The sequence below is a fragment of the Podarcis tiliguerta genome (assembly GCF_965153285.1).
Source record: "Podarcis tiliguerta genome assembly, chromosome: 14".
In the NCBI taxonomy this organism is placed as follows: Eukaryota; Metazoa; Chordata; class Lepidosauria; order Squamata; family Lacertidae; genus Podarcis; species Podarcis tiliguerta.
Genome location: NC_139547.1, coordinates 31,545,126 through 31,689,304, shown reverse-complemented (window position 1 = coordinate 31,689,304; position 144,179 = coordinate 31,545,126). Strand labels below are relative to the sequence as shown.

Here is a 144,179-nt window from a genome sequence, read left to right as displayed (position 1 = left end):
CAATGCACAGCTGCGTTGGGGTCCAAGCATTCTTTCAAACCCTCCTTCTAACGCAAACTGAATCAAATTCCTTCCCTGTCCCTATTCTGGACTTCGTTGTGAAACCCTCTCCTGGAAGTCTGAGTGGCAGGGCCCAAGAAGCAGCCAAACCCTTGCAGCCTGCGACACCCGCCTTCTCCCTCTCCAGACCAGACATGAGCTTGTTAAGTTCTCACTCAAGTGTGTTTTGTGCATTATTCTAAGAGTCCGAGTGGATCTGGGAAATCTCTGCTTGAGCTGGAGAGAGACGGAGTGACACCGCAGCTCCGCACACGACCTGCGCTCCTTTGCACAGATACTTCACCTCATAAAACAGGAAGCTGCAGCTCTCCCACAGCCAGTGATTTATCTGGGAGGGAAAACCAGCCCTTGGATGAGCTGGCCGCACTTTATTAACCGCTGTGGACAATGTTCCCCCAGACATCTAATTGCTGAGGGATTAAAGTTTATTTGTCTAATGGAGAGGTTCACAAAGTGGGCAGTACTTCTCCCCCCCCCCACACTGCTAAGGGCAGTGTTTTGGGTTTTTTTCTTTTAAAATGTTTAGGCATACTCTCATCTTCCTACTCATATTGAAATAAGGTACCCCTGCCCGTACGGGCCAGTCTTGACAGGCTCTAGGGTTGTGCGCCCATCTCACTCAAGAGGCCGAGAGCCAGTGCTGTCCGCAGACACTTCCGGGTCACGTGGCCAGCGTGACATAGCTGCTCTGGCGAGCCAGAGCAGCACACGGAAACACCGTTTACCTTCCCGCTGGTAAGTGGTCCCTATTTATCTACTTGCACCCGGGAGTGCTTTCGAACTGCTAGGTTGGCAGACGCTGGGACCGAACAACGGGAGCGCACCCCGCCGCGGGGATTCGAACCGCCGACCTTTCGATCGGCAAGCCCTAGGTGCTGAGGCTTTAACCCACAGCGCCACCCGTGTCCCCCCATATTGAAATACTGCACCTCAATAAGGCCAAACTTAGATTCACAAAATGTTTAGGGGTATGCGTACCCCTGCATCTCCCCCCCCCAGAAAAAAGCACTGCCTAAGGGGTACTAAGAGGTAAGGGGGAAGGTGGCAGAAAATGACAACCAGACTTTGAAAGGCTGGCACCACTGGATCACATTCGTCAGTTTTGTTGAATGAATTAAACTTAATTGTTTTAAATGGATTATGAATAATTGTGCAATCAATTGTTCCTTGCTTTGAATTCTATTGCGTTATTATCTTCTGTGGGTTGTGCAAACCACTATTCTGAATCATGTTTCTTATACGGTAGGGAGCACTAGGGAAGAGTTTATGGGACCAAGAGGGTGGTGAGCTGATAAAGTTTGAGAACCACTGTTCTGTTTGTTGCTGCACAGATCCTATCGCGTTTCCAGAAAGGGAGGAGCACAGAGAGAAGAAATGCCATGGTGCACCTGAAGCAGCAAAACAGGATGCCTTCATCTATCCAACCTGCAACAAAACATGTCTCTCCCGTATCGGTCTCTACAGCCACAGCAGGTGCTGTAACTCTCCAACAGTTTGACTTTACCCCCAATGGCACACTCTTCCATTGTCTCCAGGGACAGATGGATGCCAACAAAGATACATGCGATGGCTACAAGGTGGAATGGAAAAGAATGCCTTCTTACATCTCTAGTCTTAGTCTTAAACTGCAAATAGGTTCTAATTGTGTACCTTAAAAAGTAGCACATGAATGAGAACAATAACATGTTTGAAGACATGGGACTCATAGCCAGGTTTGTCACTGGTGGCACGAAAGGATAGGTGGATCTGTCCATTTCAGTTCTCTGTTTCTCATTTTTCTGAACTAAAATTCAGTTCCCTGCATCCCTGCAGATAGTTGCATTTTTAAAAATAAAAAACCCTCATGAAAGTTCATCTGCATTTCAATGCAGATTTCTCCCAATAAACACATTCTTGTATGCAGGGCTTTTTTTTTTTTTTACGATTATACTTATTTTTTCAAGCAACGTAATATGTCCCCCCCTCACTTATATATTCATTTTCTCTTATGTATTCATTTTTACATGAATAAACACATGTTTGGTTGGAGAACTGCATTTCAAAACTCAGAAAAGTGTGAATTTCAGAGGATGGCTGTGTCTTTGTTCTCACCCTGTTTCATAAATAGGTTTGTTTTTGAATGTGAAATGAATCAAATTTCTCCTCCATCCCTAGTGATAAGCCTACATTTACTCCTGTGTAACACCTGGAATAGCAGTTTTATTGAATGCAAACAGCCTGCATTGACATTCATAAAGCAGGCTCTGCTAGACGGTTCAGTTTTCCCTCAAAAAAATGCCCCCAGATTCCCCTGTTGTGACTTGGTTGTCCACCTGCACAAGGTTCTGTTTCTCCTGGGTCTACCTCTCTCGTCGGCTATTCCTGAAACCGAAGATGCTGCCACTGATGCCCATGAAAGGTGGGCGATAAAAGGTCAAACTTGATGTTCCTGTGAGGTTCCCCTGCACTTCTGACACCAGTGTGACACCCACTCACATGCCTCCTCCCTATCTTTAAAGATTTACAAGGCCAGCAGTAAGCACTTTCCCAGTTCTTTATTAATAAGGCTGTAATAAAAAATGTGTCAGCATTCCTTCACTCAAGGCAAGCGACGTCTTTCCTAAGCCAAAGGGGGATTTAGTCCTCCCTGAGAGGTAGATTTTTATCGGTGGTCCTTTTATCGCTTTTCCTTTGTTACCCTGCCTCGAGGCTTCCTCCTTCAAAGTGTGAACTGAGGCACTCTGATGGGGCAAGCCCATAAATCTCTCTTTTCTAATCCTTTCTTTTCTCATATTTTCAAACCAAAGGAAGCAGAGAGACTCCAGCCATGGCCTGAATGGACCCCGTTTTCTGTGGCAGACTAGAGCACAGGCGTAATGGCTAATTCAGAAGTGGAGAGTCGAGGGCTTGTTTTCAGCCAGAACTCTCTGGAACTCAGTTCCGGCACCTCTCAAGTGGGCACCATTGCCATTGTAAGAGAACAAGGGAGGCATCTGTGGTGACTTCCAGCATGTCATGGTCTGGTTTAAGGGCGGTTGAAGTCCTGGCAGAGGACGTTGGGTCCGGGGGCAAGACAGTGTGGTGGGAGCAGGAATGGGAGTCCGGAAGCCAGGAGTCAGGGAGCCAAGAGTCCCGCGGACAAAGAGCTAGGAGTCAAGAAACCAAAGGTCCGAGGATCAAGAAGCAAGGAGTTACAAAGTCAAGGGTCTGAGGATCAAGGAGCAAGGGGTCAAGGAGCCAAACGCAGCAAGGCAAGAAATGTGTTGCTGTGGGAAAGAGCCGAAGGGAAATGCTGACCTTATATCCCTTCCTGGCTCTTGCCACCAGGTGCTGTGAGTTACCAAGCGGCCTCACCTGTGCGGCCGCACCTTGCCTCTTCAGAACAAACTTAGAAAGGCCCCAGTCCTGCAAAGTCCTACTGGTCACAGGGCCTGACTCCTGCACGCACTTCTGACACAGCACCTCTTTTTCTAGAAAAATAGCACTGGCACAGTCCCTTCATGATAGTCAAAGCCACACCCCTTTCTAAGATTGGAAAATCTTCCAAGATTATACAGCAGTTTTATAATTGCACAGTAAAAAGAATTATGGATGCATTGCCATGATCAGTTCAGACCTCCATGTGTTGCATTTCTGCTAGAGCGACTATTTTCTGAGGTTTGTCTCAGTTCGGGAGTAATAGAGGATCCATAGCAGAAGATATGGGGAAGGGGATTCCCTATCAGTTTAGTGGAGGGTGAGAGGAATTATGAGCTCAGAGACTTGGAGACAAAAGCTGGGTTTGTTATGTTGGGTCAACATGAAAAATTCAGTCATCACTCCACAGGCATATGAGAACAGAGCTGGCTCTTCCATTTGGCAATGGCCCCAGGTAGAGAGACTAGCAAATTTACATGCACCCATGCACACACCATTAGTGTAGTGACAAGTGCAGGGTTACTTCATGATAGTCACAGCCATGCCTCTCATAGCCAAACCCTGTCACAGCTGCAGCTGGTGCTTTAAATACTAGAACCTGCACACCATTCTCTCAAAACCTTTGTTGCCAGTGTTCCTAAACGCTTAGCTTTGGAGCATACAGAGCAACAACTTCTAGCTGTTCTTCCTGCACATCTTTTCCAGAGGGACCCCAGGAGCCAGTCCTCAGGGGCAGACTCACCTCCTTTCCTCCGATTGGCTCCAGCCAGCACAAAGCTTGAGACGTCTTCTCCTCTGGGGATAAAAAGCTCCCCTTCCATGCTGATTGGGCAGCTCTCGGATGCCAGAGACAGGGACCTTGCTGCAAAAATAGTACTGGGTCTTCAGTCCCCTGGGATCCCAGGACACAACACCTCTGGCTGAAAGTTCCCTAAGCTAAGTAGTGGTAGAAGGCAGGGCCGTCTTACCCATAGGCTCTAGGGGTGTGGGGCACCTGGGCGCTGGGCTCTCAGGGGCATCAGGCCGAGAGTCCGGGGCCCGAGAGTTGAGCCCGCCTATCGGTCGGAGCGCCACAGCAGGCTCTTCTGCTGTGCCACGAGTTTGGGGGCAACCGAGCCAGTGAGATGCTGAGGCGCCAGCAGGCTCCGCCCTCCTGTGCACCTGGGATTGGGCAACCGGGGGGGGGGGGGTGCCGGGCAGATTTTTGCACTCCGGTGCCGCATATGCTTAAGACAGCCCTGGTAGAAGGTACGTCAAAGTGGGCAATGATCTCTCGTCTTGGTGGATAGGAGTCTTGTGCTGCTGCTGCCCAGGACTGACCTGCTGGGAGCTGGAAGGGCGCTGCCCAGCCTCTCTCCACCTGGCTTGGGGCGGGGCCTGACTGACTCCATAAAGGACTGCTGCTGCTGCTGCTGCTGCTGCTCAACAGAGAAGGCTCCTTCTTTAAATTTCTTTTTTTATTTTTTTATCTATGTCATTTTAAATTATTATTGATATGAATGTATTTTTAGTTAGATTTCATGATTTATGTGGAAATTGTTTTCCATTTGGTTGTGTATCTCTTGATGTGTTTTATTTATTGTTTATGACTTTTGTTATGTTGGTAATTATGTAAATCTTGTCATGTTGTAAGCCGCCTTGAGCATTGTTTTAACTATGGAAAGGCGGCTCACAAATAAAATGATGATGATGATGACGACGACGACTATCCCAAAGCACTATCCCAGTGTAATCCTTAACCATGACTATTGAAATCAATGGGGCTTGCTCCCACGGAAGTGGGGTTAGGGTTGCAGCTGGGAATGGGGGACAAATCAGATTCAGTTACCATTTAAAGGTCAGCCTATTTAATTAGCACACAAGACTGAAAATGCTGCTGGGGATTGAATCTGGAAACTTTTGTTTTTAATCAAAGCATATACACTGGTACCTCGGGTTAAGTACTTAATTCGTTCCGAAGGTCCGTTCTTAACCTGAAACTGTTCTTAACCTGAAGCACCACTTTAGCTAATGGGGCCTCCTGCTGCTGCCGTGCCGCCGGAGCACGATTTCTGTTCTCATCCTGAAGCAAAGTTCTTAACCTGAGGTACTATTTCTGGGTTAGCAGAGTCTGTAACCTGAAGCATCTGTAACCTGAAGTGTATGTAACCTGAGGTACCACTATACTGAAATTTAATCAATAAAAAATTATGGCAAAAAGAGAACCTTTTGCATGCAAAGTAGATGATCTGCCACTGAGCCACAGACCTTTCCCTTAGAAACTTTGGTAATTGCCTTTTATTGAGTCATAAGAACCTAGAATCGCCCTGCAGGTGGATCAGGCTGAGGCCCATCTAGTCCAGCATCCTGTTCTCACAGGGGCCAACCAGATACCCCAAGGGGAAGCCCCAAACCAGGAGCTCAGCTCAAGAGCAACCTCTCCTCATGTGGTTTCCAGCAACTGGTATTCAGAAGCATTGCTGCCTCTAACTGTGGAGGCAGAGCATAGTCATCATTGCTGGTAGCCAATGAATTGGTCCAGCCCTCTTTAAAAGCCATCCAGGTTGGGAGCCATCTCTCTTTCCTGTGGGAGTGAGTTCCATAGTTTAACTATGTGCTGCATGAAGGACTTTATTCTTTCTGCTCTGAATATTTCAACATTCAGCTTTGTTGGGCATCCACAAGTGCTGAGAGAGGGAGGAAAATATTTCTTCTGTCCCACTTTCGCCATGCTGTGGAAAAATTTATAAACTTCCATCATGTCACCTCTTTCTTGCTTTGTCTCTAAACTAAAAAGTCCCGAATGTTGCAACTTTTCTTCCTAAGAGAAGATCACCCCCCCGATCGAGACAAATTCCACCTGTCAAAGTAAAGGAGTAAAAGAAAAGATCAGGTCAAGACCACTGAGAATTCCTAGAAGTGAACATGGCAGGAGGGTAGGAAAACAGAGACCCAGGAACACCAGTCTCACAACATCCCCATTCCTCATCTTTGCTCCAAACTTCTCCATCTCCAGAGCTCAGCCCAGTTTGAAAAACAGAGTTTTGCATCCATTTCATCATAAAGGATTGTGCGACCTTTTAAGGCCCGGATTTATAAACCGCGGTGAAAGGCCTCGTGACGGGCAAGGGTCTGCTTCTGAAATTGAACAAATTGTCGTTTTATGGCTCCTGCGTGCTGAGGGCGCCGTAAATCTTGCCGCATTTAAAGCATCTGCTCTTTCCCAGCCGCACTCCCGGCTCCTTGAGAAGGAGGAGGAGAAATGTCTGACATTTCCTGACGTTGGCTATAACGGGGGCCTCTGGGGAGCCCCTCGGAAAAGTTTTAAAAGCAGTATTTATGGATGATCACCATGAATCAGGGCCCTAAAAGGTAAGGCACAGCCTGTTCTTCATTAAAGGTTTGGAAATTCTGCACTGAGATTTTCCCTGCGGGAAGACAAAAGAAATTGAGTGAAAGAGAAATGACTTTAGAGTTAAGCCAGATCTAACCCCCTCCTCCATTCATTCTTTTTCTTTCAGCTTTTTTCCTTTCTCCTTTTCACCCCCCCCCCCATTATTATTTTTCTTTGTACTTGTTCATTGTCTATTTTTCTATTCCTTTTTCCCCCCTTCCCTGTTATTTGATCATTGAAGTATGCTGCACCTGACTGTGGAGGCTCCATTTCCCAATGGATTTATCTAGCCCCTGCCCCATTTTGAAATCTGAAAAGACACCCCTCAGCACACACAGAGGCATTCGCTGTGGCAATTCGAACTTCTATTATGGAGTCCGCTCCTGTCAGAGTCAGGCCAATCTAGCTGCGAGGCTCTCCTGAAAGCTGTGGCTGTTATGTACTGATGTTCTCACCCTGGGCCAACAGGGGGTTACTGTAGATAGTTTTCACTCAGGTCCACATCAGTTATTTTAGGCGGGAAACCCTGGGTTGTTGTTGCTACAATGTTGACAGCCGGCTCCTATAAAAGGAGGCCGGCTGAGCTGTTTGCTGTTCAGTCTGTCCAGCTTACAATAAAGAGCTGCTCTGGAGAAATCACTGTGTCGTCTGATATGTTCACCCACAACTTAACAGTGGCATATGAACTTTGTGTTTGGGTTGCCTTTCAGTGGCTGAGTCCTTTTTAATTACCTTTTTAATGTTTGAATCATTTGGGGGGATTGATGTTGTGCTGAAGCTTCCAGGGAACAACGAATCTCAGTTGAGAGTCTTCTGCTGGTTCAGTTATATGGGAATATTTTACATCCTAAAATAAGAGGCTGGATGTTGATCTTCAACTTTCAACAATGAGGAATTCCTCATTTCTAAGTTGGTTTTGATGAACTAAAGAAACAATATAATTTGGAGATTTTGTCACCAACATCTCTACTGTTCATTCATTCCAGATTCAGGTTCACCGGGGGGGGGGGGGGGATTGTATTTCGGTGTATCTGGTGTTTTTATCATCACCATCATTAATTAATTTATTAAATTTATATACTGCTCTTCATCAAAAGATCTCAGGGCAGTTCATAAGTTTTTTGGCTGCAAGATGTTTTATTTCATATGTGGCTTTTTATTGAAATTATGTGAGTCTTTCTCACGCACGCTTTAACCTTTTATTATTGTATTGCAGTGATGTATGGAAGCATCGTTTTCCCGTTCTGTCCTGTGTTTGTCACAAGCAGCCCTGCTTCTTTTGCTCCAAAGTTATATCTCCCACCCAAAAGGACTTTCCTCGTCTCACTGTCGCAAAATTGCATAGCTTATGCAATATGCAGACCATACTTTTCCATCTGTAAGACTATTTGGAGACTCAAATTTAAGAAATGGGGAGAGATGGCACAGAGTTGTTGAGTTTTTTTAGGGGGGATTGCCAGAAATCACTCATCTCCTGTCTGTCCCATTGCCGGCAGAAGCTGCCAATCGCCCCCCAAACTGCCAGAGCGTCAGCCAATCAACACCAAACCATTGATGCAGCAATCAATAATACACACAATACCTTATGCACTACCCATATATAAGACGACCCCCACTTTTTTGCATGATTTTTAAATTAAAAAAACATAGTCTTATACATGGGAATGTATGGTAATTAATTTCATAAGTTCCAATGCCATTATGTTATCCCACCTCATTCATTTCATTGCAAAGGGAAGGGGAAACGTCTTCAATTACTTGTCATTTTCAGAATGAAAGCAACAGCGACAGCAGCAATTTTTTAAATTTATATTTTATAGATTTTTTTCCGTGGACAAATAAAGTGAAAGAAATGGGTGGGGGGTGGACACACCCCAAAAGGTATTGAAACTTTAACAGAATGCAATACGTAGGTATATACCGTATTTTTCGCTCTATAAGATGCACCAGACCACAAGACGCACCTAGTTTTTGGAGGAGGAAAGCAAGAAAAAAAATATATTCTGAATCTCAGAAGCCAGAACAGCAAGAGGGATCATTGCGCAGTGAAAGCAGCAATCCCTCTTGCTGTTCTGGCTTCTGGGATAGCAGTGCAGCCTGCATTCGTTCCATAAGACGCACACACATTTCCCCTTACTTTTTAGGAGGGAAAAAGTGGGTCTTATAGAGCAAAAAATATGGTAAATAATTGTATACTCATTGGGCAGCAGTGAGTATCGATCATATTCACTGGATTTATTTCTGTTCCTGACATGGGATAAATAAGCAGAGATGGGCAATTTCTGCTCCTGTTCCTCTTTTCATCCGAATTCTCCGACAATTCTGTGATATTGTAACACCACAGATTTCTTTATATCGTTTTAAGGTCCCATTGGCTTTGCCTGGGGCTTGTTTGTTTGTTTGCTGTTGTCTTTAGAACTGCCTTTAGACATAGTAACCTCCTACCCAAAAGTGCTAGAATTAGCAGGTTGGCTGTCATAAGTTTTTGGACTGTGTTTCAGTTCCGGCAATGTTACACCCCCACTCCACCTCCCCGGCCTTTCCCCTTCTTTCCCTTTCAAAGTTTCCCTTGGAATGTGCAACGAAAGCGGCCTCAAAATAACACTGGGCTGCTGCCCAGCTGGGGGCGTTGTAACTTGGAGCAGAGCTCTCTGTGTGTGCTGCTTTAATTCATAGATAAGAGCAAGAGAAAGAACTCAGCTGGATCGAGGCAAAGGAGGCCATCTAGTCCAGCATCTTGTTCTCACAGTGGCCAAGGAGATGCCCCAAAGGGAAACCCAGAGAGCAAGAGCCCTCTCCCCTCCTGAGGTTTCCGATAACTGAGATTCAGAAGCTTCCTCCAGGCAGAATGTGACATAACCATCATGGCTAGTAGCCATTGAAAGCCTTAGCCTTTGTCCAACCATCTTTTAAAGCCATCCAAGCTTTGTGCATATTCCACCAGGAATAAATGAAACAAGAAGCCATTCTATTGTTATCCTCCATAAACTCCTGTTATAGGTGGTAGCCATCACTGGCAGGAAAGGCCACAGTTTAACTGTGTTAAAAAGGTTTCCTTTGGCCTCCTTCATTGGATGAGCCCAGGTTCTAGGGCTGCGTGGTTGCAGCCATTCATTTAAAGCTCAGGACCGCAATACAGTGGTACCTCAGGTTAATAACTTAATTAGTTCTGGAGGTCTGTTCTTAACCTGAAACTGTTCTTAACCTGAGGTACCACTTTAGCTAATGGGGCTTCCCACTGCCGCCATGCGATTTCTGTTTTCACCCTGAAGCAAAGTTCTTAACCCAAGGTACTATTTCTGGGATAGCGGAGTATGTAACCTGAAGCATCTGTAACCCGAGGTACCATTGTACCTCAAGGACCGCCTCTTCCCATATGAACCTACCTGGACCCTGAGATCATCTTCTGAGGGTGGCAACACGAGAACGGGGCCTTCTCGGTACTGGCTCCCCGTCTGTGGAATGCTCTCCCCAGGGAAGTTCACCTGGCACCTTCATTATACACCTTTAGGTGCCAGGCAAAAATGTTCCTTTTTAACCAGGCCTTTGGCTGACCTGATTGACAACCTATATCCTTTTAAAATGTGGCTCTTTGGGGGGGGTATTGTTTTTGTTTTTATTTTATACATTGTGATCTTTTCTGTGAACCTCCTTGAGACCTCTGGCTATAGAAACATGGCATGGAAGATCCACTGAAATGTGTAGGAATGTTGAGGGTGGCAGGAGAGGATATGTATTATTTATTAATATCCTTCCTAACTTGTGCTCGCAAGTTTCTTCACTTAGCAGAGTGCATTCCCCTTATTACGCAGCTGAAAGCTAGTTGCAAACTCGCGTGAGTTTCTTAAGGCAATAAGCAATTCAATCTGGCTTGTCCAGATTGAGATATGTTCTAATATTCCTGGTAAGACCCCTTTTGAATCCCTCCTAAAAGAATAAAGACACCACAGTCTTATTCATAAGTAACAAAAAGTAGTTTTACTCACGATCAAGCAGAGCACAGTGTGATCCCTGAAGGCAAAGTTACAAACATGTGCAAACAGGTTTACTCCATATGGGAGATAACCTGGGGAACTGCTGCGGCAGCCAGCAGTCCAGTCCAGGTGATGCAGGAAGCAGACAGGACGAACAGGAAGGTCGAAAAGAGAAGAGGAAGGTAGCAGCGTGACTTGGTCTTTTACCAGGTCTGGAAAGGTCATGCCCACCTAGTAGTCACATGCAAGGAAGGATGCTCCAGGAAGGCTACTCTAGGAAGTTCGACTGGCTGGACCAAACATTCCCTTGCATGTCCACTCTAGCAAAACAAGGAATGTTGTACTTGACTGCTCCCAGTGGTTTGGGCACCACTGTCCTAGTCCAACACTCTGTTACACCACACTGCCTCTCATAAATGTCTGCAATGCAAAATTTCATTCTCCTTAACCTTTCTTCTTCTTCTTGCACTGTGCCAATCTTCTGGGTAGCCTTGCCCCTCTGTCCTCCTAGGAAGCCACAGCATCCCACCTGTGGCCGAGCTGGAGCGATGGCCCCATCCCAGTCAGTCAGCAAACCACTTCTGATTGTTCTGTTTCGTATGGAGACATGAAGCAGACACAAAACTGGGGGTTGAGGTGGGGATTTAGCAGAGGAGTCTGTCTCAGTCTTTGGGCCAAATGCTGCCTTTCAGCACTATATGAATTTAAGAGACAGTGAGGGGAGACGGGCAGCACAGTCTGTAAGTTGTATCCCGCGCTATTGCTGGATAAAATCCCTTTGGAATTTAATTTAAAGGAGCTGACACCAGCACAAATCATGCCAGGGGGGGTCTACCAGGGCTGGGGCAGCCTAATTCTGCACTGGCGGCACCCGCCTCGCCTCCTTGAGTCACAGTGACACCCTAAAAGGCTCCTGATCAGCCTTTAAGCCCCCGTTCCGAGCCGACTGTAATCTTCCCCTCAGTTCCTTTCCTCGGCGTCGTAAGAAAGAACATCTGCTAGAAAAATCGACCAGCCCAAGAGCCGCAATGGTGGATAAGGACTTATCAAAAAACAAACAAATAAATAAAAAATGGCAATTTGAAACAGTGGCTCGTTCTGAAGAGAGGAGCCGCCTGGGTCACATGGCAATGAGAAATAGTACCCGAAGAAAGCATTGTCTCATCTGTCTACAATCTGGGGAGATTAAATATGTTCAAAGGAAACGTGCCAGTTATGGGGGAGGCAGACAAGGGAGAAGTCAATGGCAACTACGGAACGGGGTGATGAAACGTGAGAAAATTGTGTCTGTGTGGGGGTGGATGGCAGAGAGAAGGAGGGGCGAGGGGAGGAATGAAGACTGTGTAGAGGGAAAGGGAGAAGAACAAAGGAAAAGAGGAAGATGGGGAAGTAAAAGAGAGGAAGGAGAAACAGAACGCAAGAAGACCAGAGGAGATGGCCATGCAGTGCATGGTTAAACTATGGAACTCACTGCCACAGGAGGCACTGAGGGCCATTAACTTGAATGGCTTCAGAAGAGGATTAGACAAATTCAGGGAGGAGGAGGAGGCTACCAGTGGCTACTGCCCACACTGGCTATGCTTTGCTCCGTTCAACTCCTGGAGCCGTTCAAAAACCAAGGCGCAGCTTCCGATTGGCTGCAGGAGTGTCAAACTCAAAGTTGTTCTGTTTACACATTTTCAAATTCCATTCCATTTCTTGTTCTGCTTTCGACGTATATTCTGCCTGTAATAGCCTAATTTCTTTTTTAATTTTATCATTGTTTGGTTGTTTAATTAATTCCTTTTCTTTTTTCCTTATTTCTTCCAACAGTCCCGTTTTTTCCTTATCACTTTCTTTTCTTATTATCACATTTTGTTTTATAAAATATCCCCTTTCCACCAAACTGTACTGAAATTCATTATGTAATTACAGTGGTACCCCGCAAGACGAATGCCTTGAAAGATGGAAAACCCGCTAGACGAAAGGGTTTTCCGTTTTTCAATGCGCTTCGCAGGACGAATTTCCCTATGGGCTTGCTTCGCAAGACGAAAATGTCTTGCGAGTCTTGAGATTTTTTTCCACTCCCCACCCCCTTTTTCTAAGCTGCTAAACCGCTAATCCCTTAAGCCTTTAATAGCCGCTAAACCACTAATAGCGCTAATCCGCTAAGCCGCTAATAGGGTTGCTTCGCAAGACGAAAAAACCGCTAGACGAAGAGACTCGCGGAACGAATTAATTTCGTCTTGCGAGGCACCACTGTAATTACTTTTGTGTCAGCCATAGTGAAGAGCAAGAGAGATATCATAGGTTTTAGCAGAAGCAGAACAGTAGCTGATTGCTATGAATACAGGATGAGATGGAAATCACAGATTCTTTACATTCCTGCTGTATGAAACCCCCGGGAGTCACTGCCAGTCAGTGTAGACAGTATTGGGCTAGATGGACCAATGGCCTGACTTGGTGAAAGGCAGTTTCTGGGAAGGGCTGTGGCTCTGAGGCAGAGGATCTGCTTTGCATGCAAAGGGTCCCAGGTTCAATCCCTGATGGCACTTCCAGGTAGCGTGGAAAAGCCCCTATTCTGTAACCCTGCCAGTCAGTGTAGACAATACTGAGTTTGATGGAGCAATTGTCTTAATCGCGCTGGTACAGTGCACTGTCCTAAGTTTCCATCATGCCCTCTGTCAATGAATGCCATGAAGATAGTGCAATTTTAGATTTTCTTTCTCATGCACCCAAAATGTCTATTGCTAGCCCCATGTCAACTAAAACACTATCATTTTTACCCCCCCCCCTTTTTTTGGAAAAAAATATATGGGTGCAGTCAAGCTTTTCTGGAGTTTAACTGGCAAGAAAATGTTGCCTTGCTCTTTCATACTAATTTCTTTTCTGGAATCCAGTGTCTAGACCATGGCAGAAAAGATGACCAAGAACATGTGATGAGAACATTTAAGAAAACAAACATTATCGATACCTTGCATATAGGGCACCACAAGGGAAAAGGGAAACGATTCAAGTCCCCCCCCTTTTTTTGAAAAAATGGGGGGATGGGTGGGGAGAGAGAGAGAGAGAGTCGGTTTAATTTTATCTGGAGGTTTTCCAACAATAAAATCTAATCCATCATCCTCTCTGGGTGACTGGCCTTAATGAAAATTTAGAGGCTGCGACTGAAACTTAGAATTCAGCAGGGAGGCTATTAGGAAGCATGTCTAGCAGCTCTGAGCAAGAAGCTGGACCCATTGGCCCTGCCAGAAAGTGTGAGTGTGAAATGGACAGGTTTTAATTTGGCACCCAGAATCCACAGATCACGGGAATCAAGACTTCTAGAATGTAGCTGAAGATGTCTCTGCTTCACGACTGGTAAAAAGTCAGCATTGGTGGGACTGAAAATCAGCAACTGTTGCACCTTATCGGCTAACAACTGTATTTATCATGACATAAGTTTTCACAGTCAGAAGGGAAAACTCATTCGGCAGCTACACAAAGGTGTAGAGCTGGGAGCTGGGCCCAGGCTGCTGTGTGAAAGCTCACAAGGTTGCCATCTTGCCAAAGATAAGCCTGGAATATCAGTTGCTGGAAACCACAGAGCAGGAGAGTGTTCTTGCGCTTGAATCCTGCTTGCGGGTTTCCTACAGGCATGTGGTGGACCACTGTGAGAACAGGATGCTGGACTAGATGGACCACTGTTCTGATCCAGCTGGAGTTGCCAGAAGGAGGCACCCAAAACTCCATCCAACCACCTTAGAGACTGCACTCTGGATTTGTGTAGGGTTTGTTCCTTAGCCATTTCTTCTCCCAAAGATTTCCTGCAAGGTGGCAGGTACAGATTTTCCCTTAGAGTTTACTCCCAAAGCCTTTCTCATGAATGAGCATAGCTGCAAGACAGCAGAGGTTTAGGATCAGAGTTTTCCTTCTTCTAGATGGGCTTCATTTCCAGGTTGATGAGCCCCATCTGCCCCTCACTTCCCTCTACAGCATGTGCAGAAACCACCTTCTTGACTGTTGGACTCACTATTGGTCTCGTCTGCTCAATCCACCAGAGCCTCCCTTTGCTTTCAGGGGAAGTCCCTAACTCACTGAGGGTTAGAGACTTCCTCTTGTTGTTAGGGACCCATTTAGGGCTTTAAAGGTCAACACCAACACATTGGCTCCCAGCACGTTTCCGAGCACAATTCAAAGTGTTGGTGTTGACCTTTAAAGCCCTAAATGGCCTCGGCCCAGTATACCTGAAGGAGCATCTCCACCCCATCGTTCTGCCCTGATGCTGAGGTCCAGCGCCGAGGGCCTTCTGGCGGTTCCCTCACAGTGAGAAGCAAAGCTACAGGCAGAGGGCCTTCTCAGTAGTGGCGCCCGCCCTGAGGAACGCCCTCCCATCAGATGTCAAAGCGATAAACAACTACAGTGGTACTTCGGGTTAAGTACTTAATTTGTTCTGGAGGTCTGTTCTTAACCTGAAACTGTCCTTAACCTGAAGCACCACTGAAGCAGCCGGAGCACAATTTCTGTTCTCATCCTGAAGCAAAGTTCTTAACCTGAAGCACTATTTCTGGGTTAGCGGAGTCTGTCACCTGAAGCGTATGTAACCCGAGGTACCACTGTACCTGACATTTAGAAGATATCTGAAGTTGTTGTTCAGGGAAGTTTTTAATGTGTGACATTTTAATGTATTTTTCATCTTTGTTGGAAGCCACCCAGAGTGGCTGGGGAAACCCAGCCAGATGGGCGGGGTACACATAAATTATTATTATTATTATTATTATCATCATCATCATCATCATCATCATCATTATCATCATCATCATCATTATACTGTCCTATACCCGGAGGTCTCAGGGTGGTTCACATAAAAAGATCACAGTATATAAAATAAAAATAAAAGCAATAACCCTATAATACCCCCACCAAAAAAGAGCCACATTTTAAAAGCGTATGGGATGTTGATCAGGTCAACCAAAGGCCTGGTTAAAAAGGGACATTTTTGCCTGGCGCCTAAAGGTGTATAATGAAGATCCCAGGCGAACTTCCCTGGGGAGAGCATTCCAGACAGGGAGCCACTGCAGAGAAGGCCTGTTCTTGTGCTGCCACCCTCTGAACCTCTCAAGGAGGTGGCACATGAAGGAGGGCCTCAGAAGATGATCTCCATGTCCATGGTTCATATGGAAAGAGGTGGTCCTTGAGGTATTGCAGACCCATTAGCTAACCTCATCTTGTTTAGCCGGCCAATCAAAGCCGTTCCCAGGGTGTGGCTGCTGACAGCTTCTAGGAGCCACAGGTGGGAGCTGAGTGCAGGGTGGGGACCCCAGAAGGGGCAGAATGTGTCCCCCACAAGAGGTACTACCCCTCCCCTAACACCCCACACACCCCAGCTCTACAACTCTATGTTTGTATGACAAGCCTATTTAAGAATATATGTTGCATTCTGGATTTCGCAGAGACTTGCACTGCAATTCCATACACGTTGTGCATATTAAACCTTTAGTAAATTGCGCTTACAGTCCTATATACAGAAAATGCAAAGGGGAAAGACTTGCACCTCTTAGCATCGCAATAAAGAACAAAGGGCATAAATTAGTAAAAATAATAATTCTGCTACTCCATATGAGGCATATAAAGCTGTCAGCCTGAAATTTCTGCGAGACAATGAAGGAATAAGAAAACCCTGATCAGAAACCTCTAAAGCAAACTCTGTAGAAATGCTATATAAATTCAAGGAGACCCAGTTGCCCAGGTGTCAGAGAAGTGTCGGCCTCTGACTGAACCAAACACATTTTATTGCCCTCCACTGTTCTTTTAAGGTAGAGGAAATGTATTGGGCAAGGGGGGGCCAGGGAGCCTAAGATAGCAAGGAGTGTGTCAGAAAGCTCTGCTATTATTTCAGCTTCTTGATCGGTGCTTGCATATTAAAGGGGATTTATTGAGCTTTTGGTGGGGGAGGAGAGTGTTAGCAGATTTTTGACGGTGTTCCAACACGGCCAACATTCATCTGTTTCTCAAATCAGGAGCTCTTGGACGGCATCTTGCCGAAGTGGGGAAACATCTTCCTCCCTTGCCCTCTCCCACGCTGAACTCGTGATTTTGCTCAGCCAAATGTATGAACAGACGGAGCTGCTGTACAGCCTTCCACGGCCAGATGCCATCCAGATGGTGCTGGACTACAACTCCCATCATCCCTGATCACTGGCCAAGCTAGCTGGGGCTGATGGGAGTTGTAGTCCGAGACATCCAGAGGGTTGAGGAAGGCTGCACTCAGCTAGACTGTTGGTCTGTCTCAGGGCTGCAAAACCTGTGGTCCTTCAGATGTCGCTGGACTACAAATACCATCATCCACTGACTTGGTCCATGCTGGCTGGGGTTGGTGGGAGTTGGAGTCCAGCAATGTCTGGAGGGCCACAGGTTCACCACCCCTGGTCTATCTAGTAACTAGATAGACCAGAGGTTTGGCTTAGTATGTTGTTGTTGTTGTTTAGTCATTTAGTTGTGTCCGACTCTTTGTGACCCCCTGGACCAGAGCACGCCAGGCACTTCTGTCTTCCACTGCCTCCCGCAGTTTGGTCAAACTCGTGCTGGTAGCTTCGAGAACACTGTCCAACCATCTTATCCTCTGTTGTCCCCTTCTCCTTGTGCCCTCCATCTATCCCAACATCAGGGTCTTTTCCAGGGAGTCTTCTCTTCTCATGAGGTGGCCAAAGTATTGGAATCTCAGCTTCAGGATCTGTCCTTCCAGTGAGCACTCAGGGCTGATTTCCTTCAGAATGGATAGGTTTGATCTTCTTGCAGTCCATGGGACTCTCAAGAGTCTCCTCCAGCACCATAATTCAAAAGCATTGGCTTAGTATAGCCTTCCCTATCCTGGTTGCCCTCCAGATGTTCTGGACTATGGCTCCCATCAGATTCTAGTTCAATGCTGGTGGTAGCTTTCCAGGGTCCTGGTCAGAGAGAAATCTCCAGCTTGCTGTCTGAAAATCCTTAAACTGGATATGCTAGAATTGATTCTGGGGTCTTCTGCAAGCACAGAATGTGCATCTAAGGCAGGAATGGGAAACCTGTGACCACCCCCAACTGTTGCTGAACTCCATCTCCCATCAGCTCCAGCTAGCATGGTCAATGGCCAAGAATGATGGGATTTGGAGTCCAGCAACCATTGCAAGGAACATCCGAAGCTGCCTCATATTGAGTCTGACCACTTGACCACCTAGCTCCCTATTGTCTACACAGACTGGGTGTGACTCTCCTGGTTTTTGTGTAGGAAGTTCATGGAGCCCTGCCTGGAGATTCTGGACCTGGAAAGAAAGTGCTGGTCTGTAAAGAAGATTCAGCCACCACCTGAAAGCAAAGACCCTGCACCATTTCTTCTTGCCAGCCATCCAAAAATAAATTACGGACTTCTGCCTCTTCTTATGACATCCTTAGCAAAGGGGACCACAGTTCAGATCCTGTCATCTCCAGCCAGGGCTGTGAGAGACTCACTGCCAGAAACACTGGCAAGTCATGGCCAATCAGTGTAGACCATACAGAGCTAGAATGACCAATGGTCCAACTCAGTTCAAGGCAGCTGCCTATGTTCAATCAATTTGCCACTCTATTTTCTTCAGCTGTCACCCCAATATATTAGGTGTGTGCAGTAGCTTGTAGCAACCAGCCATCTCTGGCCATGGAAGAAGCATTTTGAACTAATAACTAGCCAAACAAAAGCCTTGGTGGAAGGTCTGTTTCTGCATGGCATGGTCATAACGATTTGTGGTTCTCTATACAAATGTCTCAGGGTAGATCAAGGAACAGACATTGCGTTATTGCTCAGTCCTTTTCTGCACTCTGCCAAACTCTTCCCTAGCATTAGTGACCCTTGCAGAAGTTGAGCTTCATCTGAGTCACTAGACAGCTCAAATCTAAGGTCTTACAAGTAGATCTTGGTACCGAGGTACCTGTTATTCCATGCACTTGGTATTATTGGCCTTAGGCTTGAGCAATGGCTGCTGTTTCCGCACAACCTGACCCCTTCTAGGAGCAGCAACAGTCAGTCTGGGGACAGTTTGATGCCTCATAGCATACTAAGGTAAAGGTAAAGGTACCCCTGCCCGTACGGGCCAGTTGTGTCCAACTCTAGGGTTGTGCGCCCATCTCACTCAAGAGGCCGAGGGCCAGCGCTGTCCGGAGACACTTCCGGGTCACGTGGCCAGCGTGATGAAGCTGCTCTGGCGAGCCAGCACCAGCGCAGCACATGGAAACGCCATTTACCTTCCCGCTATAAAGCGGTACCTATTTATCTACTTGCACTTAGGGGTGCTTTCGAACTGCTAGGTGGGCAGGAGCTGGGACCGAAGATGGGAGCTCACCCCGCCGCAGGGATTTGAACCGCCGACCATACGATCAGCAAGCCCTAGGCGCTGAGGTTTTACCCACAGTGCCACCCGCGTCCCCATAGCATACTAGGGAGCTGTTAAAGCTGTCTGAACTCCAGGGAATGAGGAGTTCTGGAAGTGCCACCGTTTTTACAGGCTTCTACTGTGACTGTTTTGCAGTTTGCTGAATCCTTAAAATTATGACGAGGTTGTGCTACCATCTAGTGCTTGTAGCAGAATAACAAGCCCTTTAAGAGCTCATGTTCTGTTCTGTGTTTGATCAGTCTCCTCTTCCTGCGAAGGATGATCATTTGTTCCAGCTGCTTACTTTATTTATTACTTTCAGAGGCTGATAATCCTTCCTGCAAATAGATCTTTATGACCACTGAGCAAGCTTCAATTGTCCATTCAATTGTCCTTGACCATACACAGATTTTGGCAGAGAGCAGAGGGGGGCAACCTCAAGCCCAGGGACCAAATGTGGCCCTCTAAGCCTTTTTATATGGCCTTCAGGGTGCTTCTATATCACACCCTCTTCCCCAGCTGCACCCTCTCTCCTTAGGCCATGCCCCTCACTGGCCCTACTTTCCTTGAGTGTTACTGCCTGGCTGGCATGTGTCCCGAAACGGCTTCTTCTTGCTTGGCAAGAGGATGTGGTGTGTGTGTGCAGAAACAGGCCTGTTGATACGAAGATAAGATTGACACTTGTTTGCTCTGCCCACATTTGTCTCCAATCCCACCCACTACTTTGCATGTGGCCTCTCAAAGGTTACCTGGAAGGGGAAGTGGCACTCAGGATGGAAATGGTTCTTCCTTCTAGCCACTCAAGAACAGAACAGGTTTTAAAGGGAGGAAGATTTCCCCTGCTGCATTCTGATGTGATTTTATTCACATCTCAGCTGCTGAATGGACAGTTCTTCAAAACGGAGCCTAACCAAAGCAAATGTCTGTATTTAATAAATATAAGGTTCATGGACTGCAAGAAGATCAAACCTATCAATTCTGAAGGAAATCAGCCCTGAGTGCCTACTGGAAGGACAGATCCTGAAGCTGAGGCTCCAATACTTTGGCCACCTCATGAGAAGAGAAGACTCCCTGGAAAAGACCCTGATGTTGGGAAAGATGGAGGGCACAAGGAGAAGGGGACGACAGAGGACGAGATGGTTGAACGGTGTTCTCGAAGCTACCAGCATGAGTTTGACTAAACTGCGGGAGGCAGTGGAAGACAGAAGTGCCTAGCGTGGTCTGGTCCATGGGGTCACGAAGAGTCGGACACGACTAAATGACTAAACAACACAACAACAACAAAAGGTTCATGCTTGCAAGTGCAACCCTGAAATCAGTGTGATTTTTGTTAAGTTCAAATGGTTCTTGGCTTTTCAGCCGTTGAACAGGAGATGGCACTGCAGGAAAACAGTTCATCATAGGACAGCCTTTCTCAACCTCAGGCCCCAGAAGTTGTTGGACTACAACTCCCATCGTTCCTAGCCAGCATGGCCAGTGGCGAGGGTCGTTGGACGTTGTAGTTCAAGAACATCTAGGGACCCAAGTTTGAGAAAAGCTAGTTTAGGAAGTTTGAGCACTGGAAGTCACTTCATGCAAAGTCAAAACACTGCTTCATCCAGTATTATCTACCTGCTTGCTTGTGGTTGCTCTCTGGGGGTTGTTACGGAAAAATCTAGGTGCGAGACTGCTCATTCAGCCAGCTCGTCGGGCAGAGCCCACGGGTCCCTGCAGAATAAAGGAAGGAGTCCAGCCACCAACCAGAGCAAATAGCTATAGACCAAAGTTTATTGCACAATAGGTTCAAAGAAGAAAGTTTGAACCCCGAGAACGGGGCGACAAGTACTTTTAAAACTTCCCACCACATCCCAGGATACAGTTCGCACAGCATCATTGATACATCATATTTACATCTTCTTCTTCTTCTTTGGCGATCACTCGTAGCCGAGTACAATTGTCTTCCATAAACATGGTTTTAACAATGAGTCCGTAAGTGACTGTGGAGGCCAATTCTGGATCCACATGTCCTTCCACAGTGGGGACATTGGTTTCCAGAAGGGAGTTGACCATGGTGTGGATTTACCAGGCCTGCCTTCCTCTTAGCACATTTCTCCCTTGCATCCTGAGTTCGAGTGTCTTTAAAGCCCATTACACCTTTGGTAAAGGCTTTTCTCCAACTGGAGCGCTCACAGGCCAGTGTTTCCCAGTTGTCAGTGTTTATGCTACATTTTTTTAGATTTGCCTTGAGACAGTCTTTAAACCTCTTTTGTTGACCACCAGCATTACGCTTTCCATTTTTAAGTTCGGAATAGAGTAGTTGCTTTGGAAGACGATCATCAGGCATCCGCGAAACATGACCAGTCATGTCACAAAAGGGGAGGGGTAGACAGGGATTACACTAGTTCAACCTTGGCAAACATGGAGTCCTTTTCTCAAGGGCAAAATAGCTTTGGAATGGAGTTCCAAACTGGCAAAGGAGTTGATTTTATATGATTTTTAAAGCTAGGTAACGTCCCTGAGCTGTCAAGGTGAAAGGATACATTCAGGCATAATATTTGTAACATTTAACAACTTTAAAGATGTGCCCACCCCGAAATTTACATAACAGGGTACAGACAGGAAACTTCCCCAGCTCTACCTGGAGATGCCGGCAACTGAACCTGGGGCCTTCTGCATGCAAAGCAGATGCTCAAAGTGAGCTGTGCCCCCACTTTCAAGAAAAAATAAATGGGAAGGAAATTAGGACGCTGCCTTATACAGGACAATCGTGACTTCAAGGAAGAATGGGAACTTTTTACAAATCACTTAAAAAGACAACAAAATAAACTGGACTCCTTGGCAGGTTTGGAATAAACATCCACAAATTTATTAGTTGAACACATGGTAGATAAGGCATGGATATGTACAATTTTATCACATGCAGAGAATAATATGTGCAAAGAAATCAGAGAAGGGAGCTGAGGGAAGTCCTTGTGGGGGGGGGAGAGGGAGGGATGGGGGGGAAAGGGGGAGAAATAATGTAATTGATCATTTGGACTGATAATTTGTTATGTTGAAATTGTTTGATAAAAATATTTTTTTTAAAAAAGGAAGCTGCCTTATACCAAAAGACATTGTTGTTGTACCTAGTTCTGTATTGCCAACACTGACTGGCAATGGCTCTCCAGGGTTTCAGACCACTGCTCTTTCCTGGAGATGCTGGAGCTTGAACTTGGGATCTTCTGCATGCAAAGCAGGTGATTAAAAGGCAGGAGAGCATTCTACATGTCTGGATAGGATTGGTGAGACAAAAATGTTTCAAGTGAGCACCAAAAGGCGTACAGTGGAGGATCCTGCCTGATTTCAATAGGCAGGGAGTTCCAAAGAACGAATGTTGCCATTCTTACAAATGTGGAAGGGGTCTTGTGTTCCACCTGTAACAGTGCCCGTTCCACGGATTTAAGTGTTATGTGGGTACATTTGGGGTAAGGCGGTCTCATAGATAAGCATCAGTCAGGAATCTCTTGGTTTACATGCATTATTAGAAAGCCGTATGAGAAATATTACTAAATAATCCCAGGGTAGTAGTAAGGAAAAATATTGTCAGCTGCTCAGATATTGGTAGCCAGTTGCTGGAAGGGTCAGCAGCCTCCTTCTCTGAGAGAATGGAAAACAGATATCTGGCATTGAACACAAACGCACAAGATATCATATTATAAGAAACTGAAATTGACTTTTTACAATGGCTTTTTACAATGTTGGCATGGATATATTCAGCACTGGAATCATCAAGTGAGGCAGAAAAATGTTGGGAAAGGAGTACTGGAAGTGATAGAGGAACTAAAGTTAAGTTCAAAACGGATGGCTGCAGTTTATGACAGTTTGCTGAAAGCAATTGCAAAATTACTCCTTTAAAAAAAGTCATTGGGGTTTTTTTGTTTTAAACACCTCTTTTAAGAAAAAAAAATCTCAAGGCATACAGTGAAAGTGCTGCATAAGAATACACAGCCAGCAGTCCAAAGTGCAGATGATTTAACCCAGAGTAACTGAAACAAGTCTGTGTGTCTGTGAAAATTCAGTATTGCTTCCCTTAATCAAGTAATCAACAAAACAGTTGCAAATGAGTCTTTGTGTCTCTTTCCTTTAGCCCAGTGGTGTCCAAACTTTTTTCAAAGAGGGCCAGATTTGATGAAGTGAAGATGCGTGAGGGCCGGCCAAAGTTTTTTTTATAGGATTGAAGTTGTTGGGCTTTTTTTAGGATTTTGCCCCAGAGTTGTTGAGCTTTAGAATTGCTCCCTACAGAAATTGTTAGGTTTAACTTACATTTACACTTAGGTGTTGAGGAAACAGAAGAGAACAGTGACTGCGGTCAAACTTCAAAGGAACAAGCTCTCCATTATTATTGGCATCTCTTTTCCTGGGCTGTTTCAACTCCCGAGACTCTACAGCAGCCTTTGTCAACCTGTTGCCCCAGATGATGGAGGCAGTTATAACAAATAAGAAAGTTTTGAGGATTTAAATTCTAGATTAAAATTGATTACTTAACTGAGAAGGGGATTGTAACAAAAACACGGGCCCAATCCTAGCACGGCACTGACTTTTCCCCCAAACAGAATTGTCATTACTGCTGCTGCTGCTGCTATTTCCCCTTGCCTGAAGCCCTGGAAAACAGCTTCCAGTCGATGGAGAAAATACTGAGCTAAAGGGACCAATGGCCTGATTTGTTATAAGGCAGCTTGCTATCTTCTTGTTGTTCCTAAATGTGTTATGAAGATAATTAGTATGGTGATTAAAAAGAAAGAGCTGATCAAAATTCCACTAGAGGGGGGTCTTGACCTGCCAAGCTTTCCATCTTCCATACATTGAGAGCAGACTGTGGGGAGGGGATTTCCTATGCTCTTGCTCCCCCCAGTGCAGACCATCCCTCCTTCCATGCTCTTTCTTTCTTTCTTTCTTTCTTTCTTTCTTTCTTTCTTTCTTTCTTTCTTTCTGCTGAGCTCAGCAGGAGACAGCTCCTTCCTTACTGCTACCAATTCAGGATCTTCTCGTCCCCTGAAAATCTTAAAAGTTAGCAGGACAGTTTCAGTGGCTGCCTGTTGGCCGCTGAGTCCAATTCAAGGAGGTAACCTTGACATATGAAGCCCTAAGCTCCCAGACAAAGCACCTCTTGGAACATATGAAGATACCTTGCACCAAGCCAGACCATTGGTATATCTTGCTCCATATTGTCTACACGGACAGGCAGCAGCTCTCCAGGGTTCCCACTAGGAGTTTCTACCTTACCTGGAGATGCTGGGAATTTGAACCTGGGACCTTCTACGTGCAAGGCAGATGCTCTACCACTGAGCTATAGCGCTTCCCCAATATTATCCTGCCCAAAGTTTGGCATTGGGCAGAGAGGTTGGTCACTTCATCATCAAGGGAAGTCTGACTAGCCATTTAGGAATGCCAGTGGTGGTATAGTGATTAGAGTGTCAGACTAGGACTTAGGAGACCAGGGTTCAGATCCCCCATGAAGCTCACTGGGTGACTTCAGGCCAGTCACTGCCTCTCAGCCTTCCTCACAGGGTTGTTGGGGGGATTAAATTAGGATGGGGAGAGCCATGTATGCTGCTACGAGCTGCTTGCAGGTGAGATATACAGTGGTACCTCTGGTTGCGAACGGGATCCATTCTGGAGACCTGTTCGCAACATGAAAAGCCCGCAACCTGATGCGCCATATCTGCGCAGGTGTGCGGTGCGATTTGGCGCTTATGCACATGCACGAAGAGCGATTTAGCACTTCTGCACATGTGCGAGCGGCAAAACCCGGAAGTAACCCTTTCCAGTACTTCTGGGTCACCGTGGGACGCAACCTGAAAAAACGTAACATGAAGCAAACATAACATGAGGTAAATGCAATAAGATGTAAAAATGCAATGATGTGCTTTTATTGTTTATATTTTATTTTTTCATTTCCCCTTTTAAATCAGCATGGAAATTGGATGGGATGGGCTTAGTCCTGTATCCATGTGGAAAGGGAATGCACTGGACTCCCCTAGGTTGTTCCATCGCTATTTGCCACATAAGCTGAGCCAGACAATCATGTCCATTTTATTATACCCAGCCTCACCTTACATGCATGCAAACATCCCTTCAGTCCATCACGAGAAACTAATCAGGAGGTCACATCGGGGCTACCGAGGGGAGGATATATGGATGATTCTTCAAATTGTTTGAGAAGTTTACTTTGGCCTTCAGGATAATTCAGTTCCTGCCTTGTATCTCCTTTAATTAACTGCGCTGACGCCAAATCTCTTTGACTCGGCTAAGCAAAAAATGTTCCTATTAAGTCAGAAGGATCATTACCGTAATAAGCAAATGAGGGTTTAATGGCAGGACACAGGGAGGCCGATTCCCAGACTCATCACGAGCGATAACAGGCTGTAATGATGCCTATGAAGGAGAACTGGAAGATGGGGGTGGGGTGGGGAATCTGGTCGAGTCTGGAAAGTACTTGCATTGACCCACACAAAGGAGTCAGGCAGGGTCCTAGGCTGACAGGGACTGTCCCGGTTTCCCCTGATGACGATAAATTGCTGACCCTGGCGACAATAAACCACCGGCCCTGTTTCACTGTGTTTATTCAAAATTTAGCTAGCTTAAAAGCCTAGGAGTTCCCATCAGTGATGTAATGCCTTGAGACATCTGATGTTGGATTAGATGAGCCCCCTCTTGTCTGATCCAGCGGGGTTCCTCTTCCGTTCTTAAGACTATGCAATAATATTTGGTCAATGCAGACATTATGACTTCTGTAGCAAGCCAGCTTTCATTTTCTCACTCCTTACTAAGTCCTTCCGTCCGGCATCAGAGATGGAATATCTCTGAAGGCTGGTTGCTAAGGATCACAAGAGGGGAAGGTGCTGTAGCATTTGCCCATCTAGTCCAGCATCCTGTTCTCACATCGGCCAACTAGATGCATGCGGGAAACCCACATGCAGGGACCTTGATCACAAGAGCACTCTCGCCTCCCCATGGCTTTCAGCAACTGGTCTTCAGAAGCATCACTGGCTCCAACTGTGGAGGCAGAACATAGCCACCACGTCTAGTAACCATGGATAGCCCTCTCCTCCATGAACCTGTCCAATCCTCTTTTAAAGCTACCCAAGTTGGTGGACGTCACTGCCTCCTGTGGAGGTGAGTTCCATAGTTTGACAGCATGCTGTGTGGAGATGTTCAGTAGGCAGGCTCTTTGGATGTTCTTATCTTGGATGGAAGAAGAAGAAGAAGAAGAAGAAGAAGAAGAAGAAGAAGAAGAAGAAGAAGAAGAAGAAGAAGAAGAAGAAGAAGAAGAAGAGTAGTAGTAGTAGTAGTAGTAGTAGTAGTAGTAGTAGTTTGGATTTGATATCCTGCTTTATCACTACCCTAAGGAGTCTCAAAGCGGCTAACATTCTCCTTTCCCTTCCTCCCCCACAAGAAACACTCTGTGAGGTGAGTGGGGCTGAGAGACTTCAAAGAAGTGTGACTGGCCCAAGGTCACCCAGCAGCTGCATGTGGAGGAGTGGGGATGCAAACCCGGTTCCCCAGATTACGAGGCTACTGCTCTTAACCACTACACCACACTGGAAGAGCAGAGAAGCATCCTCCCTGCTGAATGCCTGACTTGGGAGTGACCAGAAGTTCGGTACACAAAGCTCTGCAGGTGCTTTCCACCAGTCCCGACTCCCTTGTCCCCTGCTTTCTGTGCACCTGTGGAAGAGATCAAAGTGCCTCGCTTCACTCCTCACCTGCTTCCCCAGCCAAGTCCTGCTCCGTGTCTCCAGGTGCTCAGTGAAATCTCTTAAATAAGGGCTGTCACTCAACGGATGCACCTCGATCCAGGGATTGCCAAGACTTGTTCAGAGTTGAGCCTGGCACGGGGAAAGCTCGGGGATGTCACGAAGGAAGCAAATAATGATTTATTTCGAAGCAAATGCCCCAGCTGGTGATGGCAAGCAGGGCATTTGCCAGCTGTTACGGAAGGGAGAGACCCTGGCAGGGAGGCTGGGCTGGCACAGGCGTCACAGTGCCCAGGAGTTAACCGATCCAGAAAAATCTGACATTCTGCAGACAGGTAGCTCGAAGGGGAGCGACCATTTGCAAGCCAAAAAGATGCAGATTAAGCAAACCTGCACACGGCTGCGGCTGCTTAGTTCTGTGGAGCCCTGCAGCCTCCCATCTACACTACATGCAGGAGCCGACCGCCTCCCTGCAGTGATTTCTGGAACCAAACCAAAACTGTCCACAAGTTTTCAAGCTGAGCTTTCCAGTAATAAAGTCCAGAATTTTAGTCTTCTTTAAAAAAAAATTTTTTTAAAAAAAAATATGCTGAGCTAAAAGGGCTCCCCTCCAATTAGAGATGGACAAATATGACAATTTTGCTTTATCTCCATTTCTCATTGTTCTGATCTTTGGTTCAGTTTGTTTGTTTGTCTGTTATATTGACCTGTTGAGAGGGCTCTATGAATTGAAAACAGAGACGCTGTATATACTTTTGTTACCCAAGAAAAGCTTTTAAAAACAATTTTAAATGTATCATAAAAAATCAAAGCAGTTTACAGCAGTAAAACTATACAATAAATGCATAAAAAGTTAAAAACAAGCTAATTTTTTTAAAAACAACAACAAGAACAGACACCAGTAAACCATTGTGGAAGCGTCTCCTCTTAATTGCTTGCATGCTCCTGGTGGAATAGTAAGGTTTTCAGCAGGCATTAAAGCTGGCCCAGAAGGCAGCCACTGGATCGCTCTCAGTAGAGTATTTCAGAGGACTGGGCCAATGACACTAAAGGCTTGGCTTCTTGTTCTTGTCAAATGAGCCTCACTAGCTCAGGGAACAACCAGTGGCATCTCCTGCAGATGAGCTCAGCAATCAAGCTGGGATAAAAGGGTTCAGGCAATTCCTGAGGTGTAGTTTACACCACTTCTACATCAGTTTGCATTATTATTATTTTTAAGTCCTGACAAATTTTCAGCAGTCTTTTAATGTGCATTACCCCCTAATATACACCTTTTGTTTACAGCCATACTACCCTAATTGATACACAATTTTTAAATGCAATTATTTTCCTAATCAGAGGGAGTGGGTGGCGCTGTGGTCTAAACCACTGAGCCTCTTGGGCTTGTCGATTGGAAGGTCAGTGATTCAAATTTGTGCAATGGGGTGAGCTCCCGTTGCACTGTCCCAGCTTCTGCCAACCTAGCATTTTAAAGCATGCCAGTGCAAGTAGATAAATAGCTACTACTGTGGAGGGAAGGTTAATGGCATTTTCGTGTGCTCTGGCTTCTGTCACGGTGTCCTGTTGCACCAGGAGGGGTTTAGTCCTGCTGGTCACATGACCCGGAAAGCTGTCTGTGGACAAACGCTGGCTTCCTCGGCCTGAAAGCGAGATGAGCGCCATACCCCACAGTCGTCTTTGGCTGGATTTAACCATCCAGGGGTCCATTACCTTTTTACCTTTTATTTTCCTAATCTATTTGTAAGCAGTTTCCTCTAATATAATGTAAATGTTTGTACATTATTTTCAGCAATGTACACATTTTTATGCAAACTTTTCTCTAGTATATACATTTTGTACGCTTTAGTGAGGGGGGAACAATATCACAAAATTAAGAGAAGTGTGAATCTTGAAGCATCGCTGTGTCTTGGGCCACATTCAAACCACACAATTAAAGTGCTATGATTCCACTTTAAACATTCAATGGCTCGCCTCAATGAATTCTGGGAGCTGTAATTTGTTAAGGGTGCTGATAGTTGTTAGGAAGAAGAAGAAGAGTTAGGATTTGATATCCCGCCTTTCACTCCCCTTCAGGAGTCTCAAAGCGGCTAACATTCTCCTTTCCCTCCCCCCCCCCACAACAAACACTCTGTGAGGTGAGTGGGGCTGAGAGACTTCAAAGAAGTGTGACCGGCCCAAGGTCACCCAGCAGCTGCATGTGGAGGAGCGGAGATGCGAACCCGGTTCCCCAGATTACGAGACTACCGCTCTTAACCACTACACCACACTGGCTCTCACACAGGAGACTCCTATTCCTCGCCCAGAGCGACAATTCCCAAAGTTACTTAACACTCTGTCTCTTTTCACAAGGAACTCTGGGAATTGTCGCTCTGGGAGGGAACAGGGGTCTCTTAACAACTCTCAGCACCCATAAAAAACTACAACTGTAGCCTCAGGCCCTCAGGCGCTTTAGGAAGAATAAGGTAGGTTTGCATTAAAAAGTTAACCAATTTTCTCTCCCATTCTTATTTCCAAATTTACCATTTGCAGTCAACAGAATGGGAGTGAGGTCTGGATTTTGGGTGGGGGCAGGTGGTTTAGGAGTAGATGCCCTACAAACCATCTCTCAGTCTCGGTCAAGGGTGAGTCCAGCTTCATATTTTTATTTCCCCCTGTGTTGTCATGGACACATAGAACTCGCTTCTCCAGCCCCTGTTTAATCCCATGCTCTACTATGGAATCGTCCAGAGTTGCCGCATTACGTCGAGGAAACATTATAAAAGTCAGCCCAGACTCATCTCGTGATATTTCATCTTCCCACCAGCGGCCTGGACTGGAGACACTCCCCACCGGGCTCAGGAACCGCAAATGCTTTAAGAGCCCTGAGGACGTATCGAAAACATCTGGGCCCCATGAAACCTCCACTCGGAGGCTGACCTTCGAAAGGGGCACCAAAGCTACTTCGCATTCATCTTTACTGGCAGCATAAACGAGAGCCTCAAACCTGCGCAGATTCTTGTAGAGGCATTGCTTTTATTTGAGTGAGCAAGACTCCTGGAGTTGGCTGGACCACCGTGGAAGGAAACGTCACAAAGAATGCAAGCGGCTGCCGAACAATGGACAGAATGTTGGACTTGGAAGGAGGCTTTGGCTTAAACCACTACCCAGCCGTAGGGTGAGTGGCTGTTCTGCTTTTCAGAGGGAGGTCATAAGAAAATAAGAAGAGCCTGCTGGATCAGGCCAGTGGACCATCTAGACCTGCATTCTGTCCTCAGAGGCAGTGGTATAGTGTAGGTTGCTGGTGCCCGGGGCGGGGCAAGTGTTGCGCCCCCTGGTGGGCTGAGCAGCTGGCCACATTCCCTCATGGAGAACTTTGTGAGGGATGCATGGCAGTGGTGGGTGAGGCCAGAAGCAAAAATGGGCAGAGTAACAGATGCAACTCTTACCTCTGCGCAGGATGCCAAATTCCAGTCATGCCAGAACCCAGGATTGCTATATTGCCACACCCAAATGCATATCTCGCTCCACTCAGGCAAGCAAAAGGCATTGTCATAGCTCAGTGGCACATTCTAGTCAGGCAAAAACACCTAAGAAGCATTTGGAACATGGCGGGTGAGGGGGTGGGGCCTGGGAAGTGGGTGTGGCCTGGGGGGAGTCATGAGGGCCAAATAGAAAGGCATAGACGGCCACATTCATCCCCTGGCTCTGGGTTCCCCATTCAAATAAATAAATATTAACCAATTCACTCTTCAACCCTTGGCCTAAATGTGATGGGAATAATATTGTTCTTGTTGTTGTTTAGTCGTTTAGTTGTGTCCGACTCTTCGTGACCCCCTGGACCAGAGCACGCCAGGCACTCCTGTCTTCCACTGCCTCCCGCAGTTTGGTCAAACTCATGCTGGTAGCTTCGAGAACACTGTCCAACCATCTCGTCCTCTGTCGTCCCCTTCTCCTTGTGCCCTCCATCTTTCCCAACATCAGGGTCTTTTCCAGGGAGGGAATAATATACATGCAGCAGTTCTATGTATTTATTTATTATTGCATTTATACCCCCCTTTCCCTCCAAGGAACTCAAGGTGGCATACATGGTCCCCCCACTCCTCATTTAATCTCCACAACAGCCCTGTGAGGTAGGTTAGGCTGGGAGACAGTGATGGGCCCAAGGTCACCAGATGGGTTTCATGGGCAAGTGAGGATTTGAAACCTAGTCTCCCAGGTCCTAGCCCAACACCAAACAAAACTGCCCCCCTTTGAAAGTGCCGTGTAAATTCTGAATATTATTATATTCTCTCCCTGCCCCCCCCCCAAATCCTCATTGCATTGCCTAGAGGGTATATCATTTTTTTAATGCAACCCCCGCTATCACCACACATAACCCCACACCTTCAAACAACAAAAAAATACTCTCTTTTTAAAAAAAATATGAGCATAAAAGGAGGAATTAAATGAAAGCCATCTTCCCTTGCAAACTCGCGCTCGCTATCCTCCCGAGCTCACACCTGTCAAGGGAGGGGAAGCCTCCAAACATCTGGATGAAATTAAAGCCTCCGCTTGCCTCCGTCCTCTCCTAATAACTCCATCTATCTTGATTCTGAGCCCAAGAACACCCCAAAGGATCTGCATGCCGAGCAAGGGCGGCCCATTCCACAAAGTTTTGCTTAATCAGAGGGAAAAGAATCCACCTTGGTGCATCAGAGGAGGCGCTGAAATTTGTTTTCATCCCACTTGCATGTTAATTAGGGAGGTAACGACTTGCATTGTTTGCCACTAGTCTGAGCCTGTTGGGGGGGAAAAATGTTTTGCCTGAGGAAAACATTGGGCTTTTATTTATTTATTTCCAGGGGGTTGCTGAGGTCTGTCTTTTCCAAGCACTTAGTGAAAATGTGTTTGCTAATCAGTCATTCTTAATGACTTGAAATGAGCGCTGAGCTGATGATCCCGACTAACATCTCCTAATCCTAATGACACCCTTTGTGTTTGTGCGTACATCAGAAACAGGAACATGGAATTAGGAAGGACTTTCTGATGGCAAGAGCGTGTTGGAAGTGGAACGGACTCCCTCGCAAGGCGATGGACTCTCCTTCATTGAAGGTTCTCAAGCAGAGGTTGGGTGGCCATCTGCCAGGGGTGCTTTAGCAGTGATTCCTGCACTGCAGGGGACTGGACTCAATGACCCCTGGTGTCAGCCATCAGGGAGTCTGATCCTCCCCAACATGGGAGGCTGCCAGGGACAGATAGACACGAAAAGCTCTTACCAAGTCTTTTATTCAATATTTACAGAGAGAGGCTTAGAATTGCTGCTTCTAGGAGTAATGGCTTTGGTCCGAGTAAATTCCACCCCACTTCTCTTCTAAGTCGTCAACAGCACCACCACCCTTATGGTGGCTGTTGAAGGCCATTTGCCTCTTAGTTCTCTGCTCTCCTACTTCCATTGCTTGCCGGGTTCTGAGAGAAGGGGGGTCTGGAATGCTTTCCAGTGATAATGTATCAGCCAGCTGCTCCGGTACTGCTTCTCCCCCTTCCTCTTCTCCGATGATATCCCAGCTTTGTCCCTCTTCTATCTCTGAGCCTTGACCTCCTGCAAACCAGTCTTGTAAATCTATACTGTCTTCCTCTTCTCTGGAAGGTTCAGGAGGCACTGGCAGAGGAAAGGGTGTGCGGAGGGAGTGGACCGCCCCCGGCACCACTATACCAGTAGGGTGCCATTGCAGCACACCCCCGACATGCACTGTGCACCCCTCCTGCACGCCGGGCACCATGCCCCCACAGGTAGCACACCATGCCCCCCGAACATGCACCACGCCCCTGCGGGCAGTGTGCCATGCCGTTGTGGGTGGCATACCATGCCCCCAGGATGCACGCCATGCCCCATGGGCGGTGTGCCACGCCCCTGGGGTGTGCATCACGCCCCCTGGAGGGGGTGCCAGCCACGCCCCTGCCTTCTCTCTGCCCCCAGTAGCAGAGCATGCACCTTCGCCACTGTCAGGAGGAAGAGGGGAAGGCGGTCTCCACTATTCCTCCTCAGTCCAGTCTGTTCCAGCTCTATAATTCTACGATTCAATGAATGTATAATAATAATAATTTAATAATTTATTATTTATACCCTGGCCATCTGGATGAGTTTCCTCAGCCACTTTGGGCAGCTCCCAATCGAGTGTTAAAAAGTGCCTTAACCGGTCTGTCTAGCTTTACATGGTCTTACAGGGATCTATCCAGGGTTGGCCAGAAAGTTAGCACCACCATGCCAGTCTCCCAACAAAAGCATGGCTGCCACTTAACAGGGTGGCAAGGTCAGAGTGGGTGTGGGGTCACCAGGGGAAGCACCAGTTGGCCTTACTGGTGTCCATGTGCTGCCCTGACCATCTTTCTCATCCGCCCCCTGCCCTGCCCTGGTAAGCTACAGCAACACCACTGCACACAGACAATGGGGCAGCCAACCGAGCAGACGCACAAGTCTTCTGCTCACCATCTTGTTCCCTCTTATGGGGAGATGGATTGCATTTCTATGGGCATTTTCAGACATGGGGAATATTGTGCTAGTTTTCCTGATTATACGGTCAGTGCTTCTGTCCCGTTTCCTAATGTTCCTTCCACACTGCAGTGACTGCTGTGTTATGCAAAGGTGGCTTTTTGACCGAGATGACTGCATTTTGCGCCAAATTTCATTCACACCAGTTGTGGTGTGGCACAACAATAGCTGTCATTGACAAGATCGCTGCTTCCCCACACTTTCTGCACATGCCTGCTTATGTTTCCCCCTGATTCCCCCATGGACACAGCAGGAGACAACTGCATGCTGGTATATGGCCCCAAATTCCATCACTTCTACTAAGACAATTTTCCGGGTTAAAGGGGCTGCAAATGGATTTTTTCTGGAATAAAAAAAAAACCACAGAAATGAGCTCTAAGGTCGGCTAGATCTCCAGAGGTTGCTTTGACATCATGTGAAAGCTCAGCTATAACATGGAAATTAACAGTTAGGAAACCTTCAAGGAAACTGAATAAACTGTTGTGTAAATGCAGCATCCTAAAAAGCAGAGACATCACCTTGCCAACAAAGGTCCATATAGTTAAAGCTATGGTTTTCCCAGTAGTCATGTATGGAAATCAGAGCTGGGCCATAAAGAAGGCTGATCGCCGAAGAATTGATGCTTTTGAATTATGGTGCTGGAGGAGACCCTTGAGAGTCCCATGGATTGCAAGAAGACCAAACCTATCCATTCTTATGGAAATCAGTCCTGAGTGCTCACTGGAAGGACAGATCCTGAAGCTGAGGCTCCAATACTTTGGCCACCTCATGAGAAGAGAAGACTCCCTGGAAAAGACCCTGATATTGGGAAAGATTGAGGGCACAAAAAGAAGGGGACGACAGAGGACGAGATGGTTGGACAGTGTTCTCGAAGCTACCAACATGAGTTTGACCAAATTGCGGAAGGCAGTGGAAGACAGGAGTGCCTGGTGTGCTCTGGTCCATGGGGTGACGAAGAGTCGGACACGACTAAATGACTAAACAACAACAAATGCAGCCAATTTAGATAAGATATACATATAGCAATTTGCTATACATATGCATCAGCATATGCCAAGTTTATACAAGCCAGTGCCCTCCTTTGTACACTTGGGGGGCACTCCCTACTGCTCTGCCTCTTGATTGCCTCACTTCGCTCACTCTGCTCTTGAAATCAGTGTGATCTGAAATGTCAGAATGGGCTGAATTGTGCTCCATGTTTGTTTGTTTTACTTCTCTCTAAACAGAAGCTGAAAACTTAACCTGCAACATCCCCAAGAGGAATCAGCCTGGGATTTGACAGCCTCCTTTCCTTTGGGGTTTGCCCACACCTATTAACGGAACCTCCTTTCACAAGAGAAGAGCTGGTTTTGCCCAGGGCTTTCCCTGCACTTCTGCAAACAAGTTTGGGCACAAAAGGCTCCCCATCCTTTGGGATACTGTGGAGAAGAGAAGCAGCCACTCTCTCCCTCTCTCTCTCTCCCTCTATCAAAATTTTAAGTCATCCACTTCACCATTGAAATCCATGATTTGTTGCTTGTAAAACCGCAATGATTAACTGCGGTTCAGTCTCCCGGTTCCATGTCTTATCATGTTTCATCCTGCAACAAAGGAACATCCACCCTCTTATTTTTTTGGAGGAGGGGGGAAACTTCAAAGCCAACGTCTGTTGCATGAGCAGCACTAAAACAAGGCAAATATTTAATCAAGGCCTGCACGTCATTAAACTCTCCTGATGACCCTCACTGGGTGAGGATGAATAGTCCCGGCCAGAAAGATATATATATATTTGGCCCTTTTATTGCTTTATAGACCATTGATTAATCTTTTACTTTCCCCATGCTATCAATTTGACACTCAGTATTGGGGTTTCTTTTTCTGTGCTCTCATCATCCTTTAAAAAGCCTGGCTTTTATGCTGTTCAATATAGGAGGTGTGACTTCAGATCTTATTGAATAGGGATGCTTCACCTGCATTCCTTAGAGAACTGAGCTCATCTTGAAGGTCTTTGAATCTCTGGGCTGGATTACCCAGCAGGCTAAGCTATCTACAAAGGAGGAGGCTGGCCTGGTCTGTGCCACTTTCTCTGGAATCATTATCTAGAAAGGCACTTGGCAATAGTTGACGCTGGACAACTTCCAAGGCTGCAAACTGTTGCTGGGGTAGGGGAAGTAATTTAGTGGTGGAGCATCTCCTTTGCATCCAGGTCGCTGTGATAGGAATTTTGAGGTCTTAGATATATGGTAATGTTCATAACCGCACATACATAGATCAGCACAGGAAGACCGACCTGAAGCCATTTTGATTCCTAAACTGAGCAAATGTGTTCTCTGCAAGGTCAAAGTGGAAAAGCCTCCCCATTGTCTTTTCCTTCACAAATCCTGTCTTAAGGGTATGTCTGTGTTTGAATAGGGTGTAAACCTGTGACCTGGTCCAGGAACTAAGTATTTATCACTACAAAAGACTGGCCAGGCCCCCCAGGCAATCCAATCAAGTAACCTGCCAGACAGGAGATAAACAAGGACAGGAGAAGAACAACATTCAAATTTCTGTTTAGACCGCCTTTTCTGTGATGTAAGTATGATGTATCTTAGATTACACCCCTTCTGAGATGTATGTATGATGTTTCTGGGGGTGGTCTTCATCTACAGGGTGGCAATTTCAAAAGTCTTTATAAAGGCCTTGTGCGGCATTTTTCTGGGTTCCTCCTCCTCTCCTGCGGGTGAGGGGAGCACCCTGTTGCAACAGATCAATAAAGATCAAGCTTACTAGCTGCTTTGCTTCTCAATATTCTCTGGTTGGCCTCTGTTATTCTCTCCTACCAATAGGGAACCTATGTAAGGACTCTATATGGGCTCTTGGATACCCCATGAGGGGAAAAGGCCAATTTTTATTTACAACAGAGCCAAGGTCTCAGCTCAATCCCCAGCATCTCCCAGTATGACTGAAGACCTGTTACTATTTCCACCGCAGGGTCCCAGCAGGGACCCTGTCTCCAGTGTCCTAGAGCCTTCCAATAACAAAAAAGACGAGCTTTTTAGCCACTGGGAAGAAGTTGCTTTGGCCCTTTGTGTGGATTGGGGCCAATCAGAATGAAAGGAGGTGATGTGCTCCGAGGGTCACTCTGGAGAAGGCGCATGGGAAGAACACTGAGGAGGAGTTGTTGTGCATGCTCCAAACCTAAACATTTAAGAACACTCAAAACACAAAGAGCTTCAGTTTCAAGAGGATGGAGCACTAGTCATAGAATTTAACTTTGCAGAAGACACAACTTAAGTCACTCTGAAAGGCGATACTGGAGCCCTCCAAATCATTTCCCCATGTATGTGCACAGATCTGGCTGAAAGGCAACACATGGAGATCTGCATTGATTGTTGCAATGCATCCCTACTTATTACTGTTGTTTAATTATAAGATCATTGTACGTTCTTAGATAATTGCATCATCTTGGAAGGAATGTAGCTGTGGCTATGAGGGGCATGGCGGTCAATATTATGAAGGGACCCTGCACTTCTAAATTGGCCACTACATCACGGGTGTGTGCATGGGTGTGTTCAGATTTGGGAGTCTCTCCACCTGAGGCCATGGCCTCCATTTGCCAAATGGAAGAGCCAGTTCTATTCTCATATGTCTGTGGAACGATGGGTGAAGATGACTGAATTTTTCATGTTGACCCAAAATAACAAGCCCAGCTTTTTGTCTCCAAGTCTCTGAGCTCATAATTCCCCTCACCCACCGCTAAACTGATACTGAATCTCTCTCCCACCGCCCCACCACCGCCATCTTCTGCTGTGGACCATGCATTACTCCCACACTGAGAGATAGCTCTGCGGCATCAATGACTCTGAAATAATATTGTGGCCTCCACTCCATAGGTTAAACCAAGTGGAATGTTTTTGATCATCACTGATGACATGACTTCATGTTTTGGGATTGCACTTAATTAAAAAACATCCCTCTGTAACTGACAGCAATCAAAGTGGAATACAGGAGAACGCCCCCTCTTCCATCACCCCCCGCGCTCTGTGGAGCAGTGGTAATAAGTAACCCAAGGTGGATCTGTTCCTTGCACCAACTGGTACCAACCGGATGCTTTCTAGACTAGAGAATAGGGTGTGTGTGTTTTTCGCGTGTGTAGTGCTGTTATATAAAACCATTTAGCACTAAAATGTCTGGGAGTGACATAACATGTGGGTAGCAATAAAACAAGCTGATTAAAATGAAAATCCATCTTCTCGGGATCTAAATTGTTCTGGCTAATTGCATGCTCACATTTGTCTCAAACTTCTTCCCCGATGGTCTGTTTTTGTAACTTCTCTCCCCCTTTTCACCCCATGGCAAATATTCTAAGTAAAGAGCCTGGGATTTAATTGTGCCTTCTTGCAAAGGGTTTCCAACTGCCGACAAGCAAGATTTGCCCCGTCGGGTTTCGTGCTGAAAGCAGGAGCTGTTCTGCCAGGGGGATTTCCATTCCACCCAGGAGTAATTTCTCAGATGGCAAACTTTCCTCACCTTCTCAAATTAAGAATGAAAACTTAAAACCAGCGGGCTAGTTGCAGGAGGAGCACAGAACAAGATGGAAAGGGTTTGCTTGCGCATTCCTGCCCAAGCTACTTTGATGCTTAGACAGGGGTGAAACTAGGTTTTATTTCACCCAGGTCAAAGACCCAATTTGGCACCCCCCCACACACATTTGTGTACACACACACACACACACACACTGCCAGTCTCAATGGCACCTGTCTCAGGCTTCACCTGGGGCAAAACACCTTGGGCCCCCCTACCATAGCTCTGGCTCTGGCTTAGATCACCTATGTAAGGGGTAGCCAATCAGGTTCACTCCAGATGTTGGACTCTAACCAATATCGCCAATAATAGTACCTTGAGGACATCCAGACTATAACACCCAATAAAAGAAGTGTCCTCTCACACTTTCCAGAGCATTTCTCTGTCACTTTCCTTACTGCAAAAAGTCTAGATTTGTTGTACAAAGCCTCCCAATCAACTTGTATATTGTTACGCAACCTATTATGCAACCTGAACTTGCCGGTATGTGATGGAATCCCCCCCTCAACAGTGACAGCTTGGAAGCTCCCTGTAAACACATCAGTAATAAATGTTAAACTTCCCAAGACCCAATTTTACAAGTCATGTTAGAGCCGCCTTCCTTCCTTCCTTCCTTCCTTCCTTCCTTCTTTCCTTCCTTTCTTTCTTTTACACATTTTGAGTACTTAAAAAAATAGTAATGAAAGAACAATGGCACACTCATAAATGCTAGTAAATGTCAGGAATGAATTATCCTCTAATAGATGTAGTGACTCTACAGTACAGCAGTGTGCCCTCCCTCCCCAAAGTCTGGCACATAACGCAAGGAGAATATTGGGTAATATAACTCTCTGACATCCAATGGTGAAGATGCATTGCTAATGCTTTAATAAAGTAGAGGCTGGTGTCTATGTCGGTCCAAAGCTTTCTGAAGAGCCATAATTTCCAAACAAGATTTTGCAGGCAGGTTTGGTGATGGGACAGAAGTGTGAGGTGGGGCAGTGCAGGAGGGACAGCATGTCTCCTCCCCACATACGGGACCTTCTAGACCAGTGGGTGGGGTTTCGGGTGTCTTCTGCACTGGGTCATCAACTCAGTGTTCTCTGCACTGACTGGCAGCAGTGTTCCTGGGTTTCAGACAGAGGACATTCCCAGGCCTCCCGGCAGATGCCAGGAATTGAACTTAGAACCCTTTAAAGGCAAAGCTGGTGCATTGCTAGGGAACCACGGGCTTCCCCCAGTTCCAGAACCTGGAACTGCTATAGAAGGAAAGAATAGCAGACCTTTGCATTCTCTCTAGACCCTAGCACTAAACCTTCCCCTGGATTTCATTTCCACGACTGGAGATTAATTTTGTCGCTCCATTGAATGGCCAGGACAGGGCAGGTGGTGGAGAGGATATTGCAAACTAGCCTTTATACATCTAATAACAACAAAATCTTTTCTGTTTCCTCCCTTCTGCAGCATGAGATCAAAGCATTGCATGTCAAGCCACATGAAAGCCTTTGTGGTTCTGATTTTCTTAAAAGCTGGGCAAATTAGCAGCTGATTAACAGTGAACAGAGGCCGGCACATGTGGCGTCTCAGGATCACGCCAAGGATGGGAAAAGCACCTGCTTTTCACAGTAGGAAGCAAGAGCAAATGTTTCACTGTTATCATTGGCAGGATTCACTCTTGCTTTCTACTGTGAAAAGCAGGTGCAGGTTGGTCCACCAGGGCGAGTGAGGCATTGCAACCACCATTCACTGCCTGCCCTCAGCCAGCTGCCCCCCTCCTTACTTACAACCAGTCTAGAGGGTGGAAGTAGAGGTCAGCTTCCTCCTCCTCCATTTCAGTTGCCTTTGCAGCAGTTGGGTCTGGAGGAAGAGGATGGTGACAACACCAGATTGAGTTGGCTCCTCCTGCCATTGGCTCTGGCGCCACCTAGTGTTGGCCTCCCTGCCTTCCACCCCAGCAGTCCCACTGATAAAAGCTGCTTCACACACACACACACACACACGGGTACAAGGACTCAGTGGAATGTTATTGGGCGCTATATGATGATCTCCAGCTCAATGATGTCAACACATCCAGCAGGTTGCTGCAGATTGTGGGAGAGTGTTTCCTACAAGTTGCAAAGATCTCCGAAGCCCATTCCCCAGTAACTGTGCAGGGCTTCTAGTATGGCTGCTCCTGTTCTGTGGAATAGCATCCCTATCAAGATACAACAGGTACCCACTGTTTTGTTTTTTTAAAATGATGGTGCAAAAGTTTTGTTTGTTTTAAAGTACAGTTGCAACTTTTTTAAAATTTTGTTGTTTCATATTCTTGCATGCAAGTAGCATACAAATTTTATGAAATAAATAAAAGTGGGCCACCCTAATAATCAGACAGGCCAGGATGCATTCTTCTCAATGAACAACCTTAGCTGACGGTTTGCGTGCACTGCTAAGCTGAGCAATGACTGGAGCAGATGTAAATCTCCTGCTTTCAAATTCTCAAAAGTTGTCACTTGGCCAGGCAGGCCCCCGGTTGAATTGCAGGTCATAAATGGCCCAGCATACATGTTGCCCTTAATGCAAGACCTCAACATGTTTCTACTGCATAATGCCCTATTGTTTCCTGATTAAACACACTGTAAAAGGGCTTGTTGGGACTGCGAGAGTTTTCCGTTGCATATTCTCTGAAGGCCTTTGTTACCAGGAGGACTATCTCTGTGTGCATCAGAAAAAGTTATCTTTTGTTTGTAGCAGAGAGGGTGCTTCCTCTTCCCTTGGAGAGTGGGGGGATAAGTCCCCCACCCTCACACAGAGCAGGACTGTCTGTTAATGGAAGAAACACCAACATCCTTCCTTACAGCAGCCACAAGAGGAAATGAGCGTTAAGAATTCAATGGCCTTTTCTCACCCAACAGACAAGAGACAGCAGGAAGCTCAAAATGTCTGAGTCCTGTCCACAGGTCTGTGTGATGTTAAGGACTTCAATAAATGACAGTAACACTGAAATTAGTAGTTTGGTGTGTCTTTAGATGAATGGGCTAGGCTTGCAGGCTTCTGTATATAGAATCATAGAATTGTAGAGTTGGAAGGGACCCTGAGGATCATCTAGTCCAACCCCCCTGCAGTGCAGGAATATGCAGCTGTAAATCGAATCTGCAACCTTGGCGTTATCAGCACCAAGCTCTAACCAACTGAGCTATCCAAGCTGAGGGACATAGGTTAATCCTATGAATGCCTATGGAGGGCATGTGGATTCTAGTTTCTCATTTCTTCACTCTTATGTTCAATTCACCCCATAGCCACATGATTTTCCATTTTATTTATGCATTCATTCATGTTTTAGAAGGCCATGGAAAATTTTGTTCAGATTTCCATGCATTTTCTCCTAAGATATTCATCATTTGGCCAGTACACACATTTTTGAAAGCAATTTCCCCTAATTTACTGGATTAACACCCCCCCCCACTAACATATGCATATATGTAGAGCGGATGAGTGGGATGTGTGTCTGTGTGTGTGTTGTTGGTGTGTGTGCGCACGTATGTGTGCGTGTGTACGTGCATGTGAGAAAGTGCATATAGAGTGTGAGGTGGTCATGCCCACTTTTAGCCATACCTGCCACTGGCATGTGGTCCTTGGAAGACCACCCAAGGGTTGGATGTGGCCCTCGCATCAAGAAAGTTAGTCACTCCTAGGGATGGATGAATCTATCAACTTTCATTCTTCTCTGTTTCTCATTTTTTTTCAGACTTAAATTCAGTTCTCCACATTTCTGCAGCAATTTTCAGTTTTACTATTTCAAAAATCCTTGCGAAAATTTGTCAGCGTTATACCGCAAATTTCTCCTAATAGAAATATTTTTTGCATGCAGCTTTGAGTAACTACGATGTTTCTGCAAGCAAATTCCCTTTTTATAATGCATGGTTTTTGTAGCTTTTTTATGCGTGCATAGGCACAATTCACCCTAATATATGCATTTTTGAACACACTGTGTGGCTGGAGAATTGCAAAATTCAGAAAAGTGCGAATTTTGAAGAATGGCTATGTATGGTTTGTGTATTTTCTCCAAAAGTGCAGATTTCTTAAGTTTACCTTTAAACATGACCAGAACAGAATTTCTTGCCCATCCCCAGCTGCTCCCTTTGTAAGAGAACCAAGCACCCATGCCCTTGTTCTTGAAATGGGCTGCATCTGAAATGGGCCGCTACTGTCATTGTTTTGCTACGACGCAAACTCTCTTTTCCTTGTAGAAAATTGTAGGGTCTTGCCAGTTTTTTAGGAAGAAGAAGGAAAGTGTCCAGGGGGATATGAATTCTTCTCTGTCCTAAGACAGAGCTATCTTCTTGCCTGACTTGAAGGACCCAGAAAGGCCGTCCCTTCCTGCAAAGATCCTTGGAGGAATTTGATTTTCTACTTGTGTGATTAGATTCTGAGTTGTAAAGAAATGTCTGGTACTTCCCCATGTGCAAAAGAATGTCTTGAAGAGGGAGCCAGTTAAGAGCAAGAAAGAGGGTGGGTGGAGAAAGGGGGAATCTGGGTGGGGAGGGGGCAACAGAGAGCCTGCCAGCAGATGAAATCCATACAGCCAACAGTGCATCTTGATCCCATCTATCGAGGGTGCAGCTTGGAGTCTGCATGTGCATTAGTTTATCCCAGACTTCGTTCCGTGTCAGAAATTGTGGCATGAAATCGTATGGTGGCTGCCATGATGAATCGCACCCAGATGTTATCCCACGGGGTCCATGAGTGATTTCCCACACACACAAATGCAGGCATGCTCTCAAGAAACCTTAAGAGAGCAAAGGTTAAAAATGACCAGGGATGGGGGAGTTCAGATTAGCCTTTGGGTTGCAGCATATGCTTCCTGCCTTCCCTAGTTAAGGGGAGTGATTTCATTTGCTACACATAAATTTTTGCAAAATCTCAAGCCGGTAGCATTAGGTAAAGCAGGGGTGCCAAATGTGGCCCCCAAGCCTTTCTGCCTGGCCCTTGGGGGACTTTCCTCATCCCAATCCATCTAAGAATAGCATCTGAGAAGATCCAAAACAGGATTGTGTTGCAGAAAGCACATGTAACAGGAGCAGGCTAGAGGGAGGCTGCCAAGGAGGGCTGGTGGGTGGGGGAAATAATTCGTGGAGGGTGTGGGATAACAGCCCACATTTCCTCCTTGGAGGAAAAAGGTGGGATAGAAATGCAGTGAAATAAAATGAAAAATGAAAATGTTCAGACATAACAACACTTACGGTATAATAATACTACTGCTCCCAATTCCACTCTTTCACACTGTGTCTGTTTGCAATGCTAAACCATGGTTCAGTGCCATCTGCATGAGCAGGAATGAATCTGAGCAAAAGCTGCCCTCCGGCAGGATTGGAAAAAGGGCCTAGCTAGTGTCTACAGTCATACCTCATGTTACGTCTGCTTCATGTTACGTTCTTTCAGGTTATGTCCTGCGGCGACCCGGAAGTACTGGAAAGGGTTACTTCTGGGTTTCGCCACTCGCGCATGCGCAGAAGCGTGAAATGACATCACGTGCATACACAGAAGCAGCGAATCGCAGTGTGCAGACGCGCCGCTGCAGGTTGCGCTCTTTTCATGTTGCGAACTGGCCTCTGGAACAGATCCCATTTGCAACCAGAGGTACCACTTTGATTTTCACCGAATCCCTTTTCCTAGCCACACAGAGCTCATTGCCCACTGTATTTCATGGTGCCCTTCTCATTTTGAACACTAAATACAAAACATGCAGAAAACTGTGCTTAGCTTTAAGCTCTCAAGATCACACAACTTTGGATTGCCCCTCTAGGGTTAAAACTGAGTGCATTGTTTGATAAGCTCAAAACTGAGGGAATTGTTGGTTTAGAGCACGGTGCTCACAACTCCAAGGTTGCAGGTTCAATCCCTGTATGGGCCACCTGAATATTCCTGCATTCCAGGAGGCTGGACTAGATGATCCTCAGGATCCCTTCCATTTCTATGATTCTATGATTTAAAAGCAAGCCCCAAACCCACAATTCTAATGAAATTCTCAACTACCCTGAGAATAAGGAAGAAGAGTGGGAACTTCCTTTGCAGAGGAAGAAAACAATTGATGAAACCAGTTTTCATCATGGCGCTAGTTGAATTCTCTAGACTAATTTGAATCAGCCTGTCAGATCTAGGTCTGAAAGTCTGGAGTCTCCAGACACGGAGTCCTGCAAACCATCTCCATAATCTGATGCTCTTTTCTCCTGCCACTAAATATTTGAGCCCAGGTTGAGGGAGATAATGTACAAGGCAAGAGCCCCTATGAAGGATGGGGAGGCTGTCCGATGAGGAAGGGGAAAGGCGCTCACTGGCAGACTGAACTCTTAATGGCACCCAGCCAGTTAAAAAATCCCCCCTCCACCCAAAATGCCTCTTTAGCTTTGATCTCACTGCTTTGGAATGCTTCTCAATGGGCTGGAAAGTTTAAGAGTCAGATAATAACCCCTTAATGCCGTCTCCTCGACATATCCCCCAGTCACAGGCCGACTGATCAAAACCACACAACCCAGCTCCCGACTTAATCCATCCTTTCCACAGACAGAGATGGCTCGTCTTGAACTTGGAGGCAGAGGTGAGGCATCCCTGCGTAGCAGATGGCCGAGAGGGTTTTGAATTAGTGGTGAGGAAGGTCAAAGATGCACAGACCTCACAAGGGCTGAGAAATCAGGATCTTGCTGAATGCAAGCCGGCAAGGAAAACCTCTGGGTGCATTTGTCGTGTTCGGAGCGCTTTCTAAAAAGTCAGAGAGAACAGAAGTGTATAAAATTGTGCCAGGCATAGAGGAAGTGGATAGAGAAAAGTTTTTCTCCCTCTCTCATAACAGTAGAACTTGTGAACACGAAGCTGAATGTTGGAAGATTCAGGAGAGACAAAAGAAATGACTTATTCATGCAGCGCACAGTTAAATTATGGAGCTTGTTCCCTTAGGGGGCAGCAATGGCCACCAACTTGAAAGAGGATTGGACAAATTCATGGATGGGAGGGCTCTTGTGCTCAGGTCCTGCTTGCAGGGTTCCCTCAGGCACCTGGTTGGCCACTGAGAGAACAGGAGTCTGGACTAGATGGGCCACTGGCCTCATCCAACATTCCTCAGACAAAAATAGGGACATTTCTCACTCCCCGCCAACTGACCCTCCTCAATGCTCCATTTTAGTCATCCGTCCGTTCCCCCCGCTTAGGTCATTCTAAGCCTGGCCTGGAGACACCATAGAGGACTGAACCTGGGAGCTCTTGCATGCAAGCAGGTACTCTACCACTGAGGTGCAGCCAGCATCGTGTGGTGGTTAAGAGCGGTGGACTCGTAATCTGGTGAACCGGGTTCGCGTCTCCGCTCCTCCACATGCAGCTGCTGGACGACCTTGGGCTAGTCACACTTCTCTGAAGTCTCTCAGCCTCACTCACCTCACAGAGTGTTTGTTGTGGGGGAGGAAGGGAAAGGAGATTGTTAGCCACTTTGAGACTCCTTAAAGTAAAGGTAAAGGTGACCCCTGACCATTAGGTCCAGTCATGCCTGACTCTGGAGTTGCGGCGCTAATCTCGCTTTATTGGCCGAGGTTGCTGGCATACAGCTTCCGGGTCATGTGGGGAAGTGATAAAGCGGGATATCAAATCCAAACAACTCCTCCTCCTCCTCCTCCTCCTCCTCCTCCTCCTCCTCCTCCTCTTCTTCTTCTTCTTCTTCTTCTCCTCCATGAAAGGAGGAACCTCTGGGCCATGTCCCTGGCACATATGAGAAAGCCGCTGCCTGCATTCATCTGTGTTCCAAAAAAACAGATGTTAATGGCTGTTTCGCAGGTGAATCACTCAGTTAATGCCTATAAAGTAACAGCACAGGGTGTGTGGGTATGTGGGTAAGGGAGGGGTGAAAGAAGGGGGGGGAGAGGAAGAACCTTAAACATTCTGTACTTTATTAACTCCGGCACTCTTGCTATTGATGGCCGTCCAGACAAGTGCCGGCAATCTCTCTCCTCCCCCCGCCCCCCCGCCACATCCCTTTTCTGCATCCAACACCTGCCCTTGATCGGCGCAAAAGACAGAGCAGCCCCAGGGCTCAAGGAACCAAAATGTACTCTGCTCCCTCTTGTACCTGGAAAGGGTCCAAGGCTCTTTCTCATGATTAATTTAGCATGTGCATCTCCTGGGATGGGAGCCATGAAACATCCTTCACTCTCTCTTTTTTGTTGTTTATTAAAAAAATTAAATTAAAACAGGTACATGATCAACCCCTAAAGCGGTACACTGTTGCACACATGTGGAGCGTCCCTGCCCAAGGATTGCTAGGCAAGAGGTTGGCAGTCGATTTAGGGGAGAGGGAGGAAAACTTGGAATATCACGCACGGTTCTGGCTGCTTAACTCAAAACGCTTTGGGATAGCTTCAAAAGAGGAAGAGGCAGATTCATGGAGGAGGAGGCTGTCAGAGGTTGCTGGCCATGATGGGAACCCATTACTGGGAAATGCTGGTGGACAGAGTACTGTTGCTCAAGTTCTACTTCCAGGTTTCCCACTGGCAGCTGCTTGGCCTCTGGGAGAACAGGATGCTGGACTCAGTAGGCCACTGGCCTGAGTCAGTAGCTCTTTGTATATTCTTTTTTTAAAAAAAGAGAGATTGTAGAACTGGTAAAGTTACAGAAAGGGCCATTGATTAGTTAAGCCTCGGAGTGTAAGGATCAGGGCTTCAACTATGGTCTCCATGGGATATTGCAGGCCCTGTTCCTGAACATTCAGGCCGTTGAAAATAAAGTCTCTGCCCATTTTCATTAGGGGAGCCTCACACCTGGAGCGGGGTCCAAATAAGGCCCTCTAGTCTTCTTAACTGGCCCTTGGGGTTTTCCTCAGGCCACACCCCCTCTGCCCAGGCCATGCCCCTCACTTGCTCGCGCTTCCCTCCTTCCTCAGGTGTTTTGGGCCTGGCTAGAATGTGCCCTTGAACTCTGATAATGGATTCTGCTTGACTGTGTGGATGTATTTATTTATTTTATTATTTTTATTTCTTGAATTTATATACCACCCCATACCCGGAGGTCTCAGGGTGGTTCACAGAACAAAATCAAAATATAAAACCACAATATCATGTAGAAACTAGCCTACAGGACAAAGGTAAACTTTACATCCCTTGCAACATCCACTTTTGCCTCTGGCCCTCTTTGGCTGCAAAATGGCTTCCAGAAGGCTCTAAGTGGCCTCTCCTTCCAGAATTTCAGCCACTGGGATGGTAGACAAAGGAGTTTTCTCTTTTTAATTTGTACTAAGAAAATGGGATAAACTAAAGCAATTTGGAGCAGGGCTTTGGAATAGCATTCCTGTTGAGATATGACAGGCACCCCCTATCTGCACTCTCTGGAAACAATTGGTGACATTTGGATAAACTGGTGACCATTTGTTAGGGTTTTAATCTTGTAAAAGTATGTATTGGTTGTTTTGTGTTTTTAATTGTTTTAAATATGTTATTTGTAAATCACCTTGAAATGGTGCCTTAGAAGGCAATTAAGAAATCAAAGATGATGATGATAATGATGATGATGATGTATTTATTGTGTTTTTATCCCATCTTTTCCTCCAAGGAGCTCAAGGTGGTATAAAAGGTTCTTCTCCCCACCCATATTTACATATTGAGCTTCTCAGGTAGAAAGTGGGATGAAGCTTGATTACCCTCTTCCTACCAAGGTAAAGGGAAGTGACATCACGAAGCCTCACAAAACAGCTTACTCTATGGTATTAACCCCTTCGTGCATTAATTAAACTTAAGCATGTTGCTTATCCCACATTATTACTGCCTGCGACTGTGGAGGCAGAGCAATAGCCATCATGGCCTTTGATAGCCTAATCCTCCATGGATTTGTTCAATCTTCTTAAAGCCATCCAGATTGGTGGCCATCACTGCCTCCTGTGGGAGTGAGTTCCACAGTTTAGCTCTGTGATGCGTGAAGAAGGACTTTCCTTTGTCAGTCCTGAATCTTCCAGCATTCAGCTTCACAGGATGTCCATGGGTTCTAGCATTATGGGTGAGGGAGAAAAAGCTTTCTCTATCCACTTTCTCCATTTCTCAGAGATGGGTGTTTGCACTAGAAGAAGCCACCGTGACCATGGGGGCCTCCCACCTTGTCCAGCTGCATCAGTTACATGCCGCAGTGGGCATCCCAGTCTTGAGAAGCTAATTCCCAGCTGCCAGGGAATCGTTTTGCCAATAATTCCAACTGCTCTGATTTAAGACCTTGCCACGAAGTATTCAACGATTCAGGGAAATTAGGATTTTTATCTAATTGCATTCATTACCTGCTTCATTATGTGTTCATTACCTGTTCTTAATGGGCCTTGTTTCCCCCCCACCCCCCACCCACTACATCGGTTGCAAAGTTGCATGAAGCGCATTTATTTATTTGTTTCTCCAAAGCCAAGAGTAGAATAGATGCAATCATTCATTCAGCCTTTTAAAGCCAGGCGGAAACTAACTTGAGAGCCCAACTTTCAGCAATGAAGCAAAGGGTTCCATTGACTGCTACTCCATGCTAAAAAGGTTAGATTCTCCTCAAAGATGAGCTGATTTTCGCAAGCTGCATAAATTGCCTGCATCAACTGGAGCTGTATCCCAACAAGACAGAGCTAAGTGGTTCCCTTATCTAGGTAACTGATTATACAGCCTGCCCTAGATCAGGTGGCCTGAAGGACCAGGTCTGATGCCAGGAGGTACTTCTGGCTCCAGCCCAGTGACTTGAGATACAACAGGCTGCAGTGGCAAGGAGTTTCTGTATAGTGCCAGGTATGGCCATTTCTAAATCGGGATATACTTCTCCTGCAATCATGACATCGTAATCTTAGGCTGAGACTACTGCATTGTGTTCTACATTGGGCTGCCCTTGAAGGCTGTCGGAAATCATATCTAGTGTGGTACGTTGCTGCCCAGATAATAATGGGCGCATCTGCACACTTTGATTATACAGTGGTACCTCGGGTTACAGTCGCTTCAGGTTACAGACTCTACTAACCCAGAAATAGTATCACGGGTTAAGAACTTTGCTTCAGGATGAGAACAGAAATTGTGCGGTGGTGGTGTGGGGGCAGCAGCGGGAGGCCCCATTAGCTAAAGTGATACCTCAGGGTAAGAACAGTTTCAGGTTAACAACGGACCTCCAGAATGAATTACCGTATTTTTCGCTCTGTAAGACACACCAGACCATAAGACGCACCTAGTTTTTAGAAGAGGAAAACAAGAAAAAAAAATTCTGACTCCGAGAAGCCAGGACAGCAAGCGGGATCGCTGTGCAGGGATCCCGCTTGCTGTCCTGGCCTGTGTGATAGCCGCGCGCAGCCTCTCCCGGGCAAGGGGAGCCTTCATCCTAAGGCTCCCCCAAGAGCCGTCCTCCCTTTAAAGAGCGCACGGAGTGTGTGCTCGGCTCTTGGGGAAGGAGAAGGGCAGGGAAAAGCCCCCAAGATCAGCACACACGATCCACACGGCTCTTTAAAGGGAGCGCTGAGCAGAGCCTCCCGCCTGCATTTGCTCCATAAGACTCACACACATTTCCCCTTACTTTTTAGGAGGGGAAAAGTGCATCTTATAGAGCGAAAAATATGGTAAGTTCTTAACCCGAGATACCACTGTAATACTGATTTTCCGGGCGCTACCCTGGCTGCATGTACTGTTGGGTCCAATTCAAGGTTGCAGTATGAGCGTTAAAGCCAAGGACCCAGCTACAGTGGCATAGCTAGCCTCTCGGGCCACCCATGGCAAGGCAGGGCAGGGTGCGCTGCATGGAGCCAGAGCCTGCATGGAGTCCGCTCTGCCCCCCGCCTCCCCCTCAGTTGCAGGCACTGCGCCACCCAAAAAGGCAATATGGGGCTCATATCCACTTCCCACTTCCCCCTCAGCTGCAGGGCAGGCGGACACGAGCCCCATGCCACCTTTCCAGGCAGTGCCTACAGATGCCCAAACCGCCATGTCTCTTCCAGGAGCTCGGGAGCGCTGCAGGCACTGTGGTAAGTGCCGCCTCCACGGTAAGTTGCCGCCCAGAATGCCTCACCCCCTGCCCCCTAGCTATGTCAGTACCCAGCTCTTTGTCAACATGCCTGCTGCATGCCACCCTGATCTCCAAGCAGTGTGAGATTCCAGGGGTTCCAGCTGGTTACCTAGAGTTTGGTTTCCTTAGAATGAGGGGCAGCGTAGACTGTGGTGTCTTTATGATATATGGCTTCTTTACACACATATATACAAGCTGATCTTGCAATGGAGGGGCTCACAGCATTAACACCCAAAGAGGGTCTTGCTTCCCCATAGCCACAATCTTGATTCAAGCAGAAATCAGGCATGGCTATGTCTCTTCCAGCTGCCCAGTTTCCAACTTAGAGTGCACAGCATCCGACATCTGGCCTTTGTCTTTCTAACTACCAGCAAGCTGAGGGAGGGGACCCCACCCATTTGCTGTCTGGCACAGAGCCACTTCCTTTGTTGCCTTAATAGCCCATACTTAGAGGGCCATTACCTCACCAGGAAGCTAGCCTGGCTATTCCAGGAACTGGATTCATGCTAGATCCAGGAATTAGAATGGGGCTCAGGCATATAGCCCACCTCTATTCAAACTCATAACATGCCTCTCTCCGTGTTGTCCTTTTCAGGCTTTGGGGTCAATGGTTTCTGCTGAGCAGTAAAGGCAGTCCTCTCCTCTCTGGCATTTGGAGTTTATTAATAACCACTGTTTTGTCTTATGCTGTTGCTCTATTGCTTCTTTTTATATTTTTTTGTATTACTGTGCATTTTTGGAAACCGTCCTGGGATTATGTTGTTATGTTGAAGGCTGTTCTACAAATTGGAGGAATTGAAGTATTTGCATGTGTTTGCATAACTTTATCTCTTTTCTGTATAACTCTGCAATTCTCACAGTTTTGAGCGGTTTGAACAGCCAAAAACTTGGATGGCTTTAAAAGAAGATTAGATAAATTCAAGGTGGATAACATTATCAGTGGCTACAATAGCAATGGCTATGTTTATGCCTCCATGGTTGAAACGCAATATCCTTCTGTTTATTAGTTGCTGAATAGCAGATTATAGTGCCAATTCAGCCCTCATTTCCATGTTATTTGCAAAGAGATATTGTTACTTGCAAATAGCAATATTTCACTATATTTCCAGAAGCGGAAAGTGAAAGCTTAAATATATTGCAGAAATTCACAGTTAGGGGAACGTTGAGAAAATGGAATAAACTGGCATGTGAATGCAACCTAAATTTTGCAATGTGGTTCTTTTGACCCAAAGTGCACACAAAGATGCCTGCGGTAGTGCAAATGACACGCCAAACGACATTCCGCTAGTGAAAATTGCTTGCATGTTGCAGGCAACATCGTGTACAAAGATGTGTGTACAAAAGCTGCGTGCGATTTTTGTGTGCAAACGTTTTTAAAGAAAAAATGGCAAAGGAAAAGGAAAGTACTCTCCTTGAGCAGGGCTGAACAGAAGTCCCTTCATGTGGTCTTAACAGGCCAAAGGAGAGAGGGTTTCTCGCTTCCCCGAGACCCGGAGACAAAGCTTCTGTTGACACAACTGAAAACGATCCTGGGCCCATTGAGTGGAAAGGGTTGCGACTGGATTCAAACACAAATCCCGGGGATTTGGCTAAGCCTGTAAGTGGCAAAGGGAGCTGCAATTTTCTTAGCGTGGCAAAAGGGCAGAGGAGCCTGCCAACGTTAATGTTTAATCCTTTCGCTATTCCATCCTTCCCACCACCCAAGCCCAATGACAACAAGCCTTCTTTCTTATTTCATTCCCCCTCCCACCCCTCCTGGCCTTGCAAAATAACCCAATAAATCAATAATAAACTGACATTTGGAACTCTGCCTTCTAACTGGCACCAGAAAGTGCTTTGAACTCTTGTCTTTTCCCCCACTTTTAACTTGGAAGGACAGTCTTTGGAAGTGTGTGTGTGTGTGTCTGAATGTCAGGCTCAGGGCCAATGTTTAGATTGCGTGAACCCAGAGTCGGGCCACCCTCCACACCCTCCCTTCCAGTTGCATCTCCTTGCCTGGTGTACCATAGGCTGGATAGTCTCCCAGTGAGCAAATCAAAACCATCTTCCACAATGAATTAATACAAGGTGCTGAGTTGTTGGGTAAAGGCTGGAAAATGAGGCTCTTAAACACAGGTTTTGGCTAGGAGTTCAAGACGTGTGAAAGACAAGCATTGTCTATCTACACACTTTCCCTTGCTTTGGCATTAACAGAAATAGCCGAGAGTTTGAACGTTTTCATCTGGTGGAGAGAGGTGAAACATCTCAATGTGCATTTTATTAACTTTTTTTTTTTGTATTGTTGCTGTGCTCTTCTTCTTTTTCAAAAAAAAAATGCTTTTTCTATAAATAAATTAAATAAGTAAAAGTAACAAGCAGCAAAATGGAAACTAGTAATTAAGCCCCCACCACCTCAAAATAGGAACTGACTGAGGAGAATGCAAGAATGCCACAACCCTGCAAGGGAACAGGAAGGAATTAATTAAAGGGGCAGAAGTGCTATGAAGGAAGCTATTAGTTAAAGGTATCATAGCCTCCCTGCTTTGCCAGTCCACACTGGGCAGTCTTCTTGGGAGTGACGAAGTGGGCACTGGCCCATAAATGCTGGTGCCACCATACCTTTAAGGTGTTGTTTCACCCTGTTAGTCTGTTGCTGTAAAAATGGCAACAAATAAAGCTTTGTTGTTGTTTAGTCGTTCAGTCGTGTCCGACTCTTCGTGACCCCATGGACCAGAGCACGCCAGGCACTTCTGTCTTCACAAATAAAGCTACTCCTTTGCAAATCATTTTAATATCAGCGTCCCTAATGTTCACATCCCTAAATGCTTGTCAGAAAGAAATATTCCATAGAATCATAGAATTGTAAAGTTGGAAAGGACCCAAAGAGTCATCTCGTCCAACGCCCTGCAATGCAGGAATCTCAGCTAAAGCATCCATGAAATATTATCTACTAATTAAGCTTATTAGTCCCTTTTTTTCTTTTTATGCAAAAGCAGCTCAAAGCCACTTGCAACAATAATTAAATAACATATACATTAAAACCAGCATAAAACAGAACAGATAAAAATCTAAAGCACATTTGTATTGTTATGAGGCAGGGTGAAAACACCCCACCCACTGAAAGAGGCCACAGATAATTAAATGCCAATAACCTGGCGGAAAGAAATGTTTTGCCTGGCACCTAAAGCTATGTAATGGTGGCACCAGGTGAATCTCCCTGGCAAGAGCATTCTGCAGGTGGGGAGCCACCTGTTCTCATGTTGGCACCCTCTGGACCTCCCAAGGATGGGGTGCATGGAGAAGGGCCTCTGATACTGATCACAAGTTCTGGGTCAATTTATATCGGGAGAGAAGGTCCAGACTCTCCACTATTTATTGCCATATATATTTCAGACTCCACTCTTCTGTTTCCAAGAACCCCATTTTCAGGTTCTAATTGTGGATTCACAGCTGCCCTTGTGACTTTTAATTTGCTTCTCTGATGTGTGACAAATCCAGGGGTTCAGAGGTGCGCAATTTGCATGCCAAAATCCCTTTACAACTTCCAGGAATCAGATTTGGGTCTTTCTCGCCCTTGTAGTCTTCATATAGGATCCTTCTGCAGCTATTTTTCATTTATTCTTTGCAGAAGAGGGGAAGTGGATTTGGATACTTCTCAGATTCCCCTCTGCGTTAATAGCATTTTCCATAGCGATTAAGCAAGGAGGTAAACCCGAGAGCAAAAAAACCCCAAAAACCCTGAAAAATGCTTGCCCCCTGCTAATGTTCCTTGCTGATGTTGATTTATTCCTAGCCACGGGGCACAAAGTCTTTGTATAAAATAATGGAGTGTGTTTTACAGAGCCATTATTTTCTGGTTTTACCAATGGCCCAGCAGCAGATGGTGTCTTTCAAAGACATCGTTTAAAAACATGACTGCTTGTGTTGAGAACTGGTTTCTTTCCGTAGCCTCTCGGGACTTTGTACTCTGTAACCCATTGCATTTGTTGCAATCCAGGGCCTGCTCTACCATTAGGTAAATGCTGGCAGGGAAAAGGGTGTAAAGCTGGTCCTCTGGCAGGAGATGCTGTGGGGAAGGGAGAAGCCGGAAGCCAGAGCTGAGTGTGCCACCTGCTGTGCCCTGCACCCCTTCACGGGCAATGGAGGGTGTTCTCCTGTTACTAGGAAGGAAGGAATAAGATTCAACTGCCACACTGGTCATCCTTAACAGGTCAAATTTCCCAAGAGGCCATGACAGTGATACTGCTTTAAATGTACAGTGGTACCTCGGGTTACATATGCTTCAGGTTACAGACACTTCAGGTTACAGACTCTGCTAACCCAGAAATAGTACCTCGGGTTAAGAACTTTGCTTCAGGATGAGAACAGAAATCATGCGGTGGCGGCGTGGCGGCAGTGGGAGGCCTCATTAGCTAAAGTGGTGCTTCAGGTTAAGAACAGTTTCAGGTTAAGAATGGACCTCTGGAACAAATTAAGTTCTTAACCCGACGTACCACTGTATTTTACTTTTAAAGGACAACTTCCTGTTTAGGGAAGTTTCTAATGTCTGATGCTGTATTGTTTTTAATATTCGGTTGGGAGCTGCCCAGAGTGGCTGGGGAAACCCAGCCAGATGGGCGGGGTATAAATAATAAATTATTATTATTATTATTATTATTATTATTATTATTATTATTATTATTATTGGCTACTGTGAGAATAGGATGCTGGACTGGATGAGCCACTGGCCTGATGCAACAGCTATGTCCTCCTGATACTCTCATGTGATGAAATTGTAGCACAGGGTAAGTTTTGCTAACCATTATGGAGAGGGGGATCTCAACATGGGTGGGGTGGGTTTGCCCTTCCTACCACAGTCTGGTATTATCTTGCCTGGTGGCAAGGGAACAAAGCAGCACAGCTAGCATAGCAACACACTTCCCAGTCTTTGGGGTTTCTGGCTTCCTGCTACCTCCTGGATCCAGCTTTCCATTATTCCACCCAGGCCTCATCCTTCCCACCCACCGAGGCAGCTTTGCAAAGGCATCAGCTTAAAGAAAAAGTGCATGTCTGTTTGCATCTGGAAGTCCAACTCTTTCTCTCCCCCCACCCGCTTTTATTAGTTTTTGTGGTTCGGTAATATTTCACCCAGCAAGACAGTCTGGCTACATTTTATTGCTCAGATTTCTTTGGGAAGGATGCTTTCTCAGCGGGAAACCCAACCTCCTCGCCTTGCAAGTGCCGTTATCAAGAGCTGGAGTCGCTCCCTGAGGGTTTCCATCCACGCATGCGCACTCCTGGTCACGCACACACACAGAGATTCTGTGGCTGCTTGTAAATGGATGTCAGTGGATCTGAAAAGCAGGACTTCTCAGAAGACCCCATCTTGTGCAAATGGGTCTGGGGCCAAAGATTTGCGGAGCCCAGAGATCTGTGCCCACACCACATCCCCCAAAATGCAGAAGAAGACTTGCCTCCATCATGGGCTGAGAGAGATCCAGCTGTTCAGCCTCACTCCCTTGCTTCAGAGTGGACATCAACGGCAGCTGCTGCCTAGTGGGCAGAGACCAAAGGACAAGAGGTTACTTGATGGAAGTGTATGAAATTGTGCATGGCATGGGGGAGGCAGAGAAAAGTTCTTCTCCCTCTCTCATAACACTAGAACTTGTAGACATTCATGTTGGAAGATTCAGGACAGATAAAAAGAAGTATTTCTTCCCATAGAACATGGTTAAACTCAAAATCCCATAGGAGGCAGTGGTGGCCCCCAAGATCCCCAATCCTTTAAAAGAGGATTGGACATATTCATGGAGGAGGAGAAGGCTATCAGTGTCTCCTGGATGTAATGGCCATGTTCCAAAGTTGGAGGCAGCAATGCTTCTGAATACCAGTTGGTGGGAAGTATAGTTTCCCACAGGCATCTGGGAACAAGATGCTAGACTAGATGGGCCATTGGTCTGATCCAGCAGGCTCTTCTGATGTTCCTATGTCAACATCAGGTGAGAAGTATGTGGGCAGGAAATGCTGCCCGAATAATCCTGGCACCATAGGAAGCTGCCATATACTGACTCCAACTATTGGTCCATTGAGCTCAGTATGGTCCACACACTGACTAGCAATTACTGTTTCTCCCAGCTGTAACTAGGGATCCCAGGAACTGAACCTGGGCCCTTCCGCATGCAGAGCAGATGTTCTATCACTGAGCTATAGCATGTTCTCTCAAGGGAGGAAGTTCCATAGACTTGGGGCTACTGCTCAGAAGGTCTTGTCTCTCTTGCCTGCCAACATGCTCTGCTGGGTCTTGGGACTCACAGGGGAAGATGAATCAAGAAACAAGTCCACCAAAAGATCAAAGCAAATCAGGACCCTGGTCAACTCCCTGTGAGTCCTGCTGGCTAAAGTTTGGAAGATGTTGACTCAGCCAATATCTTCTTCTTGGATTTTAATGGCATTGCAGGACCTCAGGAGGGTTTCTATCCTGGCCACCTGATGGCTACATTTTTCTTGCTTCTCAATTACAATCACTCATTGAGTTTGGCTTCTCAATGATTTCCATAAAGCCACCAGAACAGCCCCTTCTCTTCATGCCCAGATATTTCTCAGGGTGCTGACTATTCTCAACTGCTTCAATCCTGTGGGGCTACGGGTAATTGGGAAGATGCAAGGCAAGAGCGTTGCTTCATACAGAGATGGTGTGACCACACCACTAAGGGAATGAGAGACATGTCCCCTGAGAAATCAGCGAATTGAGGAAAGGTTGCTGAAAACTCAAAGCAGCCATGCACAGAGGAGTATGCCCACTTCATCTCTGTATGAGTCAACGTTCTCACCTTGCCTCAACATCTGCTAGCCTGGAAATGTCTGTCCATCCTGACCAGAAACCTTCCACTCCTCAACTCAACCACAGCAGCTGATGCTTCTTCTATGAGAGACAGTTTAATCCACTTTCTCTGTCTTTGTGGTAAAAGCCCTGCCTGTTAATATGGATCAAAGAGAAAGAACTCACATCCCAGAAACAGGTTTGAGCTCTCTGATGATTTCGTTTTACTTCCCTCCACGTTCCTTTATAAAGCCATTTGTGATCTGACTCTGACAGAAAGACCCACGAAATCCACAGGCGAGCATGGATGGCAGTTCTGCCTGTGAGGTTACAAAAGACTTCTCAGCATGGAATCTCTTGTTTGCACTTGCTCCAAACACATCTATCTCCGGAGGGCCAACGTCTTCCAGACTTCGCTGCTCCCTGAAGGGGGATTTCTCTGCTTTTATTTAAGAGACAAGATTTAAGTTCCCATAATCCATGATGTTTCCAAGAGAGCATTGGTTTGACACAGAGCATTTTCAACAGAAAGAAATGGAAACGACAGCCATCAGCTTGGATGCCTTGAAAAACGGCTAGTCAAATTCAGGGAAGAGAAGGCTTTCAGCAGCTACTAGCTAATGATACCTTGACAGTCAGAGACACTAATATTGGGGCTCGCAGGTTGGGAGAGTGTTGTTGCACACATAGTGGGGCATGGCTGGAAGGGGAAATGGAGTCTGGAAGCTTCATGCAGGAAGTTGATGAAGGTTGAAAGGGAAGGGATAGGACATCATTCCAGCCTGAGGGCAACCTTCCCTTCTGGGCAACCTTCCATGGGCTACATGCCAGTGGTGGGCAGGGCTGGAGACAAAAGTGGGTGGAGCAACAAAGGCAGTTTTTCCTATGCACAGCAGTCTACTTTCTTCACGTACCCCTTTTGTCAGGAGCGAGCCAACGTAAATTACACTGTGCAAGTGCAAAAATAATAGCTGCTTAATCTCCTCTCCAGGTTCCCCTCCCCCCCACCACCAAGCAATCGGAGACTGTGTCTGTGTGCAACTATTCTTTCCTCCACCCTTTTCAGGCCTCTTCTGGTTCTGGCAGACTAGAGGGTAGGGAAGTTTGTCGCAGCAGGAGGGAGAGACACTTGTGCCTCTTCTGCAGCCAGACTCATCTCTGTCTCTTGGCTTCCTTCCTCTCCTGCTTCAGCCGCTGCCTCTGATTCTGGGCTTCTCTCTACCACAGACTCTCCCAGCTCACTAAGCCCTGTTACCTATTCTTCAGCTTCTGACACCTCCTCCTCTCAGTCTTCTCCCTCTGAACATGCATCATTGTCCACCACCAACACCCAGGCAGCCGAGCCTTCTTCCCTTGGGGGTTCCCTAGCTCATTCCTTCCACCATGCCTCTGCGTCCAACCAGTCCAGGACACCTCTCTATTGTACATCCAGGAAAGCAAGAGGCATGGTCAGGGTTTGTGGGCACATCCCAGGCAAAAACACTCAAGGACAGTACGAACCAAGGTCAGGGAGCCCTGGAAGAGCCCTCAGGGCCTGGCAAAGAGGTCCAGAGAACTGCATTTTAGATTATCTCATCACTTAGATTACCAGCCTGCCGGGAGGAGCATCTTGTAATTACTGATCATATGGGAACTTTTTTTCAGCTGGAAAGTGAGATTCTCCTCCCCACAAATAAAACAAAATAAAAATAGGATCTGAGAGCAAGTGAGGTGTAGTGGTTAGAGTGCTCACCTATGGCCAGGGAAGATGCAAGTTCAATTCACTCCTCCCATCAGCCATGAAGCTCACTGGGAGGCCTGTGGCCAGTCACTATCTCCCAGGCTAGCCTACCTCACAGGGTTGTTGTGGCGAAAGAGTAAGGCTCAGTCAGCCAGCCTCAGGATAGTGGGAGTGGGCAGCGTTCTCCCAACCACCCACACTGCCCCCCCCCATACACACAATGCAACAGGTCTGTCCTTTTCACCACAGGAAATCTGTGTGGGTCTCTGGGATATCTCAGTTGGTGGAGCAGGGTCATGTGTTTGAGGCCCATGTTAGTCAAAATATTCCTACATTGCAGGGGGCTAGACTAGATCATACTCAACGAATCTATGATTCTGCTTGGACTCTCAGCATCATCAAAACACCCTCTGGATGCAGCAAAGATTGCTAATCGAATAAGGTGGTCTCCGTCCATTTCATTGATTAGGGGAAAGCTCTGGAGCCCATCTCTTTCATCCCCCACGTCAATGTGCAAGCCATATTTCCCCTTCTCACCTAATTGGATTGTTTGGAAAGAGCTGTTTGCCAATCCGCGGGAGAGCAGGGAGCTTCTTTGATCATAAAGTGCTTCTTTCCCTTGGGACCCCGACTCCTCTTTGCTCTACATAGAAAACATTACTTTAAAAAAAAAAAAAACCCCAGAAAATCAAATGCTCCAGTGTGTCACCTCATCAGGCTGCAACTCGCTAAGGGAGTCTGCTCTGAAGGTGAAGCCAGTGCAGGAGCCACAGGGAGAGGCATACTCTGGCTGGCTGGCTTTCATCTTCTTTATTGATTTCTAGTGGTCAAACATAAGGGAAGAAACAAACACTGAATTGTGGAAATCAGGGTACGGCATGGGACAACAGAGCTAAAGGTCTGCCCACCCACACCAGTTCCACTTCAGAACAAACCATGCCTCACCTGAGACCCAGGACTGGAACGAGAGATGCTCAGGAAGGACCCAAGGGTGCTGTGCCTGAGAATGGCTAAACCTGTCAATTTCAGTATCATAGAGTGGTAGAGTTGGAAGGGATCTTAAGGGTCATCTAGTCCAACCCCTTGCAATGCAGGAATCTTTTGCCCAACATAGGGCTTGAACCCACAACCCTGAGATGAAGAGCTCTACCAGCTGAGCTGATAGGTAAGTTTCTCTTCATTTCCCCTTTCCTCCCAATCTTAAGTTCGGTTCTCCACACCACTGCATCAGTTTGTGGTTTTCTTTCTAAATCATGAAAATTCATCTGCATTTTAGTGGGAAAGGCTGTAGCTCAGTGAGTAGAGCATCTACCTTGCATGAAGAAGTTCCCAGGTTCAATCCCTGGCATCACCAGGTAAGGCTGAGAGACCCTGCTTTTCTGAAACCCTGGAGAGCTGCGGCCAGTCAGTATAGACAATACAGAGCTAGATGAGCCAATGGTCTGACTCAGTATAAGGCCTGATACATTCATTTTTGCTACGTAGTTCTATGAAACAAATGCATTTCTGTATGCTATTTTTCACTCATATGAACAGTTTTATCCACACACCCCAGCTTCTGCACTTCTGCACACATCACTTGGCTGGAGAAATACACTGCAAAATTTGGAGAAATCTGTGAATTTTGAAGGGTGTCTGTGTTTTGCTTTGCAAAACACTGTTTCAGAAAGTGTGAATTAGGTAGATTCATCTCTAAATGTGAACTGAATTGAATTTCTCCCCATTCACCAGACGCAAACTTTGGTAAATGTAGCACACAAGGTTCTCAGCAGCTCTGCAGTTCCCAGCAATCCTCTTCAGGATTATGAGTAGATCATTGTCTTCATCTCTGATTAGTATTGTAAACATCACAGCTTCTGCTGGGGATTGGTGGGGGTGTTTGAGGTAGGATTTGGAGTGCTCAGGATCCGCAGACTAACTTCCTTTCCCTAATATTCCTTTTCTTCTCCCCAAGGCCTTTGGATGACAAGCAAAGTGAGCTGGGGACTTTAGCTAGTCCTGATGCAGTAGTTCCTATGTCTTCCCGTTGAAAACCTCCTGCGTACTTTTTTTTGCATTGTTAAGTCCCTCAGCAAATCCCAGCAGATAACTGGGTGTGTGTTCAAGCAAGCTTCTACTTGCCCACTGGGGGGAGCCGTTTCCCCCCTCTTTTCCCAGGACTGGGAAATGCAAGAGCTGTAAAAATGCCCTTTGGACGGATTGCCCAACGCACCATTCCATATTTCTCAATCCTTGCTAATAATAATAATATCTCCACTTGGGTTTTATAATCTGCATTCCCAACCCAACGGACTCGCAAAGTGGCTAACGGCATGTAAAATCATGCCATAAAATCAACACTGTCAATTAAACTAATGGAACAACAAGCCGAAGCATGAAGTTGCTGGAAAAGAAAGGAGAAGTCTGCCTCCAGTGAGTAGCCGGAAGACTTAAGCGCTCTCTTTAAAAAGTCCTGATGCAACTGGCCAGGTGGATTGGGAATTCAGGGGTGGGCAGGGCAAAGCAGTGCTGTAACTAGTAAGGCCTCGTCTCAACTCTTCCCTGCTCAGGAACTAGTACCAGGGTAAGTTCAGAATGGCTGTAGAGCAGGCGTTCCCAAACTAGGGACTATTTTCCAACAGTGGCGTAGCGTGGGTTGTCAGCACCCGGGGCAAGGCAAGTAATTTGCACCCCCTAACCCGTGGATTTGTGCCCCCTAACCTGTGGATTTGCGCCCCCTAACCCTAACCCCCAGATGTTGCACCCGGTGCGGCGGGCCCCCCTGCACCCCCCACGCTACGCCACTGTTTTCCAACATTTCTTAGATGCAAATAGGGACATTCTCTTCCACATCAGGAGGGTTCTCCCACATTTGATCTACCCGTGCACACAGATGTCATTTACACATCTATATCTGTCACCTTGAGCCAACTGCAACCTCTCTGCCTAACCTACTTCACAGAATTGTTGTAAAGAAATAATGACCCTCAGCCAGTTGCAAGCGGTCTGTTGAATGGCAGAAGTCTGGGAACCACAGTTGTAGGCTCCTAAGGTGCTGCCTCAAAAATCCCTAAGTGCTCCTACAGATTATTCTTGCTCAGAAGCTGTTGCACAAAGCACACACACATGTGCACCTGCTTGGTCACCTGCTGCCCAGTGTCACCTGCTTTCCTTTCCCTCTTGTAGGATTTGGTTTCTGAATGCGCTTTGCTGCATCAGGCTGTATGCACAGAGACCAGGGTGCCTTGCCTCACTAAGCCATTTTGGGTGACAGAATGTTTATTCCTTTAATAACTGCAGTTTGCTAAGAGTGCTGGGAAGTGTAGTTCTGTGAGAGGTATACCACAGGTCCCAGGATTCTCTGGGAGAAGCCATGAGCTTTAACCATGCTTTAAATGTAGGGTGTGTGCGCACCCTTAAAGAGTATGATGTTGAGCATCTTCAAAGTATGAGATGGAAGCTGTCCAAGAACTACTTGGAAATAAAGTGGCCAAACAATCTGGGATCCAACTGCTTGAGGAATGGTATTAAAACACGTTTTTAAAAAAGGACTTGGCAAAAAAAAAAAAGGGCTGAAGACATGAAGCATGGACAGTAGTGATTGATTTTTCAGAAACAGAATTCCTGAAGCCCCCTTTTGAGGTTGCAGTTAACCACATGGGAACTTTTAGGCCCCTTGTTCCTGTTTCTGATCCACCTCTGCCACAGACTCAATATTCAGGGAAGTTTTTAATGTGTGACATTTTAGTGTATTTTTGGTCTTTGTTGGAAGCCGCCGAGAGTGGCTGGGGAAGCCCAGCCAGATGGGTGGGGTACAAATAATAAAATTATTATTATTATTATTATTATTAGTCCTTGGGCAAGTCACTTTCTCTTATTAAGATGGAGACATGCCAAAGATGAAGAGTTGTATCCAGCTAAATCCTACCAGATTAAATTCATGGGAATGAATGGGCCAGCTTTTGTCACGTTCATTAATTTCAGTGGGTCTCTTCTGAGCATAGCTAGCAAGCGCTGAAGACAACCTAGAGAGCAAAGCAACCAGCTGACTTCAAAGTGCTTTACCGAAAAGTGAGACTGTTGTTGCCCCCTCCCCCCACATCCGCTCCATCTCTGGTCTCCATATTTGAAAGCACACTAGACTCTTTGCTCCCTTGCCATCTGCTGATAATGTCCGCTGCAGATCCTTTCACAGAGCTGAGCAGCAAAACATAACCCTCCACCTACCATTAGGCAGAGTGAAGCAGTTGCTTCAGGCAGCAGATCGGGGTGGGGAGAGAGATGAATGGCAAGATGTTCCGTTCTGGTTGCCTCGCCTCAAAACAGAGACTATTGTAGAGCTGGGAAAGGTTCAGAAAACGGCAGCCAAAATTATCAAGGTGGGCCGGGCAACTTCCCTATGTGAAAAGGTTGCAGCTTTTGGGCCTTTTTTAGTTTAGAGAAAAGGGGAGTGAGAAGTGACGTATGGAAGAAGTTTATATAAAATTATGCCTGGCATGGAGAAGGTAGAAAGAGAAAAGTTTTTCTGCCTCTCACCACTAGAACTCGTGGACATCCAACAAAGCCAAATGTTAGGATTCAGGGCAGAAAAATGGGCATCCCTCTTCATGCAGCACTTAGTTGAAGGATGGAACTTGCAGCCAAAAGAGACAGGGATGGCCACCCACATGGGTGGCTTTGAAAGAGGATTAGGTAAGTTCATGAAGGAGGAGAAGTCTATCGGCAACTGCTATCCAGGATGGCTACGCTCTGCCTTCAAGGTCAGAGGCAGGAACGCTTCTGAATCGCAGCTGCACAGAAGTGCAGGAGGGGAGAGCGCTTTTGTGCCTGTGGGATTCCTTCAGGTATCTGGTTAGCCACTGTGAGAACAGGATGCTGGACTAGATGCTGGTCTGATCCAGCAGCCAGGCTCTTCTGACTTTCTGAAGATGTGTAAGGATGGAGCTGTGTGTGCCATATGGCCTCGCCTATCTACACCCCTAAGCTAGCCTGCTCCCCTAAGGTAGGGTGAATATACTGCCCCATTGCTGAGTGTTGTGGTAAGAACAAAGTGCCCCACTGGGTGGCTCATGTACAGCGGTACCTCGGGTTAAGAACTTAATTCGTTCTGGAGGTCTGTTCTTAACCTGAAACTGTTCTTAACCTGAGGTATCACTTTAGCTAATGGGGCCTCCCGCTGCTACCGCTGCGCCACCGCTGCACAATTTCTGTTCTCATCCTGAAGCAAAGTTCTTAACCCGGGGTACTATTTCTGGGTTAGCGGAGTCTGTAACCTGAAGCGTATGTAACCCGAGGTACTACTGTACAAGCAATGAGAGCAGGCACCTCCTCCTCCTCCTCCTCCTCCTCCTCCTCCTCCTCCTCCTCCTTCTCCTTCCCCTTCCCCTTCCCCTTCTTCTCCTTCTCCTTCTCCTTCTCCTTGAGCAGCCAAATGTTTTGGAACATCCCAGTCCTCCACATGCATAGACAAGATTCCTCTGAATGCCAGAGCTGGAGACTAATGGCAGACAACCATCACCCTCATGTCTTGCTCCTGAGTGGCCAGAGTGCTGGGCTGGGAGGAACGTTTTCCAAACTAGCTCAGCAAGTCATCTGTTTTGGGATTGTTGCATAACATCAGAAGAGCCTGCTGGATCAGGTCCATCACAGTCCAGCGTCTTGTTCCCCTGGTGGACAACCTGATACCCACGGGAAGCCCGCAAGCAGGACCTGTGTGCAGCAGCAACTCCCCCCTCTTGTGATTCTAGCGACTGCTTTGCAGAGGCCCCCTGCCTCCAACTGAGGAGGGAGCATGGATCCACTTGCTGCGTGGTGACAAAGATGCTCCCTTCCTCCCCCCCCCCCAAAACCATACATCTTCTTCCCTCTATGCTATCACTTGGGAGGTTCAGAAGTCCTAATTATATTCAAAACAGATAATTATATTAATGGGCTAATTAACGCTTTTGCTGATTGTAGCTATAAAAAAGGACGGCACAAAATGGGGATTTGGAGCTGGGAAGCAGATGTACAGAAGCAAACAGATGCATTTCAATGAAGACGAGAGCGGATGGTGCTTTTGCAGAATACTGTTGCGCTCGTGTCCAGCTTGAAAGCTTTCCAGAAGATGCATCTATCTGGTTGGCTCCTGGGAGAACATTCCTGGATGTTGGACTAGACAGCCTTTGGTCTGATCCAGCAGGGCTCCTCTGGGATCTTTCTCAGACACAGAGACTTTCTGGACACGATCCAGTGGGAAGGTCTCCTGCACAAACCACAGCCGTGATCTTGGTGTTGGACTTGTCCATGGGAATCTTCTACTGGACTTTACTCTCTGTACTCCACAGGGTTACATTTCTAGTTTTGTGAAAGATAGAAATGGCTCCATGCTTCCATTCCCATGACCGGCGGGTTGTTTGGGGCAGCCTTTATTGGCTCAGTACCCTTCAGAAGAGGGAGTCCTGAAGACTCCTTGTGAAACACCAAGGTGTTTCAGATACGCAGCAGCAAGTGTACACCCTGCCAGTCCCACAACAATGTCAGCTGGATCCAGCTCCAACATTCCTGAGAGACCACCTCCTTCCCTACAGACCATCCCTGGTTTTAAAATCAGCTGAAGGGGACCCCTCATTAGCTCCACCTCCCACAGAAGTTTGGAAAACCCAAGAGCATTCTCCCCTCCGGTGATTTCCAGCAACTGGTATTTAGAACTGAAATATACTCGGAGTCGAGTGTGGATTTCATGCTCTTTATTCAGCTCATAGTAGTGAGGAGGAATGGAAGTTCCCCCGAAATGCCTGCTTTATATATGTATATAATATATGTATATTTACACAATGGGCCCCACGTGATTGGCTAATTCCGGGATTCCGGGATTCTCCTGTAGGCCAATCAGGTTGCGGATTCACTTCCACCTGGAGTTGGATTGGGTGGCTCCTGTGGACCAATCAGACTGCTCCATTCTGAATTCTATTGTTCTAGGACCAATCAGACTGCTTCCATTTGGATCCTATTCAACTCAGTACATAACAAGAACATAGCCATTGCGGCTAGCATCCTCCATGAATTGATCCAGTCATCTTTTAAACCATCCAGGTTGCTAGCCATCACTGCTTCCTGCAAGAGTGAGTTCCATAGTTCAAATATATGCTGCGTGCGGGACTTTATTCCCTTTGCTCTGAATATTCTAACATTCAGCTTCATTGGATGTGGACGACTTCTAGCAACGTGAGGGAGAAATAACTTTTCTCTATCCACTGTCTCCAATCCAGTGGCGTAGCGTGGGGGGTGCAGGGGGGGCCGGCCGCACCGGGCGCAACATCTGGGGGTTAGGGTTAGGGGGCGCAAATCAACGGGTTAGGGGGCGCAAATCGACGGGTTAGGGGGCGCAAATTACTTGCCTTGCCCCGGGTGCTGACAACCCATGCTATGCCACTGCTCCAATCTTATGCACCATTTTAAAAAGCTTCTATCATGTTGCTCGTTGCTTGCCTTTTCTCTAAGCTAAGAAGTCCCAGATGCTGCAACCTTTGCTCATAGGGTGGAACATTTGAGGCTTGCGAAAGAACATTTTTCTGACGGAATGTGTCCTTCCCCAGCAACTAACATTCTCCAGCTGAATGCCCCCCCCCCCAAAAAAAATTGCTCCAGGTCAGCAGGCCTTTCCTTTAAACTCATTTTTAAATTGATGGTTGATAATGGAACTACACACATTCAATCTGTATAATGCATGTATTTGTGTGTCTACGCGCACCTACACAAAAACTCCTGTACCTCTTTAATTAAAGCTGACATTTGTGAGGGCTAATTGTTAATTGCCCAGCATGTGGCTATCATCAAACTAATTGCTGTTTATTTATGACATGTTTCCCATCTTTGATTTAAAACTCGGCAGGGAAAAAGGCGGTCTTTTGTGGCAAATCACTTCCCATGAGGCAAGTGATTTGAAACAATAATTACAGTCCCCAAAATGTGGAGGTTGTTGTTGCTGGCGGTGGAAATCAGATGTGAAAATATTTGTTCATTGTATGTAGGCTGTAAAACATCCTCTCCCCCACCCCCTCTCAATTAACCTAGCAGTTCTTCTGCTCAAATCTTGTTTGATCTTCCTTTAATTCCAGTTTTGGGTGGGGGCAGGGAAGTCATAAAACTAGTAAAGACACATTTGTCTTTGATTTGTATCGTTCCCCATCCTGAAGGTTCAAGGCAGATTGTAAATTACATATTTTGTAACACGTTGAAATGATCACCTTTGTCTGTTCCTCTAGAAATAGAAAACAACACACACACACACACACAGAGAGAGAGAGAGAGAGAGAGAGAGAGAGGAGTTCCCCCCAGATTTTCAATGCGCTTTATGTTTACTTTCAGAGATCATGGGTCTTCATGGTATTGTGACAGATCATTCTGGAGACCTGCTGTTCAGATGGTCTGCAAGATGGAAATAATATGGCAGTAGTCTCACCTTGACAGATGACTCCAGCCCCCAAACCTCAAAATTCACTTTGCAGTCCTCCGTGATCATAGAGAGCCATCTGGAGACTCCTAGACATACTAAAGGTCAGTAGGTGTTTAAATTTAAGAACATAAGATGCACCTCCTGGATCAGGCCAATGGCATCCTATTTTCACGGTGGCCAACCAGATACACTAGTGGGAAACTTGCAAGCAGGAACTGAGCTGAACAGCACTCCAGCCTCCTGTGGTTTCCAGCAACTGGTATTGAGAAGCATGACTGCCTCTGCCCATAGAGGCAGAGCATAGCCATTGTGGCTAGCAGCCACGGGTATCCCTCTCCTCCATGAATTTGTCCAATCCTCTTTTAACGCCATCCAAGTGGGTGGCCATCCTTGTCCCCTGCAGGACTAAGTTCCATAGCTGAACTATGTGCTGCCTGACACTGGAGCCAACTCCAGGGGGCCATGGGTGCTTTGGCACCCACAATAATATATTTGTGGGGCTGTGCCCCCCCAAGTCAACAGGCAACGTTGAAGCCCTTCATTGTGGGCACCCACAATCTTTGGTGCAAGATGGCACCTATGCTGCCTGAAGAAGTCTTTAATTTCTAGCTGATGGACCTGATACCAAAAGGCATCCAGGATACAGCTAAAGGCTGGGGAACCTGTGGCCCTCCAGATGTTGCTGGACTACAACTCCCATCATCCCCTGACCTTTGGCCATGGTGGCTGGGGTGGGGCTGTAGTCTGAAACATCCAGAGGGTTGAGGAAGACTGCACTGAGCTAGACTGTTGGTCTGTCTCAGGGCTGCAAAACCTGCGGTCCTTCAGATGTTGCTGGACTACAACTACAAACCCCATCATCCACTGACTTGGGCCATGCTGGGTGGGGTTGTCCAGCAATGTCTGGAGGGACCACCCCCGCCTCAACTGAGCAAGCAACTAATTGCCATCAATCCTGAGCCTACGTCCAGTTTCACTGAATGTCTAGTATCTGGGTCAAAGTAAGTGGGAAAGAGGGGGAAATGCCCCTTCCCTAATTGGGGGTGGGGTGGCGGGTCAGTGGAGCTTTGCTTTATTGGCTTTTATTACTCCATCCTTCTCCAACCTGGTGCCCTCCAGATGTTGCTGCACTACAACTCCCGTCACCCCAGTTCCAGTCCAACCCCATCTTGTGGCACCCTAGTCAAGGAAGGTCGAGTTGTCCTCTTTAGCACCCTGCACGTCTCATGGTGATGCATTTTGAAATAATTCAACCACACGAAAAATTTAAACAGTAAGTTCTTTCGCGGTGCTCTTTATCTGTCACAAATTTCCGATGTCGACGCTTCCGGACCACTCTCGGGGCTGCAAACCTGTATCTACTTGAGGGAAGGCGCCCCCATTGAAACCAACGAAGCCTGCCTGAGCTCGGGCTGAAACGCGCGTCTGCTTGGCGAGCTGGCGAATTTGCAAAGTTTGAGGGGCCCGTTCCATACTTACCGGGAAGTAACCCCCCTTTAAAAATAAAATAAAAACCAGCGGTGTTTTATCCCCGCGCATGGAAACCCAGTCTCGCAGCACCCGATCCTGCATGCGCGCGCACAATTACTCAAGCAGGCGCCCAGGATCGCCCCTTTCAGCTCTTTGGGGTTCCGGGGGAGATGGCAGACGCTCCTGGCGCGCATCTCCGAGGGACTCTGGGCTAGTCCGTTTCCCGGCGCGGCGTCTTCCTCGGGAGCCGCGCGAAGTGAAAGTGACCAGCTCTTCGAGGGGGCGGTGCCAGCGGTGGGTGTGAAAGTGACCGGAGCCTGCTGAATGGTGCCGGGAGGGAGAGAGGCGGGGGAGGGCGCAGCTGACTCTCCTCGCGGAGTAGGGGGGGGGGGACTCCTCCGTTTGGTGAGGAAGGAGACGGGGGGGGGGAGAGAAGAATTGGGGACCTTCTGGGAGAGGACAGGCGGGAGCAGGCTCCACTTGGGCTGAGACTGAGAGGGAGAAGAAGGAGCCGCGGGAGCCGCGGGAGGGGGGACCTTTCCCGGGGCGGCGGCGGCGGCTCCCCGAAAGAGCGATGTCCCCTCCGGGCCGCGCTCCTGCTCCTGCTGCTGCTGCTGTCGCTGCCGGGGGTGGCGGCGCCGTGGTCCCGCGTCCCCCGGGGCCGGCCCCCCATGGGATGTAGCCGCGGCGGGCTTCTCCGGGCGCACGTCGGGGGGCTGCTGGGTGCGCGCGCCCCTCCCCGCGCCCCGCTGCTGCTCACCATGCTGCTGCTCTTCAGCTACTTCTTCTACTGCCTCACCGGCTCCTGCGAGTCCCTCCGTCCGGGAGGAGCGGGCCTGATCCGACAAGCGCAGCCGCACGACGAAGGGAACCCCCCGCACAAGCTCCTCTTGTTGCTCCCGGGACTGGCCGGGGACGCAGCCGCCGCCGCCGCCGCCGGAGAGGACGAGGAGTCGGCGGCCGGAGGATCGAGGCTGGAAGAGGAGGACAACGACGGGGGGGACGGCCGGATCGGGAGCCCCTCGGCCGGAGGAGCCTTGCCCGTGGCCAACGGCTTTGGGAGTAAAAAGTTTCCGCAGGCCATCATCGTGGGCGTCAAGAAAGGCGGCACCCGTGCGCTGCTGGAGTTCCTGCGCATCCACCCGGACGTCCGAGCCGTCGGGGCCGAGCCGCATTTCTTCGACAGGTGCTACGAGAAAGGGCTGCTTTGGTACAGGTAAGGCAGGTGCCTCCGTCTCCACCTAATCCTTTCCCACGGTTTTAGGGGGCGTCCGACACGTGCGTCCACAAGCACACATGAGGGTGCCAACTTGAATAAAATATTGGGGGCCCCAGATATGTCCCGCCCTATGTTTTATTTGGGGTGAGCGGCGAAGAGACCTCGGTCCCTAGGAGTTGGCTCCTATCGACACACCCACACCCCAAGGGTGTCTCTCGGAGTCCCAGCACAGGCAGGCAGGCACATGTCCCTAAGCAGAGTCCGTTGCATTTCGTTTTTCTATCTATATTTGAAGTCCTCTCTTTGCTACGACCAGATCTAGGGTGAGATGAAACAGACATTTTAAAACAGCCCATTGTCTGGGGGGTGGGGGGTGGAATAGATTGGCCTGAGTAACAGGATGGTCAGTCTCGCTTCCTCTCAACCTCCCTCCTGAAATCAGAGAGCATGGAACCACAGAGTCAGGCCATCTAGCTCAGAACTGTCTGCACTGACTGGCAGCAGTTGACCATCCAGGGGCTCCAGGGAAGGAATGAACCGGAAGCTGTCTGTTGCGGGTCAATCTTGAGTTCTATCACGGAGCTACAGCCCTCCCTCCCCCAAAGGTCAGAAATGAATCTGAGCTTGCTAGGCAGGCATCAGCATTGGCACACAGGAAGCTGCCATTCACTGAGTCAGAAAGTTGGTCCATCTAGCTCAATATTGCCCACACTAGCAGGCAGCAGTTCTCCAATGTTTCAGACTGAATTTTTTTCCCTAGCTCTACATGGAGGGTTTAAACCCTCTGCAAGCAAAGCAGATGCTCTCCCACTGAACTACAGGTCTTCCCTTTATCCATATAAAAAGCTCTATTATTTCAGAACAGTGCATCAGTGTATTAATTAACCCGAAGTAATAGTCAATCCTATTTCTGAGCTGGAAATGGCTACTTGGGGTTGATATTTCCTCTTTGCCAATAAGAATCATGGCTTGAACGGACGGGGAATTTTGCCCCCAATTAACTAGATTGGAACACAAACTATTGAGCTAACTTTAACCTTAAAAAAAAAAAACTTGCTTAAATCGCTGAGCTTTTGGGATGTGAGGAGAGGCAGAAACTAAAAATAAATAAATACAGGATGTCCTTTTTTTGATCATTTGCTCCTTACCATCACACAGAGCTTCCCCTGTTCAGCACACAAACTTATAAGTGGAAAGCAACCTCAAACAGACCCGAAGTGTTGTATAACGATGGAGGTAAATTTTGGATCAACGTATTGGAGCTGGCGAACTGCTGGTACAATATGTATGTTAATCCAAATTAAAACACAGCTGTTGTCCCCTCCCTCTAGGAATTCCGATAAATCCTTTCCATATTAGGGCTGTCTTTCCTGGATGGTGTACTCATCAAAATGTTTCCCAAATGTTTGGGTCGCCATTGTCTCCAGAGTTTCCTTAAAAGCGTCTTCTTGTTCCGCGCAGTCAGTGCACACAGGCCACAAATTTAACAGCCAACTGCACACTCCAAATTACGTGAGCAAGCCTCTTGTTTTTTATACCGGATGAACTCTCCGGTCTTTCTCCCTTCATGTTACCATCTCCCCACCTTTGTGCCTCTTTTATGAAACTTTCCATTATGGGATAAGGTATGAAAGACACTCTTAACTTTCCAAGTGGAAGGCTGTCTTCGTTTGAAGTCAATGGCGGAGACTCTGCCTTTATGGACTTCAAAGGGGTCTAGATTTCACAAAGACCAAGGTAACAAAAGCTGACCGACTATTGAAAATGCTTTTTAAAAAAAATCCCCAAAGCGATTTATCAGGGTTCAGGTGCTGCCCTTTCATGCAGGACTCCTGTGGGCTGGAAGGCAAATCGCAAACTTTAAAACAAATGAGCTGGGGGTTTTTCAGTGTCCTTAGACCAGGGTACCTGCCCAGCTCCCAAATGTTCAAATGTCTCTTTTGAATACGATGCAGAAAGTTTCTGTACTAGCTGATATTTCCCCCCTCAAACCGCAGAGAGACTGACATCACAAACCCATCAAGGTTCCCCAGCTGACACTCTTTCTTCACCCCTCCTTCCTTTCTTCTCCTTCCTTTCTTCTTGTCTTTCCTCTTTCCCCCACTTTAAATTTTTGCATCTTTTGGGACTTTTGAGCAAAGCCTCCGGTGGCAGCAACAGCATAGGAAACCACAGTTTAAGCTGAGTTTGGTGTCCCTCCTATCTCGAGAAAGACCATCAGAATTAAGCAAATCTTCAAGATCTTTGGAGACCGGAGACTAACAAAGCATCCTTTTTGGGAGACACAAGGATAGGACCTCCATGCTAGAATGAGCCTGATTAAAGTGTATCTAATTTTTCCCATCCTTCCTTTGCACCCTCACTTTGTATATGTCTCTGGGGATAATAGGGTTTCCCGCCCGCATTGCTTCCTCTTCACAGCCACTAAGATAGGCACAGAAACAGCCCATCTCCCAAGCAGAAAGTGAGTTCATGTGTGCAAAGGGGGCATCAGCTGCTTTCTGCATCCTCTGTGGTTAATGGCACTCTGACATGAGTTTTGCCAATGTACAATGGCCATGATCCACTTTAAAATCTTCCAGCACAAGTCCCATTGATAAGGATTTCAAAAAAAATGGCATGCAAGAACGCATTAGTGGAATCACACAGTTCCTGCATCAAGTGGGGCATTTGCAAGAGAATGCCAAGAGAAGTGACTTGTTTCTGTTATTTGGTATCCATTTGGTTCTCTGTTTTTTCCAGCTGTTGGGGTCGTGATGGGATCCCAGAGTTCATCTGGCTTTTTGGCAGGCTTGTGTTTTCAGAAATACAGATTAAAAATAAAAAAATAAAATGCTGGGAGTTCTGTGTGTATCTGTTTAGCTTAGCTTTATTTATTTGTGTATATGTCCTGACCTATGCATTCCATGGATGCTTGGAAGGGCAATGTTACACAACAAAGCAGGTCTCTGCCCCAAAGAGTCTACAATCTAAAGGCCAGCAGTTGGGGGAGTGGGGAACAGTATGAAGGGGCAGATTTGGAAAGGGAAGCAAACATGAGCCTATAAAGTTATGCTTCATTTTGGTTGGTGTGAGGGCTATGGGACTGCTACTCCTGCCAGGCTGTTGGGAAGAGGAAATAATGATGCAGAAGCAGTTATCCTTGGGTGCTGCCACCTCTGCTTTAGCTTTGGAGTAGATGGCGAAGACCCTAATCTTTTGGGAGCATCCGCTGCACAAACCCCAAGAAAAGGACAATTGCATGCCCTTTCCTTTCAACGGAACACTGGGAGGCAACAATCTCACTTGACTTTGCAGAAGGCCCTTGCAAAAAAAAACAACCCTGGGTAATTCTGGGTTGAAATGCAGGTTTAACTGTTTGCAGCTTTTTAATGTGTGTGCACGCGTTGGTAATCGTAAATGTAAGTTTTTTTTTGAAAAGTGTCGCTTATTATTTTTATTTATTAAATTTCTATACCGCCCTATACCTTTAGATCCCAGGGCGGTTCACAACATAAAACGCACAAGTCCATTTTGCCGGAGGTGCGAGATTTGCCTAAGTTACTGTGGACTAAAGACGCAGTCCTCATATTGTGTATTTGAAAGCAAGTTCCCTGGGACTCAATAGGTTGTGCCTCCTAGCAAACACGCAACAGATCTTGCTGCAAGACATCTGGAGGGCGTGTAATGGAAAATTAACAAGATCTAAACTCTTCTCCTAAAAAAATTCTGACAACAAACCTTTGTAAAAACAAAAAAACAAAAAAACCCCTTCCCCACACGCAGTTCCCCCTGGTTTTGGTATGCGTAACTATTATGTCATACTTGTGCATCTTATCAAGTGACATGAATGTGCATAAGTTTTTCAAATTTATAGGAATTAATATAATTAGTGTCTGCATATGTTTGAACGGGTGCTCCAGTACACATGGGGGGGTGTACTACTGGTTTTCATTTCTTATGTATGAACCCTCAGTCTTTTAAAATATTTTTAAAAAGAAGGATTGCAAAACTTGATATTTTCTAGCACCTGAAAACGTTAGTACAAGCCAGGAGATGGGCATTTTTCAAAATCTGAGTTGGGTCCCTTATGCAATTAAATTGCGATGAGGTGGAATTGATCCGGGAGATATAACGCTCTAATAGCACAAGTGAACTCTCTTTAGGCAGCCCAGCTCTGAGAATGTCTGGCTACTGTTCATATGCTTAATATTAAACCTTCATCTCTTGGCCAGCTGGGTAAATGTCTGGAGCAGATTTATCTCTTCTTAAAGTCAATTATTGTATCCGGTACATTATCTTAGAGGGGGCAGGGAATGGGGCAAAAAGCAAAGACTTTAAAATGGCTACCTTTTTAAGTGTCTGAACCCATTTTCTTCCCAGCCCACCCAGTCTCCTCTGGAGCAAATCAAAGTAATGGGTCTGATCCATGTAAAGGCAATCGTTGACTAAATCCCGTGGGAAACAAGAGGTCTCATTTAAATTAGCTGTTAACTCAATCCCATTATTCCCAATCAAATATGCAGCAGCTAGACCCCCAAATTTACTCCAAGTAAGCCCCACTCATTTCAGTTGCCAGCTTAGCATGCACGGCATGTAAGCCTTTAGCTGGCTGGTTCATGGCCAATATTTTTTTAATTGTACATATTCCTAAAATGAGGGTTTTAGTGTGATGACAGCTTACCCTATGTCTTACAAATGGGTGGTGGTCTAATATCTTCTGCAGGAATTGTTATTTTGAACATCTGTGGCTTTGTTGAGAAACTCTAACTTGGAAGTCAATTGAACCATTGAGTTAAAGACATTTTCTGCACTACTCAGATTTTGCTTCTAAAAGTATTGCTGCAGTTTTCAAGGAAGTATAACTTGCATGCTTCTCTCTCTCTCTCTCTCTCTCACTCTCTCTCTCTCTGTGTGTGTGTGTGTTCTAATGGATGGAACAAAAAAATATTATGGTAATCTCTAATCTCACTCCTTAGATTTGTGCCTACTTGTAATGCTACAGGGACAAGTCTGATTAAAACAAAAACACAAATGGCGAGGTAAATGTAATGGGCTTGGCTCATAATGATAATAGCATTTAATTAAAACCGCAGCATCATTTTAGTGCCTATGGGGCTATCCTAAGGTAAATGTTAAGAATGAGTATAAACCATTTGCTTGGCTTCTGGGTTGGCCTTCTATTTTCATGGACTATTGTCCATTGGGCCTAGCTGCACCTAGATCAATTAGACATGTAAGGTGGAGGTGGTGGTTGTGATGCAGCCAGCTGTGAACAGTTGCATTATTTTTGATGCACAATGCGGAGGGTTGAAAAGTAACAAACATTACCTACTTTTAAGGCTGTGTGTTCTGGGTATATGCCCTTTTTGAAACCAGTGGTCTTAGGACTGAGTAAGCATGCATAGAACTGTGCTGAAAATCTGGCTGGTTTCATCAGGGAAAAGTTTAAGTAAAGACACGCTCAAATCTCTCGTTGAAATTGCTGAAAACTTCGGTTGGATTGAAATGTGTAGAAAGCAACCCCTTTAAAAAATAATAATAATAAGCAAAAATAGCCTTCCACATGATTATGCTTACTGAACTCCTGTTGTTTCACCCTTCTTCTTCCCCTTCTTTTTGGCAGAGAGAAAGCAACATGTTTCTTAATTGGGGTGTATTTGAGATCACATATGATTGCAGGTGCTATTTAAATTTGGGGTGTGCGTGTGTATGTATTGGGTGAAAGAACAAACGTTGAGCTCCTCTTTTTTGCTCCTGGGAATCTTTCGCAGCAGTGTCAACATTTCTGAAATAGTTGACTAAGCCAAGAAACCCCAAACCGGTGCCAATAGCTTTTAATTGCCAACATCTTGGGGCCCTGAGGCACCTGTGGAATTGTTCATCATCTTAAGTACATTTTTGTTTCTTCAAAAAAAGCGGGGAAATATGTCGAGCAACAAACTCCCTCTTTGCAATATAACCCTCTTTGTATTTTCTCATGCAGTGTTAATCCCAGTTGGAGTTTGGTGGCTCCGACTCTTAGATTTCGTATATCTTTGGCTTATGATTGGCACCTGGCATCCTTTCAAGCAGAAGTTATTTCAGTCGGTGAATATATAAAACCAACAAAAGCAAAATAGGAGCATCTCTTTTTTCTTCTTCTGCGGACATGTTTTTGATTCCCGTTTCCCTGCCCTACCTCTACGGGAACTTGTGCTCTTTGTTAAATAACAAAAGAAACGGGTGGTTTAGAAAGCCAGAAGTAAATCTTCAGGTTGCGAAACCCTTTAACTCTTTAATGTAGAGGCAGGGGAAGAAGGAAGCTGGCTTTCAGGCGAAGGGCCATAGAGCATCTGCTTTGCATGCAGAAGGTCTCAGTCTCTCAAGATAGGGCTGGAAAGGGCCCTTGTCTGAAATCCCAGAAAACAGCTGCCAGTCAGTGTAGGTCATACTGAGCTTGGTGGACCAGTGGTTTGACTCTATATAAAGCAGCATCAAGGAAGGACAGCAACTTGATGGAGAGCACATGGTTTGATTCATCCCTGGTATCTGCAGGTATGGCAGGAAATGTTGCCTGCCTGAAATCCTGCAGAGCTGGGGCCAGTCCATTCATAGGCAATATTGAGCCAGATAGACTATAAGGCAGCCTCTCGTGTTCTTTTGCTTTCAATGCGGTAACAGGAATAACATAACTTAAGATTTTTTTACAAAAGAATTATTATTATTATCTCATTTCAAGCTGCAATTAAAGCAATTAACGCAGCCCCAGTCAGAACCCCCACAGCACATCGCAGGGGAGAAAGGAAACTCAATTCTTTAGAATTGTTTTCCAGGGTGAAGATGTGTGTCTCTCCAGCAGCTTTGGAAAGATGGTGCCAGGGGCATCTCTGTGTGAAGAGAGTTTCTTGGGGCCATCACCAAAAAGGCACTCTCAAGAACCACCAGCTGTTTTGTAGCCCAAAACAGCTGGAGGGCAGCAGGCTGGGTAAAGGCTGGTGTAGGTGATCAATAATTGTGTTTTAAAAATGAGTAGGGGTATAGTTGTTTGCCACTTGTAGCCAGTTGAACAGGATGAAGCATATCTATCTATCATCTATCTATCTATCTATCTATCATCTATCTATCTATCTATCTATCTATCTATCTATCTATCATCTATCTATCATCTATCTAAACTCACCTTCAACATAGGATTAAACTTGACCTTTGTGAAGTCTGATTTTTCTTTAACAAACATGCTTCTGCAGGCAAAGTGCTGAGCTTTAGCCATTGGTTCATCTAGCTCTGTATAAAGAACCTCAGAAGATCCTGTTGGATCAGACCATTGGCCCATCTAGTCCAGCATCCTCTATTCATAGCTGCCAACCAATAAAGTGGCATCACTTTGCCACCCTTGATAATTGGAAGAGCTTTCTCTAGTCCCGAGCTGCCATTTGATAAGTGAAGCAGCAGTGCATTGTGGGACCGTGATAAGAGTCTTCAGCTGCCATGCCCTGAACTAATCAATGACTGCTTTGTCTCCTTTGGCAAGGGCAAGGGACTCCCACCCAGGGGTGTGAACACTTGGATTTGGGCCAATGCATAGATTTCTATAGATACCAAGTCTTGGTATGCGCCGTTGAAATGTCATCAGCATTTAAGTTTTGCTCTTTGTACGCCATTGTCTGACGGTTGCCAGGAAGTTTCTTTAGCAAACATATTAGGGCAACGTTGCAAGGAAAGAGAACCAACTATCTTTAAACACACAAAATACCCACAGAGGCTAGCCTTGGAGGCAATTGATGGAGGCTTGCCTCTTCCACGATGAGCATGAAAACTTTTCCAAAGGTTACCTTTTCTCACTCTCTTTCACTGATAAACACAACATTGGCTTTCCATAATTGTTTTTCTTTTGTTTGAGTTTGGTGGCCACTATCCTGGACATTTTATTTTAGAATCAACAAGTCCCATTTAAATCTGCTTAAGACCCTACTGTTTGAATGAATATCTATTCATCTTGCACGGTGACCTCACCTGGAGGGAAGGCCTTTAAAAATGGCCTCAGCGCCTGAACCACTCGTATGCTGAAGTCATCTTCAAATGTGCTTTTGCAGATCTCCCCATCACCTGCGATGAGGCAGGTGGCATTTGGGAAAGGGCCTTCTGTGCTGTAGTACACAATTTATGAGTTTCTCTCCCTAGATAGACTTGCCTGGTGCTGACATTAGTGCTGGATTATTATTTAAAATCTGGTTTATTTGGGGTGGTTCATTGGCCCTGGCTCCACCTACTGCTGGTCTCCCTGCCTTCATCCCTACCATTCATCATCAAACCTTTATTGGCATCACTTACAAACATTCAGAATAAATAGGCCAATGCGATCTCGTTGCCATTTCAACAGTACAGTCATTTGCCAAAGGGAAGAAGAGGCGAGCAATCTATTTCACCTCTGTGGAACTCCAGCAAGGGTGGGGTCCTGTAGTTTCTTTGGCGGCAGAAAATCAAATACAGGAACTTGGCTACTGTCTTGGTGAGCTCCTGGTCTCTCCCCTGTAATAAGAAGCGTATAACTTCTGTCTCTGGTTTCCATGTTGGGATACATAGGTGGTATAAGAATTGTTGGCGGAGATAATATATTTTACTATTAAGGGCCATGTGAGCTAGAGTTTCCACCAGGTGGGCATCACATGGGCAGAACCTATCTCCTTCTGCCATACCCACAAACCTACCCCAAATTGAACCTAACCAGTGAAAAAGAGGAGGAGTTTGGATTTGATATCCTGCTTTATCACTACCCTAAGGAGTCTCAAAGCGGCTAACATTCTCCTTTCCCTTCCTCCTCCACAACAAGCACTCTGTGAGGTGAGTGAGGCTGAGAGACTTCAGAGAAGTGTGACCAGCCCAAGGTCACCCTGCAGCTGCATGTGGAGGAGCGGAGATGCGAACCCGGTTCCCCAGATTATGAGTCTATCGCTCTTAACCACTACACCACACTGGCTCTCTTAGCCTTCTACCTACCATTCTTTGCCTGCTACCTACCATTGGCCCTAGGATATGAAAAATATTAAATGCAGGGCATGCCTGATTTCAGAGATATAGAGGTTTGGTTGTGTTTGACACTTCTATGTGAAGAAGAACCATGTGTGGTCTAAACGTCTGCATAATCCTTTCCCAGCAGAACATAGCCCATTGCAAACTATCTTCTCACCTGTGTGTGTATTTATTTTGTTTCGCAGAATAACTGTTTAAATATGTGATGCATACTGATGTGACCCTTAAGTTGATTCTCTGCTGGTGAAGAAATGAACACCTTCTCTCTCGAAACTCTTTCCCCAGCTTTCCTGGTATATGAAGTATCATAGTTTGCTTCTGTCCTTGGAGCCTTGGAGAACTTGTTTGTTTGTTTTGCAATTCCAAAGGAGGAGCGTGTTTTGCTTGTCTTTCCCTGCATGTCAGAGTTTGAACATCATTACTCTGCAGAATGTTTCCTCTGCTTTCATAAGGCATAAAGAAACAGCAGACAGGCCTTAACCTGTGCCATTTACCAGGAGCAGATTCTCTCTCTAAAGCAAATCCAAAATTTGGATTTCTGTCTCAGGTGAAGCGTATGTAGGATTTCTGGGTAGGTCTGAAGAATTTTGTAAGATTTAGCAAAAAAAAAATTTTTTTAAAAATTAAGTGGTTATTTGCATCCCAACTTCATACTGAAGTCAGGAGTGAGCAGTGATGTAGCCAACTGTGTGATTGCAGGTGGTGCCCATTTACTTAGGATACTGAAACCCAAAATGGACCAGCAAAATCTCTCCGAACTGAGCACACCAGCAGGAAAGTAGCAGATGAGAATTAATGTAACTGCAAAGTGTCACACACTCAGAAAAATGAACCCTAACTTTTAGGGATGGGGGAGAAATTAAATTCAGTTTGCATTTTATGTTTAACCTACCTGATTCACACTTTCCAAAGCAATACTTAAACCGACACACAGCCATCATTTGAAATTTGCACTTCTCCGAATTTTGCAATTCACCGGCAAAGTCATGTGTACAAAAATGCATATACTAGTGTAAAATGTGCATGAAAACCTCCATATAATAGGGGGAATGATGCACAAAAGTGCACTATATTCAGGAAAATTGGTTTGCAAACATGTGTATATTAGACAAAAATGCACTGAAAAATGGGTATATTGGGAGAAATTTGTGCTAAAATGTCGATGAATTTGCAAACTGATGTGGAAATGTGGAGAATGTAACACTGGGAAAGTGAGAAAATGAAACTGACAGATTCACCCATCCCTATTCTGCATATTCACCAACAGTATCGGGTGTGCCTGGGAAAAAGATATCGGGATTGTAGTAGCTGGCTCTCCCAAAAAGTCAGTTCTTTGTGCAGTGGGAGGGATGGGGGGAAAGCAACAAAACCATTAAGGCAGGGGGTTATAAATAAAACCTTGTGGTGTTGGGGGGGGTTGAACACAAGAAAACCCACCCTGATGGGAGTTGTAGTCTAAAACATCTGGAGGGCATCTGGTTGGCCAAGGCTGATCTATTGTGTAGCTGAGTTTGGAATCCCATGTGTGTTACTAGTGGCTCTGACTCAAAAAGGATATATCAGAGCTAAGGGGGAAAGTGCAGAAAAGGGCAACCAAAATGATTAATGGGCTGGAACACCTTCTGATGAGGGAAGGCTCAGCTAGCCTTGCCAAAGTTGGTGCGCCACCAGATGCTGCTGAACTACATCTCCCACAATCCCTGGCCACTGGCCATGCCGGCTGGGGCTGATGGGAGCTGTAGTCCAGCAGCATCTGGAAGACACCAGGGTTTTAGTTTTGGGGCAGGGATGGGAACATGATAGGGGTTTTTATAAATGTATGCTATGAGTGGATCATGTGCTAAAGAACATAAGAACTTGCTCGACACCAACTCAGATCATTGGTTCATCTAGCTCAGTATTGTCTGCACTGGCTGGCAGTTGCTTTCCAAAATTTCAGGCAGGAGTCTCTCCCAGCCCTAACTGGAGATGGCAGGGATTGAACCTGGGACCTTCTGCATGCAAGGGTGATGCTGTACCACTGAGCTATGGCATTTCCCCAAAGGAAGCACACATAGGGAAACTTGTGGAACGCACAGCCATAGGGTGGCATTGATTCCCACTTGTGTTAGAATGTGAATTTGTATCTCAATGGCTCTGGGTCAGGATAGTGTGTTAGAACATCCATGTACCTTGCACACCAGCAAGAACTGGTATTCAGTGTACCTCTGAATACCAGTTCCTGCTGGTGTGCAATGCAGAAGAGTTGCTGGGTGTTTTTATGCCCTGCCTGTTTATCACTTCCTTGGAAGCATCTCAGTGGCTACTGTTGGAAGCAGGATATGATCCAGTAGGGCTCTTTCCAGAGGCTCCCTGAGGTGACTGCCTGAGGCCGATCAGCAAATCCCCGACACACACCCCCGCCGTCAATCAAGGTGCACAGTTGCCCTGAACTTGAGCAGAATTGACTATAAAGTTGCATTTATATCTCACCTTCCCCTCCGCAACCAAGCTCAAGATGGTGTCTGTGGTTCTCCCCCTCTGCCATTAATCCCTACCACAACCCTGTGAGGTAGGCTAGGCTGAGAGGTCGTGACTGGCCCAAGGTGACCCAGCGCGCTTCATACCTGAGTGGGGATTACTGCCACAGAGTAATCACAGAGCCATGGGGGGGGGGGAGCCAGGTTTTTTGTTGGGGGAAAAAACAGGCCTTTTGTTATGGGGGCAGAACCAACGTGATTGGTCAGTTAGTTAAGTATTTCTATTGTCTTACTTGATATAGGGGGGCAGCTGCGACCATGCTAGTACCCACTGATAGTTTTTTCTTCCATGAATTTGTCTAGTCCAGTGGTCAGCAAACTTTTTCAGCAGGGGGCCGATCCACTGTCCCTCAGACCTTGTAGGGGGCCGGGCTATATTTTGGAGGGGGGAAATGAACGAATTCCTATGCCTCACAAATAACACAGAGATGCATTTTAAATAAAAGGGCACATTCTACTCATGTAAAAACACGCTGATTCCCGGACCGTCCGTGGGCCAGATTTAGAAGGCAATTGGGCCAGATCCAGCCCCCGGGCCTTAGTCTGCCTACCCATGGTCTAGTCCTCTTTTGAAGCCATCCAAGTGGGTGGCCTTTGCTTCCTCCTGTGGGAGCGAGTTCCAGAGTTGAATTAGACATTGCATGAAGAAGTGCTTTCTCTTATGGAAGTCCATAAGTTGTAGTGTTATGGGAAAGGGAGAGGGGAGAGACGACTTCTGTCTATCCACTTCTCCAGGTTTCTGAAAAGCTGGGTCCATTTTCTCAGTGGGCTGATTGATTTTCCTACGGGTGTGAAAGGATCTGGTCCTCTTGGCTGCAAGGAAAGCACAATTGTCCAAACCCTGAAAGGTAGAAGAGGCACCTATTCATGTTCCGCTGCTTGGCTGATTCCTCTTCCCCCATCATCGCTTTCCCTCAAAACCTGGCGGCTTTATAAGTTAAGAGATGTCAGGAGAGCAAGAGTCGCCGCTAATGGTGTTAGCTGCAGGCAAATGGGAAACTCTTCCTGAAACATTTGTTCCAAGTGTGTGTGTGTGTGTGTGTGCGCGCGCGCGCATGCACACGCGTTTAAATCATTATTTAAAAATAATAATTATGCCACATTTGCTCAGAGAAGGAAGTGGGCGACTTGGCGGAAGTTGGGCTGGGCCAGGGAGGCAGAAAAAGTTAATTGGAGAGGCGGCTTAAAAGCTTATGACTGACCTTTTGTCAAATGGGGAGGTGGGGGAGAGGGGGAGAGAACTTTTTTTTCCAGTGTATTAAGCCTGGGTGGGGATTGAGAAGTTGGCTAATGAAAGGCTTGGTTTAATACCAGGATTTAAGCTCCTAAATGGCTTTTGAAAGCACTCTGGGAGTCTGTTTCTGCGTGGAGAGCCCATCAGCAGTAGGTTGCGGTTGTCTGTTTCTTCCCCACCCACCTCCATTTCTGCCCCCCCCCAACTGGAGGCCTCTCTCCAAATTTGAAACCAATTCGTTAAAGCCATCTTTGAAAGCGAGGTCACATTGGGGAGCCATCTCGTGTTCTCTTTCTATCTCCTCCTTCGCAAAGGATTTTAGAGACCCGATGGAAAGCGTAGCCATTTGCTTTTTGAGCTAAATGGGAGAGTCTGAGCTAAAAGAGATCAGAATGGCCTCGCCGGATGAGAGAATGTGCCCACCTGCCTAGAGTTAGGAAGGCCATGTCTGCATTGCTCCAAAAGCGGACACAGGTTTGCATAAAATCTGCAGCTCGGAAACCAGCTGTTTATACTTGACTGCTTCTTTATTGCCACCTAATCTTCTTTCGCTCTCCTTTGGATACAAAATGTTTGTATATAATGGATGTTTATATAATTGGGATTTTTAATGGGAAGTACGCCCCAATAACTTGGAGGTGGAGCGGACATTCAAAAATTTCCTTGAAAATGGACGCGGGTGGCGCTAGGGACGTGGGTGGCGCTGTGGGTTAAACCACAGAGCTTAGGACTTGTCGATCAGAAGGTCGGCGGTTCGAATCCCCGCACGGACGGGGTGAGCTCCCATTGCTCGGTCCCTGCTCCTGCCAACCTAGCCGTTCGAAAGCACGTCAAAGTGCGAGTTGATAAATAGGTACCGCTCTGGCGGGAAGGTAAACGGCGTTTCCGTGTGCTGCTCTGGTTCGCCAGAAGCGGCTTAGTCATGCTGGCCACATAACCTGGAAGCTGTATGCCTGCTCCTTCGGCCTATAGAGCAAGATGAGCGCCGCAACCCCCGAGTCGGCCACGACTGGACATAATGTCAGGGGTCCTTTACCTTTTTATGCCCCAATAACTTGGAGGTGGGACAGACATTCTAAAATTTCCTTGAAAAGGCTTATATTGAGCCCACTTCTATTCTAATTTTAGAGTTCAACTCCAGGACAAACTGAACCCTGCATTTCTGCCAAAACTCTTGAACCCCCATGGTTTCAACAGCGAGGGACGAAGGGGTTGGCTTGTGTCAAAAAGTTGTGGCTTTTTATCGGAAAAGCTTTAGGGACAGCCCTTAAACTTCCCCTGGCATCTCCCCTCCCCCCAAAAAGAGCTGCAACTGTTCTACCAGAGCAAATTGATTACAAGCAAGAGGAGAATTACGTTAATATACTTGCTTGTCACTTGGGCCGTATTAGTAATCTCTTCTCATTAATCTGCGGAGAATACGGAGGTGACCTTGTTAAGCATCCTTGCAGATGGGGGAAGTCTGACCTGGCTGCTATTGATTTACTACCGTGAGACCCATAAATGCCCTCTTGGCGCACCCTGCATTCCAGCCGCAGCAGGAGCATCTACAGCTATTTTGGGGGAAGAGTCAGGTCCTGACATGCCTCACTTTGTGCTTGATGTGTGCAATTCAGACATCCCTTTTTGCACTTGTAGGCTTTTTCTGCAACATTCAAACAGAGAAAAGAAAGTCCTTACTCGTGCAGAGCAAAGATCAACTGTGGAACTCTCTTCCACAGGAGGCAGTGATGGTCATCAACTTAGTGGTTTTTTTAAAAAACTATCAAAATAAGTTTATTGTACTAGCCAAAGGCCACAACAATTCCATGCAATCACAATCAATTTAAAATATGACATCTGCAAATAAACACAGTGAACATATAATGCAATGTATCCAATAACAAGGATGCCTCCATGTCTACATTGAGTTTTAATTTAGTGCTCTGCCCCTTACAGTTTACAGCTATTTTATCCAGTTCCTGCTTCCTTTTCTTTTCTTTTCTTTCTTGCCTCCAGTGCAAAAGGGCCCACCTTATGTGTCACTGAAGCCTCTCACTTGTGGAGAACCTGCTATTCTGTACAAACAGTGGTTTCAGAAAGCTCCTCCTAGGATCTGCATGTAGGGGGACAAGTTAACATATAATGTGAAATACCTTCCACCTGGCCTTGCCAACAAATGCACAGCCTGCAACTTAGATGGCTTTTAAAGAGGAGTGGAAAATTCATGGAGAAGGCTTTCCACAGGGTCAGCCGGCCCATGAGGCAGACAGAAGCAGCCGCCTCAGGTGGCGGAATCCCATGGGGTTTGTGTTGTGCTGGGGTCTTGCAGCAGCAGCTTCCAGTGACCAATATGTTAGTGAGACTTGCAGGGGGCAGTGGCAGCAGTGGTACCATCCTGTTTCTCCTTAGGTGGTGAAATGGGGCAGGCCATCCCTGGCTATCTATCCATGGCTACTAGCTATGATGGCTATGTTCTGCCTCCATAGTCAGAGGCAGTAATGTGTCTGAATAGCAATTGGTGGAAAGCACAGGAAGGAAGGGTCCTCTTGTGTCCAGGTTCTGCTTGAGGGTATCTTACAGGCATCTGGTTGGCCACTTTGAGAACAGGGTGCTGGGCCAGATGAACCACTGGCCTGATCCAGCAGGCTTTTCTTGTGTTTCACAATAGGCCCTGATGAGTGATATACTTGCTTCTCACTGGGCCAATGCTTGGCACTTGGGAGAGATGGGGTGGTTGAAAGCCAGCATGTACCCTCTTCCCTCCGGTTGATCACCACCATCTTCTGAAGCTGTCTGATGCCAAGTCAGACCATTGGCTCATGTAGCTCAGTATGGTCTATACTGCCTGGCTGCAGATTTCCAGGGTTTCAGACAGGTAGTCTTTTTCCAGCCCTAACTGGAAGTGCTGGGGATTGAACCTGGGAACTTCTGTATGCCGTGCAGTTGCCCTACATAGCCTAAAAATAAAGTAAGATTCTAGTCCTCATGATTCTGAATAAGGGCAGAACTAAGTGACTGTAGAACACAGCAAGCTGCCTTGCACCAGCTCAGGCTACTGGTCTGTTTAAGTCACTGCTGTTTATACTGACAATTCAGTATTGACTACTCTGACCTTCTGCATGCATAGCAGCTGCTCTATACCACTGAGCTACAGCCCCTGCCTGGCATATAAAATGATGGCAAACCTGCCTTTGAGTGTGAGGAGCTTTCTTTGGGAGTCCATCTCCCTTCCTTCCCCACTATGAAGCCTTATAGTCTAACTCTCTATTACCTCCCTCCCCAAAATGGAAATGTCTTGGGGAATGAAGGCGCCTGGGAGGGCTGGATTTAAAGCCACGGCCAAATGCTTTGCCGCTGAGCTCTTTTTGCAAGCTGAATTAGCCTTTCGTGCTGAGAACACATCGCCTCTTCCAGCAAACTGCCAACGTTTGGGCTTTGAGCTAGAAGATGCTCCTGGGAAGTGGGGAAACAAGGAGAAAGCAGAACCCTCTTTCCCAATCAGGTGCTTTCCAGATGTTTTTGGACTGCGGCGCCCATCAAGCCCAGCCAGCTGTGGTCTACAACATCTGGTGGGCAAGACTCAAGTCTAGAGATCCTGATTCGTAGCCAGGCCCAGAGTTTTGAGTGATGGATGCAGAAAATTGGCATGGCTTCTTGTTCCATTAATTCCCAGTGGGATTTTCCCACAATGTGGCTTGGCTGGCTTTAAAAGAGGATTGGAGAAAGTCATGTAGGAAGAGAAGGCTATCAATGGCTACTAGTTTGATGACTATCTTCTGCCACCACAGCTAGAGGCAGCAATGCTTCTGAATACCAATTGCTGGGAACCACAGAAGGGGAGAGAGTCCTCTTCTTCTCAGGTCCTGCTTGTGGGTTTCCCAATGGGACATCTGTTTGGCCCCTGTGACAACAGGAAGCTGGACTAGATGGGCCATTGACCTGATCCAGCAAGCCTCTCCTTATGTGATGCAGGTTCCTCCCTTTTTTCCTACTGAGGAGAACTTCCTGAAGGTGTGGAATCCAACTAGTCAATTCTGTGTGGCTCTCAGCCACCCTAGGTGATGCCCCACACTTGGTGATGCTCCTCCAAGCTCCTCGCCAGCCTCAGTCCTCAGCCAAGTCGCTTCTTAGATTGCAAGAGAGGAAGGGGAATAATATCTGCCGGATGGATCTGTAAGCATCCCCGTCTCATTGCCAAAGGGGACCCTTCTGCATTTAATTTGCACTGTAATTCTGAGTGACAAGTTGTCTTGGGTGACGTCCTGACAGAGTGAACATCGATAGCCCTGGAAATGAAATGAACCCCCCAATTACCGTCTCTCAAGGAGCAGGGTGGGGCCAGCCATCGGGGGATATGATGAGGGCTCAATAAACGGCATTGATCCAAGCGTTGACGAGGCGTTCTCTGGGGTGTGTCAGCGTACGAACCCCCTCATTACTTACACTTGTCAATAGATCCTGGCTCAGATGCAGGAATTGGCAACCGATTGACTCCCATGCCAATAGGACCACTGAGCTTCCTCTTTCTCTTTCTCTGTGCGGCTTGCTTCACAAGAAATGGCACACTCCACAGTTATCGATGGACAAGCAAGCCCTTTTGCCTCCGAGAGAGCTCCTACCTCTTCCTGAAGTGACAGCTACTCCCTGGTTCAGATTTCTACTCAGCTCCATCATTTGGCTTCCCTTGAAATCTCCTGGTGCTTTGTCAGAGGAAAGCACTAGAGCATCACAGTTTGGGCAATCGAGCTGAAGAAGCTTGACTTAGAATCATGGAACTGTGTTGGAAGGGGCTCAAGGATCATCTAGTCCAACCCCAGCTTCTAATAGGTCACTTCCAAGGATCAATGTTTTAAATGCCAACTCTCACTGCCATGCTGGATGGGGCTGATGGGCGTGGTGTCATGACTTTAAAAGAGGATGAGATAAATTCACGGAGAATGAGGCTTTCAGTGACTACTAGCAAGGACGGCTCTGTTTTGTGTCCACTGAGAGAAGCAATATGCCTCCGAATAATAGTTGATGGGAATCACAGGTCGGCAGAGGGCACTTGTGCTGAGGTCCTGCTTGTGGGTTTTCCATGGGGGTATCTGCTTGGCCACTGTGAGAATAGGATAGTGGACTAGACAGGCCATCCAAAAGCCAGGCTCTTCTTACAGTCAAACATTCTTACGTTCTGAAACATGGCCATGCTGGCTGGGGCTGATGGGAGTTGTAGTCCAATACACCTGGAGGGCACCAGGTTGGCAAAGGGCAGGGCTTTTTTCCAGCCGGAACTCCCTGGAGCTCAGTTCTGGCACCTCTCAAGTGGGCGCCATTTCCATTATAAGGGAACAAGGGAGGCATTTGTATTGAGTTCCGGCACCTCTTTTTCTTGAAAAATAAGACGCAAAGGGTAGATGATTTGGTCACCAAAGCTTAGCACAGCTTGTGCTCTCTGCAAGTCATTGGGGTTGATGAGCACATCCACCAACCATTTCTCTCAGCGCAAAATGGAGAGGGCTAAATTTGGCATGTTGACAGGTTGGTGGGCCGATCAAAGGAGAGGCATTTTCTGCATGTTGGGGTTATGCAAGCTGTTGACATCCCAATCCCCGGAGGGCGGCGTGTGAGTTGGTTACAGCTCAGCGAGAGGGAGGGAGGGAGGGAGGGAGAGGGAGTGCAGCTGGTTTGGTTCTTGTGAACACCTTGGGGAACAATCAAGTAGGGACCTATCCCGGCTGCGCCTCTTGTGCAAGTGTGCCAATGCGGCGAGATTGCCCATTGGCCTGACCCAACATTGGGCTTTTGATCTTGAACCAAGCAGGGAAAGAGAAGCATAGCAGAGGCGGAGGCTGGTGGAGCTGCTCCCCTCCATTAAAGACTTGGGACAGAGAAATTACGAAGCCAGTTCGCTGTTCCGTATTATTATTAGATTTATTACCCGCCCCTCAACAGATGGTCCCAGGTTACAGCAATATAAAATGCAGCATTAAAAACACTTTACAACATATGTAGCCTCTTTGCTCTGCTTTTGTGACATTGGAGATACAGTGGTACCTCGGGTTACATACGCTTCAGGTTACAGACTCTGCTAACCCAGAAATAGTGCTTCAGGTTAAGAACTTTGCTTCAGGATGAGAACAGAAATCGTGTTCCGGCGGCGTGGCAGCAGCAGGAGGCCCCATTAGCTAAAGTGGTGCTTCAGGTTAAGAACAGTTTCAGGTTAAGTACGGACCTCCGGAACAAATTAAGTACTTAACTCGAGGTACCAATGTATCTATCTATCTATCTGTCTATCTATTTATCTATCTAATCTATCTATCGTCTATCTATTTTCCAAGGTTGCATACAAGACACATATTTAAAGCAGATTTCAAGCACTTCTACCTGCTTCTCCAAAGAATTATTGGCAGCGCTACAATTCCCAGCACCCCTAACAAACTACAGTTCCCAGAATTCTTTTTTAGGGGGAAACGGTCTCTAAATGTATGGTGTGTATGCAGCTTAGGAATGCAGAGGTGAGTCCTTGGTCAAGATCGGTGACTCCAGCTTGAATCCCCCCCCCCACTTCCCGGTCTCCTCTGTATCATTTTCTTCCCCTTCCTTGTCTCTCTCCAGCCCCATAATGAGAGACACCTGAAGCACATTAGCCTGTGATGGAGATGGAGGGTTGTGTGTGTGTGTGTGTGTGTCCTTTTCAGAGCCAACCTGGAGTGTGCAAGCGAGCTCCCATTTCCAGAGTTGTCTTCCCAGCAGGAAGGGAACTTGCCCTCATGAGCTCTAAGCGGTGTCAGGGAAGGAGAACCCGGCCGAAGCATTTCAAAGGCCTCCGATAGGCGATTCCGCCCCAACGAGAAGCGATGATGATTTATGGTGTGATTAAAAGGTCACAGGAGGAGAAAGGGGGAGTGAGAATGGTATAACATCAGTATCTAAAGTTCTTGGCGTTGAACCGGTGGGGTGGGGGGAGGTGACCTGCAAAAGGGCCCAACAGGGACCAAGGCAGGTAGATGGCTCTGACAGAGCTCCCTGCCTCTCTGGCCCCCGGTCCGGCATCTGGCAACACTTGTCCTGAAACTTAAGACTCTGCTGATGAGGCCCCATTAAATGTAACCAGCAACCCAGCCCTGTCGGGAGACTTCCTCAGCTGCCTGTTGTCTTTTCGGAATATCCTGCAGAAGGTAGAAAGATCAGCCCAGTCGGTTCAAGTAACTGGTGAAAAGCTGCTGGCTATGGTTTACTGTGGGCCTGGCAAATACAAGACCAGGTAGCACCAGGAGGACTAGCTACTTAGCTGCAGCATGTGAATTTCAGGAGGTATATGCACACACACACGCACAGAATGCGTCGTTGAATTCTGATCCTGCCTCTTGCTTTCTGGGATGGAGGACAGAGAAAGGGTGTGTGAGTGTGTGCAAAAATAAATAAATAAATCCTACTGTACAACGGTAAGATTTACATTCCTGGCTCTGCCCACCACTGGCAGGCAGCCCTTGAAAGGCTGTCCAGACAGGAATGTAGCCCTGTTGTATTAATTGCAAAATAATTCCTTTCAAAACACATACAGTGGTACCTCGGGTTAAGTACTTAATTTGTTCTGGAGGTCCGTACTTAACCTCCCCTGTTGTAATTTCCAGAAACTGGTATTCAGAAGCATTGCTGTCTTCAATCATCCCTGAATTCGTCTTAATATAAGAACAAGGAAGATATTCAGAGAATTGCAAAATCCACTTGGAAGCAAAGCTATGATCTGGACATTGGCCCGAGAGGTGCTGATCAGGCCTTTTCGCATAAGAATTGGCAGTCCCGAATCCATCAAGCATCGCCGGTCTGAGTTCCAGGAGCATTTTTAAACCTTTCCCATGCAGTGAAGCATGTGTGTTATTTGGTGTGGGTGTGTGTATTTTCTTTCTTTTTAAATGGGTCCCTGTAAAGCACAAAACTTCCACTTCGGTTATGGAAAGGGAGGAAGGATAGGGGGTTTTTTTGACCAGAAGATCCAAAACCACAGTGAGGCATCAGGGAGGGAATGGCCAACCTTGGGATTTTTATTTGATCGTGAAGCAGGAAGTCAAAGCATTTGATGGCTCCAAAGTCTGCAGACCTGTAGCCACCCTGAAAGTTAATGTGGTTGGATTTCACAAGCCAAGTGGGATGTGGGGCGGCCTCATAGCTGGGCTAGGCAAAACCAGCTTAGACGAAGAAGAGGAGCTCCCATGAACTTTCACCTGTTTTTAAGAGTGGAAACTTCTGCACGGCTCAAAAACATTCCTTCTCGCTTCCAAGAAATTTGGGTGTCCCGTGGAAAAAGCCAAGCATCAGAGTAAGCTCCTTCAGGGAGTGAAAACTTTAGTCTGTTCTTGGGGAATGTGTGAGTGCAGGAAATGAGAATGACTTCCTTTTAAAAAGCCATGGATTCTATCCCAGATTTTCCCTAACCTGGTGCCCTTCAGAGGTTTTTTTGGATCCATTCACTTTTGGAATTGAGAGAGCCAAAATGGGCAGATCCTTCCATCTTTAATCCTGACACCAACAAGGTTAATTAGGTAAATAGGTAGACCGGCAGGCCCATTTTTATCACCATATTGAATCCTGAAAACATAACATATGAACCCTCTCTGTTGTATTTCTTATTAAGACATAGTCCTTATTTCTATAGTCATACCTTGGATCCCAAATGCCTTGGTACTCGAACGTTTTGGCTCCTGAATGCTGCAAACCTGGAAGTGATTGTTCCAGTTTGCGAACATTCTTTGGAACCCGAATGTCCGACGGGGCTTCTGTGGCTTCTAATTGGCTGCAGGAGCTTCCTACAGCCAATCAGAAGCCACGCTTTGTTTTCCGAACATTTTGGAAGTTGAATGGACTTCCAGAACAGATTGCGTTCAACTTCCAAGAAAGACTGTGCTTGAATCAGCATGTATACCTTGGCATATGCAAATATATGCTTTGGGTTTTGCCACTGCTTAAGTGGCCAAACCAGAAGGGAGAGTAGAGGAAGAAATTGGGCGGGGGGCGGGGAGTGAACCCTGCAGCTGGATCCCAGATGTCACCTCTTCCAGACTTCTTTATGTGCCATGTTTCTAGGCACAGGTTGTGCTTTAAAGCTCCATGTCTGAGTGCTTCCCTCCACCTCCCCACAAAAACCTGTTCTGTACTGCTGAATTGGAGGAAACGGCAATCCATGGGAAACCAGAACTGCCATTTGTTCCAATTTAGTGCTAAAGAGCCAGTTTTCCTGGGAAAGCAGAAGAGGGCAGGGAAGTACTCAGACACTGAGCTTTAGATCTTAGACCTGTGCCTAGAAAGTATGGGGCAAAAGGTAATTGTGGATGAGCCCAGAGTTCATCAGTGGAAGAATTCATGAGCGGGAAAGACAGGGGACAATTCTGCCCAGTTCCAAGGATTAGGATGGGCAGCCTCATATTTTCTCAGGGGCCCCCAAATGCTCTCAGCATCCCCGTCCTGATGGGATGATTCATTTTCTGAAGTTTGAACCGGCAGCTTGAAAAAGACGCCCATTTAATTCTAAACCGCCCCCCCCCACCAGCAAGTCTCCATTCAAGAATATGAGTTCCTAGGGAATTGCAGATGGAGACGTTTTCTGTGTTTGCTGGTAACAACTGTAAACTGTGGCCACTTAGAAATTTTCAGGAGCTGTTTCTGATTAATTTCTTTTGCTTTTGACAGTTTCCGTCCAGCTTCTCTTGTTCTTTGAGAAGGAAAGAGAGATGTGGCTTGCTTTCCCCTTCCTTCCTCCCCTCCCTCCCTCTATATTTTGGATAATGTTTCTAGGTTTGCAGTAAGGCTAAAATAATCCATCTTGCTTATTATTATTTTTTTTTAAAAAGAGGCAAAAGGGGGAGGGAGGAATCTTGAGTGAATAATAAGTTCCACTGACCCAAGAATATCCGATTGCCATCGAGGACTGTAAGGGAATTTTTCAAATGGCTGCCTGATGAAGCTGTCAGGGCTGTCAGGGAGCAGAGCGTTCCAGCCCAAACCATTTTCTGCTGTAACTCTTTTTAAAAAACTATAATAAAAAGCAAAAGCCGAAAAGCTATAAAAACAGAAAACTGGAGAAGAAGAGATACGGAGGGCTGAGGTTCCCAGAGAGATGCTGAGAAGTCTGATCACTCAAAACCTGGTTTGGCTTTCCTTTAGATTCTGTGGGCCAGCCCTTCTCAACTTAGTGCCCTCCAGATTTTCAGAACTACAACTCCCATCAGCCCCCCCAGCCAGCACAGGTGTACTGCCTGACCCATATGGAGGGCACCAGGTTGGGGGAGGCTGCTTTGGATGCTTTTGTTCTGAGCCACATTCACCCCATACATTGAAAGGACTATGAGACCACTTGAATACTCACAGCTTCCCCCCAAGAATTCTGGGAGCTGCAGTTTCTTAAGGGCAGACTCCCAGACCTGCAGTTCCCAGAGTTCCTTGGGAAGAGGGTTTGACTGCTAAGCATTCTGGGAATTGTAGCTCTGGGAGCAGTGCAAGATTAAACCCTGTGGAGGCCCCCTAGGCTGTCAAAATTTCAGGGCGGGGGGCCCTCACAAATTATCTCCTAAAACTAAGAAAGCTTGATTGCAATTTTCTTTCAAGATCAAATCAATATTATTTTGACCCATTGTCACGGGGCCCCTAAAAGGCCTGGTGGGGGGCATAGTCCAATGCCTACTTTGCCTATTTAGTAATCTGGCACTGCCTGGGAGGGGTCATTTGGCCTGATTCAGTAGCCAGGCTCTTCTGATGTCTTGTTGCTGGGAATCATGAATGGAAGAGTGATACTGTGCTCCTGTTGCATTTGCAGGCTTCCCGCTGGGGCATCTGGTTTCCACTAGGATGCTGAGCTAGACGGCCCACTGGCCTGATCCAGCAGAGCTTCTTCTTACTAAAAACGATAGCCGTTATCTATAAATGTGCATCTATGCGCAAGCGGATTCGCATATGCAACCTTGTGCCCTCTTTTCTTTCTTCTCGGTGATTCATTTCCTCTTTTGCAACCAAGTATATGATGTCAGAACTCGCACTGCCTGCTGTAGCCCTTTAACAAATGCTTTGAGTGTATATGTATAAATAGATTAACTTCTTATTTTTCTTTTTTGCAAAGGCGCTCTAAGCAAGGTTATGTTGACTCTTTACACAGAACATGCACACTTTAAGCTGCTTATGCCTCACTTTCCTTGAGCCACAGAGAGGGAGAGAGGATGAAACTTTTCAACACAGCCTTGGCCGCTGATACTTTCCCTCCACCTCTCCTCGGCCCTTGATTTTTCACCAGGCATTGGCCAGGTAGCCTTGACCTTATTGGAAATAAAGGGCCTGCTTAGCCATAGGCCTAGAACCTATTGCATTTTCAGAAGGAAAGCTGGGGTTCTAAAGTGACAGAACTCTGGATCAGATCCTTGCCTCTAACATTTGCATATGCAAGGAATTCACACCTTCTTTGTCATTGTCTCCTCCAAAGGTCTCCTGACCCAAGAAAGTTATTCTGAACAGCTTAGACTTAGAGTTTGCTTGCAGTTGTGAGATGGGGACCGGGGGGGGGGGGACGGACGGGACTCCACCATATGTGAATAATGGACAAATCATGGAACTCAATATATGGGGCGAACTTCACATCAAACCTCTGCATTTTTTGCTTTTCTCATGTCTTTCTGAGTCTGCGCAATGGAGTCTGAAACTGCTTTCGATTAGAAAAAGATGCTCTAATATTTTTTCTGGAACCCTTTGCACAAGCGGTTCCCAGGGCCTGACAATGAACAGTGGATTTCTCTTCCTGCAGAAATGGTTTGGGCCTCACTGAAATAATTTCCTTTGGCTGTGCCTATAAACCAAGCCAAGTGGAAACGCCGGGATTTCAAATGCTTGACTCCAAAGCCGAGGGATCTAGTGGCCCCTTAATGGCTGATCCCTCGGAACTGGCACCTCCTGGAATAGGGAGAGAGAGAGGCTGGCAGTGGACAGGGAGGGGAAAGGGCAAGGGCAGCTTCTGTGCTTTGAGCCCACACTTTTTAAACCTGCCTTCCCCAACGTGGTGCCCTCTGGACATTTTGGACTGCTGGCTGGAGCCAATGGGAGTTGCCATCCAAAATAACTGGAGGGGAACCAGGTTGGGGAGACTGGTTTAAAATGTGAGGGTTTTAGCAAATGGGATGGGTGAGCATGAGCTTCCAAGGCAACCCTCTTTCATCACCAGGAAAGACGAGCCACATACATTTAATACACTAAACCACTAAGAGAAACAGCAGAACGGATGAGCTTAGGAGCACGGAGGCACGGATGATGATGGGCTGCGTTCAGGAATAGCATCTGCCCCTGTTCCTTCTAATTAGGGTTTTGTGTCTCTCATTGTCTCCCCTGCCTGAAAGCTCCCCTCTCCCTTCGCCTCTCTTCCTGAATCCAGCTCAAGCTCCTCTGCAGCTTTACTCCATGCCATCTCCCTGCTATCTCCCCTTATTTCACACAGGACCCATTGCCTCCTCTGTTCAGACTCCAGACACGGCTCTGCCATTAGGCAAAGTGAAACAGCAGCCTCAGGCAGCAGATGCCGGGGGTCAGCCACAGTCCCACCACTGCCACCTTTTCACCTGAATCCTATAAACCGGTGGGCCACAAGTTTCGTTCAGGTTGCCCATGGCATGTCAGTGGATTTGTTCTCGGAGACAGGAGAGAGCACATCTGTCGCAGTAAATATTCATATAGAATTGTATTTTTGTTGCATCTTTCATTTTTTATATCGTGTTACTGTTTGCATTCTACAGACTTCAGGTTGCAATACAATAAAATAAAACATAAGAAATAAGGGAAGCCATAAAAATCAAATTAAAAGGTAAAGGTAAAGGACCCCTGGATGGTTAAGTCCAGTCAAAGGCGACTATGGGGTTGTGGCGCTCATCTTGCTTTAGGCCGAGGGAGCCAGTGTTTGTCCGCAGACAGCTTTTCAGGGTCATGTGGCCAGCAGGACTAAACCACTTCTGGTGCAACAGGACACCGTGATGGAAACCAGAGCACACATTTACCTTCCTGTCACAGTGGTACCTATTTATCTACTTGCACTGGCATGCTTTCGAACTGCTAGGTTGGCAGGAGCTAGGAAGAGAGCAACAGGAGCTTGCCCCATTGTGCGGATTCGAACCGCCAACCTTCTGACTGGCAAGCCCAAGAGGCTCAGTGTTTTAGACCACAGCGCCACCCGCATCCCAATTAAAAACCACCCAGCATCTAGCACAGTGCATTGCAATGGCTACAATGGGCAGGAGAATCATTAAGTGGTCCACCAAGACCCTCAGCAATTTTCAAGTGGTCCGGAGAGTGGGGGGAAGTTTGAGAACCAGTGCCCTAAACTAGTGTTCTTTGCACCTTCTAAGCTAGCCTGGTGCTCTCAGGTACTGTGGAGAATGTTGTCCCATCACCAATGTGGATATACGATTTCATCTATCTTCACCCTTAGCATGTAATCAGAACTAGGGCTAGAGAGAAATAATCAGTTCCCCCAAACCCTTCAAAATTTGCACTTCTCCAAATTGTGAGATGCAGTTTTCCAACCAAAGAGGATGCCCAAGCATGCACAGATTAGTGAAAATAACTTATAAAAATTCACTACGTTGGTGGAAGATGGCTTGCAATTCTGGGGTGTATTAAGCGGCATTGTAGAAAATTAGTGCACACTGATGAGTTTTCACAATGACTTTTAAAATTGTCATCATCACCAGGCATCACAAACCGATGGAAAGCATTTCAACCACACTGGAAAAACGAGAAACCAAAATGGACAGATTTGCCCGTCTCTCGCCAGAACTGGCTGTGTTGTGTTGCGCATGCCGACAGTCCTCTGGGGTGTAATTTCCCACTTTTCTGATGTGGGGGCTGGTTTCTGCAACTCTCCTTCTGTTGCTAATTTGAGTGGCTGAGATTTGGCAGCAGAGAGCAGGGTTGTTGTTCGGGGTTGTGCATCCAAGATTGCAGGCCCCTCGAGTGCTATTCATCCCCCCGCAGAGCTGTCATTACGCTTGTTCATAGGAAAGCCTTTGACCACCACTGGAGAGCCCTTGCCAGGAGGGGAGAGCGGCAGAAGGGCAACGGGTTGCAGCTGAACTGAGATCATATCCCACCCCCACCCCCTCTTTCTTTGCCTGGCTTAAAATAAAATAAGTAAGGTGAATGAAAGGCAGCAGGAAAAGCATCTTGGGACATGCAGAATATGGACCATTCTGTGCAAGAGATATGGGGTGTTAGGTACTACAGTGGTGCCCCGCAAGACGAATGCCTCGCAAGACTGAAAACCCACTAGACGAAAGGGTTTTCCGTTTTGGAGGTGCTTTGCAGGACAAATTTCTCTATGGGCTTGCTTCGCAAGACGAAAATGTCTTGCGAGTTGCTGCGATTTTTTTTCGCTCCACACCCCCTTTTTCTAAGGCACTAAGCTGCTAATAGCCTTTTAGCAGCTAATCCGCTAATCCCTTAAGCCTTTAATAGCCGCTAAACCGCTAATAGCGCTAATCCGCTAATCCGCTAATAGGGTTGCTTCGCAAGACAAAAAAACCGCTAGACGAAGAGACTCACGGAACAGATTCTTTTCGTCTTGCGAGGCACCACTGTAGTTTCTTTTGGACTCTGTGCTGCTCCTACCCACAAGTATTTTTGCAGCATTTTCATGACATAAAGACATAATAAGAACCCTTCTGGATCAGGCCAATGGACCATCTAGTCCAGCATCCTGTCCTATCAGTGGCCAACCAGATGTCCCAAAGGTGAAACCTGCGAGCAGGATCTGGGCACAAGAGCCCTCTCCCCTTCTGCAGTTTCCAGCAAGTGGTATTCAGAAGCATCGTTGCCTCTAACTGCAGAGGCAGAGCAAAACCATCATGGCTAATAGCCATCAATAGCTGTCTCCTCCTTGAATTGGTCCATCCGTCTTTTAAACCACCCAGGTTGGTGGTCATCATTGCTTCCTGCAAGAGTGAGTCCCATCGTTTAACTATGTGCTGCATGAATAAGGACTTTCTTTTATCTGCCTTGAATCCCACATTCAGCTTCAATGGAGTTCTAGTATTATGGGAGACAGAGAAAGACTTTCTCCAGGCCAAGCACATTTTTATAAACTTGCCTCTTATTTTCTCTAAACTACAAAGTTGAAGACATTTCAGTGTTTCCCCAGAGGGGAACTATTCCATCTCCTTAATAATTGTGGTTGTTCTTGTCTGAACTATCACTACCATCCAACTGCCAGGCCAAACATTTTTCTTTCTGGGTTGTTGTTGTTTTAAGATTTAACCTGCACTTCACATTACCAATCTGATAAGTACAAAAACAGCCCGTAATAGCAGGGACTGGGACCACTTTAGCTGTCCTTTCAGGTGTTCCCAAAGCCACAGTCCTCACCTGCCCAGCTCTGCCCCTCTTGGAGTGTTGATTTCTGAGGGATGCAGGAGCATGTATAGCTACTAGCCTGCTATACAAAGGTAACCTTTATTGCTCTCCCCACTTTTGCTGCTGATCATGCCCTCTACTGGTATGTGGCCCCTGGAAGGCTGTCCAGAAGGGAATGTGGCCCTCAGACTTAAAACGGTCCCTGTGGCAGGGACTGCCCTAAGGGCACCTAGTGGGGATTTGAACCCTGGTCTCCCAGGTCCTGGGACGTGGGCGGCACTGTGGGTTAAACCACAGAGCCTAGGACTTGCCGATCAGAAGGTTGGCGGTTGGAATCCCCGTGACAGGGTGAGCTCCCGTTGCTCAGTCCCTGCTCCTGCCAACCCAGCAGTTCGAAAGCACGTCAAAGTGCAAGTAGATAAATAGGTATCGCTCTGGCGGGAAGGTAAACGGTGTTTCCATGCGCTGCTCTGGTTTGCCAGAAGCGGCTTAGTCATGCTAGCCACATGACCCAGAAGCTGTACGCCGGCTCCCTCGGCCAATAAAGTGAGATGAGCGTCGCAACCCCAGAGTCGGTCACGACTGGACCTAATGGTCAGGGGTCCCTTTACCTTTACCTTTTACCTCCCAGGTCCTAGTCTGATGCTCTTTCCACTACACTACACTACACTGGCTGCCGCCACCACCCCTTATGTCCATTTGCTGCTCACCTGAGCGCAATCTGGCCATTTCCCTCCCCGCAGCCCTCCAGACCAAAAGGCATGATCTAGCGTTATTGTAGTTTATCGCCGTAATAAATTGACATTATAGCACCATAGCTCTCTTTTGTTCAAAACAGCCAGAAAAGTGTTTTTGCGATAATTAAAAAGATTGATTTCTTGAAAAGAAATAAATAGGGGGTCATAAAATGGCACTCACCCTTGGGGGCTGTAGCGAACACGTATGGAGAATCAAAGGGCTCCGTGCCTATGGGGGGGTATGGGATGTGCAGATCAGGAGGTGCAGAAAGAAAATCTGCACTACTTCCCATGATAGTTTGGAGAGCTGGTTGCAATTCCACTTGGGCCTTGAAATGGAAGAGCAGGGGTTGGGAAGGGGCCATTTCCCCAGATCAGGAAGGCTGGCCCTTGATAGCAGCAGCTGGAGATGCTACCTTACCTGGGAACATTGGAAGAAGCATGATGCCAAAACAGGCTAATGGCCATTTAGCTCAGTCCAGCAGGGAGCTTTTCCTCCCCCCACCTGGAAATGCCAGAGATTATTTTTTTTAAAAAAAATTATTTATACTTCTCAGATATATACATTTCACTGATTTTCACATTCATTTTGACATTTTAAAACTTAACTTCCTTCCCTCTCTTTCTGTGGTTCCTTCAATTTATTTTTACTATCTTCTGCACATCCAAATTAACTTAACTTGCTCATTTATTTATCTTCTTTTGGAAATGCCAGAGATGAAGGGTGAGTGGATCTGCCCATTTTAGTTTTCTCATTTTTCTGTTCTTAACCTCAGTTCTCCATATTTCTGCGTCACAATTTTTTTAAAAAAATATATATCATATAATTGTAGAATTGTAGAAGGGACCATGAGGGTCATTAGTCCAACCCCCTGCAATGCAGAAATCTTTTGCCCAACGTGGGGCTCAAACCCACGACCCTGAGAGTAAGGGTCTTGAGCTCACTTGGCAATTTAGTGCCCATTTCCCTTAACAGAAGAACATCAGAAGTACCCTGAGGGATCTGGGCAAAGGCCTACCTAGTCCAGCTTCCTGTTCTCACAGTGGCCAGCCTGATGCCTTCATGGGAAACCTGCAAGCAGGATTCAAGCATGGCAGCACTCTGCCTTCCTGTGGTTTCCAGCAACTGGATTTTAGAAACCATTACTGCCTCCGACTGTGGAGGCAGAGCCTCCTCCTTCTCCACCATGAGTTTATCCAGTCGTTTTTTTAAAGCCATCCAAGTTGATGCCCTCATTGCCTCCTGCGGAAGTGAGTTCCATAGTTGAACTATGCACAGTTTCAGGGAGGCTTATTCCTACTTAGAGATGCCAGATTCCTACTTAGAGATTGAACCTGAGATCTTCTGCATGCAAAACAGCTGCTCTACTCCTGAGCTTTGCTGTATATCCAGACATAGATACCAAACCTTCTGTGGATATTTATTGGCAGCAGTCTGAATTTTCAGACTCTTAAGCCTTTTCGTTTGCTTGCTTTTTGACTTGATGGTTCCTGGCTGGGATGAAGGCAGGACTGGCCCACCCATGAGGCAAGGTTGAGGGGTCAGGATCCCAAGCCTGTGGGTGCGTTGCTGCTGCTGCCATTTCCTAAGCAAGATTCAACCCATTGCCTGGCTTTTCCGGCAGGCTCTGAAGAATGCATAGAGTCTCCAGCACCCCATCCTCCTTCTCCACAAAGGCACACATCTCTCAAAGGGTGGCTTGTGCCGAGATTTCAGTCCTGCCTTGAAGATGGCTGTAACTCAGTTGCAGAGCTTTTGAGCTACGCTGCTTCAAGCCGTGCATGGAATGATCTGGTTCAGTTTAACACAGAGGCTATCAGCCACAATGGGACGCGGGTGGCGCTGTGGGTTAAACCACAGAGCCTAGGACTTGCCGATCAGAAGGTCGGCAGTTCGAATTCCTGCGGCGGGGTGAGCTCCCGTTGCTCAGTCCCTGCTCCTGCCAACTTAGCAGTTCGAAAGCACGTCAAAATGCAAGTAGATAAATAGGTACCACACTGGCAGGAAGGTAAATGGCGTTTCCGTGCGCTGCTCTGGTTCACCAGAAGCTGCTTAGTCATGCTGGCCACATGACCCAGAAGCTGTACACCGGCTCCCTCGGCCAATAAAGCGAGATGAGCGCTGCAACCCCAGAGTCGGCCACAACTGGACCTAATGGTCAGGGGTCCCTTTACCTTTTATCAGCCACAATGGCTATGGGTGTGTCTCCACGGTCAAAGGCAATAATGCTTCTCAATACCAAGTTGCTGGGAAATGCAGCAGAGGAGAGCTCTTGTGCCTAAGTCCTGCCTGAAGGCTTCCCATGGAGGCATCTGGTTGGCTGCTGTGAGATGCAGAACTAGATGGGCCACCAGCCTGGTGTCCTTAACAAACTTCATTGAATTTGTTCAAAAAAATCTCGAGACCGTACCTGAATGTAGATCTCATAATTGCTGGGGGAACTGAATGTGAATTAAGCCCATCTTGTGGCAGTGAGTTCCCTAGTCTAACTATGTGTGTGAAGAAGTACCTCCTTTGGTTTCTTCCCAAAAGTTCCAGCTTTGCAGCTTCATGGAATGGCCTCATTAGGTTGCGGCATTATTGGAGAGCATTATGTGCATGAAGTGATGTGGCCTTCCCCAGGGAGAGTGCCACATATTAAAGTCTCTGTGTGGTCTCCCTGCTTCCAGCGATGGCAGCCTGGTGTTTGGTGATTGCTGGGCATGGAGTGCTTGCACCACAAAAATGTTTGCTTGGCCTCCCCCACCACCCCTTTCCTTTTGGAGAAAGTCTGTTCTAATTCAAGATCTTCATTCTGGTGACCACCATTTTGCCATTGAACGTACCAAAGGCAGGCTGTTCCCTGCTCCTTTTTCTCTTGGCTCAGCTGCCTGTCTGGAGAGCTGTTTCTCCTGGCCTTGTTCTCCTGAGCCCATCCCAGAACTGGTAACCCAAAGCTGGGCCCAAACCACAAACATCATCCCAAAATCACCAACTGTAATTTACTCCCAGAGCGTGTGTGATTTTCTTTCCTGCCAGACTTGCAAGGCAGAGCCGAGCTGACACATGGAAGCATTTTGCTGCTGATAAATTTAGGACGAGGAACAACACTCTCCGGAGCAGTTCAGAGGGGCTAAGGCAGGGAAAGTCACCCATTTATCTCACCAGGGAGCAGGAGACATTGATTTGAAAAAGAGCTGCACTTCCTGGGATTGACCAGGTTACCTTTTCAGTTTATATTTGGCAACAGATGAAGCAGTTAAGGTTTGGGAGGGGAGTGTGGGGTCGGGGAACTCTTGCAATCGGGTTGCTTTTGAATCACAATGAGCTTAACCTTTCGCAATTTGCTCACTAGGGATCACTCTGTCCCTAATTGCAGTGTGAAGTTTCCCCTTCCCCCCTTGCCAAATTTATATATATATAATTTTTATTAGTTTTTTTTAACATATCATTTTCAACAGTAATTAAACATACTTTTACATATAATTCAAATCTTTGACTTCCATCAATCCTGTCTGAAAATTTTCTAATCTAATCTCTCAGTATGCATTTCTTATCTTCCCTATTACATTTCAAACTCATAACCAATATCTCTTTTTTTTTTCTACTTTGTAACACTACGTATATTTCTCCTTACAAAACCTCTTGTAGTCCTACTAGCGTAATTTGTTGATTACAGTTGCCCTTCAAATAATTCATATACTTCTTCCAATCTTCTGTAAATCTCTGGTCCCGCAAGTTTCAAATCCTTCCTGTCATTTTGTCCAATTCTGCATAGTCCATTAATTTCATCTGCCATTCTTCTTTCGTCGGAATTTCTTCTTGTTTCCATCCCCCCTTGTTAAATTGATTCCCCCACCCTCCCATCATCTATGCTGGTTTTCAGCATTCACCATCAGTTAGAATATTAGCAACATTCCATGCCATCCCTAGGAGGACAACAGGTCTGGCACAGAAAGTGATGGTCTTTTTTCAGGACAACATAGATAAAAGATAGCATCCCCCACCCCAAGGTTCAAACCTGCAGGCTACCTTTGCACGAGCCAGGTGCCAGTTAAGATTCCTGCATTGCAAGGGGTTGGACTAGATGATCCTTTTGAGTCCCTTCCAACTTTACACTTCTATGATTCTGTGATTCTGCCATGGTGGTCTCAGCAAAGATGTGGCTGTTCCCAACTTCCTACTGAATAAAAATGAGGTTTAGGTTGTGATTTCTACAAGGGATGGAAACTAGGGCTTGGGGAGAGATTTGCATTTAAATGTGAACCTGATTTTCGCTGAACTTGTGCCAAAAGAAACAACCAGGCAAAGTCATGTCAAAGTGACATTTTGGTCCACCATCTTGATTCAAAATGGCGGCTGGCAGCCAAACACCGATGGCTGCCAAACCCAATTCAGGAACCCTCATGCCAAGTTTGGCAACAGTATCTCGAGAGGGAGCCAAACCTATGGAGACCAGATGAAGAGACAGACAAACTACTTTCCAAAACATTTAGTAGCTATAATATAATGTAATATCATTAATATAATACACACACAAAACAAATATCCCTCTTCCTTCTAAAAAGACTGCTAAAATTGGCGTCTCTAAATGGAAACGAAAGCAAAGTAGGTGTTCTAGACTTGTCCATTTGGCCAGAAAATCCTGAGACTCATCAAGTGTTATTTGGTCTGGGCGTCACAGTGGAGCGGATGTGGAAAGTCAGCAGCAACTTTATTTTCTGGCAGTATTCTGGACTCTTGGGTTCCTGCAGCTTGGCCAGGCTGTGACTTCTGAGGATGTAGCCTCTGCCCAAAATTTGCGATACAACATAGGATAACTCAGGGCCAAGTTCTGTAAAGTTTTGAACTCCTCCCCCCTCATATATATAAATATAATTGTATCCAGTTCTGAGTCTGGGGTGTGAACTAATGTGTTTTCCAGATTGCTGCAGGGAACGGGGAGAAATGGTTAAACTTTTAGTAGGCTCAGGGATTAAAAAATATATATCCTCTGCCTTCTCCTTGAATGCTTCTTTTGCTTGGCTGCAAAGCTTTGTTGAAGTGCAATGCTTCTGGCTCTCCTAGAGGAAAGAGTGTGTGATGTAGAAATCTCTTGTCCTTTCGTGGGGTTCGTGGGGTTCTCCCAAAGAATCCTGGGAATTGTAGTTTGCTATGGCTACTGTAAAGCCGCAGTTCCCAGAGTTCCCTGAGAAGAGGGGTTGCTGGTTAAGCTACTTTGTCTAGGTTTTGCAGCAGGCTGCCCTAATTCAACAGTTTCAAACTCATTTGTGGATTGGAACACAGTTCCCAATTGAATTATGCACTTTTCTAGATTTAGCTATGCAGTTTTGGTCTATACAAAACTACATACAGTGGCACCTTGGTTCTCAAACTTAATCCGTTCCAGGAGTCTGCTGACTCGCAAAATCCTTCAAAAACCAAGGCACAGCTTCTGATTGGCTGCAGGAGCTTCCTGCACTCAAGCGGAAGACACGTCAGACATTTGGCTTCCGAGAAACATACGCAAACCGGAACACTTACTTCTGGGTTTGCGGCATTCGGGAGCCGATTTGCTCGGAAGCTAAGCCGTTTGGGAACCAAGGTTTGACTGTACTGTGCTGCAAATATGCCTGCAAAATACATACTTTAACACACACACACACATATATGCACGGAACATATGCAATTTGGGGAAAACACATTCAAAAATGTGCAGAGAATTTGAATGAGGACTTTTTATGTGTTCAGACGAATTCTCAAAAACAGGACAGAGCTGTGTTTCCTGTCACTGAAACTGAAACGGGACAGAATTCGGCAAGTTTCCTCTCTGGTTCAGAGCTTCACCCTTTCACCCAGTGGATCTGGTGCTGGCAACTGGTTTTGAATTATCGGCACCGGCTGAAGGGTCCCTCCCAGGTGGGTTGTGGCCTTTTCACAGCTGATCTGCCCCCTCTTTAAAATTCCTTAAACAGCTGCTCAGCACAAAAGCGTTGATTCCCCACCGCGGTTGCAAGGGAACAGATGTTGCTTCCGCCATCCCCGGGAGTGCTGGTCGCAGTCAAAAGCTTCCGCGGTGGAAGGCCCTTGGGTTTTGAATCCTAATGTACATTGTTTGCATGACTGCTCCGGAAACCGAAATAAGCACCTGCACAGGGAGGAAAGGATAGGGATCGTCTCCTCCCCCCCCCCCCATCCCCAATTCCATAAAGAAAAGTGAGCATTAGAGGCAACTTGTATTCCACTCCCCTGTCTTTTTCCAAAGCAGATTGTTAAAACAGCTAAAATATGCTTACGGGGGAAGGAATATTATAGTGATAATCCTGTGCTTCATTTAAGGAACTTGGGGAGCATAAGTCAGGATTTAACCATTACAACCTCATCACAACCCTGCAAGGTAGCTTATACAGAGCAGCTAAAATACACATTTTTGTATGTAATTTATACACATTTTTGCAACGCATATTTGCTCTAATATACTTCACTCGATTTTGCAGTACAGTTCTCCAGCCAAGTACAAAAATGCATACGATAGGGTAAAGTGTGCACATAAATCCATATATTAGTGAAAAATAACGTACATTATACTAAAGAAAACTGTTTTGCAGAAATATGTGTGTGTTGCTTAAATCTGCTTACAAAAATGTGTCTATTAAAAAAAAATTGCACTAAGACCCTGGTGAATTTTCACAATAGCTTTTTGAAAATGGAAATGTGGGGTGCTGCAAAAATGAGAAATGGAGAGAAAGCGTAATGAACAGATTCTGCCATCCCTGAGTCCAGCCAGTGGGGCAACTGAGTGCTTTGCCTTCAGACTTCACAGCCAAGCATGAGCTTGGATGCTGATCTCGGTTTCTTCTTGTGGGGGCTGATGAAAGGCACATGGTGGCTTCTCTCATCTGCCTCGAATTAGGGGCTTGCATTGTGGTGTGGGGCTGGGGCCCCCTTTTCTCTTTTCCAAAGTGGGCTTTCTGGCCACTTGGTGGAGAGGAGATTAGTCTGGAACAGAAGTGCTAAGTGGCTTAAAAGGCATCTGCAGCAAGCCTTCACTTAAGCTGTCATCAGTTTCTTAATACGCTCCACTTCTAAGGCCCCAAAATTTGCACCGACTCACACTTTTCCTACTTCAAGGTTTCATCTAGAGGAGTCTGATGGACTGGAAGGTCTGGCGTCTTTTTGCTTTCCAAAATGCCTGCAGTCCTGAGTGCCTCCGCTCATGTAAAGAATGCCATTTTCCCCCTCCTTTTTTAGTAGAGCGTAAAAGCACACGCCCTGTCCCAATAGCTCAGAAAAGAAACCTTCAGTACAAGATAAAAATAAAAGGAAGCACTTATTTACAGTGCCTGTAGTTAAAACTATGGATTCCACAACTGCAAGAGGTAGTGATCAGCACCAGTTTGAATGGTGTAATAAACAAAATCTGCCCTTATTCTCTTATGGGGGACACAAGAGCCCTTACAGAGTCCTTTGCAGGTTTTCCATCGGTAGGATAAAATAGCAGAGGCCAACCAGAGAATATTGAGAAGCAAAGCAACTAGTAAGCCTGATCTTTATTGAACTGTTGCAACAGGGTGCTCAGACACAGGAAAAAGGAGGAGGACCCAGAACAAAGGTGTGCCTGCCCTTATATAGACATTTTAAATTGCCTTCCCTGGAGCTCAAGACCACCCTCCATACATCATACATACATCACAGAAGGGGTGTAACCCAAGACCACCCTCCACAAACATCATACCTACATCACAGAAAAGGTGGTCTACAACAGAAATTTGAATGTTGTTGTTTTTCCTGTCTGCCAGGTTATCTGATAATGCCTTATCTGATTGCCTTTCCTGGTAGTCTGGCCATTCCTTTGAGATGGTGATTACCCAATTCCTGAGACAATGGGAAGGTTCCCTCACCCCCTTCCTCCCTTTCAGAGAAAACATTTGGTCAGTTTGGGAGTCAAAATGGTTTCAGGAATGTCTTCCTGTGCTGCTCCAAACATGTGGTCCACATATCTATGTACGTGCTTGGTTGGTACATTTATGAACATTTATTATATATATTGTTGTTGTTGTTGTTTAGTCGTTTAGTCGTGTCCGACTCTTCGTGACCCCATGGACCAGAGCACGCCAGGCACTCCTGTCTTCCACTGCCTCCCGCAGTTTGGTCAGACTCATGTTTGTAGCTTCGAGAACACTGTCCAACCATCTCATCCTCTGTCGTCCCCTTCTCCTTGTGCCCTCCATCTTTCCCAACATCAGGGTCTTTTCCAATGAGTCTTCTCTTCTCATGAGGTGGCCAAAGTATTGGAGTCTCAGCTTCACGATCTGTCCTTCCAATGAGCACTCAGGGCTAATTTCCTTAAGAATGGATGCGTTTGATCTTCTTGCAGTCCTTGGGACTCTCAAGAGTCTCCTCCAGCACCATAATTCAAAAGCATCAATTCTTCGGCGATCAGCCTTCTTTATGGTCCAGCTTTCACTTCCATACATCACTACTGGGAAAACCATGGCTTTCACTATACGGACCTTTGTTGGCAAGGTGATGTCTCTGCTTTTTAAGATGCTGTCTAGGTTTGCCATCACCTTTCTCCCAAGGAGCAGGCGTCTTTTAATTTCGTGGCTGCTGTCACCATCTGCAGTGATCATGGAGCCCAAGAAGGTAAAATCTCTCACTGCCTCCATTTCTTCCCCTTCTATTTGCCAGGAGGTGATGGGCCCAGTGGCCATGATCTTCGTTTTTTTGATGTTGCGCTTCAGACCATATTTTGCGCTCTCCTCTTTCACCCTCATAGACCTTAATTTTTTTTTATTTCAGTGGCTTTAAAAGAGGATTAGATAAATTCATGGAGATGGAGGAGGCTAGCGATGGCTGCTAGCCAAGATGGCTGTCCTCTGTCTCCATGGTCAGAGGCAATAATGCTTCTGATGCCTTTAGACTGTAACTCCTGTCAGCCCCCACCAGCATGGCTGTAGGACACTGAGGCTGATGGGAGTTGTAGTTCAAAACCTGGCTGTGCTGGCTGCAGAGCTGGCCTCCTGATGAGTTAGGGTGAAGCACCCACCTCAGGTGGCGGGAGCGCAAGAGCAGGTGTCCCGTCCACACCCACCACTGCTGTTGCCTTGTGGAATGCTCTTGCCGTGTTTGGTGAAAGGGGACAGCATTCTGGCACGTGGCGGGAAAAGGGAGAGAGCAGGGGCACATTCCCATTTCGCCTCAGGTGGTGAAAGGGGATGTGCTGCCCCTGGCTGGCTGAGGCTGACGGGAGTTGTAGTCCAAACCATCTGGGAGGCACCAGTTTGCAGGCTGTATGTGAAGGTCTTATGTGTCTGTGAGTGATTTGGTACCACCCGAGACAGTAGCACAACTTGAAGCTAAGAGGGCCTAGATGAGATCTCCAGGACACACGCACACCCATTTAAATTGCTTAGAGCTTTCTGAAGACTGTATAAAATGGATAATGAAATGCATAAATCCTAAATATTTCCTTTAATGAATCAGGTGCTGGGAGGAGAGGAGTCGCGACAGTTCAAGGGAGTTTTCGGATGCCTCATAGCAGCAGAAGTCATACGCGTTGATGACTAAATTTGCATGCTACAAATTATCCAGTCAGCTCAATTAATTATCCCAGTTGGACCTGAGCCACTCTCCTTCATTGGATGCCTGTCATGCTGGCGAGAAGCTCAGTGGGAAGCTTAAAAGCAGGAGGAATAGCTTGGGATAGCTTTTCAGAGACCTCGCTTTGCCCTGATCTTTTGCCACCGAGCCATTAAGCAATCCTTGTAAATAGCTATTATTCCAGCAGTTTGGCGGTGGGGGGTGGGGGGACACACACACACACACACACACAAGAAATAAAGCTGAAAGCAGTTTGGATTCTTATCTGTTCTGAAATGTCCTGGAGGGACAATCAGCAGCAGTTTATCCAGGTGTGGTCTGATATCCAGAGTAATATTTAGGTTTCAAACAAGTTTGGCTGAATTTAATAAGGTTAGAAGAGCCCCGCTGGATCAGGCCTGTGGCTCATTTTAGCCCAGCATCCTGTTCTGACCATGGCCATCCGGATGTCTGTAGGAAACCTACAAGCAGGATCCGAAAGTAAGAGCTACTCTCCCCCCTCCTGTGGTTTCCAGCAACCAGTAATCAGAAACATTGCTGTCTGACCAGAGAGGCAAATCCTCCCAGTTCACACTTCCAGAACAAGACACAAAGTGAAATTTTTTTGAAATCCACATGTGTCTAAATTTTGTGATGTAGTTCTCCAGTCAAATAACTCAAAGTGGAGGTGTTTCCATTTGGAGAAGGTGTGCATAAGCATGCATATATTGGTGAAAATAACATACAAAAATACATTCTCTTAGGGGACGTTGCTTGCAAAAAAAAAGAGGTCACAAACTAATGCAGATTTGTGCCATGTTTCAGACTGCAGATTGGTTTGGAAAGTTCCCACTGAAGGTCAATTCACAGTGAAATACTAGAGCTCAACTTAGGTCCAGGGTACCTCAGGGATCACCTGAACTCTTTTATCCCAGCTCGATCACTGAGATCATCCGCAGGAGCATCATTAGTCGTTCTCTGCGTTGGCAAGGCTCGTTTGACAACAACATGAAATGAAGCCTTGAGTGTCATCAGCTCTGTCTTGAGTAATACTCTGCCAACACAGATTCAGCAGGTGCCTCCTTCTGTTTCAGTTTCTAAAAGCATGCTGAAAACTTTCCCATCAGGCTTATGCAGGCCATTAAGAATACATCTTTCTGCAATAGTTGGCTGATTTCTGATTTCAGCTTTTAAAATATAGAATCATAGAACACAGAAACACGGAACTCTAGAGTTGGAAGGAACCACGAGGGACATCTAGTCCAACCCCCTGCAATGCAGGAATCTTTTGCCCAATGTGGGGCTTTCATTATATGGTTTTATGCACAATTATTGGAAACTGCTTTGCTGTTTTCTTTATGAATTAGTGGCATAGAAATATTTTTATAAATAAAGAAAATTTTAAAAATGCAAGCTGGGCAAATTTCTCCCCTCTCACTGTTGGGCGACTTTAAGAAAAAACAATTCAGGCTACGAACTTTTCTTTGTAAGACTGTGCTAGAGGGAATGGCTGCCTGGGAGAAGCATCCACTCGCTTGCTTGCTTGCTTGCTTGCTTGCAATTTCCCTTTGAGAGAGAGCAAGGGAGCCAGGCCCGCCATGCACCCTTTTAATTGCGTGCAATGGAGGTTGACAGTAGGGGTGTCTGAAAAGTCTTTAAAGGGGAGAGCCGGGCCTTTAATTCCCGAATATATCATCTCCACACGGCTGCGCCTTCATCTGCAAGCTGTTTGGCGCTGCTCGACATCGTCATTGATGGCAAGGGTCACTGGGCGATCACAGCCTTCGCTTGACCCGGGTCACAGGCATGACACCTGTCACTGAGCTGCCCCCCTTTCTTCCCTCTTTTGCAACCCCCCCAACCCTCCGCCGCCCAGTGGCAATACAGACCTGTGAATCAAAGGGACTCCAGGGAGTGAATATCAATAAAAGGATTTCTAATTGCTGCTTTTCCAGACACAGTTCATGCTGGGGGCTGGGGAGGGTTTTGGTCCATCTCATTCTTCCTGCTTTCTCCCACTGCCTCCGCCTCCTCTCTCTTGCTCAGCTCTCCGTAAACATGCTCATTCTTTTCAGGATTTGGGGCTTGGAAATCAGCCCTTGGAAGAAGTTCTTATTTTGAAAAAGGGGAAAGACAGGAGCATTGGGAGGGGAGCATATCACCCTCTTCGGTTAAAAAGAATCTGTTGATTGTTAGCAAAAATAGAGGATGATTTCTGCAGAAATAAACCGCAGCACATCGCAGTCCCCACCCCACCCTGCCACACACAGCATGGAAATGAGAATGTTAGGATTTGTGTTCACAAATGGAAAACCAAATCAGGACTGAAACAATAAAGCCCTCTGCAGAGTCAAAATAATCTAAATTGCATCATAGGGCGGCAGTCTTCCTTAACTGGGCAGCTCCAGATGTCTTTGGATTCTAACAACCCAACCGGCATGCCCAATGGTCAAGGATTATGGGAGTCACAGTCCAACAATATTTGGAGAGACACAGGATCCACACCCCTGCCCTAAGCCAGGAGTAGCCAATGTGGTACCCTCCAGGTGTGGCTGGACTCCAGCTCCCATCAGCTCCAACCAGCATGGCCAGTGGTCAGGGGTGATAAGAGTTGTAGTCCAATGGCAGCTGGACTACCCCTGGTCTACAGGGATGGAGAGACTTCACAGGAGTTTTTCTCCAAGCCTCTGGTGGTTGGGTGAAACGGGGGTGGCAAAGCACATGGGCCGGTTTTAAGGAAGGAGAGATTTCTCATTAACCTTTGGGTAGGGTGATCATTTAGATATAATCAAATCAGAGGAAGTGGATTGCCAAAAAGGAGGGCAAAAGAGAGCACAGATTTGCATAAGATTTGTGCATGGAAATCTGTACAGTGGTACCTCGTGTTAAGTACTTAATTCATTCCAGAGGTCCGTTCTTAACCCAAAACTGTACTTAACCTGAAGCACCACTTTAGCTAATGGGGCCTCCCACTGCTGCTGTGCCACCAGAGCATGATTTCTGTTCTCATCCTGAAGCAAAGTTCTTAACCTGAAGCACTATTTCTGGGTTAGCGGAGTCTGTAACCTGAAGCGTATGTAACCTGAGGTACCACTGTATGTGCAAATTTATTTATTATTGTTGTTTGGATTTCTTCACCAATGAAGTCCCAAGGCAGGTTTAATGGAAAAATAAATTTTCACATTCTTCTTTTGTGAGGATGACTGAAAGCATGATTTTAAAATTATTAAAAACTATGTGTATACCGCTCAACCATCCTGATTTAAGCAAACACCCCAGAATTACAGAAGCCATTCCTTGCTTCTGATTGGATCCTGCAATGTCCCACTTTTTGGTCCAGCACATTGGCACGAGTCAGCTAGTTCGTGCCAGAGCACCAGACCAAAAGTCATTTGTTTTTTGACTTGCTCTAATACAAAACAGCTGGCTCCCAAAAGAGCTCAGGACCAAAAAAAACCTATCGTCCCAATCTGGAGCACCCAGATGTTGGAGGGTATCATGGAATGTACAGTCTAAAACAAACAACGTATTATTAAAACATAGAAACACAACCCTAAACCAGCAAAAAAGCAATATAGAAGCACCTGCTTCATTTGGGTGGAAAACAGAGAGAAGCAGATTGTTTAATTTATATTCACTGCTCTGCCCAGGTTTGCTTCAGGCCCTGCCCACCACTAGGATGAAGTCCCCTGGAAGACTGCTTGGAAGGGAATGCAGCCACCAGGCTGAAAATGGTTCACCATCCTGGGTTTGCATGGACTGGTGGTGGCTCTGCAGAGCTTCAAGCAGGGTGTCTTCCCCAGCCCTACTTGGAGAGGGCAGGGGTTGAACCCTAGACCCTTATTTATGGCAGTAGCAGCCTGAACTGCATCTGGGCCAACTGTTTCTCCTTCCCCTGGCCTCAATCGGGCTGTGCATTGCCCTGATGCTGCTTGTAGGAGAAGCTCACAATTGATTCTCCAACGTGTTTGCTAAAACGGCCTCTGCCCATAATGATCTCGTGGAATCAAAGTCTGGCTTTGGGGGCCTAGAAAGCAAAACATTCTAATTCCTCCCCCAGGAGCCGAGCATTGCTCTTTATCGACTCCTCGCCAGCGTCTCCGGGGGCAGAAGCCAAGACTCACTCCACCCTCTGGGAACTTTCTCGTTTTCACAAGCAGAGATTAAAAGAGAGCGCTCGGGGATTCCAGCGCCTAGGTCTGTGGCACTTGGGAAGCAACAGCAAAAGCAAATCAATAGGTTCGATCGGAGGTTTTTAAATTTTGCATGTACGTGTGCGCAAAGCGTTTGGTTCAATGTGGAGGGTTTTGTATCGGTCAGTTTGTGAGACTATGCCCTCGGCTCAGCTAAGAGAAATTTGTCCTGGTCTTCTGGCGTTTTGGAACCATTTCCAACACTGATGGCTTGGATTGGATTGGACCAATTCATGGTGGAGAAGACTATCAATAGCTACTGGCCAGGATGGCTATGCTATACCTCTACAAATGTAGGCAGCAATGCTTCTGAATACCAGTTGCTAGAAATCATAAGATTATTTATTTATTTATTTATTTATTCATTCATTCATTCATTCATTCATACCCCGCCCATCTGGCTGGGCTTCCCCAGCCACTCTGGGCAGCTTCCAACAAAATATTAAAATAGAGTAATGCATTGAACATTAAAAGCTTCCCTAAACAGAGCTGCTCTCAGATGTCTTCTAAAAGTCTGGTAGGTGTTCTTCTCTTTGACATTTGGTGGGAGGGTGTTCCACAGGGCAGGTGCCACTACCGAGAAGGCCCTCTGCCTGGTTCCCTATAACTTGGCTTCTTGCAGTGAGGGAACCTCCAGAAGGCCCTCGGAGCTGGACCTCAGCGTCCGGGCAGAACGATGGGGGTGGAGACGCTCCTTCAGATACACTGGGCCGAGGCCATTTAGGGCTTTAAAGGTCAACACCAACACTTTGAATTGTGCTTGGAAACATACAGGGAGCCAATGTAGGTCAAGACCGGTGTTATGTGGTCTCGGCAGCCGCTCCCAGTCACCAGTCTAGCTGCCACATTCTGGATTAGTTGTAGTTTCCAGGTCCTGCTTGTGGGTTTCCCATTGGGGCATCTGGTTGGCCACTGCTAGAACAGGATGCTGGATGAGATGGTCCATTAGCCTGTCCCTGCAGACTCCCCTTAGGTTCCTACTTTCCTAGGGAATAATAAAAACCAGAATCTCAGGAGGATTGCCTGGGGGATTGCGCCCAAATTTGTCACCACCAACAAAGCATCTCCCAATGGCTCAAGTTCTCCAAGAGCGGTCCATCTCTCTCTCGCCAGTGTTTGCCGTGACACCGATTAACTTTTCCGTCTCACATGGGGCTGTTGCTACTTGACATTCAGGAGCTCAAGCCTCTTGTTATCTGAAGTTAATAACCAGGTCACTGAATCAAACTATTTAATTTAAGAGCAACTCCAGCTGGAAATAATGTTGGCTCTGAGTCAGGATTCGGAGAGTTCTGTCACTCCAAATCCCTCTAGATCTTTAAAGTAAATAGCTGGGAGAGAAAGAGAATCTCCCCCTCTCCCCCCCCCCCCAGCCTGCTTGAGTGTTCACAGTTGTGATTAGACACTTCCAGGTTGTGACCTCCAGTAGTGATCGTTGACTTGTGTGTACTTTACAGCTCAGATTGTTTAAACTTCATTCACTTTGATTAGCACTGAAGCAAAGAGTGATTGAAGCAATGTCTGCTGCTTGGGCGATGCCCACAAATGCAACCCCCCCTTTATGCATACACGCACACAGCATGTCGCTTTCAGAGGGGCTCACACAGCACTGATTAGGATAAATTTTGAAAAGGTCACTAGCATTTTCAGCCCAAAGTTCTCCAAAGAGATGCTGAATTGTTTGGTAGAGATGGTGGTCCAATGAGTCTGGCTCCTTGTCGCTTTTGTGTGTGTGACTCTTGTTCCGTTGACCAGCGGATGGGGCCAGAGTTTCTTTTGCCCTCGCTTCTGCAGTCCCAAGCAAAACAAGGAGATGGAGTCCAGGGCTCTTTCTGGGTGGGGATGGCAACTCCCTGCGGCTGCTCCGTCCCTGGCCAATGAATGAGCCAGGCTAGTTTTCCCCTTGCCATTATATTGCCAATATATATATATATTGCTGGGAGTCAGGGAGTGGAGTCTCTCAGTGGCCACTTGATATCATCCCATTTCTGCATTAATCTGCAGATTTGTTTTTTTAAAAAAAACCACACAAAATTGTGCATGGATTGGATATGCGTTTTCTCTCAAAATATGCTTTTCTAAGCATATTTTTCACTACGGCGATTGAATTCATCAAGCATCCATTCTTCTTAATATTTCTGGTGATCCTGCAAACTCAGCTTGTGGTTCTACATCCAGACATTCTCACTCGCTCTTTTCTTCTCTCCTCTCTTGTGTTTGGTTAGTGATTTTCGGAAACTTTACTTCTCAAATTAGGATCTGTTTTAAATTTACCAAGGGAATCGAAATGGACCTTGTAATTTAGGTCAAAGAGGAGGAATCGAAATCCAAACTTCAAAATGTGGAAAAGAAATCCAGTGTTTATTGGCCAGGAATCTGGATACAGCTTATTGTGGAGATTTTCATTTGTAGAGAAATGCTGATTGGCTCTGCAGTCACCGGACCTTGATTCTGCTTTTGTATAGAGCATCTCCTCCTCTTTTTTGCACGAGAGAAAGTGCTGGTGCTTTGAAATGTTCTCCCTCTGGCTCACAGCGTGGACAAGGGATGTAAGAGGGCATCATATCCCATTTTTCACTGTATTTGCTGCATGAAGCCCTGTTTCTTTTCTGCTGCAGTCATCTGCCAATAAATACATTATCTGTCTTGCTGTCCACTTGCAAAATTACACAACTTATTTAATTATCATATTAATCACATTATTCCATTCAATTATTTTTCAATGCAAAGCGAAATGCAATGCAAGTTGGGGTGGAAGCATATTCAGTTGCATATCATTTCCAGACTGAGAGCAATGATGGTGACACTTGTCAATCATATTAACTGGATTTATTTCTGTTCTGAGCATGGAGTGAGTAAGTGGGCACTGGCAATTTCTGCTCCCGGTTCTGTCTTCGTAGAGATTCTGATACCTCTAATGTGGACCCCACTGTATTTCCTTACTTCTTCAAGTGGCAGGAAGTTTCAGAGGCAAATACTACAGGGTACATTTCACTGGAAGGAAGGAGCAGTATGATGGCTCTGCTCCACTCCCACAGTTGGAGGCAGAAATGATTACCAGTTTCTGGAGGGGAGAGGGCTCTTGTGCTCAGGTCCTGCTTGTCGGCTTCCATTTGGAGCATCCGGTTGATCACTGTGAGAACAGGATGCTGGACTAGGGCTGGATCTAGATACATAAAAAAAAAAAGTTTCAGGGAAACACGTTGTAAACCTCATAATGGGAAATTACGTTGGCAAAGACGAACTCCACAGCACCATCTGGTGTCACAGTGTTATAACGCATTTAAAATGCTTTTTCTTTAGTAATGTAGCTGAGTCCTAAATGGGGCATTGATCCGATCCAGCAGGGATCTACCAGAGATAAAAAGATGCCATGTTTATTTTTGTTACTTCTGCTAATTCACAAATGTATGGTGCAAAAGCTGCAAAACACTGACATTGGCCTCCTTTACATTTGAGCTCCCAAACCGTCTCTCTCCAGACTCCCAGAGGATTGGGAGTGCCGCAGTTTACCGTAGCTAGTAGCCACCAGCCATTAATGTTCATTTAAGTGAGCATCTTCTGTCCATTAAAACATCATCTTTAGCTATTAGCTAAACCAAAGGCTGGGAGGGCTGGGGAGGTTTATCACTTCACATCATGCTACATAATAGCTTTTCTATTATGCTATTTAATTACAGTCAAGTTTAACTTTTCTGGAAGTTCCCTATCCTGATCATAAGTCTAAGAAATAAAACAAAGCCCGTTGCTAGCCTGGTGAGGGTCTCCCAAGTCTTGCCAACCTTTTTTTGGCCTTCGATTTGTGGTGAGTTTCTGGGGATACTTTCTTGTCTAAAACTCCGGAGAGCTGCTGCCAATCAGTGTGGACAATACTGAAGGCTGGGCTTCTGGAGGGAAGGTCCATAACTCAGTGTTGGAATGTCAGCCTTGCATTCAGTGAGCTACATTCCAGACATGTAAAATAAGAGATTTCTGCACAGACACATGTCCATCCTCTCCTCTGCGGAAAGGCCTTGGCTCAGTAGTGGAACATCTGCCTTGCATGCAGAATGTCCCAGGTTCAATCCGCAGTGGCATCTCCAGGTAGGGTTGGAAAGGACTCCTGCCTGAAGTGCTGGAGAGTGGCTGCCAGTCAGTGTGGACAATACTGAGCTACCGTATTTTTCGCTCTATAAGACATACCAGACCATAAGACGCACCAGTTTTTAGAGGAGGAAAACAAGAAAAAAAATATTCTGAATCCCAGAAGTCAGAACAGCAAGAGGGATCTGGCTTCTGGGATAGCCTCTTGCTGTCCTGGTTTATGTGATAGCCGCACACAGCCTCTCCTGGGCAGTGGGATGAAGGGTCCCCCTGCCCGGAAGAGGCTACGGGTGGCTAAGGCAGAAGCCAGGACAGTGCACAGCCTCTTCCGGGCAGTGGGAGGAAGGCTCCCCCAAGAGCCACGCTCCCTTTAAAGAGCCGCATGGAGCATGTGTGTGGCTCTTGGGGGCTTTTCCCTGAGGTGGGAGAAGGGCCCCTAAGAGCCGCACGCATGCTCCACGCGCCTCTTTAAAGGGAGCGCTGAGCAGAGCCTCCTGCCTGCATTCGCTCCATAAGACGCACACACATTTCCCCTTACTTTTTATGAGGGGGAAAGTATGTCTTACAGAGCGAAAAATACGGTATATGCGCCAATCATGCATCTCTGTATAAGGCGGAATCCCACAATCACACCCAAGAGCTGAATGGTGAGAAAAAGGCTCGGTGGACACGCTCAAAAGGACTTCCGCATTTGCCAGGGCTTCCAGATGCTTCCGTCTCAGCATTCAAAGGGCGTTCTGGGGCTGAGCCCCCACTGACATTCACCTCTCAAACTCACTGTTGTTTTGCTCGCCTGCCGGCCTCGGAGCAGGAAGGGGAGGGCATGGAGGGGCGCAGTCCTCACTTGCCTCCGGGGTGTTTCTCTCCCACCCCCACCCCACCCCTTGTATCAAACTCTAATTAGGTATAAAGGGCAAAGGATGGGGTTGGCAGGGGAGAGGGCGAGGGGTGCTAATAAATTATTCTCCTTCTTGTTAATTGTCATGTCTCAAAACTGGGAGGTTGTGCAGCCAAGAGAAGGAAGAGGCGTTCGTGCCAAGGGCGGATGGGCCGTATCATAAGCTCACGTTGGCCTCCATTAGCATGTATGGGGTCCGGCCTCTCAAAGCCAATTAGCTCATGGACCAAGCTTGATTGGAAACCCACCGGCTTCATTGGCACGTTGGAATCGTTGAAAGAATAACAAACTCAGAGCAGGGGGCGGGTCTCAGTAAAGACGCCGGTGGGGGACTCGTTTCCGTGGCTGCTTTTGTGAGAAGAGGGGTGGGGAAATGGCTCAAGTCTTATGGAGGCGGTGGGGGGAGGGAGAGAGAGGGGGGCAAGTAATTAGGAGGGAGGGAGGGAAATCCTGTGGCTGAAACTTTGAGCTGCCTGCTTGGACCGCATTCAAGCGTCTGGTGCTTGAATGTGACCTATGGACCGCTCCACCTTAAAATCTGCCTACCCACCTGTTGCTGAAACCATCCACAGTCTCCCAGGCAGATCACTCAGACATCATTCTCGAATGGAGGGGCAAGCCTGAGGGCCACATCCCCTTGTGTCTGGCCTTCTAGGGTGAAAGAGCTTGAGGAGGGGCGTGGACCATTTGGAGTGCGGCCAAAGAAGAGGGTTGTTGCCTGGGGAGGAGGCGTGGTCTGTGGACAGTCCCTGGGGGCCAGATAGAGAGGGTTGGGGGCCATCTTTGTTCCCCCAGACCTGAGCTTTCCCTTCCCTGTTGTAGAACAATGGCGGGCTGTGATGGTGAAGGCTGCTGTTCTTATGAAGGTGGTCCTGGTATTTTGCTGCAGAAATGGACCTCTCGTGGATAGCTAGGCACTTTAGAGAGACAGCGCAGGGTAGATGTGTGAATGTTGGGCTTGGAATGGTGGGACCCACATTCCCACTGGGCCACGATGCTCAGAGACCCTCCCATCTCAAATTAACCTACTATGCAGGGTTGTTGTGAGGATAAAGGAGGAGAGGGGTCCTGTCCTCCTCAGAGTGTCAAGCCTTGCCACCTTCCTGCCAAAACCAATCTGGATTCAGATGAGGCCTGCTCTGCAGGGTCAATCCACTGTTATGGGGAATGGAGGGGGCCAAGGGAGGATTCAGCCCACCCTCCTGCTGCCCAGGGGTGTCGGGAGAATCCCATTGGAAATGAATATAGGCGCAGCGATTGCCCAAATTTGCATGTTCGCCTGAGGTCAAGAAGGAGGTGGTGGAAGCAGTATCAGCTGTTGCTGGGCTTTTCTTCTTCTTTTCTCCGGTCTATGAACCTGACATAAATCACTGGGTTGTTTTCTGTGTCGTTTTTGACATTTCCCTTCCGTTGAAACGTGTTGGAGTTAATTATGTAATTGGCAACATAATTAATTACGTTAGTTTCGGCCATAGTGGATGGCGAGACAAATAATGTAGGTTTGAGCAGACGCCAAAACTGCTGTGGTAATGGAAGCAGCACCGATTGTGATGAAAACACAGAGCAGGAGGGAGAAACTGCTGCCTGCAGTGGCAGAGTTTGCCACTCAAGATGAGCCAAGGCAGGGCACACGGAGCCTGCGTGGAGTCTGCTCCGGCCACTGCCTCCCCCTCAGCTACAGGCACAGTGCCTGCATGCGCCCAAGCCACCATGTCACTCCCAGGAGAGACAGGTGGCTCAGGTGCGCTGCAAGCCCCCCCGTGGTAAGTGCCGCCCCCTCAGCTGCCCTCGCCATCCCCCAGCTATGCTAGTGGCTGCCTGCTTACATCCCTAGCTGCTCCCTCTCTGAAAGCACTTGTTACTGCTGCTGGGCAAATAGAATCATGCAAGTGTAGAGTCGGAAGGGATCCCAAGGGTCATCTAGTCCAACCCCACAATACAGGAATCAGAGCGCTGTGTGTGTGTGTGTGTGTGTGTGTGTAGGCAGTCAAGAGACTGTATGTGTGGCATGCATTAGCTGAATAAAGCCCTCACATAGGTTAGTCACATGGAATGCCTGCCTGCATCCCTTGCTGACTTGGGGTGCCACAGTCTCCTACAATCCCTCCCTGCAAAGAAACCCACTGATAAGACCACCCTCAAACTTCCTGCTGACTACGAGGCATGGTTCCAGCGCTGGAGAAATGCAACAGTCACATTCCCAGCAGGAAAGGCATTTGCAAATCCCACCTCAGCCCATGAACGGCGACGCCTTCCTCGCGCAATAAAACTGCTGTCTGGAAAAGGCCATTTTAGCCCCAGTTGAGCCATTCTGGAGAGCTCTGTTTCCCCTTTCGACAAAGGCCTCCTTGTTCCTCCCTGATTTTATTCTCTCTCTCTTTTAAGAAAGAAATGGCAGATAGGCCTGCATATTGCAATTGATATGCAGATCTGGGAGGTTCTGCGTTTCCAGGCTGAGGGGATAAATCTACACGCATCTCCTCACTCTCCGCTCCCCTTTCTGCTCCCGTCCCCCGCATTTTTATTTTTTTTGTCATGGATCTCGCCTGCTTTACATTTTTATACAAAAAAGGTTCTGTCCCCTTTAATCTGCGTTCTGGGGGCAGCCTGTCACGCTGCCTTTTCAAAAGGGGGTTGCGTCCGGACTTCATTGAGAATGTCACCCTTGCCGACCGTGTGAATTAACAGGGGTGGAGCAGGGGTGGGACAGAGGCTGAAACAGACACAGAAGTTAATCTACCTTTCCTTGCGAAGAGTTCGGTTGGAGTCCGTCCGTCCCCCCACCCAAAAAAAATTGTTATGCAAAGTTATCCAAGTCTTACGGGTGGTGCTTCATAGCCCAGAAGGCTTCTATCAACCAAATCACAGTATTTTGCTTTTAATTTGCCTTGGCTTTCTTCAGTGCGTGAGTGTGTGTATTCCCATGTGTCCTCATAATTCAAGACAGGTGGGTGTAGCAAGATATTTCTTGTGAATATTCCCCAATGGGAAAGAATATACTGTGTCTCCTTGATGGTAAGTCACTTGCTCTGGCCCTTAGCATAATAGAATTTTAGATTTGAAAGGGACCCAAGGGTCATCTAGTCCAACCCCCTGCAATGCAGGAATAACAGTTAAAAAATTCCTGACAGATGGCCATCCAGCCTCTGTTTAAAAATCTCCGTTGAAGAAGAGTCCACTACCTTTCTGAGGGGGTCTGTTCCACTGTCAAACAGGCGGTGATTTAATCCTTGATTTCATCTAACCTCAAAGGGGGCAGGAGACGCTTTTCGGGCCATATCTGGCATTCTCTGTCCACCAGAGCAAGGGCTCTTGTGCTAGTGGGTGGTTGCGTTTTAATGTTGCATAGCATACCATAGGAATCCAATGCAACAGTTGTGCTTGTGGGAGTTGGTTTCACCTCAGATGGCTCAATCTATCACAAAGTTACGAGCAACATGCTTATGCGTTCTCTTGCGTGACAGTGTTCCACTGGCACAAAATATTTAGCCAGAGGAAGAACAACACCTCTAAAGGACTTTAAGGTCCCCACCCACACTATACATTCAACTTCAAACTGTTATGGCTCCCCCTTCCCCCAAAATTAATAATCCTGGGAGCTGTGGTTTGTTAAGGGTGCTGAGAATTGTTAGCTGACCTCCATTCTCTCTTGCAGAGCTACAGTTCCCAGACTTCCCTGGGAAGAGGGACTGAATGTTAAACCACTCTGTATATTGTAGCTCTGCATACCCTCCAACATTTACCTGATGAAAATAGGGATGTCCCATTCCATAATGATAATTTTACTATTTATACAGCACACATCTTACTGGGTTGCCCCAGCCACTCTGGGCATCTTCCAACATATATAAAAACATAATAAAACATTAAAGATTAAAAAAACCATTCCCTATACAGGATTGCCTTTAAACGGCTCAGGGGTCAGATACCCTCCAACATTTAACCAATGAAAATAGGGACCTCCTAAGGAAAAGCGGGACATTCTGGGATCAAATAAGAAACCGGGACGGCTTCTCTAAATCACGGGCGTCCCTGGAAAATGGGGACACTTGGGGGGTCTGGCTCTGTGGGAGGAATAGGGGTCTCCCAGCAACTCTCAGCCCCCTTTAACAAACTATAGTGCCCAGAATTATTGGTTATTCTTTGGCCAACTGGGGAAGCAGCTTGACAAACAAATACATTTTAGCCATTTGTTACATTTCTATCCCACCCTTTGAATGTGCTTATAGCTGCATACGTCATTCTTGCTCTCCATCACAACAACCCTGAGAGGTAAGCTAGTCTAAGGGAGAGGGACTCCGAGGACAGACTAGGCTTGTGAACCTAGCACTCCCTAGTTCCTTGTCTAGACACCACATGGTCTGTTTTCCCCCAAACATATTAACCATTCCAGCAATTTAGGAACATAGGAAGCTGCCTTATAATTAGTCAGACCACTGGTCCATCCAGTTCAGTGTTGTCTACACTGACCGGCAGCTGCTCTCCAGGGTATCGGAGAAGGGGTGTTCCCAGCCGTACTTGGAGACACCAGCCAATTGAACCCAGGAGCTTCATCATGCAAAACAGATGCTCTGCCACTGAGCTACAACCCGTCCACTATTTTGCTCAGCTCTATATGACAGGTCAGCCAGTCTGTTGGACCTCCTGGGAAGGCATTAAGGTTCACTTTGCTCTTTTAATAACAAAGTAGCTGGGCTGTGTGTGGATCAGTCACAGCCTCCATGGCCTCCTATGGATAGCTAGTTTAGGGTGGTTTTTTAAGCACCGGGGCTCAATGCTACTTGCAACCCAGCCTTCTTAGAGCTCGAAACAATTTGGGATTGGCTTTTATAACTCTGCAATGGCTAGGAATGCACTTACCGTATTTTTTGCTCTATGACTCACTTTTTCCCTCCTAAAAAGTAAGGGGAAATTTGTGTGCGTCTTATGGAGCGAATGCAGTCTGCACAGCTATCCCAGAAGCCAGAACAGCAAGAGGGATTGCTGCTTTCACTGCATAGGAATCCCTCTTCCTGTTCCGGCTTCTGAGATTCAGAATATTATTTTTCTTGTTTTCCTCCTCCAAAAACTAGGTGCGTCTTGTGGTCTGGTGCATCTTATAGAGCAAAAAATACGGTATTTATTTCCCCCAGTGCCTCCGTCTCCAGGTAGTTCAAGGTGTGTGTAGTGCTAATTCACAGTAGGCTTTCTTTCGGGCACCCGAAAGAACCCTGGGGGAAAAAGAAGTTTGCAAAGGAGTCCTGGGAGTGGCGAGGGCCTGATTTATGAGAAGAGATTAATAGTGGGAAATACGTTCCGCTTACCTAAGCGGTAATTCATTAGAAAGGATCAAGAGCTGGTGTGTGGAGGGTGCAGGGGGTGAGCATGTTAAATGTCTGGAAATATTTGAAGGATATAAACGCTGAAGTTGGTGAGAAGAATTATGGGAGCGATAAAAGGGGGCTTAACTGGGGCAAAATTAAGAGGAAATTCAGGCGTATATACACACACATACACATCATGACACCAGTGCCTGTTAATCTTCCAAAAAGATGCTGGAAATTATTGTCAGCTGAAGCCTTCAGGCCAATAGACTGGGCCACTTATTACTGGCTGTTTTAATTCCACTCATCTTTCCCTCTACATTATAAAATCTGGGGCATCTGACTTTGTTCCTTGGGGTTGTCCAAAGCAAAATCTGCCAAATCCAAAATCATCCCCAGGATACCCTTGAGGCCCATTATATACTTTTAAAGCACGTGACTTCTCCTAAAGAATAATGGGAACTGCAGTCCATTAAGGGTGCTGGGAATTGTAGCGCCGTGAAGGTAAATGACTGTTCCAGGATTCTTGTGGGGGACCCATGTACTTCAAATGTGATTGAAATGTATGATTTGAATGTGACCTTAGTCTTTGTTGGGATGATGCCACAGATGCACAGCGGTGCGGTGGGGGAGGGGAGCTAATGCACTTCAAGGCTGCAGCAACAGACGTACAGACCAAGGCTGGTTCTACACAGCTATTTAAGACTATGAAAAAAAAAGTTATAAACGTTCACAATGGAAATTATCATAATAATAATAATAAATTTTATTTACATTTATATCATGGACTTTGGATTTCAGCTCTACAGCATCATCTGGTGTCACATTGTTATAACGCATTTCTAACATTATAAATCCACTAATGTAGCTGAGTCCCAAGTACTACTCTATTCTGCCTTGGTCAGAACCCACCTGAAGCCCTGTGTCTACTTCTGTGCACCATAGTTTAAGAAGGATATTGACAAACTGGGACATGTGCAGAGGAGGGAGACCAAGAGGATCAAGGGTCTGGAGACCAAGCCTTATGAGGAATGGTTGAGGGAGTTGGGTATGTTTCGCCTGGAGAAGAGATTGAGAGGAGATATGAGAACCATCTTCAAAGATCTGAAGGGCTGCCACATGGATGATGAAGCAAGCTTGTTTTCTGCTGCTGCAGAGGATGCAATCCAAAGAGATGGATTCAAATGACAAGCAAGGATATTCTGACCGAATATTAGGAAGAACTTTCTGAGGGTAGGAGCTGTTCAACAGTGAAATGGACTCCCTCAGAAGGTGGTGGACTCTTTTTCATTGGACGTTCTTAAACCGAGTTTGTAGGGCCATCTGTCAGAGTTTCTTTAACTGAGATTCCTGGGTTGTAGGGGATTGGACTAGATTGGACCCTCGTACCTGCGGGACCGCCTCTCCTGGTATGTCCCATGGAGGACCTAATGGTCTTCAAACAAAAACATCTTGGAGGTCCCGGGCCAGAGGGAGGTTAGGCTGGCCTCAACCAGAGCCAGGGCTTTTTCAGCTGTGGCCCCGATCTGGTGGAACGCTCTGTCACAAGAGACTAGGGCCCTGCGGGACCTGACATCTTTCTGCAGGGCCTGCAAGACAGAGCTGTTCCACCAGGCCTTTGGCCAAGGCACAGTCTGACCCCCCTCCTTTGGTAATCCTCACAGAACTCTAGCCCAATGGTTGCCATTAATATGATTTTGAATTGATTTTAAAATGAATTGATTTTAGAATGCTGTGTTACTTTTATTGTTGTTAGCCGCTCTGAGCCCGGCTTCGGCTGGGGAGGGCGGGATATAGATAACATTTTATTATTTATTATTATTATGAACCTTGGGATCCCTCCCAACTCTACAATTCTATTATTCTTAGGGTGCTTTTCAGTGGAGTTCCTAGGGGAAAGCAAGAGTGCTGGCACAATAAATTATGCCTCCTGAGGTGCAGCCACTGCAACCAAGCCTCATCCCTTCTCTTTATGGTGGTGGTAGTCCAACCTTCATTCCACTCTCTTATTTTCTGGGCTTCTGCTGCAGTATCAGCAAAGTCCTCTGCCTCCTCCCTCCCTGTCTAGCTCTGGGAAGGGCCAAAGTCCTTTGTTAGAGCAAAGCATTCTGGGTGGGGTGGCCTGAGCCAATGGCATGATTTGCTTGGTGGCCATGATGTCTAAAATAATGTGTGTGTGTGTGTGTGTGTGTGTGGAGATGTTAAAGTTTCAGTAGCATTTAAACTTTTGTTTCCTTATTGTAGGCATCCGTTTTAGCCAACACAGCAAACCATGATGGTGTGCCGCAGGCACCCAGTTTGTTTGGCTCCATTGTAGATTTCTGGCTCATCAGAGTTTAAGCATAATGTCTCGTCCATGATCCTCAATGATCAATTGTTCCTCCTGTAATGGGGGTGGGGGGACTTAAGGTGTGCTTTGCCCCCAAGCAGATTCCATTATTTCATCTCAGTCGGTTCATTTGGATAGGGACAGGGGAGGCCTGTTTATCTTCCATAATTGAGCATCTTCCTGGAGAGCCATTAGGTGTCATTACAAACAGCCCTCGTGCATCCTAGCTCTAATGAGGGAGCCTGATGTGAAATCAATCCTGCCTCGTAATGAACCTGGACCTCTGGCCTCTCCAGAACTATAGCCACCGATGTTTCGGGAGAGAATACAATTAGGTGCCCTCTCACGTTCTTTGCCAAGCCTGCCCCTCCAGGCTGGTGGCATCAGATGGAAGCTTGGCAAGGCTGCTTGCCCAAATGCATCTGTCCAACTATTGAGAAGAGAAGGTTGGGTTTGAATGAGACCTTGCCCAGAGAGCCTTGAGGAAAACCAGGTTCCTCGGGTTTCCACAGGATTATATTTACAGCTCAAAATGGCAGAACGGACATGTTTCTATGTTTGTTCTGCAGTTCCAAAGATTCAATCCTTCAGAAGGGCAACACCCACTCTTTAGAACTCACTGCCCATTGATAGACAGCGGCCTTTGCTGTACTGTTTTTGGTTCCTGCTACAAACTCAGCAAGCTACATGGTTCTCAGCAAAGTGGCATGGCTTCTGCCGTTTTGCACTTGTTACACACCCAGAGAGACATACCGTATTTTTCGCCCTATAGGACGCACCGTCCCATAAGGCGCACCTAGTTTTTTGGGGGGGAAATAAAGGAAAAAAATGATTTCCCCCCCAGGCGCGGGGTTGGGGAAGCCCGAGCTTCCCCCGACCCCAGCCCCCAAACAGGCAGCTCTCTGCAAGCCGTGGGAGCCCAGTGCTGGCTCCCGCTGCTAGCGGAGAGGTCCGCGAAGCCTGGACGCGCTGAGCTCAGCGCGCGCAGGCTTCGGCATGCAGGCACCTCTCCGCCAGCAGCGGGAGCGCTCCCGCTGCTAGCGGAGAGGTCCGCGAAGCCTGGGCGCGCTGAGCTCAGCGCGCGCAGGCTTCGGCATGCAGGCACCTCTCCGCCAGCAGCGGGAGCGCTCCCGCTGCTAGCGGAGAGGTCCGCGAAGCCTGGGCGCGCTGAGCTCAGCGCGCGCAGGCTTCGGCATGCAGGCACCTCTCCGCCAGCAGCGGGAGCGCTCCCGCTGCTAGCGGAGAGGTCCGCGAAGCCTGGGCGCGCTGAGCTCAGCGCGCGCAGGCTTCGGCATGCAGGCACGTCTCCGCCAGCAGCGGGAGCGCTCCCGCTGCTAGCGGAGAGGTCCGCGAAGCCTGGGCGCGCTGAGCTCAGCGCGCGCAGGCTTCGGCATGCAGGCACCTCTCCGCCAGCAGCGGGAGCGTTCCTGCTGCTAGCGGAGAGGTCCGCGAAGCCTGCATTCGCCCCATAGGACGCACCCAGATTTCCCCTTCATTTTTGGAGGGGAAAAAGTGCGTCCTATAGGGCGAAAAATACGGTACGTTGTGGCTTCACAGCCCATGTGCAGAGCCATCCAATATGGTGGGGTCCCTAATATCGAGCCGTTATGGGTGGGGACACTTTTAATCAAAAGCAGGATTGTTGTTTGTGTTTTGCTTGCCCATTTGACCCTGATTCTGGTTTGAGTATGCACCGCTTCCCATCCAAAAATAGAGACCTGAGTAGTATGATGAATCTTAAGCTTGGCCACTGACTTAATAGCTACAAGATTTACCTGCCTCTGTTATTCACACTGAGAGGGAGAAACCATAGGTCTCCACTAGTACTGCCCCATTCGCAAATGGAGAAGCAGATCTACATATATCCACAATTTGGGGGTGGGAATTGGCTAGCTTGCTTACACTGAGGGCTTGTGCCATGTCTAGAAAGCATGGATCCAACCAGTTTTCTACTTGTCCCCTGCTCTCTAGGCAAGAGGTCCAAGTGGTTTTGCCTTAGCCCCACTGCTTTCCCCTGGAAAGCCCACTCTTTGACGCTAAATCATAGAAAGCATCAATCAGGAGAAAACCTAGCTGACATTTGCTCCAGTTCAGCACTAAGCAGTGAGTTTTCCAGCGGAAAGTGATGGGTCAGGTGGAACTGCAGATGTAAGTGAGGCAAGGCATGTACAGCAGAAAAGAGGTTAGGATCTGCATTGGGGAACATCTATTGGGTCACCAATCTTTTTTTTGCACCTGTGGACACATGGTGGTGTGGGAACCATGCACACATCACAACCATGCAGGCATGCACCCACAAATTGTACCCACATGCATTTACTCTCCCTCGCACCCCAACAATTAGGGATGGGGAAAGTCATATATTGTCTACAATTTAAGGAGTCTTTCCAGCCTAATTTCAGCAGGGGAGCAGGACCCTGCAGGTGCCCAGACAGGAACCTTTGCAGGCACACAAGAGTTCATGGACAGCACGTTGGCAACCCACCGTATAAACTTCTTTATTTGTTGTGAGTGAGAAGCCAGTTCTGCAGTTGATCGTATTGGGAACTTTACTGTCTAATCGATTTGTACAACCTTTGTCTCAGCTGATACAAAGAAGGTTCTTCATCCTTTTCTCCCCTCCATCTCTTTTTTTCTTGAAATCTAACATGGCTCCTTCGTTTCAGTTGCTTGCCACCCTTTCTACCTGCAGGCAATGCTTAGCATTCCAAAGACATTCTCTTAAGGTCAATACAAATTAACGGGAAATTTAATTAAAGTTCCCAGTGCTTTTGCTTAAAGTGGTGTGTAATGGGTATCTTCTATCTGGCCTTCCCGCTACAGCACCCCGCTCACCCCCCCCCCACACCACCCCGGAAAAAGAACTTAACTCGAGCTCGAAGGGGGTTATCAATAATGAACAGAGGTAATTTCAGAGGGAGAATTAGAGACTTAATGAAAATGTGGGAAACGTGAAATTATCTTGCAAGTTGCTGGAAAGAGTGGATGGGTAAATGAAGCACTGCGGCATTTCAGCCGAGACTTGCCTTGAGAATGCTGTTCAGGCAGTGAAGAACAGCTGCTTTAGGTGCTCTGATGTGCATGGCTGTCATACTTGGGCCACCTTCACTCCATACGTTCAAAGAATCCTGGGAGATGTAGTTTGTTGAGGGTGCTGAGGTCTGTTAGGAGACCTCCTGTTTCCCTCCCAGAACTCCAATCCCCAGAATTCCCTGGGAACAGAGACTGATCATTCAGCCACTCTGGAAATTATGGGGGGAAGGGTTCTCCTAACAACCCTCAGCACACTTTACAAAATATAGTTCCTGGGATTTTTTTGTGGGGGGATGCCATGACTATTTAAAGGGGTATGGTACTGCTTTAAATGGTGCCTAAATCTGCTAGGAGGCTGAACAGGGAACCTCAAACTTGAGTAGAATCCATAAGTACGTTCCCAATAGCACTTGCTTCAACAATTATTTCCCATAATACTTCTGCCGTGTGGCTTGTTCACCATAGGAGCCAACTCCTAGGGGCCAATGCCACTTCGCGCCCCCCCCATAAAATACTGAGGGGACTGGGCCCCCACAAAGTTGATGGGCATTGCCATTCAAATGGTGTGCATGTGCTGCATCATGTGATCGATTATTCAGAGCGGGGCTTACCTGACACCCCCCCCCCAATATTTTATTCAAGTTGGCACCCCTGTTGTCTACCATATGCAGGTGTAAGCTTTTGGCACAGGCTCAGTGGTTCCAGCTTCATAGCCTCGTTTTGGAGGTGCTACAGGCCATTGCATTGCCACATACAGTTCTCTCGGTTTGCACACCATTAGATGCATATGGACTCCTGGCGATGCCGCTTCCTGCAGTTTGTTTAACTGAATACGTAGGAGCATAAGAAGCTTCCTTCAGAGTGCCTTCTATCAGCTTTGGCTGGTGGTCCAGCTGTGCCCTTATCTGGACAGGGATAGTCTAACTTCTGTTGTCTATGCTCTGGTAAACTCTAAATTAGATTACAGTCGGATCTTGAATTTAATCCATTTGGTGAGTCCATTTGGCTCCTGGAACCATTCAAAAACCTGCAGGAGCTTCCTGCACTCAATCGGAAGCCGCAGAAACCATGTAGGAAGTTCAGCTTCCGAAAAACGTTCGCAAACCGGAACATCTACTTCTGGGTTTGCAGCACTCAGGAGCCAATTTGTTCGGCTACTAAGCCATTCGAGATCCACGGTACGACTGCACTGCAATGTGTTATATGTAGGGCTGCCTCTGAAGATGGTTCAGAAACTTTGGGTGGTACAGAATTAGGCAGCCCAGTTGCTCAGCATGCCAAGACAGTTTGAGTATATTGCAGTGCCAGGCGAAAACGTTCTTTATCAACCAGGCCTTTGGCTTATTATATTCTACCGCTTTTTAAATGTGTTTGTGGAAGGGGGTCGTTGCTTTGTTGTTTCTGTTTTAACTATTTATTTGTGCTTTTATCTTGCATTTTTAACTTGTGAACCACCCTGAGATCTTTTGATGAGGGGCAGAATACAAATCTAACACCCTCATTTTCATCCAGCTCACGATTGTCTGCACTGATTGACAGTGGTTCTGTAGGATTTCAGGCAGAAATCTTTTCCCTGCCCTACCTGGAGATGTCAGGAGTTGAAACTGGGGCCTTCTGCATGCAAAACCGATGCTCTGCTACTGAGCTACCTCCTGTCCCCTAAAGTCTGTTGATTTTAAGGTGTCCAGTGTGAATTTGGCTTATTCAGATGCTACTGCCCAGTTTTACTACACAGCACAGGAAGAGGCTGGCTGCACTGTATTGCTTCCGCTATTGCTGAACATGGAACAGAGACCTGTGACATACAGCTGAGTGTTGCTGCTCACTGGGCTGGGGGAGAAAGAGATTTGCAGAGAGGTGTTCCAAGCTCTTCTGACCACCCAGGTTCATTCACTATTCTGCTAGTTCCTGGTTTTTATAAACAGAAGTTGGTCTCTGGTGGGCGACTTCCATTGCTGAAGGAATTTAGTCTTCCAGGTGTTACATTATATATGCAAAGCAGCATTTTTCCTTGTGTGGGAAATTCTTAAAATCAGTTTTAAATCGGCCCACAGCATCAAAAAAGAGCGAGCGAGCTGCTTTTCCACAGCTACATTGGAAGAGGCAATTCCGAAAGCAAGGAGGGTTTCCCAGCTTCTTAGTGCATCTTGCGAGTTTCCCTCCTGAGTTTATTTGAAGCAAGAAATGTTATGGCGTATAAAATAAATCTGAAGTGGCGTGTTTTATTATTGAAAAAAAAAGGGAAAGAAGTCTGGGCAGAATATTACATTCTTCCACTTTTAGAGCTGAATGAATGCGCTCGTGTGTTTTCGAGATAGGCTGGAAGGATTTACTGGCCTGGTTTAATGCAGTCCTTTCCAGTATCTCAAATGACATCACAGCCTGGGGTTTTTTTCCCCTCTGCCCCCACTTGATAATGAACATTTTATTGCACGTTAAGCAGAATGATTGATTTAGTTCCTAAGCTTGTGTTTGCTGAGTGATATTTTTTTTAACATTCGGAAGGAACACATGGAAAGAATCATTTTCCTATACTACTAAAAAAAAAATTCAATGAGAAACCCAGAAAAACATTTGGAAAGGACATAAATTATTCCATAAATCGGCACACAGTAGCTGTGTGTAATATTATATCTAAAACTCTCTGCTTGGTCGGTAGAGTAGGGCAAAACTGTGGGGTTGAGGGGACTGTGGTTGTTCCTATAGGCTACGGGTGGGCGGACTTTTCCAGCCCAAGGGCCCCAATGTCTCATGGCCAACCTCTTGGGGGCCACATGCTGGTGGTGGGCAGGGCCAGAGGCAACAGACACGACTCACTTTTGTGCATTGTACATTCTGTCCATGCCAAAGTCAGAGGTTTTGAACACAGATATCCCTCCACCTGGGCAAGCATGAAAGGTTGTTGTTTAGTTAATTCAATTTACACCCTGCCCTTCCTCACAAATGAGCCCAGGGCAGTCAACGACAAGCAATAAAACAGTAAAAACAGATTTAAAGCATCTTAAAAACAATTCCAATACAGCTGCAGAGTGGGCAAGATCTCTGTTTAAAAGTCTTCTTGAAAGAGGAAGGTCTTTGGCAGGCAGTGGAAAGACATAAGAGAAGGTGGCTGTCTAAGATTTAACAGGAGGGAAATCCAAAGGGTAGCAGCCACAGTTCTTACATTGTGCAGAACGGACCTCCTAATAACACGGTATTTGCAGGACGTGCCTATGCGATAATTTTCGCATTTTACATCTTTCACATGACGTAAAGGTCACTTCTGAAAATCTAAAGGAAGTTTAGCCCTCATTTACATCTTAATTGCTTCCAGCAAGAAAAAGAAAACTATTTGCAACCCTGTTAGCCTGGAAAGTCTGGAGAGTTTTGCTCTGTAATTTTCCCACCGTTTTCGTGGATCATGTCATGTGGAGGAAAAATGGGGTAATATTTCAGCATGTATGGTTTCCCCCCTGGGGGAATCCTGGAGGAACAGAAGGGTGGCAACATGTCCAGTCAGGACTGATATTGTGTCAAACCACAGATGTGAATGAACTTTAGTGTGGCATGGCAGTGTATCAAGCCAAAAGCTATGCATTTCCATAATGCAACAGGTAAAGCCATGAATGTTAGAAACCAGGACAGAACCACATTCACATGCATTTAAAACACTATGACACCACTTTAAATAGCCATGGGTTCTTCCAACCCCCAAATAATTAATTCTCCTCACAGAGCTATGATTGCTAGAGTTGCTTAATGATCAGTCCTTCGTCACAGGGAATTATGGAAATTGTAGCTCTTTGTGGGGTAAAGGAAGGCAAGTAAAAGAGTGAAATGAGCACCCATAATGGTGAGAGTTGCTAGGAGTCCCCCATTGCCCTTCCAGAACTACAGTTCCCAAAGTGGTTTAACAATCAAAACCTCTTTCCAGAGAACTCTGGGAACTGCAACTCTGGGAAGGGGAATGAGGGTCTCCTAGCAACTCTCAGCACCTTAACAAACTTCAGATCCCAGGATTCTCTGGAGGAACCAATGAGTGTTTAAAGTGGTTTAAATGTATGGCGTGGATGTAACCTCTGTGTCACCATCTATGCCCCTCCACCTGCTTTCCTAACTCTCTGTATTAACTCTACAACCAATGTCAAACATGGCAAGGCAAAATTGTTATTCAAGGCAACCAGATAATCCATTTAAAGGCAAAGAATAAACTCTCTAAACCAGGAAAGAAGGAAACATTACCGACCCTACGTGCCAAAGGGATAAGGTGGGAAAGAAGCATAAACCCTAATAAATCTTTGCTGGGCAATGTTGAGCCTGTTGCTTAGTACAGCTGCCTGGGCAGCCGCCTCCGTTCTCTGTGTGGGCAAGAGGCAAGATCAAAGGAGTTCAGAAGCAAAATTATTTTTTTCTGGCTGACTCATTCACTGGATGGCTCCTGAATTTCTCACTGCCCGTGATTTCCTTGCTGGTTCCGAAACTGTTACTCACAGCACAAAACCCTCACTCACCTCTAGCTTTTTGAAAGCTGTGCTGCCTATTCACATCTGCAGTTCAACTTGTTCTTGAATAAGGCTGCAACTTTAAAGCCCATTCGAAGCACATTTCCCCCCCTCAAAGATTTCTGAGCACTGTAGTTTGTTAAGAGTTCCTGGGAATTGTAACTCTGTAAAGTATAAACTACAGTGCCCAGAATTCATTGAGGAGGGATTTGCTTTCAGTGGGGTTTATGGGTATAGCGTGTACCAACCTATAAGGGCTCACCCAAATTTCCACTTGCCCTGCCCCTTTCCCCTAGAGAAACCCACTGTTTACAACTAAATCAGAGCAAACATCCATCAGGTTTCCTCCGAAACGCGATTCAGTACTAAAGAGCACGTTTTCTGGGGGAGGACAGAGGGGCAAAGACAAAACTTCTTGGACCTGTGGTTAGAAAGCAGAAATGTGGATGAGCCCTAAGATGACCTACAAGTATCAAAAAGCATTTTTAAATGAAAGAGACGACGATGATGATGATGAAAGAGATGAGGAGGAGGAGAATTTGTATACCGTCCTATAGTTGCAGGTCTCAGGGTGGCTCACAAGATAAAGTCACAATATAAAAACACAAAATACATAATAGAAATAAAAACAAGAACAACCCTATAATTGCCCCCTCCTCAAAGCATTTTAATGTCAATCAGCCAAGGCCTGGTTAAAGAGGAACATGGTTAAAGAGGAACATTTTCACCTGGCGCCTAAAGGTGTATATTGAAGGCACCAGTCAAACCAACCTAGGGAGAGCATTTCACAAACGGAAAGCCGCTACAGAAAAGGCCTGTTCTTGTATTGCCACCCTCCAGACCTCTCATGGATGATATTTAATATTATTAAAGAGAAGAGAGCAGTCACAGCAAAGGTCACTCCCACACCATGTATTTAAAGCAATATAATTCCACTTTAAAAAGCCATGGCTTCCCCCAAAGACTTCTAGGAAGTATAGTTTGTTAATAGTGCTGAGAGTTCTTAGGAAACCCCTAACCCCCTTACCAAGCTACAGTTTTCAGAGTGGTTTATCATAGAATTGTAGAATTGGAAGGGTCCCTGAGGATCATCTAGTCCAGTGATGGCCAAACTTGGCCCTCCAGCTGTTTTGGGACTACAATTCCCATCATCCCTGAATTGGTCCTGTTAGCTAGGGATGATGGGAGTTGTAGTCCCAAAACCGCTGGAGGGCCAAGTTTGGCCATCACTGATCTTGTCCAACCCCCTGAAATGCAGGAAGCTCAACTATCACAGGGAACTCTGGGTGAAAACTTCCTTCATCTCCATCCAGTGCAAGCTGTAGGATGCCAGGGAGTAGGTGGGAGTCATAGTCCAAAATCCCTGGAGAGCTGCAGGTTGACTGTTCTAGGTCAGCCTTTGTGCTAATCGTGTAAGGCAGTTCTTAACTCCTTTTGCTAACGGGGAAATATTTAAGCATTGCAAAGCGGATGTTCCCAGAGAACAGGCTGAGAAAGGCCATCAGTGCTTGGCTGGGCTGCAACGAGATGTTGCCGCCCCCATTCGGATTTATGGCGTGCATCTCCCATTGCTTTGTACATCAAAGAAGTCTGCATATTGTACAGGCCGACATAATGAGACAGATTGGCTCCAGATCAAACTGCTGTGTGTGTGTGTGTTTTTTACAAGTCATTATGATTATCCCATATTGCTTCTCAGGAAGAAGAAAAAGTAGTGATTAGCAGAGGCCTCCTGGGCAGCTGTTTAGCTCCGTTTCCTCTTCCTTGGCTTTGACCCAACAAAGCAACAGCTCCCCTGGCACAGGGGGAGGGGGATTCTGTGGGGCCAAGAGGTGCCAAAGACCACCTATGGGGTAAGGTGGGGTGGGGCCGTGGCAGAAGACAAACAATGCTTGCATTCAGCGTTGGGCTCCCGATTTCACAAAGGCAGTTGGTAGGCTGAAGCAAAAGTCAGAGGAGAGCAAGGAGGATCCTACAAAGGGATGAAAAATGTATCACCTAGAGTTGCCAATGAATTATCTATCTATCTATTGCATTTCTATCTCACCTTTTCCTCTAGGGTGCTCGAGGTGGTTTACATAGTTCTCCCCATGCTCATTTAATCCCCACAACACCCCTGTGAGGTAGGTTAGGTGGAGAGGCAGTGACTGGCCTAGGATTACCCAGTGAGCTTCATGGCCGAGTGAGGATTTGAACCCAGGTCTCCCGTATCCTAGTCTGACACTCTGACCATTATGCCAAAGTGGAAGGTGCTATATGACCCATTTTTTCATGACTTCAAGATTGGACTACTGTAACACGCTTCATGTGGGGCTGCCCTCAAGGTTGGCTCAGAAGGTCAGCTGGTGCAGAATGGGGTATCTAAGTTGCTCAGTGGGACCTTCTATCACACCAGCAACTGTGTCATTTATTATGATGCCTTTATTGAAGACCATTTTGTGAAGGGTTTAGGCAATCTGGACATTTCTGAATGATGTGAAAATTCTGGAGCACATGCGCGCCACTCCAAAACCTGATAATAAAGTGAGATTTCGATATGATATCCCTATTTTGAAAATGTGTATGTGTTCTGCCTGGTTTTTAAAAAACCAGCTGTTGGTCATGTTCATGAATTTACATACTAACTTTTCTATTTGTGTACTTTTTTTTTTACTTTTTTAAATAAATAAGCAAATAAATCCCTGGCTACTGGTCCATTTCCGGGAATAATTCAAAGTGCTGGTTGTGATCTATAAGGCCCTATATACATTGGGCTAAGGTTACCTGAAATATCCTATCTCCCTCTATGAACCTGCCTGGGTGCTGAGACCCTCGAGTGAGCGCCATCTCTCAGTTCCCATCAACATCAGAAGCACAGTTGGTGGTGACACGAGAGAGAGCCTTCTCTGTGGCTGCGCCCAGAGTGTGGGATTCCCTCCCAGGAGGGGTTAGACTGGCTCCCCCTCTTATCCTTCCAGCAGCAAGCTAAGACCTTCCTGTTCTGAAAGGCTTTGCGTGGGGAAGATGCAGATGACGCTGGCCACTGCGTTTTAATAGTTGCTTCCAAATGTGTTTTGCTGTATTTTAGTTATTGTTTTTAACTAGTTTGCTTTTATTACTTTCTGTTTTATAATGTGTTTTTAAATGTTGGAAGCCACCTGGAATGCCAACTTGGGAGAAAGGCATCATCATCATCATCATCATCCAGGAATCAGTGACTTGGAGCTGGCACTGGGCCCATCTTAGTCAGCATTGTACCAGCCCTGATCACACTTATATTCTAGAGCCCCTATTTATTCAAGGGCTCTATCCTCCATCCTTCAATCCCTTGGGGTCTCAAACTGAAGGCAGCTAAGAATAAGGTGTCAAGGAACAAACTAGGCCTTAGCAGAAGGCGTAGAGGAGAGAATTAATAAAGGAATTAGAGCTCGGCCTGGCTTTATGTGGGGTGTTTTTGTTTCTTTGCTCTCAGCTCTGTGCCACTGGCAGCCTCAAGACCAGCCCTCGCTGGCCCCTTAACAGCCAGCATTGATTAAGCACTTAACACGGAGTGATTTACCCATCCATCATTAAGACAGGTGCTCTATAGTTGTGAAAATGCCTGGCTGGAGAAAAGAGCCCTTAACAGTTACACTTACAACTTGCATTTCGCTAAATGAAGAACAAAAGCCATTGAACGCTCAGTAAATATTTATTGGCGTAACAATAAAGTGATGATTGGAGAGTCTTTTGGGTGAAGGAGAAACGGGCTTGGCTGAGCTCAGATGCGATCCAGCCGAGAGGAAGCACAGGAGGAAGCTGAAGAGGGCCTCTAACATTTAAAGGAGTCATATTTGTCTGTGTAGCATAATACTATAAGAACAGCTCTGCTGGATCAGGCCAGTGGCCCATCTAGTCCAGCATCCTGTTCTTACAGTGGCCAACCAGATACTCGTGAGAAAGTGGCAAGTAGGACCTGAGCACAAGAGCACACAAGTTTCCAGTAACTGGTATTCAGAAACAACCACTGTTTCCAACAGTGGAGGAAGAGCATAGTCATTGTGGCTGGTAGCCATTGATAGCCCTCTCAATGAATTTGCCCAATCCTCTTTGAAAGCAATCTAAGCTGGTGACCATCACAGCCTCCTGGGGGAGCAAGTTCCATAGTTTAACTCTGCAATGTGTGAAGGACTTTCTTTGATCAGTCCTGAATCTGTCTTGAAGATGCTCAAATGAAACTGGAACAAGCTTTGATTTTAACTAAGGATCAATAAGCCCCCTTGATGGCCTTCCCTTTCTTTTGTACATTATTCTTTCCAAAAAGCACTGGTGTCCTTGAGATGTTCACTCTTGATCTGGGCTTCTGGTGGAATAGCTCATGTTATTATACCGCTGTGTTATGATCACTAACAAAATCCACGTCCATGTAGATCACAGTGGTAACACAGTCAAACTAGGGCCGGTCGCTATCATTAGGCAGTCAGGCGGCTTCCTCAGGTGGCAGATGCATAGGGGTGGCAGTCATGGGACCCAGGACAGAGTTGTGTGTATCTCCTCCTACTCTCCCCTACACTAGCCTGTCAGAAGACCCTGTCTAGACTGCTGGCCCATTCAGCTTCAGTACATGGAATGGAGGGGCATCTTCTACCAACTTTAGCTGGTGCACCAGCTGCTACCATTCCTGGACCTGTTTCGCTGAACACAGCGGCTCATTCATGTCCTGGCTCCCAGTTGCTGTAGAACAAAGACCTGAAGAAGGATTCTTTCCAAAGGCTTTAATGCTTAGATCACTGCAGTGCAGATGCAAATTGCTGGCTTAAGGCACTCCAGGCAATGCACACGGTTAATCCCAAATTCAGCTGCAACAAAGGCAGGTGCTCCAACTGCCAAAGTTTTAGACGTTGATCCGACACTGCCACACCCCTTGGCATCCTATATATAGGAATGAGCCAGGCTCATTTTCGGGCAGTAAGCATTTCTGAAATCTCTCGCTACGCCTAGTAGGCTCTCTTCTCTTTTGGTTCCTCCTAGACCTAGGTGATGGAGAATGTGTCTCTGCCTCCTGAGAGGTGGCTGGGATGGGTGAACCTTTTCCCTTGAGGTTGGCAGAGCTACTCCCAGAAACAAGATGGGCAGCGCAATGAGCACCATAGGAGTGTCAGATGGAGAGGGGTGGGGATGGAGAGGTAGGCAGGACATGTGGCTCTCATTCTGGGAACAGATGAGACAAGAGAGCTGGTTGAGGGAAGCCTCACCCCCAGTCCTTGCTTAGCCACCCAGGTTCTCGGCCAATCCGCAATCTGCATCATCCTGACTCAGACAGCCCATGACAATTTGCTCATTACGTCAAGACTCAATTACTGTAACACGCTTTATGTGGGGCTGTCTAATTATGATGATTGCATCTCATGATTTCGGTTTCTCCTTTTTCAAATCTTTACGTTCAGTTTCCTTCTTTTTCACATCAATTTTTGTCTGTGTGTGTGTGTTTTTTTCTCATGAAATTTTGTCAGCAGCTTCAGTGCAGATTTCCTGCGTGAGTGTTTTTCCAAAGCATGGAAGCGAGCACAATCTTTTGCTGTGAATGTCTGCAAGTGGCTGGTGCTGGCAGAGTCACAAGACTCCTTTGGAAAAGCTAGTGACACCGAACTGAGTAATATTGTTATATCTTATTATGTGGCTGCTTCCAACACTGCAGCTCTGCTCCTGCAACAGACCCCCTCTTCTCCCTCTGCCTCTCCTGTCCCCTCCAGTCCCACCCACAGGCACCCTCAAAATCAGAGAATATTTAGGGGTTCGCAGGGGAAAGAGAAGAAGTTGTGCAAGTGGAACTCTGTGCAGCCCTGGATACAAATAAATAAATAAATAGCAGTATTACAGGAAAGGAGAAGCGTATTGTCTGAATGTGAATATCCTCCAGAAGTTTTTTTTCCCAAATAGGAAAGCTTTTCTGACACATTTCACATATGTACATGCTAAACGTATTCCTTCTCACACACCCCTCCCTCCCCCCAGATCTTTCCTAATTTCTGACATCTGATTGTCATTAAAATAATTGACATGCAACTGAACTGTTTGGTATTCCTTTTCCAGTGGGGGAAGGGGAACTTGGCTCCACTCCCGAAAGTCTTGTTGAAATGGGTTCATGGCCGTCCCCACTGCTCAGAAATGTCCTGTGACCAAAGCCCGGATCTGAAAGAACGCAGAGCGTTAATGTTTGACATGTGGAAGCCGTGGGCGTGGGATGTGGCGGGGGACGGCGAGGAAGAGAGCAGGAGCATGACTGATTTTTATTTTTATTTTAAGGCTCTGACCGTGTATGGAAAAGAGTATAATCTGCGAATATTAGTTGCAAGGGGAAGATTCCCCTTCAATATGGCTTTAGGGTTTTGGGCTGGTTAGGAATTGTGAATGTTTGATGAAATATTTTAATACACTAAATCCTGCCTGTCATTTGTCCACCATCTCCAGCTATTGGCAGAACTGCTGTGATGTCATGGTGTGTTCATGGATGTTCTGCTCACTTCCTGCATTGACAAAATTCGGACAAGTCATTCAGATCCTTTCAGGGAAACAGTCTTATTTTTCCATATATATATATCACAGAGTCTTCAGATGGGAGAAAGCTTTGCCCTGCTGATATATAGCAGGGGAGGGGCATTAAAAAATTTAATTAATCAAGGTGGCATCCACAGTTCTCCTCCTCCCCATGTTATCCTCATAACAAACCTTTGAGGTAGGTTAGGTTGAGAGTGAGTGACTGGCCCGTGGTCACCTGGAGAGCTTTGTGGCTAAGTGGGGATTTGAACCCTAGTTCAACACTCTAACCACAACATCAGCTCTCTAATCTGAATCTGAAGGGAAGAGGGTCCAGAAGCTGAAAGGTAGGGAATGATGGGAATGAACAGTAGGTTGATAATGGCAAGACAGAAGTAGAGGCATTGAGGTCAAAGAGGAACAATGGAATAGGAAGAGCCCAGGAAAAAACTACCGCTGAGCTGAGGTACATGGGAAGGAACACAAGCATCTGCTTCATACTGGTCCAAGTAGCTCAGTATTGTCTACACTGCAGCAGCTCTCCAGGATTTCAGGCAGGGGGCATTGCCAGCCCTACCTGGAGGTGCCATTGGGTATTGAACCTGTGACCTTCTGCATGCAAGGCAGGAGCTTTGCCACCGAGTTACGACCCTCCAACTTTGCACCAGCCACCACACTTTGCTCCCTGTTGCTCGTCCCATGTTTTCTGCACTCCAGTCAGGGAGGCGCCAACATCTTGGGAAGGCTTTTAAGTGGGTCTCGTTTTCCTGAGGACGAGGCTGGCAGATAAGTCATGAAGTGACAGGAGAACAAACTGGTGTTTGGAGGCGCCGTGGAACGGAAGAACAATGGTCCCTTTTTTAAAACCTGCACCGTGCCAGAAACCTCAGCCAGTTAGCAAGAGCTGTCAGTGTTTGCTGACTGCCTGGTCTTGGAAGGGCAATTTGATTTGGTAGCTTGAGGACACGGCATTGTATCGCCTTGTGACCTGGCTCTTCAAACCGTGCCCAATTTGGAGTGCCCGCTCCCCTCTGCGTCTATGAAGTGTTATCTTTGCAGCTCCCAAGAGTATTACTCACTTCAAGGCTGCGGCTGAAACCCAGAGAGCTTGTTTTCAAGTTTATCAAGAATGCCCAACAGGTCATCGCAGCTTTCAAGCATGAATGCAGGTCTTGTTTTTTTGTTTGTAAAAGAGCCCCAGGTGGCAAGCCACACACAAACACAAGGGAGGGTTCTGTCCTTACAGCACCAAAAGGGAATATACACACAACAAAGACTCCAAGTCCTCTTTGTTGTTATGCTGCAACAGACTCACAACAGCTGGGGAAAGTTAATTGTTCCATAGCACTAATGCATGCTCTGGTAACTCCTGATTAGGCTACTGCAATGCAGTGTATCTGGTGTGAGATGGGGAAGAAAAACCAAATTCTGTTCACATTTAATTCCATTTTTTTTCTGAAACAATACGAAAAATGAAACACAGTTCCCCTGCGAAATCTGCCCATCTCTGAATTTTGCAATTCAGTTCTCCCATGCATATATCAGCAGGAAAGGAACATTAAAGTTGGAGACAGTAACATACAAAAATGCATTATATTAGGGGGAATTCAAAATAAAATAACAGAAAAATTTCCTGCTGACTATATATATATATATATATATATCCACAAATCGATGTGGAAATCTGTAGAACTTGAATAGATGATTCAACAAATAAGAAAACTGAGTGGATAGATTCTCTCATATTCATATATGTGCATTTTTTAAAAAAAAATCTGGCTTTAAAATAGTGTTATTATTTGTTTTTCAGTATATATATTGTTCTGAAAATTTTAAAAAGTAAATTAAAAGCTCCTTGTTGCAGTCTTGGTGCAATGCCAGTATATTGGTAAAGCCACAGTCCCCTCATAATACAACAGTCACTGCAGTGTGAAAGGAATGTTAGAAAACAGGATGGAAGCACTTGCATTATAATCAGGAAAACCAAAGCAGTATGGAACTCACAGGTGGAGAATATTTATATTTTTATATGTCTTTATTATTGGTAAAGAAAATCTTTACATGAGTAAATACTTGATTAGCCCGTTGGATCTGTGCTATATCTTTGTACTTTTGTCCTTCCAGGCTGCAGTGCTTTATGCTTTATATTTTTAATTTTTGGTTTTCTTAGGCTTGCATTTTTTGTGTCAAATCAATGATACACATAATTTTTTTAAAAAAGAAAAAGTAAAAAGTAAACCAATGCGATCTTATTTGTATCTGATTGCACCCATAGAGAGTTGGTGGGGGTCTGAAGGATGTAGAATTATCGAGGCAGGATCCTTACCAATGCCCTTTTATTTCCCCAGAAACTTGATGCCCCGCACCTTGGAGGGACAGATCACCATGGAGAAGACGCCGAGCTACTTTGTGACCAAGGAAGCCCCCCGGCGCATTTACAACATGTCCAGGGACACCAAGCTGATTGTGGTGGTGCGCAACCCGGTGACACGGGCCATTTCAGACTACACACAGACCCTTTCCAAGAACCCCACCATCCCTAGCTTCCAAGCCTTGGCCTTCAAGAACATCAGCACGGGCCTCATCGACACCACCTGGAGTGCTGTGCGGATCGGCATTTATGCCAAACACCTGGACAGCTGGCTGCGGTATTTCCCCCTCTCCAAGTTCCTCTTTGTCAGTGGGGAGAGGCTGGTGAGCGACCCAGCCGGGGAGATGGCCCGCGTCCAAGACTTTCTGGGGATCAAGCGGGTGGTGACGGACAAGCACTTCTACTTCAACGAGACTAAGGGCTTCCCTTGCTTGAAGAAGCCCGAAGGGAGCAGCCGACCCCGGTGCCTAGGGAAATCCAAAGGGAGGCCGCACCCCAAAATCGACCCGCAGGTCATCCGCCGCCTGCAGGAGTTCTACAGACCCTTTAACATGAAATTCTACCAGATGACAGGGCAGGACTTTGGCTGGGACTGATGGAGAGACCCCTTCACGTGACAGGGGGAAAGTTGAACTTGCTAGAGGGTGGAATGGCCCTAATCCCAGCAGCCTGTTGAATACTGCAGGCCCCTCCGACACACAGTTGTAGGGCAAGGGACGTCTGAAATGGGTCTCGGGTCAGGGGGGGACGTCTCCTTTTCTTTATAATTTATATCACCTCTTGCCAGTAAGGGAGAAATGTACGCTTACCGAGTAGAGAGAAAGTATTTAAGTTTTGTTTTTGTTTTGTTTTTTAACCACCATCAGCAACAGAAGAGATCAAGTCCAGGAAACCCAGATCTGACGAAATATTCTGCTGAATAAACCTGGCTAATATAGACAAGGCATGGAAGTTTTTGAAGGAGTGTGAGTGAGTGAGAATGCGAGCAAGGGAGGAAGAAGGCAGAACACAGCCTTGACTAATGGCACAGCCCACTATGTTCTTCTCCACACATCCTTTGGGATGAATCCAACTTTAGTCCTGCTCAAGGTCAGCCTTTTGATATTGATGGACATAACTAATGTTGAGCCACTGATTTCAATTGATGTGCTCTGGGCAGAACTAAGGCCACATTCACACCACTAGGATCCCATAAACAGGCATAGCTCCCACTCCAAAAGAATTCTGGGAACTGTAATTCGTTAAAGGAGCTGAGAGTGATTAGGAGAACCCTGTTTCCCCCCAGAACTAGTTTAAGAATCAGTCCCTCTCCCTGAGGAACACTGGGAATTGTAATTCTCTGAGCAGAATAAGAGTCTCCTCACCTGGGAGCTGATCAATGTTCTCCAAGTGGCATGTGAGAAGAGCCTCCTTCTGTGCAAATAATCTTCTAAGATGCGGAGCAAGCAGGCCAGCATGTTCTGGCCCATTTGACCACTGCAACAAGTGGATATCATAAGATGAACAACTACAGACAAAGTTGCCCCACACATGCACAGAATCTGCATCTGTGATCAAAGAACACTGAGCAAGGAAGTGGTAGGTTCATAAAAGGATCAGTGGTGGACTCTGAAGTCACTTCCACACCATATATTTTAAGCATTGTTATACAGTCATAGAATTGTGGGAACTGCAGGTTGTCAAGGGTATTGAAAGTTGTTCAGGGACCCCTATTCCTCTCACAGAGCTACAATTTCCAGAGGGGTTCAACAATCAGTCCTTCTTCCCTAGGAACTCTTGGAATTTAAGCCCTGTAAAGGGAATAGGGGGTTTCCTAACAACTTTTAAGCATTGTGGGTGTTCATTTCACTCTTGCCTTGCAGGGTGGGGAGGTCTGCATCCTAGGATACCATCCCCATGCAAACCTTTTAGAGAAGAGGCCTGTTGTTCTCTTTTTACCACAGATCTGGCAAATGCTAATCCATTTTTTTATGGCCCCTGAAAACATTTCTGTGAGAAATATGAACTAATAAAAGGGAAAATACAAAAGCTCTGAATAGACTCCAAATGTTTAAGATCTCTTTTCTTCTTAAGTGTCAGGCACTGTCCTGCATGTGCTGTGCAAACTCACGGATCAAGATGGATGCTTCTACGAACAGGATCGAAAGGCAATACCCGAGACAAATAATTCCCTGGAGCGAAATCTAGAGAGGGTTATATGAGCCTTAAGTGCCTGTAACAGGAGACTTAACAAGTCTTTGTTTTCTCAAACTATTTAGCCCTCCAGCAATTTAGTACAGGTGTTGCTTAAGGACTCTTCAGCCTTCTTTGAGGACTGCACACAGTCACAAGCCCTCTTCAGACAGCTAGTTAATCTGTTGACTGAAAAAGCAGAGAGCCATACTGACATGAATCAAATGTATGTCCGATTGGAGCCTCTACAACATGCCTAGTTTTCTGCTCGGGGGGGGGGGGGGGGGCTTGCAAGTTTTATGCATACCCACCAACATTTCTCCAATGAAACTAGGGTTGTCTTATTCAATAATAATAATAATAATAATAATAATAATAATAATAATAATGTGTTCCTCCAACCACTTTGGGCGGCTTCCAACATATATAAAAACATAATGAAACATTAAACATTTTAAAAACTTGTATATACAGGGCTGCCTTCAGATGTCTTCTAAAGGTTGTATAGTTACTTATCTCCTTGGCTTGGGGATCGCATAACTCCATATCCTCCAACATTTCCCCGATGAAAATAAGAGAACGTTCCTGGAATAGCAGAACGTTCCGGGATCAAATCAGAAATTGGGGTGGTTTCTGTAAATCTGGGACTGTCCTTGGAAAATAGGGACACTTGGAAGGTCTACTTTGTGTGCATGAACACCCAAAATAATACAGTGACATCAACAGGGAGGGAACTCCAAAGTGCAGGCGCCGCCACGCTAAAGTACTGATTTCTTACAAGTGCGGAATGAGTATTATGAGTGCCTGTTCTGCAGATCAAAGTGGTCAAGCGGGCACATGCAGGGTAGAGCAAATCTGGAGTGATATGGGGCAGCCACAAAGGCCACCATAGGAAAATGCCCCTTTGCCACAATGAGCCCCCCTGCCTCGATGGAAGCGCTGTGCCAGGT

General features: G+C 46.6%; 1 protein-coding gene across 1 annotated transcript; it reads left to right on the top strand.

Annotated features, from left to right (window-relative positions):
* The first annotated feature begins 67,485 nt into the window (after positions 1 to 67,485).
* Positions 67,486 to 143,097, top strand: HS3ST6 (heparan sulfate-glucosamine 3-sulfotransferase 6). Its single transcript, XM_083414259.1, has 2 exons — positions 67,486 to 69,510; positions 141,035 to 143,097. The coding sequence occupies exons 1-2, from the start codon at positions 68,966 to 68,968 to the stop codon at positions 141,651 to 141,653; spliced, it is 1,164 nt and encodes a 387-aa protein (XP_083270385.1). The 5' UTR covers positions 67,486 to 68,965; the 3' UTR covers positions 141,654 to 143,097.
* Positions 143,098 to 144,179: the final 1,082 nt, after the last annotated feature.

Bases quoted from the DNA above. Each gene is read 5' to 3' on its own strand.
- HS3ST6 (XM_083414259.1), top strand. From the start codon at position 68,966: ATGGGATGTAGCCGCGGCGGGCTTCTCCGGGCGCACGTCGGGGGGCTG. The intron at 69,511-141,034 runs GTAAGGCAGGTG...TTATTTCCCCAG, and splicing joins AAAGGGCTGCTTTGGTACAG to AAACTTGATGCCCCGCACCT.